Source organism: Mastigoproctus giganteus, chromosome 12, assembly GCF_048544385.1.
Source record: "Mastigoproctus giganteus isolate SK-2022 chromosome 12, ASM4854438v1, whole genome shotgun sequence".
NCBI classification, from domain to species: domain Eukaryota; kingdom Metazoa; phylum Arthropoda; class Arachnida; order Uropygi; family Thelyphonidae; genus Mastigoproctus; species Mastigoproctus giganteus.
Genome location: NC_143586.1, coordinates 170,436,367 through 170,558,262, shown reverse-complemented (window position 1 = coordinate 170,558,262; position 121,896 = coordinate 170,436,367). Strand labels below are relative to the sequence as shown.

General features: G+C 36.8%; 2 protein-coding genes across 2 annotated transcripts in view; one reads left to right on the top strand and one right to left on the bottom strand.

Moving 5' to 3' along the window:
* Positions 1-10,655: 10,655 nt before the first annotated feature.
* Positions 10,656-91,925, top strand: Calr (calreticulin). The gene is made up of 9 exons (XM_090386492.1): positions 10,656-10,844; positions 36,124-36,228; positions 41,129-41,332; positions 54,523-54,617; positions 63,880-64,089; positions 72,904-73,161; positions 73,256-73,348; positions 86,972-87,118; positions 91,675-91,925. Exons 1-9 carry the CDS (start codon positions 10,763-10,765, stop codon positions 91,708-91,710), a joined length of 1,230 nt encoding a protein of 409 aa, XP_090242618.1. The 5' UTR covers positions 10,656-10,762; the 3' UTR covers positions 91,711-91,925.
* A 9,701-nt stretch (positions 91,926-101,626) lies between these two features.
* The window catches only part of Abcd3 (ATP binding cassette subfamily D member Pmp70), a 461,674-nt gene continuing 441,404 nt past the window's right edge, over positions 101,627-121,896 (bottom strand). Inside the window, exons 25-26 of the mRNA XM_090386468.1 lie at positions 111,306-111,362; positions 101,627-101,738 (exon numbers count right to left, since the gene is read on the bottom strand). Of these exons, the coding sequence (XP_090242594.1) occupies positions 101,661-101,738; positions 111,306-111,362 (135 nt within the window). The 3' untranslated portion in view covers positions 101,627-101,660. The remainder of the gene's footprint in view (positions 101,739-111,305; positions 111,363-121,896) is intronic.

The window sequence follows — 121,896 nt, the reverse complement described above, 5'->3', positions numbered from 1 at the left end:
TCATATTGCAAAACTTTCCTAGTACCCTTTGTACACACACACACAGTCAGACCTCTATATAACAAAATCAATTGTTCCCTTGAAAAAATTTGTTATATAGAAATTTCATTATAAAGAAATATGACCTTTTCAACAATGAAAAATACTGTAAATTCAGAAATATAGTAAAAGACAGGAAAGAAGTGAGAATAAATAAATTTTCTAACATTTAAAAACAATTTTTTAATACATACATAATAAGAAATGACTACTTACATGATGCCCACAATTTATTAGTACAATTTTTTAAGAATTATGTCGTAAAATATTTGGTTTATTTTTTGTTGTACTTTACACCGTTCATAAAAATGTTCACATTTGTTTAACACTCAGATATACTTTCCGTTACATTTTCTTCCCACTGAAGGCTTCTATGCAAAGTTTCAAATGTTATCAACATTTGTTTGGAAGGTTTAATATTGCCCTAATTTTTCAACCAACTCCTTGTCGATATTGTCACTAGTTCTTTCAATATGCTCCAAAATGTTGGGAGTCACTCAAATTTTCAACTACTATGACATCATTATCAACTCCTAAAAATTCGTCAAGAACAATTTCTCCGCTGATCAAACTTCGCTTGGAACTCTACCCAAGATTGCTCAATGTCTTCTAGCAGTTCATCCCTCTCACCCCTGTTAATTATCATTTTAGCAAAACCTGCTTTTGCGAAACAATTCTTAATCGTTGTTTCCGTGACATCTTGACTCCACACTTTCACCAACATGCACATCCACAAATCTATAGGTTGGTTGGTTTCTATTCTCAGTATAATTTTTTCACTATGCGCCTTTGGTTGTACATTTTCAAATTCTTGATAATGCCTTTGTCCATTGGCTGCAGTTAAGACGAATTATTCAGAAGGAAGAAAACAAGCTTCACACTTGTAAGTTTTCAAATTACCAAGTGAAGGTGGGCAGTGCAGTTGTCAACAATCAACAATTTTTCTGTTTTCCTTTGTCATCTTTCTATCGAAATTTAAAATCCACTGCTCAAAAAGTTCGCTTGTTATTCAAGGATTTTTGTTGTAGTTGTAGTCCAACTCTAAAGATTTGTTTCTTTAGAAACATTGGGGTTATTTACTTTTGCCTGTTACCAAAAGCTTCAGCTTTTCATTACCAGCCATGTTTACAACCAAGAGTGTAATTCTCTCCTTACTATTTTTACCACATAAACATTTATCACCTTTAAAAGTCAGTGTCTTGTTCGGAAACTTTTAAAAAAACAGACATGTTTCTTCAATGTTGAATATGTCTTTGGATTCGTAGTCCTCCATAATTTTTTCAAAACTGTTTCTTTCCAATGGGTATAGTCTTCTTCGATTGCAACTCCACTTTCATTAGAAATAACTTTTTCGAGTAAGCCATGATGCTGTTTAAATTTGTCCAGCCAACTAGAACTGGTTTGGAATGTTTTGTGCCCCAGAAAAGATGTGTACTCCATAGCCTTTTATTTTATTAATAGCCCTTATATCAGCATGTTTTGGTCTTGAATCAGCTTCATCTACATCTTCCCAAAGGCATAATTTTGCACGCTTCCGACTGGGTTCCGTTTCCTCAAACAGTTTGAGAATCGAAATGGTTTTTCGGAATGGTTGACATACTACTGGTGGTGGATATCAAATTTTAAAGCGATTTCTTTTTTTTTTAACCTGCGATCTACGCTATTAAGCACTTCCACTTTTTCACACTACACTCAATGATTTCCTCTTAGACACTAAGGTTACTTGCACAGCAATTAAAATATAGCTGAAATTAGGGACCACTTGTAGCTACCATGTAAGCAATGATAGGTGAAATTTAGTGAAAGTGTGGATTACTCATTTCTTCGAAACAGATGACTTTCTAAGATAAAGGAAAATCACTCTTTCCTAATTCTCTAATAGGATGCTTACGGCAGAAAATAGGTTGACCAGAGCCAATGCTCGCCTCGGGAATATGCCTTAACCTTTCCGGCTGTGGACAGCTGACCAGCGGGACTTCTCGGCATAGTTGTGTATAGGTTTCACTTCTTTTTTGCCATTGCAGACCTACTTCTGGGCAAAGGCCTCTCCCACACTTCCATCTTTTTCTACCCTGTGCCATGGCTTGCCAGTTTCTGCCTGCATGGTTTTACAGGCACCATTAAATTGTAAAATGTTTTAGCTCTTAATTCATGGAATTAAAGCCTTTAGTTATTAAAAGCTAACGGGACTAATGCTTAATCCTTTTAATTCATGCTTTATTGCCTAAAGGCCAGAGGTGCAAAAAATGCGTACACAGGTCTCTCAAAATTAGTTCGTTATATGGAAACTATTTTCAATGTAATAACCAAAGGGAAATCAAAAAATTTTGCTATATGGAAGTTTGTTAAAGAGAGGTCTGACTGTGTGTGTGTGTGTATATATATATATATATTCACACAATCGCAGTCTGGTGTGCAAGGAATTGTATAAACTATGTTTTTCATTTAAAATCTATTGTTTTATTATTATTTGTTGAATTTTGAATGTATGTTCATAGTTTCTTGGAGCTGCCGAAGGCTAAGTTTACTGCAGAATCTTTGAAATTTTTTTTAAAAGATTGTTAGTATGTTTCAACATATGGGGAGACCTATCCCCATATGGTAGCTACATGGCGTAGCTAAAGTATGTTTAGTAAGTTTTTTATGTCAGTGATTTCTAATTTTGTTGTTTTTTAGTGTGGGATAATTACGTAACAAATCCTAAATAGTCTTCACTGCTTTTTGAGGATGTACATTGGTATATAGTGATTTTTTATTGAAGGAATATAATTTGTCAGGTTCTAATTCTATATTGTTGACTGACGAAAATAGGTGTTCCATATTCTTTGTGATATTTGGAATAATTCATTAAAGGTTTTAGTAAGTCAACTACAAATTTTGCGAAGTTTGCTGTTGACATATTTTTGAAACTAACTATGGGCTTAATGGTTTGCCGGGTTTATGTAACTTTATGACACCAAAAATGTAAGGCAAACTTTCTGTATGGGCTAAGAGTCTGTGTGCAAATTGCATGAAATCTTTTCTTCGGAGTGTAATCTTTTTAATTCTTTTTCGATCGGATGGTGGGAATAAGATTTTTTTATAGTTTCTGGTGTGTTTTTTTTTTTTATCTTATAGGAGGTTTGTCAGTTTGTTATCATAATCGAATTTGTTTATTGATACTATTGAGTTGCCCTTATCAGCCTTTTGAATGATGATGTTTTTATTCTGGCTGATTTTTTGATGCATCAAAACTCCTCCTTTGAAAGGTTAGGAGTAAGATTTGGTTTTTTATTTATTACATTATTTATTTGCTTAATTAGTTTTTCCTATTACTGTAACTATGTAAACCTGTTTGGACTCGTATTACATATTCATTGTATGGAACCTTTTTTGGGGTCACACTGTAATTGAGGCCTTTATGGAGGATTTTTTGTTCATCTTTTGTTAAGTTATAGTTGGAAAGATTGGTTACGAATTCACCAATCGCGGAACCTGTTTAGCACATACCTACAGATTGTGGTCTCTTATGACAACTATGGAACCCTTTCTCACAAAAAAATCAATTTTAATAGCCCAGTTCAGCAATGCTTTCAAGTATGCATCTATAAAGCATTAATGTAAACAGGAAATAAGATTATTTAAGGACAGATTCTCCAACTGCAGTTACCCGAAATGGCTCATCCATAGTGCCTTAAATACTGCTGAAAGAATTAGTAAAGAAAAACCAAAACGAGAAGTGATGAAACAAGAAGTTTTTTTTTTTATGTTGATCTCTCATGTGTTTCAACCTATATGTTGAAACATATGAGAGATCAACATAAAAAAAAAAAACTTCTTGTTTCATCACTTACATACCAACAACCTTTTTAAAAATTTTTTCAAAGATTCCGCAGTAAATTTAGCCTGCAGCAGCTCCAAGAAACTATGAGCATACCTTAAAAATTCAACAAACAATAGATTTTAAGCAAAAAACATAGTTTATGCAATTCCTTGCACACTAGACTGTGATTGCGTGTGTGTATATATAGGCAGCACAAGAACATTGTTACCTACAAGACTCCAAAAGCAAGCTTCAAATAATAACGAAAAAAATAGACGACAGAAAAAATTAGTTCAGAGTTGGTATCTCACCACTTAGGCACAGAACATTACCCATCTTTTGAAAACATCATAATATTAGACAAACAAGACAAAAAATTTAAGTTAGAAACCGGTGAGACAAGCAATAAGAAACATACATAGACCAATAATAATTTCTGAGGAGTGGGATCTAAAACAAATATCCTACAAATTCAAATTTAATAACAAAACATAGCAACACCCTATCCAGAACCTCTACTAACGGGGATGGGTAGTCACACACCTGGATTTTCAAGTGGAAACTTTCCTATCCTTTCCTCCAAAAAACCTTTAAGCTGTTCTAAATCTCTAAATTTTCAAATTCCCAAACTATTAGTGAATATTTTGTGAATTTTTCTTTTATCCTCCTCTTCCTTTGCCTACTTAAACAGCCTTCCCCCCATGCTTTTAAACCACCCCAATGGAATGTGCCAGGGCTATAAATACGGCCTTTGACACATGTTCGCTTCCCATTTGAAGGTGGTATAAACCCCCATAAAGCGTTGGGTATTTGTCTCCCTTTATACTTCCAATTATTCGCCACGAATGGATTTAGGGTCAAAGCTTGCTTTCATTCCTTTGTCCTATTACAAGGTTCATCTATCTTTAGGCAGGTCTTTCAATACTATTTCAATTTATTCTAATTACATCTAACCTGGATGCAGTTATTCCTGAAAAAATCTCAGGTAAGAGAATTCCTGTCTTAAAATATCTATAATATTTCTTAATATCATATATATTCTATTTTTATTTGTTTTAAATTCAGAATGGGAACAAGAGAAAATCACAATAAGTTAGTATTTGTCCCATTTTATGAATATTAGTGGGTCTCGATTACACAAGTTGTCTGTCCAACATGTCAGAGTTAATAAAATGACCATATGGACAGTAATTGGCTAGACTGTCAAGCATTTTTCTCTTCTATCCTGAAACAGGAAAGTATCAGGGAAAATGGCCAGAAAAGCTGATAATTGCCAGTTTTTTTTAAAAAAATTTTAAATATCCATTTACAGGAATGGATACATTTGAGTGAACAAGTCTTAAAAATTTGTGTCCCAGCAGGCGGTTGATAAATTGGTAGAGCACATTATTTTTCATTTCCCAAAAGGTCATGGGATAGAAGAAAGTGACTTTTTTTTTTAAGTTAATTATGCAAAAAAGTATGTCATTGATTTTAAAATAAAAGTGTAACAATGAGAAAATTTCTAAAGATGTCGGATGGGTTGTAGTACATGAACATTTTGATAATGAGAAAGTTTATAAAAATATTTAAAGAATAGTTGAATTTTTTCTATGTTTGCCAGGGACAAAATGTCACCACTGAAAGAATATTTTTGTTAGAGAATAAATTATGGACTGCATAGAAATGGCCAACAATAAACCTGATAAAGGCCATTCTTATACAATTTAGTAATTTCATTTATTATTATATTATACAATTAGGTAAACTCTTATAGTTTCTCAATATTGAACAAGGGTGATATATTAACCTTTAATTCCTACCCATATTTTTTGTTTCTTAATCTTTTTGTATTTTCTCTGTCTTGTGATCACCTCTGACCTTACGTGGTTGTCCCAGAATATAAACAGAAAATTTATTTTATTTATATATTTTTTTTAACTGGTGTATGTGTTAAATATTTTGTGTGTGGTATTATTGAAAAATAAAAGTAAAATATTTATTTGTCATATATTTATTTAATAAAGGAAATATTTCATATCACAAATAAAAAATTAGGTTATTATTCTAAGGCAGTGATTTTCAACCAGGGTGCCACGTAATTTGGGTTTAAGTTACTTAAATTTATATGTTTATTTCATTATAAAAAGGTGTACAGTATCTTTTTAATTTTGTGGTGATCTATAATCGATGTTTACTTAGTACCTCTATATAAAGAATAAAATTATATACTGTATATATATATAATTTGTATTATGAAATGTAATTATTGTAATAAATATATAACATGTATATTTTTTAATATTATATATATACAGAGAGAGAGAATCGGATCTGACAGGCAGAAAATTGAGTAGGGATGCCGCAAAATAAAATAAATTACTTTTTATCTTAGGGGTGCCGTTATTAAAAAAAGGTTGAAAACCACTGTTCCAAGGGGTAGTGCACTTGTGGCATAAATTACTTGATACTCATTATAGTTAAAAGTTTTGCACTTCCAACAAACAATTTTACCTTTATAACCCTTTTGTGATGGAAGACAACTGGCATGTTCCTCTCCTGGATGCTACTGAGTTGTCTTGTGTTTTTTTTTTAATTTCTGCCACCATGTTTTTTTTATTATCAGAGTCAACATTTGGTCATGCACATTGACAAAGACATAACTTGGGCATGGTGAATGTGGCCATGGGTACCGATTCATTGGAAGCACTGAATGAAGGTAAAGACAGATAATTTATTTTTATTTTAAAAATCAATTATTATTATTATTATTAGTCATATGGTGCAAGGAAGCCTGAGGCTTATACTGCACCAGGCAAAAAAAAAAAAAAAAAAAATTCCCTATTACCCTGACAGAGAGAGAGAAAGTAGAAAGGAATCACCAAGAAAGAGTAGAATGATGATATCCAGCTCAGGACCCTGGGTGTGCCAAGCCCATACTCACCAGATGTGAGCCCCTGGGGGTATTATTAAAATAAATCTGTCCCTTTTATGTAAACATACCATTGGGGAATTATTAAAATAAGTCTGTCCCTTTTATGTAAACATACCATCTTATAGTCAATAACCCCAAAATAACTTGGTTCATTTAACTAAAAACAGTAGAGGAAGAAAGCAGTTTTAGAGTTAGTGTTGTTGGATGTGAAGTTTTCCAAGCAGTGTAGACAGACATCGAGGAAGACCCATGGTGTCCCATCAATGATTTATTGTACATTTGCTTTAGAGATAAAGAGGCCATAATCCTGCTGTATAAGGCATATAGTGGGATTATGTAAGACCACACACTTAGTATACTGTAAGTATAGAAACTGCACCTAAAAACAGATATTGTGCTTTTTGAAAGGGTTTGATGACAGGAAATGTGCCCGATAAGACTGACAAATGGGACATTCATCTGAGGAAAAACTTGGAATATATGGACTATATTTCAAACCTTAGAAGCCAGAGTTTGGAAACCAGACACCTTAGAAAAGACTTGACGTGGTTGAGTCTAGGAACCGTAAATTAAAATTATGGGGGATAGAGGTTTAGGCTGGATTGGAAGTTTTCTTTTAGTCAGGTGGATTATTAATTACTGGAATAAGATGTCTGGTGACAGCTTGAGGAAATTCAAAGGTCAGCTAGAGGATAGAGTTAAATGGGTAATTTATTTTACTATTTATCTGCCATTGTTTTTATTTATGTTTTTGGCAGGTGCAACAAAAGCCTAGGGCTTCCTTGCTAATACTAAAATCTAATAATTTAATAACTTTTTTTTAAAAATATTATATATTTATCCCTCTTAATGTCTGGAGCATTTTGAGATATCCACCGATATGTGCTTGGGATAGCAATCAGTGCTTGAAATATGATGCCCCCCTCTTTTTTTTTTCTGAGTTCACAAGTGCTGCTTTCCCTTGAAAAGATGCTTATTCTTTGGGGTGTGGCCATGTGTCTCTTTGGGAGATGAGCAGTGGATTCTCTCCTCCAATGGTTCCTGCCAGTTTCATTTATCGTTGTTGCCACATTAGAGCCTGGGTAGTTGTAGTGCCAGTAAACCCAAAATCAATCCAATCCTCCAACAGCAAGTGTTGCTTTGATCCTTTTCTTTTCTATTCTTAATGTTTGTTTTTTTTTTATTATGTATATTTGATTTTATTTATTTTTGGTTTGATATAGGAGTGGTTAGATTCATAGGAGCAAAAAAGCATTTTGCCATACCTGTAATTTCATTAACTGCATTTATTAATTCTCAATTTATTTTATGTAAGGGTGTTTTTTCCTAAGTTCAATTTAAAAATCACTGAAGCTTTTAAAATTTAGTCACTTTAGATTAATAAAATGATTGTTAAGGTATTTAAGGGCAAAGGCCTCATGCTACGAGGTAGAATGACTAAAATGTAGGTTAGTGCAAATAAATAACACTTCACCAGTGGAGTGTTATTTATTTGAGGTAGTACAATGCCATGGCAACCCGTTGTGAAGGCAGTCACAATATGAGATATAACCAAAACGATGCCAATTTAATTAATTAATTTAACTACTTTGGTAGATAGCTATGTTAAAATGATGCATTTACACTAACCTACATTTTAAAATGATTGTGTAGTGTGGAAATGCACCATCTTTTCCAATTGTACACAAATAAATGTGTATAATTTGTCCATCGAAATATCTGATAAATATTAATTTGAGCTAATTAACACACAGTACTGCTAATGATGAATGATAGTTTCTATCATTCATCATTAGCAGTACTGTGTTTTAACCTGTCAGCACATGCATGACAACTTGATATATGATTGGAGTAAAATTACTGCACACAAATATATTTATCATTATGCAAGGAGCTGTAAATCAAAAAATATATGTATTGGGTAGGAATGGATAGGGATTAACCACAAGTGATGTATTTTGACAGACTTTTTTTAACACATTGGGGTAAAAACTGAATCTTGAAAACGGTACAACTTCAAAATAGGAGCACATAGTCTTCCCCACTCTTCAAGAACAGTTCCATCCATGGCATGCTGAGGGAGAGGTTCTTGATTGTCCTTGTAACTCCTCTCTAAACACCTGTTTGTTTAGCCTGGTAAAAATTTACCTCACAGGTGTGTTAACATTTTCAAATAAGAAAAATTGATCAAACCTGAGGTGGTGCTTGAAAATTATTTGCAAAGGCTGTATATTTCTAGTTTATTATTATTTTTTTTATCTTTATGGCTTTTTTTTTGTAATGCAATGCCTGTTGTGTTTATCTAAATTAATATTTATCAATATTTTAAATTAATTAATGAGGTTGAATGGTAACACACTTGGAATTGAAGTAAGATAAAATAAACTTAACACAATTAAAATAAATTTTGAGTATTATTCCATCGCAAAACAAGACAAAAAATTCTTCCTTTACGTCTTAAAATATTTTTTCTTTTTTGATCCACCCCTACTATTATTAATATTACCTTTAGCCATATGGTCCAACAAGGAAGCCTAAGGCTTTTGCTGCACCAGCCAAAAAAAATAATAATAATAATTCTGAATTTTCTTTGGTAATTGTTGGCGCTTCGACTTCTGTGGCCATAATGCACCTCACAAGGTTTTTGCAGTACTTTGATCCAAGCCCGAGGCGGGATTCTAACCCGCGACCTTTGGGTTGCCAGGCAGGCACTTTACCCACCCGGCAATTCTGAATTACCCTGAGAGAGAGAGTGAGTCAGAAGTAGAAGGGAATCACCAATAAACAGAATGATGATTTCCAGCTCAGGACCCTGGGTGTGCCATGTCCGTACTCACCAGCTATGAGCCTCCGGGGTTAAACTGTATCAATTGTTTTAACTAAACATTTTTTTTTTTTAAATCGTACAATGATTATATATATTTTTCAATTTATGGAATATATATATTCCACAGGTTTTATATCTCAACATTAACGTTTATCAACAAATGTGAATAGGTCAATGGCGGCATTCTGAAGGGGCGATGGAGGTGGCAGAATCCGTACATCCGATTGCCATGAGGTAACAACGGCAATCTGGCTAAAAGCCGGATCGCCCCCTTTTCTGAATCTCTGCCCTAAACTTTTGTCCCGCTTTATTCTAAAATAGCCCGTTTATGACTTACATTCTGTATTTTTTCTACTATGGACATTACATTGAGAACGACCCTCTACGAGGTTGTAAATAGATTGTGGGGACTGCATAAAGGAAACTAACTGGCTGTTTCGTGTACTAAAAGTTATACGCGTCTAAATAGACCACAGTAAGTAATGTGATTGCACAGAGGTTATTTTTAATAAAAAAAAAGTGGACCGAGGAAGGAATTTAAATATTTATGTAATTAATTTTATGCATAATGAAACTATACTATTAGATTTTGCTGCTTTTTTTTTTTTTTCGTCCGTCCTTTTTACTTTTGAAAGGTGGCAACTCTACCCCATACGAAGAAGAAAATTGGGTAGTTTCAGGAGTCGAAATGGAAAATTTTACTTTTTACTAATATTTTATTTTGTAATAGTTTTTGGAAAAATCCTGGTTGTGCCACCGGAATAGGTAGCATAAAAGCTTGTATTTGTCGTTTATTCACCGCATTTTATCATATTATTGTACAAAAAAAGCGAACTTAATTATATTTATTATTGTGGTAATTATACCTGGTATCGTATAATAGTTTACAGAGCCACTATACATTTCTGCAGTACCGTAAAGCAAGCATTCAGAGACACGCAACGCAGCTCGATTTCTTTCCTACACGTAAAGAGCTGTTATGTTTCCACGTGAATCACTTTCGGCGTGGTGAGTAGCGATTGGAGGGAGAATCTTAACCAATCATAGAGCTCCAGCTGTCGACCACCACGTGGCTAGCAGATTCACATTTATTCTGTGACAGGCAACGCTAGATCGTTTGGTTTTTGCGAATTGTGGTTTTGGTGTGTCCGCTTGCTACCAATCTCAAGTAAAAATAAATATGAGGCGAATATTTCTTTTTTCATTTATTGTTACAGTATTATCAGAACCAACTATTTACTTCAAAGAAGAGTTTGCTGATGGTAAGCTTATTAGTGTTTTTATTATTTTTTTAAAAAAGTTTTATTTTAATTAATAACTAGTGGAACAAGGAAAATTGGAATTAACTGTCGTTCTAATAAAGTAATAATTAAATGTGTATTTTCTTCATTTTGTTTCGCGCTGTACAATGAATTTCTCTTGAAACAGTCGCCGTTTTTGCGAATAACTTGTTACCGGGAGTGAGTGGAAATTAAATATTTCTCGCGGTTAAAGAGAGAGGGAGATTATTCTATTTCTTCCCAATCGATTGCATTATAGTCATTTGTTGAGTGAAAATCTAAGTCTTTGTATAAATCGAAGGGAAAACAGATATCACATATTTCATGTTTCTGTTTTATGACTATTAAAAAACACGCACACACACCCCTTTAATGATTTTTCACAAGTAATTCCCTGAAAATTTTGTAATTTTATTAAATTGGGGCAGTATTTTAATTAAATTCACAAAAAATATTAGTCATTGCCATCTTACTGATTTTGATGTTTTTCGTGATTGAAAAGCTGAGAGCGCTGCTGTGATGGATGAGTTTAATGTTATATATGTTGTTTTAAAGCCGTTAATTATTGGGTTGGTGTATTAGATATCATTTATTATGGAGGTATACGGTCGAACAGAAATTTTGCCCTGATAATTTTCTATTCAGTAAATGGCGAAAACAAACATGTTGACCAGATGCGCTTAGCAACATTAATCAGGGTATTTTTATATAGTAAGGTATGTGCCATAATGTAGGAGCAAAAATTATTAATATTCTGGATGGCAGAATATAAGAATTCTGCATATGTGTATTAGTAGTGAAAAATTATGCAAAAAAGCGAGTACAGCATCACCAAAAAATACCCTCTACCATATCACTCCAATCTGATAGATTATTGTTCCTTTAATTCAAACTACCCACGCCGACCGGGCTAGCCGAGTGGGTAAAGTACCTGCCCGGCAACCCAAAGGTCGCGGGTTCGATTCCCGCCTCGGGCTTGGATCAAAGTACTGCAAAAACCTTGGGAGGTGCAATATGGCCACAGAAGCCGATGCGCCAACAATTACCAAATCAAAAAAAAAAAAATCAAACTACCCACTTCCACAAATAGTTTTTTATAATAGTAATGTGCCTACTAGCTGCAGGCAAATTTTTTCCTGCATCAATTTGGTTTGAGCTTATTCAATTCATTGAAGGCCTTAAGTAACTCAGTTTGCTTCCATTTTCAGAACTGAAGCTCTTTTGTTAAGAGTATCCTTTTGTTCCCCTTGTTAATCTCATTGCACCTCTCTTTGTCCATTGCATCAGATCCACATCCTTGCTGAAAAAATTCCTCCCCCTGCATTGCTCAGAGAACTTTGTCTCTGTGCTTAGTTACCCCATGCTTGCATTCTCCACTCCCCTTACTTGCATTCTCCACTCCCCTGAGTATGGTACCACATAATGACAAGCCCTCGGGGTTAGTATAGTTGGTAGGATCACAATCCTCTCCACATCCTAGTGGAAAAGACCAGAGTTTGAAATCATGTTGTGTGGCTGAGTTAGTTGGTCTCAGGCATGGGGTGCCTCCATAGCCAGGTGAGCAGGAGCAGCAGTGTGTAGCACATGCTTCTTGATTAGACCGGGGTTAGAGCCCGTGACCACCAAATACGGAGGATGCGGAAAGGTCAGGGAATGACTACTGCATATCCCCGGAGCAGTATGGCCTTAGTTGCTAATCCTCCTAAAAACCAAATAACTCCGGCAGCATAGTTTTTTCTCCCGGAAACTCTGATTTTCCAGCAATCAGAAAATCTACCTCAGAACACGGAATTTACAAACAATATACACGGAGCAATATTGCCTTAGTCGTTGATGTGTCTAAAAACCCCACAACATAGTGACTTAACAGTATTTTATATTCATATGTGACTTGACGTGGTAAATTACACTTATTTGCAGTACCTTGCATTTCCACATTAATTGCTACTTCTCAGTCCATCTGCCTAATTTTTCTAGATCTTGTAGAAGCATATCCTGATTAGTGTCAGACATGCTAAGCTTGATTTCCTTTCATCATTAACATTAATACAGAAGAGAACAATGGGCTGAGCATTGAAGCTGGTAGTAGTGAACACACCAGTTCACTTAAAGGTTTGGGGCACATGTAGATAGTGTAATTTGTACCATATGGTGCTCAAAGTGAGTCTTTAGACCCAAGAGCAGATGTAATATTAAAACTTGAGCATAAAAAAGTACAAAGCGGACCATTAGGCAAAAAGAACCTGTAAAGACTTAAGATGGCCTGTGCTGGTTTACTTTGCTATTCCCTAGAAATAAATATATAGTTAGCTATAGAATAAAATAATGATTGAGGTTAATTGACAATTATTGGATATTTGAATGGCACTTTTTTGAGGGCTGGCACCACTCGATATATCCAATCAATAATTAGTAAGGCTATCTGTTCCGATTGTTTAACTAGGTCCAAATTATAAACATTGTGGCTATCTATACTTAAATTTAATATCAAACAGACAAGATAACAGTTAGCCCAATGTGATGTTTTGTATTAAATTAAGTATGCATAAATGGATGTGACCGTTACACATCCATTAGTGAATAAAGTAGAAAAAGAATAGTACATTAGTGAAAGAATGTTAATGTCCTTGAGGTTATGATGAATTAAGTAAATTGAGCTGAATTGCCAAGCCAATATGGAGTGAGGGACTAAAGTAAAATTAGTACAACAAAATACTAATAAAATTAATAGTATATCTGTCATCAGATATGAGAGGGAACCATTTTTATTAAATGGTCAAATATAGGTAAGGCAAATAAGCTTGATCTGATGTCAGCTGAAATAAATATTGATACATGATCAGGTATTTTATCAGGGGGCTACACCTGACCAAGTATCAGGAATTGTTTCTATACTTGTCCATAGTAGTGGAAGAAAAGTGAAAGGCCAAAAAGGAATGAAATGAAATTAGCACTTTCTAATACAATATGGACGAGGTAGTCCCAACACAGTGGGGACTACCATGATATTTAGGTAAAAATAAGTATTGAGTTGGGATGAAAATTATTAATATCAAAACCCCATGAACTGTCCTAGCAGGACAGTTGATGGGGTTTTGTCAGTGATACATAAGCAAATTGCCAGTATGGACGAGGGGGTGATTATCATGTATAAGATGATGGTTAGGCTTTATCTAGAATACTGCATGCAGGTCTGGAAGTCTTATTTTAAGGTGTGGATCTTTTGGAATGACAGCAGAGAACAAGATTAATTAACGACACAAAAGGGTAGGTACATTTACCCGTGGAAAACTCCAATTATGCAAATTTGAGTTGAAACTAACCACCTGTGAGGAGATAAGTGTTTTAAGGAATTAAAGTGAGTATAAATTGAATGTTGGTAGTGTCATTACACTTTCTCATAGTGCATGTAGGTTATAGGGTAGAAGAGCAAAAAACTCCTTTGGCAGGAGTGATTGAATATAGGAAAAAAACTTCCATCTGGTGTTACGGAAGTGGATAAAATTGAATAGTTTTTTTTTTTTTACTGATTCTGTATAAGCTTGATTCTTTGCATCGTTTGCTAATATTAATCTAAAGTCTTTCATTAAGAATGTAAAAGGATTCTTTTGTGATGCTAATACTAGAATGAAAGGGATGAACTGCATTGCCCCACCTGATATTATTATCATTAGCGATATGGTACAAGGAAGCCTGAGGCTTTTGTTTCACCAGCCAAAATAAAAGAATTCTGAGTTACCTTGAGAGAGTGAAAAATCACCAAAAAAGAGAAGAATAATGATATCCAGCACAGCCCCCAGGGGTATATGAATGGTATCACTTGATCCTGTTCAGGTTGCTGGTAGGCTAAATATAATAAGGCAAACTGGAGTTCCGTAGTGGGTAGTGCAGTTAGTGGGATCGCTGTCTCCTCCACTAAGTCGAAAAGACCTGAGTTCGAATCCCATTGGTGGATGGAAGGAATTTTTATGGGTCTTTTTCAGAATGTGGCTGAGTTAGTTGGTCTCAGGCAAGGGTGGCATGGTTTTTTCTCCCATGTACTGAACTTTCGATTTTTTGTCCAGCAAACAGAAAATCGACCTCAGAACACAGCAATTTACAGACAATGTACATGGAACAACTTGCTTTAGTCGCCAATGCTCCTAAAACCCAACGACAACAGCACCTGGAGCTGATGTGATCTATCCAGTTATAGTCAAAGGAGTTGCAAAAGAGGTAAGCAAATCTTTAGCTTGGACACAGCATGGTTTTGTTAAAGGGGAGTCTTGTATGACCAAGTTTGCAGATGATACGGAGGTTGGCAGGGTAGTTAAGGACACAAATGACAGTACGCTGCTGCAACAGGATCTACAAAAGTTGAGCCGATGGCTGAGAGGTGGCAAATGAAGCTTTTAACATTGACAATTGTAAAGTACTACATATGGAAAGGAGTAACATATCAACTCTGGTACTACACTGACAGTGGTAGAGAATAAGGACCAGGGGGTAATTGTGCAAGCAGATATGAAGTTTTCTGATCAGTGCAGACGGTCTGCAATAGTAGCTCATGGTGTCTTGTCAATGATATACAGTTATATCCCGAAGTTATGCGATAGGTGGGTCCGACAAAAATCGCATAAGTTGGGGTACAACTTTGCATATAAATACATATAAATTTTGTTTAATTGGGACCAAGGACTAACAAAAACACTAGTTTAGAAAAATATTTAATAAAATTGCAGTTCTTTATACATATTAATACAAAATATATCTATTAAAAAATGAGTTACGTAAAAAATGTCGATGGCTTCATAAAATCTAACATTCGTCTGACGACACAGCGCCTTCTTTTTTTCACACAATTTCTTCATAGCAAGCCAATAATTTTTTTTTTCCCTTTGTAGCTATAACGCATTCTTCGTTGGAGTCTGTTTTCTAAAATTTTTAATCTCTTTTCAATTGAGCTGAGACCTTCTGTCAAGCTTCCAATTGTCATGTGCTTTTCTGGTGGAACTGGGTCTGAAATGTCGGATACTTCAGTGACGTTTTGCTCACATCTCTATGAGCTCATTCATTGTCAGCTCCTGACTATGTGAATCCAACAGCTCGTTAACGTCATCACCATTGACTTCCAAATCTAATTGCCTGGCAAGATTAACAACTTCTATCACATGAGCGACATGATCAGTTTCTGGCATTGTTTTCATCTCATTTTTGAATGGACAAAAAAAAAAATTGACAAAGTTTCTTCCAGGCACCATTCAATGTTTTTTTGTGAATTTCATCCCAAGATTCTTCAATAATTCTTACGGCATCTAAAACATTGAATTGTTTCCAAAAGTCTTAAACGTATCTCAGTATTTTGCCTCAGCTTTATTGAGACGTGCAAACGAATGCATCGTGTAGTAGGTCTTGAATGTTTTGATGACTCCCTGGTCCATCAGTTGAAGAAACTGGTTGTGTTTGGAGGCAAAAACACAACTATCACACATGGGTCGAAATTAATTAGGGTGGCAGGAGGGTGACCAGGTGCATTTTCAATAAGAAGCATCACTTTAAATGGAATCTGTTTAGACTTGCAATAAACGTTTGACTTCGGGTATGAAGTGGTGACCAAACCAATCCCAAACAGAGGCTGTCACCCAAGCTTTGATGATTTGATTTCCAAATCACTGGTAAGCTAATTTTAGATATATTTTTTAAAACTCTTGGGTTTTTGGAGCGATAGATTTAGAGGTTTTAACTTGCAGTCACCAGCTACATTCCCGCCAACCATCACTGTCAGTCGGTCTTTGGAAACCTTAAAGTCTGGAAAGTTTTTTTTTTTTTTTTTTTCTTCGTGAAAACGATGTAATTTCCGACAAAAGTTGAGCAAGAATTCGAACGTACACATATAAATATGACAGTTGGAATGCAAATTCTTGTGTGCAGCTCATGCTGCAGCAAAGTTAAATTTTGTTCATCTTTCACTCTCCGCCGTCGCACTGTATATCAATAGCATATGAAAAACATCCTTGAAGATAGTGGGCGGATTGTTGCAAAACAAAAAAAATCGAGAACCGCATAAATCAGAGTTGGGGTATTACTGTATAGGAATTTTTCTAGCAGGGATAAGGTGGTGATTATCCCCTTGTGTAAGGCAATGGTCAGGCCACACCTTGCGTACTGTATTCAGGTCTGGAGGCCTCATTTTAAGAAGGATGTAGAGTTGTTGGAACAAGTACAGAGAAGGGCAGCAAGATTAGTGAATGGAACGAAGGGTTGCTCTTACAAAGAAAGGCTTAAGTGTTGCAGATTAGTGTCTGGAGACTAGGCACCTGCTAGGTGCTAGTCTCCAGACACTAATCTTTATACACCTCTGATTGAGGTGTATAAAGCCTTGAATGGTTTGAGCATGCTCACTGCTGATGGGATTCTTCCTCTTGCTCAGAATAAGCACCTGAGGGGGCATAAATTCAAATTGAGGGAAGATAGTTGTAGAATAGATGTGCAGAAGTTTGCCTTTACCCAGTGGGTAGTTGATTGGTGGAATAGACTTCCATCTTTTGTTGTGGACGTTGATAGCCTAAATAAATTTAAGGCTCAGCTGGACAGGTATTTGGAATGAACAGAGGGGTGAAATGGGAGTAGTGTTTTTACTTTGGTCCTGTGGAGTCATCACTTGAGTAAGTGTTTGCTCAAGTGATGACTCCACTACCCGTTTTGTCCACATTAAAAACTAAATAAGGGTGGTAGTTGCCTTCGTCTAGTAGGCATTTAAATTCGGAAGGATGCTCTTCCACAACTGCAACGTCAGCACTAGCAGCCTCGCCAGACACTCTCACATTGTGAATTTTACAACAGTTTTTAAACTGATGAAACCATCTTTTGCTGGCTGTAAGTGTTTCAGTGCTACCAGACTCTTCACTTATTGTCAAAAAGCAATTTTTGCCTTGTCCAGAATTACCACCTGTGTAACAGGAATGTTATTTTGGTTCATATCATCAACCCACAACACTAACAATTTTTCCATTGTCTCACTGCATGAATAAGTTCTGGAGGATGACACACTTGTTATCCCTGTATGTGTGCACTTTATTTTATTGACATTGTTCATAATCGTTGATACAGTAGAAGGTGATAAACTCAGTGCCTTACACACACATCCAACTGATGCTCACCAGATTCCATGTGACGATCACATCCGTTTTCTTCTTAATTGTTAGTGTTTTACTCTTTTTGCCCCCCACCCCGGCACAGAAACTATCCTACGCTTAGAGCTCATGGTTACACAAAAATTATTATTAATGAGAAATAACACTGTGTAACCTGTTAACAATTGAGGGAAAATTTACAATGAAACAAACATGGCACAGTGAATGTAAACAAAGAACCCCGGAGGCTCAAAACTGGTGAATATGGGCTTGGAACACCCAGGGTCCTGAGCTGGATATTGTTTTTTTTTTTTTTTTTTTCTCCCCTGGTGCAGCCTTAGGCTTCCTTGCACCATATGGCTATTAATAATAACTCTTGGCGTAGCTATCATTCCACTCGCAATGCACCACAAAAACACCTAGTGCATGTTTGGACTTTTTTTTATGTAAACCCCAAACAAGAGAGGTATTAGAACCAATAGTCCTTAGTACCGTGCTTGGATTGGAGCTTGAGAAGACGAAAGGGGGATATTTGTTGACATTGGACTTGAACTTCTGTAGACTGTAATTTTCTGGAAATAAGTACGAAGGAAGGTTGTTCCAGAAAACGGCAGTTGAATGAATAAACGAGGAAGAAAGGAAAAGTTGGTTCTGCGAGTTTGAAGTTGGACAGTAAATAGATGTTGGCTGGTGGCGGCACGTGTTCGGACTGTTTTGAAAGAAAGGGCGGTAATTATAGAAGCCAATTCAGAAGAACAGTGCCCATGGAAGTATCTGTAGAAGAGGCATGCAGCAGAAACAGTATGTTTATGAGACAGTGAGTGGAGAGACCCTGTTAGAGATGAATCATTTAATTAACCTAACTGCCCTCTTCTGAATGGAATCAAGCAGCCTGAGAGAGGTTTTGGGGGAACCACCCCAGATGTGGGAACAATATTCAATGGCAGGGCAGATTTGGGATTTATAGAGTGAGCAGCTATTTGGAAGAAAAGTAACTCCGTGAGCGAAAGAGAAAACCAAGTTTTTTAGATGCAGAAGCAATATTAGTAAGGTGCTTGTGCCAAGAGAGATTAGAAGTCATGGTAATCCCCAAAAGAGATATATCATTCTGCCTAGAAATCAGTGTCAATAAAGATAAGCAAAGGAGCAGAAGAATCCTTTTTGCGAGATATAAGACAAGACTGAGTTTTAGAAGGGTTGAAATCAACTAAGTTGACTTTGCCCCACTGGAGAATTACCTGAAGAATGGCAATTTAAGAAATTGGTAGCAGATTTTTGAGAAATTGAAGCTGATTGAGCAGGGCAAGGTTTCTCAAAATGCAATGTGCTATCATCAGCAAAACTACGGATAGGATTTCCAGTCAATGGAAGAAGGTCAGGCGCATTTAGGGCTAGAGCCTCAAGCTGCGAACAATTTTAGACTATGTATATAAAGTGCTTAGCATCATAATACACAGCCATTTCTGTATAAACAGAAAATTTTTAAGGTGGCATCGTTTTAGGTTATATCTCATATTGTGAATACCTTCACAACGAGTTGCCATGATATTGCACTACTTCGAATAAGTAACGCTTCACCTAAGGAGAAGACTAGTGTTACTTATTTAACACTAGTCTTCTCCTTAGGTGAAGCGTTACTTATTCAACACTGTTACTTATTTAACACTAGTCTTCTCCTTAGGTGAAGCGTTACTTATTCGAAGTAGTGCAATATCATGGCAACTCGTTGTGAAAGTATTCACAATATGAGATATAACCTAAAACGATGCCACCTTAAAAATTTTTTGTTTATACAGAAATGGCTGTGTATTATGATGCTAAGCACTTTATATACATAGTCTAAAATTGTTCGCAGCTTGAGGCTCTAGCCCTAAATGCGCCTTAGTCTAAATACATCATACACCATCAGGCATCTCTCATATTGTGGAGTTATACTTCATAACTGTTTTTGCCATCATTGCATCACTTGGGTACCTACCCACTCACTGACGAAGGGCCAAATAGCCCTGAAACAGTGCTGTCTGGGTGGTGGTACCTATCTGAGAATAAGTAACACTAGTCTTCTCCTTAGGTGAAGCGTTACTTATTCGAAGTAGTGCAATATCATGGCAACTCGTTGTGAAGGTATTCACAATATGAGATATAACCTAAAACGATGCCACCTTAAAAATTTTCTGTTTATACAGAAATGGCTGTGTATTATGATGCTAAGCACTTTATATACATAGTGGAAGAAGGTCATTAATATACAAGAAGAAAAGAACTGAACCTTGGGAGACACCGGCATTACTGGAGAAGTTAGAAGACAGAGAGCCATCTACCATCACCCTCAGTTAATATCAGAGAGAAAACTGGATAACCAATTACTAAAAACAGTTGGCAAACCATAAGATGGAAGCTTGTTTAGAAGACCTTTATGCCAAACACGATCGAAAGCCTTTGAGATGTCAAGAGCAACTACTTGTGTTTCACCGAACCTTTCCATTGAATTAGCCCATAAATGGGTAACATAAACCAGAATAAGTGGATCGACACTGACGGAATCCATACTGGTGATCGTTGATCAGACGGAAGGTTTCTAGGTAGTTTAAGAGTTGGCGGTTAATTGATTTCTTAATTACTTTAGAAAGAGTAGAAGTAATTGCAATGGGACAATAATTGGATGGGAGAGACTTGTCAACCTTTTTAGGAACTCGCTGGATATGAGCAAATTTCCAAGCAAAAGGAAAAACAGCTTTGGAATAAAAAAGTGAAAAAAGGCGGCAAAGAATAGGAGTAAGTTCAGGACCACGGGTTTTGAGAACAAGTGGAGAAATACTATCGGGACCTGGAGCTTTATAAGCATCAAGATTCGTCAAAATCCTTTTGACGGAAGACCACAGGAGGCATTGAATGGAGCATATTGGGAATGGTGGGATGTCTTTTACCAATATCATTAATACACGAGTTGGAAGAAAAATGAGGTTCTAGCCAGTCAGCTTTATCTTTGGCTGTAGTGACAACAGAACCATCTGGTTTATACAAAGATGGGCAAAAGTTGCAGCCAATAGCTTTGGCAAGAGACCAGAATGCTCGGCTACCATTAGGGCAAGAAGCAAGTTTTCTACTCTTAGCCTGTTCAAACTCTAGTTTGGACCGATTAATAACTGCTTTACAATTGTTGTGAACTTTGGTGTAGCCAGAAAATGAAACCGAAGAATTAGAAACAAGCCAATTACGATGTGCAACATTCTTCTCTTGAACAGCCTTAGCACATTTATTGGAAAACCAAGGTTTAGATAAAGGACGAGATTTTAAAGTGGAGTGTGGGATAAAGGATTCCATTCCTGCAAGAATAATTTCACTGACACGATCTGAGCAAACGTTGACATCAGAAGTTTTGAAACAGTAATCCGACCAAGGAAAAGAAGAAAAGAAGTCTCGCAGGTCATCCCATTTTGCATTCTTGTAATGCCAAACAACACGAGGTTGGGAATAGCTATGAGATAGAGGTTCCATTGAAGAAGAGACAATCACCAAGTTGTGATCTGAAGTGCCTAAAGGACCTCTCACTTTGGCCGTGTACTTAGAACAGTTGCTTGTGAGAAAAAGATCAAGGTATGGACTGTATGATTAGGATTGTCTGGTATTCTTGTAGGTAAATGAACAATCTTTGCAAGGTCATTAGTAATTGTAAAACCCTCAGCATCTCGGAACAGCTGGGTTAGTTTGACTAGAAAACGGAAGCCAGCTGGTGTTGTGATCATTAAAATTACCTCACTGTTAGGAAAGTTGGACTGGAGAAAGTCAAGTTGCAAAGAGAGGAAGTCAAAGAGCTCCAAGTGATTAGTGGAGTTGGGAGAATGGTAGAGACAACAGATGAATTTGACCCAATGAGGTAGAGATATTTTAAGCCAGAGGAGATTCCAAATTGCCAAGTCTCTGACAGTGAATATCAGAATGGACATATGCACAAGTATCACCTTTGAGGCGAAAGGAATCGTACGGCAAATAATTTGGGCATCTGAGATGAGCAGTAGTTGAATCAACCGATAACTGAGATTCTGTCGAAAAAAGTAAATGGGGTTTGGCAGACTGCAAGTGGAAATGGACATCATTGAGATTGGATTGAGACTACGTATATTTGTGAAATGAATTAGGAAGTACTTGAGAGGTTTAGATCTTTTCAGATACGCTTGCTCTGTTAGTTTGACAATTCAATTGGTTTATTTAATAGTAAGAAAAAGTGGGTGGGACATGCTGTATGAAGTAATGAAATTTTTGGATATGGTGTACACATGGTAAGAATATAACCTTGATATAATGTGGCCTCGACAATGCTCCCCGCATACACACTGCTGACTCCCTCCAGTCACTCTGGTAGAGTAGAGGTAGCAAGATTATACACTAGTTGTATAATCACGCAAGATTATACACTTGCGTCCGGCCTGCGAACACCGTTTTAGAGCTGTACCCTCGAAATGTATAGAATATTGGATCTCGCCACGATGTTCATCATAACCTCAAAAGTCATCAATAATACTGCATGATGGAAGAGATAGGGAAGGGTTGACCGGAACTTAGCTCTAGAAACTAAACATGGGTTCCACCACTTCAAGCCTCCAATAAGCAAAGTGGTGGTATTGCACCGGTTGATGAGAGTCATCTACCACCTAGTACTGCCTGGTAACATAGAGGAGCGGCGTTCCTCCGTGTGGTGAGGGTGCCACACCTCGACCCCTGCTTACGTTGGTTCACACCTGGGTGGTCATCCACAATGTACTTGTGCGTGGAGGTTATACCCAGGATTACTAACAGTCTCACCATTGTGAAAGTGCAAGCAGAGGATTTGGCTGGCACAGGTGTCCGGAATTGGGTCCACATCCATTTAGGTTACAGATCAACTTGTATCTATCATAGGCTTCTGTGTCACATGTTAATTTGTATGTATCCCATGCATTTTCTTCTCTGCTATATGTCTCATTAGCTCATCTGACATCCATTTAGGCCTAAACCTTGAACAATATTTCTTAGTTGGTATGTAAAGCCTATTAGCTTCCAAGATAAGTTCTTTGAATGCTTCCCATTTTGAATTTGCTGTTGGTAACATCATCAGTTGGCCCCACTGTATAGAATTTAAATACTGTCTCAGCCCATCATAGTCGCCTTTACAAAAGCAATAACCCTTCCCTTTACCCCTAATGGTAGTTACCTCTTAGAGTAAATCCCACTTCAGCACACTGTGATCACTGCCACCTAGTGGTTCATTTATCTGCAGATTCTTAATGCATGAAGAATAACTACTGATAATCAAATCAAGAGTATTACTCCCTCTAGTTGCCTCCCGAACAAGCTGATGTAGAAAACAATCGTCCAATAAATGCACAAAAGCCTTGCTAGTGTGTGAGTGGCCACCCCACAAATTCCAGTCAATATCTGAGAAATTAAAATCCCCCATTATAAGACTCTAATTTATTGGACCACTATTTCCCTGTACAGTTTCTTATTATACTCAGAGTCATTAGGCCTATAGCACACTCCTCAATTTTGATCTCCCAATGTTTATGTCACACCAAACTGAGTCGACACTGCACTGTACAGCGATGTCGACTGGTTTTACTTCCTTGGATTTTGTTTCTTACTAATAGCATAACTCCTCCTCCCTTCCTATCCTTTCTGTACACATTGTACTCCCAAAATTCCAGTTCTGCATTCCTTATATCTGTGTGATACCACATCTCTGATATCCCAACAATATCTGCCTTTGATGTTTTGAGCAATACCTCAAATTCATCAAATGTAAATCTTGTTTTCCAGGCTGCTGCTCATTCCAATAGCAGTGCAAGAATCACCTTTGCCATTGGCTACTGTTAATCTATTAGTCCTTGTATTTCCTCCCCCCCCCACCCAAGCTAGCAGTTTTCCGACCCACCTAACACTGCGTCGATAGCATCAGCAAACATTCTTGCACCCTTTCTATTTAAGTGTATCCCATCCCTGTAGAAGCAGGCTCCTCTGTAGCCAGGTGGGTAGGAGCAGCAGTGCATAGCACACGCTTCTTGATTAGACTGTGGTTCGAGCCTGTGCCCACCACATATGGAGGATGCGGAAAGGTCAGAGAATGACCACCGCATATCCTGGGAGCAATATGGCCTTAGTTTTAGTTGCTAATGCTCCTTAAAAAAAAAAAAAAAAAAAAATCCAAACCCTGTAGAAGCAGTCTCTCGTGTTAACAAGTACAGACCAACCTGAAAAAAATTCTACCCCTTGAGTCTTGCACAATCTTTCCAGGGTCGAATTGATTGACAGAAACTTTCAAATTCATCCCTAATTCATGGCTTTTTTCAACAGTTACCTGTACTTGTTAAGTAATTCTGCCGGTCTCCTACTCTTAATATCATTAGTCCCAATGTGTTCAACTATATCACCTTTTGTGCCCTTAAAAGATATCTTCTCTACAACTTCATCAACCTCTGCCCCTGGCAGACATACCCTGGTCCTGTTCCACCTATCCTTTTTACAAAGCATGTTTCCTTGACAATAGTCAACAACTACTAATTCCTGTGGGACAGTGCATTCTGCCTTGGGGGGTTGCTGCTGTGTTACGTGATGACCAAGTGCAAGCTCTCAGATGTGGTTAGCTGAGAGCTTTGTGGGCCCCTCAATTTAGATCCTTCGAGGGCATCCACCCTGTCCTTCAAGCTCATAGGCCCATAACAATGCTGAGTAGTCGCATGATTTCGTTACTCCTTGCATCGCGTGCACACAAAGACATCCCCCCCATGGCAATAACATGTCCGATTGCTCCACAAACATCATGCAAGCAGTGCATTTTAAATAAAGGGCTGTGATTCAGAGGGGCAACTGCCCTCAGTTCTCCCCTGAGCCACAGCACTCCCATTAGCTTGAGCCTTTTGCTTTGCTGCTCTGGTCTGAGTCATGATTTCATTAAAATTTCAATATCAGTATAAAATTATAACCCTAAACTTATGTTACATTTGTAATCTAAGTCGTTATATGTATTTAGTTAAAAGTACAATTTAATTGACAACGAAGTTTAACAAAATTAATAGATTTTACTGATTAATTGACTATACAAAGGGTACTAGGAAAGTTTTGCAATATGACGCAACAATGAATCACAGGAAGCTGCATGTTGAGACATGTTCATACGTGCATAGTAGCCGCCGCGCCAAGTCGATGGGCTCAGTTATTCATTAGTAGTGAGTGTAAAGTGCTTGCGATGGCATCGTGGTCACGAAATGAGTTAAGGACAGTTTTGCGGTTATAATTTCGTGTGTGGTTTAACCATAGACCAGTGCTTAGAAGAAATGACTCTTGCACTAGATGATTGTCCACATCGTACAACGATATTCAGGTGGTATAGAGAATTCCAAAGGGAAAATGTTCACTCTGGAGGATTCTGAGAGGCCAGGAAGGCCAAGAACGTCAGTTACAGAGGAAAACGTTACTGCTGTGAGGAAAATGCTTGACGAAAACAGGCGAGTGACCTACCAACAGATAGAGGATACTTTGGGCCTAAATGCACCAGCAATTCGTTCGATTCTGCAAAATCATTTGCACGTGAAGAAACTTTGTTCTCTCTGGGTGCCGCATCAACTGACTGAAGAGCAGATGACACGACGTGTGACTTGGTGCCGGGAGATGTTAAAAAAGTTTGATAAGGGACAATCTCGGTATGTGAACAACATCGTGACAGGTGACGAGACTTGGCTGTACTATTACGATCTGCCGACCAAGGCTCAAAACAAAGTTTGGGTCTTTGATGATGACGACACACCCGTAATTGTCAGAAAATCCCGATCTGTAAAGAAGAAAATGATAGCTGTATTTTTCAAATCGAGTGGAATTGTGGAACGTGTCGTTTTGGACACGCAGAAGACAGTCACAGCTAAGTGGTATACTGAACAATGCCTGCCTAAAGTCATTAGATCTATGAAGAACCTACGGCCAAAGTCAAGAATGGACACCTGGTACCTCCATCACGATAATGCTCCAGCTGACCATGCCAAAGCCTGCACTGAATATTTGACCACGACAGGACTGAAACTTCTCGAGCACCCTCCCTAAAGTCCAGACCTTGCTCCCTGCGACTTTGCACTGTTCCCGCATGTGAAAATGAAGCTAAAAGGGAGGCGGTTTTCCAGTGATGAGGACCTTCTACGGTCTTGGGACAACGAGTGTGCTTTACTCCCTAGTGACACTTGGCAGAACTGGTTTAAAGATTGGTTTCGGAGGATGGAGAGGTGTATTGAATGTAGAGGAAATTACTTTGAAAAAATTAAATAAACAAAGCTGTATTGCAAAACTTTCCTAGTACCCTTTGTATTATATACTGTACTAGTTTGGGATAGAATGTTGTATAACAATGGCAGAATTTTGGAGGAATTAATCAACAGAAGAGGCCAATGCAAGATTTTCTCGAACACAATTTGGTTAATTCCAATATCAAAGATGTTTGGTGCCTAGCATACGTATTTCATAATTCTCTCAAAGTCGTGAATGAAACAACGTATATCGGACATAATTTCCCATTGAAGTAATGTATTATGTGGGAGATATGTTCCAGCTCAACTTAAAAAAAAATTGAATTTATATGAAGTGTATAGGCATGTGAATAGGAATTACTTATTTTATTGTACACTAAACTGTGATACAGTATAATTTATTGTAATTGCTAAATAATAATTAGAAAATACTATGAATTGATTAATGAAACGTAAGAAAATTTTTTATTACTCTTCCTATTACAATTGCTCCTCAGCACTTGAAGCTGCTGTGACTAGCTTTGAGGTTCTCTTACTTTTTTTCTTGGAGTCTAATTTCATCTGCTTGCCACCATGAATCTTTGTGTCATAAATCTCACAATAACAAGACAAACTATCATTTATGAATCGTGTTACCTTGACAAAACTATCGGGCAGGTAATCAACTCTCCACAGTGACTGTTAATTCATCGGCATGGTTAAAAACATGCGTAAGATTCTTTGTTGTTAAACTGTTTTGTTCTGTTGGGCCTGTCTTCATCTTCTGTGGTCTCTTCATTAAATGCCTGCCAATTCTTCATTAGTTAAGGGCTGTTAGTGTGACTCAAGCAGCTCTTTAACATTCTCATCATGATTATCAAAAACTTGCCTTGCCAAAGACACCAACTTCCTGTGAACTTCTTCAGAAGTTTCAAAACCAGTGAAGTCTTGCACAGCTTCAGAATAAATGTTCTTCCAAACACTGTTCATTCATGTAACTTTCACTTCATTCATGTAACTTTCACTTCATTCCATGCCTCACCAATAATGTACACTGCATCCCTGATATTAAATATTTCCCAAAACTCCTGAACAGTTGGTTTGCCTTCTATATCAGTCTGATAGATTAACTTTCTAAATGTTCTTCTTAAATGGCAAGCTTTAAAATTTGCTGACACCTTGGTCCATAGGCCGAATGAGTGAAGTATTTCATGGTGGCAGAAACATGCCTTTGATGTTTGAATAAAAGAACTACAGCAGTGCCACTGCTTGTTCAGTGGTGACTAGAAATTCAGCATAAATTGCATAAAATTATTGAATTGTGACATCACAAGGAAGCTTCACTGAATAAGAGCTACTCCATTTACATGGATGCGGCGGGTTTAGTAGATCCGCAGCTTAAATCCCAAGCCTGGATAAATGGTGATGGTTGACATCATTAAGGGCATCCAGTCGGAAAAACTATGCCAAAACCAATAGATGTGTTCCGGTTAAGAAGTTAATCCAACTAGAGGAGAAGATGGTGTGAATTGGGAACATTTAATGCCGACCCCATATAATGTGGGAAAAGGCAAAGAAGATGAAGAATATCATTTGTAAATACAGAAAACAATGGACCCAACACTGAACCCTGACTGACTCCACTAATAACATTAGTCCACTATGGGCAGTGTCCATTGATTACCACTGTCTTCTCCCCCTCAACCATCCCTTTATCCATAGCAGCAGTCTTCCATGTGCAACAGTATCGAAAGCCTTTCTAGGATCCAAATATATAATATCAAAGTTATTCCCTGCATACAGTTCTTGTGACTGCATCATAGTATCCAATCAAATTGGTCCGGCAGTGCTTCTTTAACCAGTGCCTCCATTAATTTCCCTGGAACAGAAGTTAAACTAACAGGTATATAATTACTTGTCATCCTTTGATCCTCCTTTGTGAATTTGGATCACATCTCCAGTCCATGTGTACCTCCCCAGGGTCCAAGGGAGCTTATTATGGCTAAGGGTTTGCTTACTTCCTTTGCTGCCTCCTTTAATATAACTGGATAGATCCCATCCACCCCAGGTGCCTTTTTTATGTTTATCCTCAACAATCTCTCCTCCACTTTCCTCTCAGTTATTACAAAATCATCTAGCTCACTATCACAGTTTAGTTTACCTCTGGCATTTCTCACCCTGAATAACTCCTTATGTGTTAATGTTGATGCAAAATACTCATTTAGTTTGTTAGCCACCTGAGCAGGATCATCAAAAGTTGAATCATTGATATCCAGTGGACCAATCTGATTCATCCCCTTCCTTCTAGAGTTTATATATGTAAAGAACTCTGCTATTTTTCTTTGCATCCTTTGCCAAAGATTTTTCATCTGCCTTTTCCTGCCTAACCTCCTTTGTGATTTCATTACAGACCAGCTTATATCCATCGTAGGCTTCCGTGTCACCCATTAATTTATGTATCCCATGCATTTTTCTTCTCTGCCACATGTCTCATTAGTCCATCTGACATCCATTTAGGCCTAAACCTTGAAAAATATTTCTTAACCCAAGATTAATTCTTTGAATGCTTTCCATTTTGAATTTGCTGTTAGTAACATCAGTTGGTCCCACTGTATAGAATTTAAATGCTGTCTCAGACCTGATGGTAGTTACCTCTTTGAGTAAATCCCACTTCAGCACACTGATCACTGCCACCTAGTGGTTCCTTTATCTGCAGATCCTTATGAAGAATCACTATTGATAATCAGATCAAGAATATTACTCCCTCTAGTTGCCTCCAGAACATGCTGCTGTAGAAAACAACCATCTAATAAATCCACAAAAGCCTTGCTAGTGTGTGAGTGACCAACTCACAAATTCCAGTCAATATCTGGGAAATTAAAATCCCCCTCCCCCATTGTAATTCTAAGGTTTACCGGCCCACTATTTCCCTGTACAGTTTTTTTTTTTATTATACTCATCAGTCATTAGGCCTATAAACCACTTCTACTCTCACTTTTGATTTTCCAGTTATGCATTCCCTATATTTGTGTGACACTGCATCTCTGATATCCCAACAATATCTGCCTTTGATGTTTTGTCCAACACCTCATTCATTAAATTTATTTACCAAACTCCTATCATTGGCGTATATGCAAATATACATGCACCTGTTCCTATTCTTAGCTATCCTAACACAACCCATGTGTTTCCTTGTACTGCAATGACTCCCAGCCGGTGCCTCCGTAGTTAGGTGGGCAGGAGCAGCAGTGCGTAGGACATGCTCCTTGTTTAGACCGGGGTTCGAGCCCGTGAGCACCAAATACGGATGATGCGATAATGTCAGGAAATTACCACCCATATCCCTGGAGCAATATGTCCTTAGTTGCTAATGCTTTTAAAAACCAAATAACAGACTCCCAGCAGTCTCTGAAATCCCCTGCATATTGTTTTCCAGGCTGCTGCTGCTTCCAATAGAAGCAGTGCAAGAATCGCTCTTACCTCTGCCAGCAGCTACTGTTAGTCTGTGTAATCCCCCCCCCCCAAGCTAGCAGTTTTTCAGCCCCCCTAAAACTGCCTCAATAGCACAGCAAATGTAATTCCACCCTTTCTATTTAAGTGTATCCCATACCTGTAGAAGCAATCTTTTGTTAACAAGCACAGACCAGGCTGAGAAAAATTCTACTGCTTGAGCCTTGCACAACCTCTCCAGGGCCGAATTGATTGACAAGGTTCTCATCATATACTCCCTTGTATAGTGTCGGGCAGAATTGCAGACACTTTCACATTCAACTCTAACTCATGACTTTTTTTTTTTTTTTTTTCAACATTGACCTGTACTTGAGTAAATCTGCAGATCTTTTACTCTTAGTATCATTAGTTCCAGTGTGTACAATAATATCACTTTGTGTCCTTAAAAGATATCTACTTTACAATATCATCAACAACCTTTGCCCATGGTAGACATACCCTGGTCCTGTTCAACCTATCCTTTTTACCCTGTTTCTGTGACAATAGTCACTGACAACTACTAGTTCCTGTAGGACCAGCACATTTTGCCTTGGGGGTTGCAGCTGTGTTGCGTGATGTTCAAGTGAAAGTTTTTGGTGTTGATGTGGGCAGCTTGAGAGCTTAATGGGGCCCCTCAATTTAGATTGAGCATCCACCCTGTCCTTCAAGCTCTCATATAGGTCTATAAGAATGCTGAGTTGTTCTCCTGATTTCCTTACATCACGCACGCAAAAAAACATTCCCCTTGGCAATATCATGTCCTGTACTTGATACAGAAGACGAGCCTAGCACCAAACTTTGGAGCTGCACTGATAACATAACTCCACAAAGGGCAGTGTCCACTGATACACTGTGTTTTCTGTCTCAAGCATTCCTTTATCCATTGCAGGAACTTGCCCTTAATGTTGCACTGCTCCATTTTTATAGCAACAGTATTAAAAGCTTTTGTGAAAGCCAAATATGTGATGTTTATTTAAAATATTTTTTGCATCTAGATCCTTTGTCACTATATCATTGTATCTAGTGAAATTGGTCAGACAAGATCTCCCCTTAAAAGCATGCTATGACTGAGCTATACCTGCATTCCTGACTAGATGGCCCTGCATTGCTTTTCTCTGTAACAGTAGTTAAGCTAACACAAGGATACATGACATCCTTGTTTCCTCTTTGTGAATTGGGGAGACATTTGCTGGTAGTTATATCTTTTAAGTACATTGCAATTGATCGATACATTGTGATCACTGCCACCTAGTGGTTCTTTTAACTGCAGTTTCTTAATGCATGAAAATCACTACTCATCAGATCAGGAATATTGCCCTCTTGTGTCTCTTAACATGCTGTAGAAAAGTCGTCAATAAATCCACAAGTGTTTCTAGTGTTTGCATGACTAACCTACAAATCCCCTTTATAAGACAATCTGATTTAGGGCCCAACTTTTTCTCTGAAGTTTGTTGTACCTATCACAGTCATTAGGCCTATAACACTCGTTTTTGCTTTCCCAGTACTTATGTCACACCAAACTGACTCAACATTGCACTGGTCACCCTTGTCAACTGGATTCTATTTAAGTGTCCACATCTGTAGAAGTTGTTCCTCTTAACAAGCACATACTACACTGAGAAATTCTATCCCATGAACCTTGCACAATCTTTCTAGGGCCAGATTGATAAAGCTCTCATCTTGTACTCCCTTCTATGTGTCTAGCCAGAATTTCAGACACTAGAGGTTAACCCTACTTTCTAACTTTTTCTAAACATTTTCCTGTACTTGTTAAGTCAGTCATTGGATCCTGTAAGTATTCAGATTTAAAACTCTAGTACAATCATGCATGATTATTTAATGAAAACTTATAGGCAAGTAAGGCTGGGGGTTGATGGCATATAACCCATAATTTTAAGGGAGGCAGCAAGTGAGTGAGTTCACCAAACCATTAAGGCTAATTCTGAAACATCACTGGACTCAGGAGAGTTTCTTTGGATTGGAAAAGGTGCCAGTGTATCTCCAATACATAAGGGTGGTCAAAGAGTGTAGTGGGAAATTGCCGACCAGTCAGTCTAACTTCAGTAGTAGGGAAAATCTTGGAGGCATTGATTGAATTCAGGATCGTTTGAATAGAAATGGAATTGTGCAGGATACATAGCATGGTTTTGTGAAGCGAAAATCTTGTTTGATAAATCTGGTTAGCTATATTGACTGGGTCACTCATTTAGGGAATAATTCGAACATTGTTTATTTGGATTTCAACAAAGCATTTACCTCAGTCCCGCGTGAGCAGTTTCTTTATAAGCTGGTACAGGTTAGAATCGCAGGGAAAATCTGTAGATAACAGAATGGCTTCAGGGCAGTAGGCAGAGGGTTGTGATGAATGGTTATTCCTCTGATTGTGTTAATGTAAAAGTGGGTTTCCCAAGGATCAGTATTGGGACACTGTTTTTGATTTTCTTAAATTACATCGATGAAGGGATAGAGGGTTTGTCTAAATTTGCAGGTGATGTAAAGATTGGTAGTGTAGTTAGTGATCACTGCCAAGTAGAGCTTCTTCAGACTGACCTAGATAGACTTCAGGGATTGTTAGAACAGTGGCAGCTGTGCTTTAATCCAGCAGAGTCTTACACCTGGGTAATAGAACCCCAGAATAACTTGTACACTTGATGGAGATGAACTAAAGTCAGTAGTGGAAGAAAGCAACTTGGGGGCATGATACAATCAGACATGGTTCTCTGACGATTGCAGACAGGTTCTAAGGAAGGCCCATGTTGTCCTATCGATGATTTATCGGACATTTTCTAGTAGAGAGAAAGGAAGTCATGATCCCATTTTATAAGGCTATCGTTAGACCACAATTGGAATACTGTGTTCAAGTGTGGAGACCACAACAATAAAAATAAAAAGACATTGAGCTTCTTGAAGGGGTCAGAGATAGATAACTTATGTGGTTAGATAAGTAAAAGGACATCCTTATGAGGAAAGACTTAGAAATGTGGGTTGCACACCTTGGAACTAGGCAATTTAGAGGTAATAGTAAAATGAATGAGGATGAAATTTTCACGCTTAAATGATTCTAGAACTAAGAGCGATAAATTCAAGTTAAATTAGGGAGATGTTTAAGACTGGATTGCAGGAAGTTTCATTTTAGCCAGTGAGTTAAAAATAACTGGAATAAGTAACCAACATGGGTTGTAGAGGCTGACAGTTGATTAACCCGATTTTGTTTTCAAATGTTTATCAGTCAGCCCTTGACCCCAGTGCAAATTTCATTAATTTTCCTAGATGATTAGATAAATAATATAATTCTTAAGATACCGATTTAAAGAACTTGAACTTTGGAATTTCAACATCCATAACTTCTATCTTAAAATGTTGTTCTGAAGCTCCACCAACTCCATTTGCATTTCCTTTGCAAGCTGTCAACTTTGTAGTTATTGAAGTAAGTGGTGCACAAAAGAAAGGCAAAAGTATGATTTTTGAATGCCTTAATTAATCATTAAAAAATGTAAATCAAGACAATGTAAATTGGAAATAATCTGTAAACTCAAGATTTTAGATTATGATTTTTTTTAAGTTTGACTTTGCCTAAATAATTTAAATTGGGGAAATGAATCAAATTAAGTTTCTTCCACAAAAGATCTTCACTTTGAATGATTTAACATTGCCATTCATTTCTGTTATTTTTTGTTTTCTGCTTTGAAGTTTTAAGTACCTTCAGGTTTCAGCTATTAAAAAAGCAAGATTGAAAATAAAGTACAATTTAAGTTGGAAGCTCTGTTTTTCATTTTCATGAGAGCAAAAAAAAATCCCTTGACTGAGCCATCTAATTTCAGTGTGATATTGAAGTTCGACTTGCTTACTAGCAGGGCCCGCCTCCATAGCTGGGTGCGCATAGCACATGCTTCTTGATTAGACCAGGGTGACCACCACATATCCAAGAGCAATATGGCCTTAGTTGCTAATGCTCCTAAAAACCAAATAACAAACAGCTTACTGTTTGCATGATAAATTAGTTGAACCATGTTGAGATTACTGGAAAAATTCTGAGATGGATTGCTTGGTGGCTGCAGGGCTGTGATTATGATTAAATGGATATTCTTCAGATTGGTGTTGTCAGAAGTGGGGTTCCCCAAGGATCGATTTTCGGACTGCTGTTTCTGATTTTCATAAACAACATTGATGGGATAGAAGACTGTCAAAATTTGCAGACAACGTAAAGATTGGTAGAGCAGTTAATGATCAGAACCAACCACAGGTTCTTTGGGTGACCTGGGCAGTCTGCAAGAATGGTCAGAAAGAAAAGTAGCAGCTATGTTTTAATCAGAAAAAAATTAAATTTTTTTTCCTGCCAACATTTCCAGCCCTTGAAATATGTCATAACTCGCTGCTGCACCTTTCAGTGATATTAAATCTAGTAATTGGTTATATTCAAGTTGCAATCCACGTATCTAATGAACACTGCATGCTGTTCAGTATCTGAAATGTCTGTATTTTAGTTGAGGGCAATTGAAAATAGTTTGTAGTCTTTTCCTGTCTGAATCAATTGTCTTATTTTATTTATTTTTTTTTAATATGTCAACTCCATAATTCTAGAGGCCTTCTGTAAGTGATTGGATGTTTCCTCATCACAAAACTTGCTCTTACTGAATTTTTGCTAAAATAATTGCTTATTGAATTTTTTAAAAATAATTTGTTGACAAATAAGGTACTTACTGAATTTTATCCTTTTTTACATTCTGTGAGAAATGCTAATTCTCTATTTTGCTCTGGAAAACACCTTCCACTGTATTCTTTTTGACATTAAAGCCATCCCTCAAAAAGGAGTTGCACTTCTGTTAAATTGCAATTACCAAAAATTCTGAAAAGTAAAGCATAAGAAAATATTTCGAGTACATTGGTCAGTCTGTTCATTTTTCATTCATTTGGTTTTGCTTTCACTTGACAACTTTCATTTTATGAAAGCAGTTGTTAAATTTCATAAAGTCTTGCCTCTGCATTGTACTTATGAGATAAAATGAAGTAGACCTGTATTTTTAAATTTTTTGCTAAAAGAAACAAGTACATTGAAATTGCTGACATAATTTAGCATCATTAAATAATTTTTGTCTGCATTTAAAAAAAAATGCATATTGTTCTGTAGTACTATTAGTGACATCTTGTTTATTTTTAGTGATACAACTAAATCATGGTTTTAAGTTAGAGATAAAGGAATATGTGATTGATTCAACATGCAACTTGAGCAATGATTGTTTCTTGGCACAAAGAAAATGACAGCAGTTTGCATGTTTGAGATCCCTGCTCTAACTATACTAAACTACAACATAATATGAAATGAAGCACCAGTTAAAACTTTCTGAGAAACTCTCTTGCAGAAATGAGGAAAGCATCAGATTCCAGATTCAGTAATTTATATAATGGTGAATTTGTTTAATATTAAACAAATATTGATGTACACTGGTGTGCAAAATTTAAGGACCAGTTAGGTTTTCACCTGTAGCTTCTTGTAGGAGTGGCCTGGATATGGGAAAACCATACCAAAGGAACCTCGTGAGGTACAGAAATGAAGGGAACCACACAGACACAACTGAAACAAAACAGTACAGAGGGACTTTACTCAAAAATGGCAATATAGCACTGGCTGCCATGATACAGATGCATCACTTCCAAAGATGGAACAAGGGGAAGAGGTGTTCCTCAGTAGGAGATATGGCCACCCCCCTAATGTCGATGTAGGCTTTGCACTGCCTGTCCATACTTAGAACAATGTTGTTCATAATTTCTTGTGGTAACGTTGTCCATTCCTGTCAGTGCCATTTTCTGGTGGGTGTGGACGTGTTGCTAGGCATCTCCCCAGAGCGTCTCATATGTGTTTGATGGGATTTAGATTGGGGGGAACAGGCAAGCCAATCCATACGAACAATGTCCTCACTTTCCAAAAGCATATTAGCTGCAGTGCGATGGGGTTTGGCGTTATCATCCATAAACACAAACCTCGGAACAGATGCACATGGGGAAGGATTACCTCAGTACAGGAGCATGCACCAGTTAGAGTACTGCCTTCCAATATCTGGAGTTGTGTGGTGTCCGGTGCATCCATCCAAGATAATGCTTCCCCAGATGAGAACACCTCAACTGCTATATCAATCCCTTTCAGCGATGTTTGCAGGGTGATACTGTGTGCCAACCTCTGTCCAGAATTGCTGCTGAGACTGAATCTACTCTCATCAGTAAAGTGTGCCTTAAGTAAAGATTTTGTGGTTGTAAATACCAACTTTAATATATTAAAGTTTTGGTATTATAGAAAGGTTGTATGGATGAAATTTTGTTCTTTGCTGCATTCATAATACTGTACTCTATATAAATTTATCACTTTATATTCATGTAGTAGCTTGTTACATATGAAATGCATTTTTTTTTCCCTTTTAGAAAAATGGACCGAACGGTGGTTACAGTCTGAGCACAAAGGTAGAGAAATTGGAAAATTTGTTTTAACTGCTGGGAAGTTTTATGGAGACCCAGATAAAGATAAAGGTAAGTGTAAAATATTTTGAAGAAACTTAGTTCAGTATATTATACTAAATTAACTTTGATTGTTGTTTATTTTTTTTTTTGTAAAAGTCTTATCAAAAGTGAATTTTTTTTTAAATTTCTTTAAATATTGACTGTTTTAAGGTTTGAGCACCATCTCTTTTTAATGGTTTCTTGTTCATTTATATGTTTTGTATTTGTTCTTGGGTTCTTTATTTCTATTCCATAGTAATTGTCCATCGTAACTACATTCTGCTTTCTATTGTTATACTTCTTTATTGTCTTTGTTGAAAGCTTTCGTAAGTTAAGTTTGTCTTTCGGTTAAATATTTTTATTTTTTTATTGTCTTTAAAAGAAATGACCTCATGAGATATTTCAATGAGGAACTGCCTGCAAATTAATTGCAGAAATAATCATTTGTAAAACAATCCAATGATACAGAATATCTACAGCTACTTTGATCATCTACAAGAAAAGGAAATATGGTTTGCAGGGAATCTGCACAGTTTAATGTCTTGTTTCTAACTCTCTGTACGTAGACTCCCTAAGTTTTATATATATATATATATATATATATATATTTTTTTTTTTTTTTTCACTCTTTCCTTCCTGTGATTTTTAAAATTCCTTGCTTTATTCTCTTGCATTTTCTGCTAGTTCAGACTGTTCCCTTTTTCTATTTATTTTAAATGCTTTTCTATTTTTCTGGTCTTATTCCTGGTTTTCCTATATACATCTTACCACACTATCACATTTTTGCATGTGACATATTTCCTGTCTGGTGTCTATTTGCTAAGGATGTTCTCATTTTATTTATGGGTTTTTAAAAAATGTCCCTAGATCATACTTGTTGAATATTCATTTCCCATCATAACATTGTATTTATAACTGTGTCTTCATTGAATTTTGGTTTCCCCAGATTATTTTATTATTTTTTTTCCCTGTACCCTTCTGAAATTTAGTCTGTTTCAGATTAAAACTATTCTAGTTTAGACCAAAGCTGTTAATCAAGTGTGATTTACTCATATTTGTATTTTATCCTGTTATTCAGATACTCCATAGTTCTGTTACCTGCTGAGCAGGTAATCGAACCATCAGGCTTTAATAGAGGTGAATAGCTTTGGCAAAGAAGCCAGAATGCTTGACTACCATAGGTACAAGAGCAAGTTTTAGACTTAAATTCAGTTTGGATTGTTAATATTTACTTTAGTTATTTAGAGATGTAACATCCTTATCTTGAACAGCCTTGGCATGTTTATTGGAAAGCCAAGGTTTGGATAAAGGAGAAAATTATTGTGGAGTGTAGAATAAAGAATTGCACACCTACCTGAATTTCACTGCCATTACTTGAAAAATTTGGCATTCTTGTCCTGCAATGGAGACTATCATCAACTTGTGATCTGAGGTGCTTTAGGACCATATGCATTGAATGGTTTGTGAAAAAAAGATCCTTTTGTACTGTGTACAGCAGAGGGTGTGTGATTAAATTGTCTTGTATTCTGGTAGGTATAACAACACAGTTCAACCTGTGTAAGGCATATTGTATCTAAAAAAAGAAAGCTGGGTCTATGTGACTAAAACGTGTTTAAATTGTGTACATTAAAATCTCCAAGGAATATTTCCTCAATGTTCAGAAAATTGAGCTGCAGAAAGTTTCAAAGAAAGGAAAGCCAAGTGAACAAGAGGCAACAGATGAATTTGACAGAATGGAGTAGAGATTTTAAGATGATAGAACAGAAGGGATTCCAAATTAACACTTTGACAAGGAACATCAATGTACAAGTACTGTATTTGGGGCCAAAGTAATCATGGGGTGAATAATCAAGGCAACTGAGATAAGCAGTGGTTGAGGCAGCTGGTAATTGGAATTTTGTAAGTGGCATTTAGTATTCTGAAGATGGTAGTATATTTGTGAAATGAACGAGTAAGTTCTTTAGAGGTTTGATCTGTTCAAAGATGTTTGTACTTTTTAGCTTGACTATTTGAGATGCATTCTAGAGTAAATGCTGCACCTTATGAAGTAATGAAATTTTTTTGGATGTGGCATACGTGCAGCAAGATATAACCAGCTTGATATTAACATGGCCTTGGCAATGCACCCCAGCATACACACTACAGGTAACCCTCGTATAACATGGTAGTTAGGTTTCTACACATCTCGTAGTGTGAAACAGTGTTATACAGGACTAAGAACCAGTACAAAAAAGGGGGGGGGGTTAAGTTCCAAAAGCTAACAAAAATATTTTTTATAACTATCAGAAACTTAATTTTTATTAAAAATAGTAATAACTAAAACTGGGATATGTCAGATAGTGTACGTTCATTTAATTTTCTTCCTCTTCATTGCTGCTAAGCACAATCAAAAGAGAATGTTTTCTCTGTTGCAAAATCTTCCTTTTGAATTTTCTTCTGCAGCATTTGGATTTAGTGTATCTTCTGCTCTCTTTAAAAAGTTAGTATTCTAGGTTTGGATTGTTTACTTCTGCTTGATAGATTTTTGTAAATTGCATGGTATAGAGCTAAGCATTTTTGAAGCTCCCTTTTGAACTTTGTCTTCCTTTTAGTTGAAGGATCTGCATTAAAAAAAAAATAAGATTCTCATTGATCAGCCAAGTTTATGCTTTTTAGTGTAAAATTTGGAACTTTAAAATTTTCATCTTTAAAATTTTCATCTGTGCTATCATCTGAATTGATTTGGTTTACCTCCGATTCTTTCCACCAAATCTGCTTTGCCAGCCTCTTTTTCTATCAGTAATTCTTGAACATCTTCAGTAGTGATATCATCGAAACCTTCTCCTCCTATTGACTTCGCAAGTTCTACTGTTGCACCGATACTGTTTTCTGCCCGTTCAACCATATTTCCTGAATGAACTTGCTCTGGCCATACATTTTTTTTTCTTTTTTTTTCTTTATATAACTACTAGTGAGTCAACAGTGGAGATTCACAACAAAAAAAACAAAAGAATGGAAATGTTGAAAAATTACATCCAACGGGGTTTTCTCTGCACAAAAGTTCAAAAATACCATGTTATGCAAGGTTTTTTGCGATTCTCTAACAGTGTTGTGTGGGGATTGCGTTAATTTATCAATCATGTTAGAGGGGAAACCGTGTTATACAGGGATTGCCTGTACTTGTACTCTCTAGTCACTGGATGTCAGATTAGAGGCAGCAAGAATATACATCAGTTCATCTGCATGCCTCCATGATTTAAAGTTTTGTTCTGGTGTACAAAGTGGCAGGCCTGTGAAATCCATTCTATAGCAGTAACTTTTCCCTTGATGCCTTGAAACAGAAGTTTCAGGGTATCCAGGGGATTTTCCCTGATACAGAAGTTAAGCTAATAGGTCTGTAGTTACTCATGTCATCCTTTGTTGCCTTAGTTGATTGGGAATACATTTGCATATCTGCAGTCCATAGGGACCACCTTTTGAATCCAAAAGTGCTCACCATAATTATAGTTGTTTACTTACATCCTTTGCTGCTTCCCTTAATAAAATTGGATATATTCCGACTGTCCCAGGTGCTTTTTTTTTTAAGCTTTAAGAATTTCTTTTCCACTTCACTCGAGTTATCACAAGGTCATTAATCTTCCCTTCCTCTTGGTGAATGTAAATTCAGAATACCTATTCAGTTCAGCAACCTGAGTGTAATCAGCAGTAAAATTAATTTATATGAAGTGGACCAATATGATTCATCCATTCAATTACTTTGTGTTTACCTAAGTATTTGCATGTTTTTCTTTGCATTCCTTTGCTATCTTAACTTGCCTAACTTCCTTTTGCATCTGTTTATACTCTTAGTTACCCTAGCCCACTGATTTACTTTTCCATGAGGGCTCCCAGCCAGTCTTGCAATCCCAACACCTTGCTAACCAACTTGTTGCATACTCCAATATAAACAGTGCAAGACTCATTTGCACCTGCTTGCGGCTGTTGTTAATAACAGTTTGTCTGCATCCCCTTCCCAAGCTGGAAGTAAGAAGTCCAACGCTGGAAGAGTTGTTAGTAGTAATAACAGTTAATGGCTACTATTATTATTACTGTTAACTATTCGGCAAATACTCCTATTCACTGTTAGTTAATGTTAGTGCATAGCACATGCTTCTTGTTTAGACTGGGGTTCGAGCCCATGATCACCAAACATGGTTGATGCGGAAAGGTCAGGGAATGACCACCGCATATCCCCGGAGCAATATGGCAGGTATTGCCCTAGCCTTCAAATTCCCCGGACATCAGTCCCATCGAGCATCTGTGGTTTGTGTTGGAACAGCAACTCCGATCTGCGGCGTCTCCAGCATGTAACCAGCAAATCCTTTTAACATAGGTGTTAAAAGGATTTGCTGGTTACTTGTTCATACCAAATACCACAAGACACATTTAGAAATCTTGTGTCCATGCGTTGCCAGGTATGAGTTGTTTTGGCTGCACATGGAGGACCAACACCATATTAGGTAGGTGGTCATAATGTTTTGGCTCATTGGTGTATAAGGATTATCAGAATGTTTGCTATATCATATCAGGACTTTTTTTTCTGTGTACATTGGTCTCTCTCTCTCTCTCTCTCTCTCCCCCAACCCATCCTACCTCTTATGAAGCCTTTAGAATACAAGAAGTTTTATAATTGGTGTTTAAAGATTTTCAGATTTTTCATCTGTGCACAAAAACCAGTGCTGCAGTACTATATAGTGATATTGCTATATGTGACGACTGTCTGCTTGAAAACATTTTTCTTTGTAATATATAATAGTGTTATACTGTATAAGTATATATTTTTTTTATAGAATTGTATCTTTTTATAACTGTAATGCAATTTCCAAATGGGATCATTAAACAGCTATTATGTTTAAGAATTATTTAACTTAAGTATTTTGAATATTTCATTTAAATTTTATCCTTTGTAAAGGAATTCAGACATCCCAAGATGCTAGATTTTATGGAGTATCAACCAAGTTTGAATCGTTTACCAATGAAGATAAAACTTTAGTTGTTCAGTTTACTGTTAAACATGAACAGAATATTGATTGTGGTGGAGGATATTTGAAATTATTTGACTGTAGCCTGGATGAAAAAGATCTCCATGGAGAAAGTCCTTACCTCATAATGTTTGGTAAGTTAAATTTTGTTGAGTTAAAATCTATTTATTTAATGTTTTTCAGTTATCCTTGAATATTCTAATCTACAGATTTTGTCTCACTTTGATATAGCATTGTGCATCTTCTGATACCTCTCCAAGAATCAAAAGGGATTACAAAGGCTTTTTTTCTGTTTGTGAATGCACTGGAATGCCATTAAAAATTGTTTAAAAGTTTATTATAAAATTTATTACTAATGCATAGATGGTGCATCTACTTTTTTGTACTAACTTCTGAATACAAAGGAAGTATAACATCCCTGCATAAATTATGAAGTTTCTGATTGGCCAATGTTGCAGTGTCGTGCACATACACCTGTGTATGAGAGTTCACTAGAGTCAAGACACTAGACCACACAGTCATCATAGGAGGTAGTTAGTTTTTATCTGGCTACTTCACATGTTTGCTATGATGTGTTGTAGTTTCAGATGAAAGAACAATAACCATTATGTTTTATTTGAATTTGGGGTGCACTGTGGTTTAAAGAAGTTTTAAAGTTTTGATTCCATATTCTTATTGGTTAAATGCTCTTGGAATATGGAAGTAGCCTAGGTGATGTGTAACTTGTGCAGCCAGAGAATAGTTAGATAAAGGATCCTTCTCCATAATAGGTGGTTGTAAATTTTATTAGGCTATGTTGAGAGCGTTAAAGCTTAAGGATAACTTCGTATCAGAAATGGAAGGAAAACAAACCAACCAGTGTAGTACAGTCGATTCCAGTTATTTGGGACACATCGGGTCTGGTGCATTTTGGTCCAAATAAGCAGCTGCCCCAGTTATCCGAAGTATCACATAAAAAAAGTTAAAAATACAATGGACCCCCGCTTTACAATTTGTTCACTGTACAATCAAATCACGTTACAACGGAGTCACCATAGTAAAGTGCCGTTCACTATATGATGTGTAGTAAGTGCCAGTCATTGTGATCATGTTTGTGAATTGAATTTTAATTCTATTAAACAGTGATTTTAATTAGCAAAAATAGGAGGAATATTATCCACAGGCTATAAAAGTAAGGATATATTAAGCACAGATTTACCCTTTATTACTTTACTAATTAAAAAATTAAATGATATGTGAAAATCGGAAGAATATACGTGATGATCGGAATAATTAATACGTACTGTAATATGTACATACTAACTAGTTGACATTGCTGTTCACTGACATTTTTGGGTGGGGGTTAAAATTTAAAACAGTAAAAAGATAAGTAACAAAGAACACGGCACACCCAAATTGCAAGTAACACGATACATGCAAGTGAGAATGGAGTAACAAGTGCCCTGATTAACTGATGGCCCAAATAATTGGAATCCACTGTATGTGCAAGCCAGATCCATATTTTCATGAAATATGTAACCTTTTTTTTTCTCAAAAATCAGTTTTGTTTGCTGATTTCAGATATCCTTGGCTTTTTTTTTTTTTTTGTAATGCTCCTACTTAGGACTGGTTCTGAAATGTCAGATTGGTTAAGATTTATATTTTTATCTAATCTGGAAGTATTTTTTTTTTTATCTAAAAAGGAAGTAATCTGTCAACATATTCCTGGAAGTAATCTTAGTGCTTTTCCATTGACTTAATATCTGGAATTGTTTACAATTCCAGATATTAAGGCAAGAAACCTAAATGCAAGACATATGTTTCAGTAACGTGTATCCCATTTCTTAATAAGCATCAAGTAGTTTCTGAACTTCATCTTTGTATGTGGTTACCCAAAACGTTGCACGAAGCCATTTTTGAAAGGCTGCCATAGTTTTAGTTCTGATACATTAAGTAATATTTGAAAATTCTCTCCCCCCCTCCATTCTGCAGAAGCTGTATGATTTGAGGCCTCAAAGAATGTCTTTCACTGGAAATTTTCCACTTAATGAAATCTTTGAATTCAAGCTTAGGTGAAATTTAATGTGATGTGGAAGGGAAATTATCTTTAATGCATCCACTTATTGAACACTATTTGTTGCTGGCTCATGCTTATTTCAGGCCAGTAATGTCTCTGGTAGAACAGCTATAAAAAACAATGTAAGAAACAATGTTTTGTGAACCTACCTACCATGCATGTCCATTAACATAATAACTTTACATTCTCTGTAGGTACAGCACCCATTGAATGCTGTTTTGAACTTTCTAGATTAGTGTTCTCACCTTTTTCCTTGTCTGAAAGTGGATACATTTTGACCTCTAATCCTTGCCACATTTCTGTAGCCTTCAAGAAACAAGGAGTGTACCTGTAAACAAAAGGAAGTGAACAAACAAGAAAATGATGTGCTTTTGCTATCAGATGGGGAAAGGAGTAAGCTATTCCACTATTATAAAGATGTACAAAAAAGTTATTGGTGTTTAATTATACTGTGCAAACATTTTGAAGTTTTCCCTGAAGTACTACACTATGAGATCTCAATCATTTGAAATGATTGAGATCTCGTAGCGCAGTACTGTACCACCATATGCTTTCCATGAATAGAGTTCCGTTTGCAATTGACATCCATTCAGAATTTTAAGCCTGCATTTTATGTAATTTTTCAGCCTACAGATGGGTGGCTAAGCAGGTGGAAGGCAGAAACAATATTGTGTGCAAAAAACTTCATGAAGAAAAATCTAATTTGAATATGGGTTCAAGCACAAATGGGTATAAATGCCCTAAATAATTAATTGAAGAATTTACTTTTTCTGCATTTTCAACACTAAAACTGGCTAAGCATTATTTTTCTGCTATATATATATATATATATATATATATATATATATATATATATAAAAATAAATCAAAACTAAAATTACTGTAACACAGAGTGAAAACAGATACAAAAAAATAGATTGTGACAAGTTTCTATGTATCTAATATTATTAGATACATACAAACAAAAAGCTTTTGTTGTTTTGTCAACCTTCCTCAGTTAAGCTGACAGTTAAGAATGGAGCGCTAGGGTGTGTATTGCCAATCTTGTGTGTGATTAATTGTTGCCAGGGTGGACTTGACATCCACTGTTCCTGTTGACTGAGGTATTGGAGCATTTGATGTTCAAAGATTCCAACCAGGCGCGTCATCGATAGTGGCGGGACTTAATCACAACATTGCGGTGCAGATTAATGTCGTGGTGGGTTGCCCAAACGTGTTTGGAAGGACGTTTTTCGAGCCGTCTCCCAGTTTCCCCGATGTAGCAGCTAGTGCAGTCACAGCAAGAGATGCGGTAGACCAATCCACTTTGGTAAGGTGGGGACAGTGTTTTTACCTTAGAGATGAGGGTTTGTAATTTTCTGCCTGGGAGTTGCACGCATTTTATCCCATGTGATTATCAAGACTACAAACCTGTTGTGATAGGTTTGGGTAGTATGGGATAAAGGCACTCGTGGCTGTCATTTTATCCCATGTGATTATCAAGACTACAAACCTGTTGTGATAGGTTTGGGTAGTATGGGATAAAGGCGCTCGTGGCTGTCATTACCTTGGATGTTTCTGTTGGTCGCTATGTGGCCATGTGTCTGTAGGTCACACCTGTCAAGGGTATTGATGGGATAGCCACACCTTGTAAGATCTGCCTTGACTTTAGCAATTTCAGCACACCTCTTCTTTAAAGAGCCAGTGTGTAATGGCTGGCAACGTCCAACATTACCTTTTGGTGTCGCTACGTGGACAATGTGTTTGTGGTTATCCCCAGAAATTCAGGTAACCAAATCTTAGACCACCTCAATTCTGTCGCCTTCAATAAAATTCACCATCGAGCTACAGTCGTACAACACCATACCATACTTAGACACCCTTGACCAATGTGTGCTGGCCAATTTACCAACTTCCAGTCAGCACATGCGTGTAGCCATCTTCTTACCACTGCACGAACCTTGCTAACTCGTGCCTGGACACAGGATACAATATTTTAGTATCATAGTAAAAAGAATTACAATCTTAATATAAAAGGAGATATATGAACCATTAACTTTTTAATAAATTAATTTAAAGAAAGAATCCAATGTTGTTGTCCTATATGCATTTTTAACTACAGCAAAGACATCAAATGCAATAGTTTTTTTTCTTTCACAACGTTACTGCAGGCCAACACATTCTCTACCATGTTCAGTGTATTTTGGGCATCTTTTTTTAGATTTACACTTTTTGCCTGATGACAACGAGAGAGTCGTTCTGAAAGTTACTTGGCAGGTTGAAATGGTCTCTAATGGTTGGCAGATATTTTCCTTTCAATATAGCCAGGTATCCATTACCATTTGTGGAACCTTTTTATAAACTGCAGTGACCTACCGTGCGATACAGAATGCACCTCCTTATCATTTGGCTGGTCGGGAATTTCACTATAGACACCATACAGTCTAGATCAGTGTTTCCCAACCTTTTTTTTTACCATGCCCCACCTAAGTCTTTCTAAAATTCTGATGCCCCCTATGTAACGTTGGGAAACACCGATATACATATTTTTTATATTCAAAAATTGAATTATTTCCTAAATGAAGCCTAATTACAACTTGTTCAGGACACAAAACTTAGGTTTTAGGAAGAAATCATTAGGAAATTATTAAGAAAAAAACAGTAAGTAAATTTTCAAAACATATAATGGACAACTAAAATTCAAGTACAAAATAATTTATATGAAATATTTTTTTATAATATTTTAATTTTTAGTAATTATTATTTAATTGTTTAATAATTTCAACATTCCATGTGAAGTCACTTCTAGATGAGTGCACTAAATTTAGTGAGACCCTTGTGCTTGATGCTTGCCGCAGAGAGATTTTATATTGGGCTCCAATTTAGTCAGCTTCAGTCTCAAGTCTCCCCGTTTTGTGATATCCAGTCGATTTCTTTTCTTTAGGAACAAATCATTTATGGCACTAAATCCACATTCAGCTAAATATGAAGATGGAAACGGTAACAATAACTCTCTTGCAACGTTGGTTGAATTTGGGTATTTAATTTCTGTTTCATCACAAAGCCATGCCATCGCTCCTTTTATATTGAATAAAGTTTTAACTGACTCATCATTTTGCATTTCTGAGAGTTCTTCTTGGTACTGCATTGATACATCAGACAAATCCACTAACATTGGTTGCATCATCCAGGTTGGAAAATCAATTTGTTTTAAATCAGAAAACCTTTCTTTTAAATCAGCGGACAGAACTTTCAGATGATCGACAATAACAAGTACAGCGGTATCAGTCACTTCACATTTTTGCAGCCAACGAAACTGTTCAAAATTTTTGTTACAAATATATTTTTGACATAATTCAATAATTTAATGAAACCAAATATCTTCGCTTTTGCATCGACGAGAGTTTTATTTGTTCCTTGAAGTTGTTTATTTAATATATTTAGTTTTTCAAAGATATCGGCTAAATAACTCACAAATGCTTTACCATCGACCGTTAACAGATGCTTCATTTCAGGTTTGTCACTAATAGTATCAAATAGTTCCATGAATCTTTTCAAGCAGTTCCCTTTCGAGAGCCACCTTACTTCACTGTGAAGTAAAAGTCTCACATGGTCTCCATTTTGTTCTTCACAAAAAAGCTTGAAGAGACGCTCACATTTGGCATTAGCTTTAATAGCATTGACACATTTTATAACTGATTTTAGTACTTCATGAAGAACAGGCGAAATATTTTTAGCTACCAAGTTTTCCCTATGAATAACACAATGCACAAGAAGCATTTCTGGATTCTCATCTTTCATCAATTTTAAGCAGCCATTTTTCTTGCCCATCATATTAGGAGCACCATCTGAAGCGCAAGATGTTATATTTTTCATTGGTATATTATTGTCATCTAAGTAATTTTTTAGCTTATTATATATATCTTTGGAGGTAGTGGTGCTCTCTAATGATTTACAGAATAACATTTCTTCAGCAAAATTACCTTTATCAATATATCTCACATAAGTTATCAGTACGGCTTCACTGTCTCTCAAAGTTGATTCATCCATTTGCACTGAGAATTTTCTTGTTTTCAGCTTTCCAACAAGTTGTATTTCAATATCTTCACTCATTTCATCTATTCTTCTGCTAACAGTATTGTTATTGAGTGGCATAGCTTTCACGTCTTTGTCATCTTTTTCCAGAACTGTTTTAAGAAATGCTGATATTGATGGTTTCATTAAATTCTCTCCTATAGTATGATTTTTCCCAGATTTAGCAATGAGTAAAGAAATTTCATAACTAGCCTCAAGAGTACGATTGACAGTTGCAGTATGAGCAATAAACAGAGACTTTAATGTTGCTCTTTTTTCAAAATTCTTCTTTAAAGTTTGAAAGTAATCTAAATCTGAATTTACACGAGCATTAGGTTTCGCGTTCAAATGCTCCTCAAGACGACCTCGCTTCATCGATTCGTTGGCATAAAAGACAAAAAGGTGACCTTTGATCGTGGACAGCGGGTATGAAACCAAATTTTAAGTATTCCTCTGAATACCGACGAACTTTTTTTTTTACTTGCACTACTCATTTTACTGCGCAACTGAAAGAAATAAATATAAGATAAATCAAAAACTAAAAATAAACTATGCATTAAAGTTAATTTAATTTTATTTTAATATATCAAAATTAATTATTAGTACGCTTTTTGAATGAATAAATCACACGAATTACTGAATTCGGGCTATTAAATCTGTGGTCTCTGTGAACAAGCAGATAAGTCTAATTTGTCAAAAATGAGATAAGTGCACTATAATAAAGTATTTATTATTTACTATTATGTGACACGCAGCTATCTTCGTTATTGTAGTTTTAGCGTGAGTAATAAATATTTGTATATTCGAATATATGCGTGTTTATATGAGAGTGTGAAGTTTATTTTTCCTCTCCTGCAAATTCGAGTTTTTGGACTTATTTGCTTATTTACTGAGACCACAGAAATACATATATGACAAATACATACCATTGTATATCACGGTTCTTCATTAATAATAATTCTGTGCGTGGACAAAGTAATTTTTATTTTAATCTGAGATCGTCAAACCTATCCAAATGTACAGTCACTATGCCCAAACGAGCGTTTGTATGAAAGGAATTACCTATTTCATATAACATGCTGAGTTTGCGGTAGGCTACAGTAGACAACCACTTTGCTTGCACATTGCATATGCCATAAGCAATCGTCCAATACAGTATGTACTATTCCTTCACTAGGCATAGTAAGCAATACTCTCCGAGCAAACTGTAGTTGATATTACTCCAAACTTTCAAGTGCAGCTCTATAGAAAGTACAACATTTAACGAATGCTTATTTAAAATTGAGATACCAACAATTCTTCTTTTGTACAAGTTAAATCATAGTAGGCGGTTGTTTTAAACTCTAGACGAGCAATTTTTGAATTGCCCCCCTGAACAATCAAATTGCCCCCATGTGGGGCGTGGGACCCACGTTGGGAAACACTGGTCTAGATGGTATTCTTCACGATTGTGAATCGTTTGTCTCCCACAGAGCCATGCAGGTTGAATTTCTTCTCATCCGAGAAAATAACTGACTTCCACTGCTCAGGGGTCCATCTGACATGCTCCTTGTGCCAAATTAATTGGGCTTTTTTAATTTTTTTTATGTGAAAAGGTGTCTTGACTATTACTGCACTTTCTACCACTCCTGTATGTTCTTCCTATTCTTTTTTGAGCTCAGACGAAGAAGCCTTATGGTTTTTAAGGCATAAATGCTTCAAAATGTGGTTCTGTTTTGGTGTAAAGACTCGTTTGCACCATCGGATTACTTTTTTCCTATCAGCAGAACCAGTATTCTTGAGTTTGGAAAGAAATCTCAATGTCGGCTGACTCCGAACGACTGCAACCCTTACAGAGCATGCTTATATAGTTGAAAGGAACAGCTGATGCATTATTACGGCATCACCTACACATAGTAGTGGCATGTGATGCAAGAAAGAAAGTGTATAAGCTTATGCAGCATCAGCCAAAAAAAAAGTCACACTGTTCCCTCCAGATGCCTGTCCAGTTCCTCCTTAAATTTATTTAACCTATCAACTTTCACAATGACAGATGGAAGTTTATTCCAGCAATTAACCACCAGCTGGCTAAAGGCAAATTTTCACACATCTATTCTACATCTGTCTTTTCTTAATTTGAATTTGTCCCTTTAGGTTCGTAATCTGAACAAGTGGAAGATCCCATTAGAATTCAGCGTGCTCAACCCATTCAAGGCCTTATACACCTCAATCAGAACACTGTGCAAGTGCCTAGTCTCCAGCCACTGCAATTTGTAGAACTTAAGCCTCTCTTGGTAAGAGGATCCCTTCATTCCCTTCACCAATCTTGTTGCCCTTCTCTGTACACGCTCAAGCAAATCTACATCCTTCCTAAAATGAGTCTTCCAGACCTTGTACACAATACTCAAGGTGTGGCCTGACCATTGACAAAACCCCATGACCTGCCCTGGCAGCCTGTCTACATTGCTCAGAAAACTTCATATCTGACTGTGCAATTACTCCCAGGTCTTTTCATTTCCTACCACTAGTGTAGTACTACATGGTTGGTGCGTTTCTCTGGGGTTACTTCTACCCATCTGCAGTACTTTGCATTTGTCAAGGTTAAACTTCAGTTGCCACTTAGTCCATCTGCCCAAATTTTCTAGATCCTGTTGCAGTAGCACACTGCCATTACTGTCATTAACAACCCTGCCAACCTTTGTATCATCTGCAAACTTCGACATTAAGCCTGATATACCTCCATCAATATCATTGATAGATATACAAAACAGTGGACCCAACACCGAACCCTGTGGGACTCCACTAATAACATTAGTCCATGAAGAGCAACACCCATTGATTACCATCCTTTTATCCATTGTAGCAACTTACTCTTAATACCATTCTGCTCCAATTTGTACAATAGTCTTCCATGCACAAGTGTCAAGATTTCCTAAAATCCAAGTATGTGATATCAACATTAGTTTTTGCATCCAGTTCCTTTGTAACCACATCATAATATCCCATCAAATTTGTCAGACAAGCTTTTACCTTAACAAACCCATGCTCTGTCTGAATTATTGCTGCATTCTTGTCTAGATGATCCTGCAATGCATCTTTAACCAGTGACTATTTTACGTGGAACATCTTATGTTTAACTTCAACAATTTCTCCTCCACTTTGCTCTCAGTTATTACAAAATCATTAAGCACCCTGCTACAATTTGATAACCTTCTGCCATTTTCAAATCTTAACTCCATTCATGTGGGAATGCAAACTACTCATTCAGTTTGTTTGCTATCTGAGCAGGATCATCAACAGTCGAACCATCGATATCAAGTGGACCAATCAGATTCATCCACTTCCTTTTAGAGTTTATATAAGTAAAGAAATCCTTGCTGTTTTTCTTAGCATCTTTTGCCAAAGATGTCTCAATCTGCCTTCACCTGTCTAACCTCCTTTGTGACCTTATTACAGACTAGATTATATCTGCCATAGGCTTCTGAGTCGCTTGATAATTTATATGCATCCCATGCATTTTTCTTCTCTGTCAGGCCTAAACCTTGAACAATATTTCTTAATAGGTATGAAACTTTTAGTAGCTTCCATGATTAATTCCATGAATGCTTCCCACTTAATTTACTGTTGGTAACATTGTCAGTTGATCCCACTGTACTCACCTTTATGGGAGCAAAAACCCTTTCCTTTACCCCTGATGGTAATTATATCTATAAGTAAATCCCACATCAGTACACTGATCACTGCCACCTAGTGGTTCCTTTGTCTGCAAATACACGAATGATCACTGCAGAAAACAATCATCCAATAAATCCACACAAATCTTACTAATGTGTGAGTGACGAACCCACAAGTTCCAGTCAATACCTGGGAAGTTAAAATCCCCCATTATAAGACATTCTGGTTTACTAGCCCACTCTATTTCTCTGTACGATTGTTCATTGTACTCATTAGGCCTATAACACACGCCTCCTATTTTTGCTTTTGCAATACTTATGTCACACCAAACTGACTCAGCAGTGCATTGTTCATCTATATCAACTGGATGCACTTCTTTTGATTGTATGTTTTTCTTAATTAACAGCATGACAGCTCCTTCCTTTCTGTACACACTGTACTCCCCAAATTCCAATTCTGCATTCCTAATATCAGTGTGACACCAAGTCTCTGATATCCCAAGAATATCCGCCTTTGATGTCTTGACCAACACATCAAATTTATTTACTATACTTCTAACATTGGTATACATGCACCTATTCCTAGTTACCCTGACACATCCCACATACCCACCTGTTTCACAATGGCTGCCATCCATCCCTGAAACCCCCCAGGTCACTACTTATTCTAATAGAAGTTGTGCAAGAATCACCTTCACCTCTGCCTGCGGCTACTTTTAGTCTGAATTCCCCCAAGCTAGCAGTTTTCCGACCCACCTAACACTGCCTCGATAGCATCAGCAAATATTCTTGCACCCTTTCTATTTAAGTGTATCCCATCCCTGTAGAAGCAGTCTCTCCTGTTAACAAGCACAGAGCACACTGAAAAAAATTCTAACCCTTGAGCCTTGTACATTCCCTCCTATCGTGTCTTAAGTAAATCTGCAGATCTCCTACTCTTAATGTCATTGGTGCGAAGTCAGTCTTACCTGATGCAATCTGTAAGAAATGTTGCCATATACTTACGTTATTCTGACACAATTGCAATTGTAAGGTGGTCTGCAGTTTCTTTGAACACCAGTGTGTATAAAGGAGAAAAAACAAACCTACGAATTGACTATAAGAGCGACATAAATGCATAGGTGATATCTCAAATTTTCCTTCCTATCCTGAAGGAATTGGACAGAATCCCATTATCAAAGGTTGCACTATGGACAAAAACTCCATAGTGCAACCATTGGATCAAAGAATCAGAGGTTTTTGAAACATTGTATAGAATGCAGCGTAATAAAAAATTATTGAAGAAAGCAGCAATGCCCAAGCTAAGGATATAACAAAAAGAATTAACTTATTGATATGAATTAACTTATGTCTAGGATTTAATTACTGAGTTTTAATAATGGCACCCTTAAGTAATTTATTTTATTTTGTTGCACCCCTACTTAATTTTCTAGCTGCTAGATCTGCTCTCTCTCTCTCTCTCTCTCTCTCTCTCTCTCTCTCTGTGTCTGTGTGTAATGTTAAAAATGTTATGAGTTATTATAATAATATAATTATAAACAAAATTAATTCATAATATAGATTATATATAGTATGAACCAGAGCTACAATGATCAATATGTTCTACGTTGATATCAATATTTGTAAAAGAATTAAGAGAAGTTGCCTCAATATGATATGTAGAACACTTCCATATGATACAAGGAAATTTTTCACTTAACTTAGTTGAAGTCAACTGTATTACCTTTCAAGATGAAGTATGCAAACAAATTTTTGGTTTGCGAATGAGATTTAGCCTGAGGTGGCTTAATATTGGAGATCAATCTCTCAACGATTGAGTGTATATATATATTTGAATCATTTTCTACCCCAGATCACATACTATGGGAGGTATTTAAATGACTGTTCTGGTTTTTACTGATAGTAGCACTATCCAAGACATTTTTTACTTTTTTTTAAAAAATATTCATTGTAGACTCAGATTTCCTAAATTTCACACTTACTCCGGTATTGAAAAATCCAATTTATCATCTATCATAAACCTACAAACACCGGTATGCTTCTGCATTATAGCAGTTATCACCCATTCACCTACAAAAGATTGATTATCTTTAATCAATTTCTCAATGTTTATATATATTCAACAACTGAATCTGTTTTGGACTCAGAAATACAAATATTTACCATAGTTTCTTAAACAGGGTTTACCCCCTTGCTGCAATAAACCAAATTAGGGTACAAGCTAGGGTTAGGATACAGAAAACTACACTAACCAACAATAGTAATATCAAAAAGGACTTTATTTCTGTCCCATACGTTGAACAGTGGCACAAACAGCTTAACAGATTCTTTAAAGATACCGAATTTGAGATTGTGGACAGATCAATACGAAAATTACACGCTATACTATACAATCGCTCAGTCCTTTCCTTGTTCATGACCTGGTATGCAGCATATCTTGCGGTGATTGTGACTAGTCTTGCCAAGGTTCTACAAATTTAGGAATTTCACCAGAAGACCCCCCTTAAAACTTTACTCTTCCCCCCATCGTGAATTCTATCACATCAGGATAACTTCCATGCCTTCTGTATTGATGATTTCGGCATATTTTCTCAATTCTGCATCCTTTCAATTTCCATTTGAAAGGATGTTAATTTTTTTTTCTTAATTTTATTCTTTCCTTTATTTTTCTTGGTGATCCTTGAATCCATGCATATTAGAACTGAACATATCTTTAGCAGATACTGGACGTTTTCTTTTGACAGAGTAAAATATCTCATTTAATTCTCTTCTCTGCTCAACACTCCTTGCAATTGCATGCATATTGCAGTCTTATACACCGTTAAACCCCATAGCACACATGCGCAACAACAAAAATGCTTAATGTAAATAATGAAATTAGTAGTCCTAAAACATGCAAATGAGGAGTTAAATACAGCATTGTTAGAACATAATGATACATTTTAGTTAATAATTTTATATTTTCTAAAAGCAATAAATTTTTCAGTTCTACAAGAGTCATCCATATTAAGTTGGATTTAGAGTTCAGAGTTCCAGTTAATTGACTTTCCATTATCATTTGATTATGCCTATCACTAGATTTTCCATAATTTGTTTGCAAGGTTTCAGGGTGGCTGTGAGGACAATGCTCTTCCAAATGGAAGATGAGCCTTGTGGTTTCCTAACAGTTGTAAAGGAGGTTGCCACTGACTATTGAATTAAGATAGAGCAATCTCACAATGTCTCCCCTCACTCCCTTTCTCTTTTTTTTTGTCCAATTCTTACAGATTTTGCAAGGGAAAGGTTTGTCACCCCACACACACACACACACACTTTCACTGGAGAAAAACTGCTTTTACTTGAAACATTTAGTGCAAACCTGATTAAAAATGGTGATTCACTCCCTCTCCTTCACAGTGATATCTCAGTTTTTAGAAAAAAGGGGCTGATTGCATGGCTGCTTGGTTGTATTTTGCACTGATTATCAATATTTTTAATAAAATGTAGGGTTGTGAAATTAAATAATGCTGCTTCAATGCTTATCACAACTGTCTTGTGCTAATATTTCTCTTCTTTCTTTCAGGGCCTGATATTTGCGGACCTGGGACAAAGAAAGTTCATGTAATTTTTAATTACAAAGGAAAGAATCTCTTAATTGAGAAGGACATTCGTTGCAAGGTAAACATTATTGCGGTACTTGATATGTTTTAAAACTGTTGCTATTATATTAAAATGGATGGACTGTTAAGAAATTTATTATAGTTACACACAGAGCGTACAAATAAAGAAGAAATATATGAGCTTTCGGCTATATGGTAGCCTTCATCAGAATTAAAAAATACATGAATGGCAGTTGGAATGAAGATGTGCACTGCCAGGTGCGTGAGACGCGAGGTTTAATTGTTTGTTGACGTCTGTGGCTGTGACGCATGATGACGTGGCCAGCGCTTGTCCAATGATAGAACTACTGACTGTGATCGGGTTGACTTGGCAACCACTGTTCCTGTTCAAGGATTTATCCGAAGATTTTATATTTAACGATTCCAACCAGGTACGTTTTAGGTAATGGTGGGATCTGTCTACCACCACGACATCGCGGTGTGGATCGATGTCGTGGTGGGTTGTCCAGACATGTTCGGCGATAGCTGAGTGTTCTATATCCGCTAAACGGATCGCTCTTTTGTGCTCCGAGAGACGTTTCTCGAGTCGACGTCCAGTCTCTCCAAAGTAGCAGCTAGTGCAGTCACGGCAAGAGATGCGGTAGACCAAACCGCTCTGCAGAAGGGTGGGGACAGGTGTTTTCACGTTGGAAATGAAAGAACGCAGTTTCTTGCCTGGGAGTTGGATGCACTTTATTCCGTGCGTTCTCAGGATTCTACCGATCTGTTGTGACAGGTTGGGGTAGTATGGGATGAATGCCCTCGTGGATGGCTCGTCACTGTTGGTGTTGTAGCTGGTCGTCACGATGTCACATGTCTGTAGATCACACCTGTTGAGGACGTCAATGGGGTAGCCACACCTCGTAAGGTCTACTTTGACCCTAGTGACCTCTTTGCGTCTTTCATCAGCGGAGCTGGAGTGTGTCCAGGCGCGAGTAAGCAAGGTTCGGGCAGTGGAGAGGAGGTGGCCTCGCGTGTGTGCTGACCGGAAGTTGGTGAACTGGCCAGCACACATGGGCTTACGATAAACTGTAGTCCTCAGTGTGTCTAGGTATGGTAAGGAGTTGTTCGACTCCAGCTCAATCGTGAATTTTATGAAGGGCGATAGTGAGTTGAGGTATGATAGAAGTCGCTGACCTGAGTCTCTAGGGATGACCACGAACACATCGTCAACATAGCGACACCAAAAGGCGATGTGATCTGGTGCGTGTGCAAACGCACGTCCCTCTAACTCCTCCATCACGATGTTTGCTGTGACTGAGCTGACAGGGGAACCCATGGCCGTGCCATGTATCTGCTGGTAGACTGAGTCATTAAATATGATCGCACCCCCTGTTAAGCACAGTCTGAGGGCGGCGGAAATGTCATCGGGTGTGAGACCAGTTCTTTCGTTGAGGGTTCTATCATTGTCCAAGAGTTGTTTTGCACAAGAAATGGCAAGTTCCACAGGGATGGAGGTAAAGAGCGATATGACGTCGAACGATGCCATAACTTGATCCTGCGAGATGGATACAGTGCGAATCCTCTTTATGAATTCAACACTGTTGGAGACGGTGTGGGTGGTCTTGCCAACTAGAGGAGAAAGAAGTCTCGAGACAAATTTAGACAGCTCGTAAGTCGGTGATCCACAGCAGGATACAATTGGTCTCAGTGGTGTGTCTTCTTTGTGCACTTTCGGTAGGCCGTAAAACCGTGGGATCTGACATCCGGAGGCACGGAGGTGATTACGGGTTGACTGTGTGATCTTCCCTTGTTTCAGCCAACTGTTGATGAGGATATTCACCTCTGATTCCCATCGTTCTAAAACTCTGTTGGGGTTGATGGTCAGTGGTTTGTATACGGTAGTATCTCGTAAAAGTAGTAGCGCTTTCGCCATGTAATCAGTGTGATCCATTACAACCGTACGGCGGCCTTTGTCTGCCGGTAGAATGACGATGGACGAATCCTGTTTCAATGCCTTGAGGGCAGAAAACTGTGTACGGTTGAGGTTAGAAGAGACGGGGCGAGCACGGTGTAGAACTGCTGCAGTCTTCAAGCGGATTGTGTTGGCTACATCTTCTGGGAGGCGTGATAAGCTGGCTTCCACACCTAAGGCGATGTCGGTGATCGGCGGGTGCTTAGGAAGAACGGCAAATGTCATGCCAAGAGTCAATAAGTTTATTTGGTCCGCAGATAACTGTTTGCTGCTTAGGTTCAATACGAAGTCCGTGGAATTAGTGAGAGGGGTATTACGTTGGCTGCGAAATTGACGGGATTCATTAATCAAATTACAAAACTTACGTTTCTGTCGGGCACAATAAAGATCTGATTCTCTGACGGCCTGGTGACATAAAGTGTTGACCACATCGGTGTAAACGGGATCGGGAATCAGAGTCTTAAGGTCGGCTAGTAGGGTTGCCTTGCTCGCTGAAGCACGTTGTATGTCATGATGGAGGCAGCCGATCCATATACGTAGGGTTTTGAGGCCGAAGTTCCGACAGGCACGTCTCATGCGCTCATTAGAAAACGGTTGTTTGTAGCGAAACCCTTTCGGTATAATCTCGTTAGCTTTGCACCTATGCGCAAACCTCAGGTGTTGTCTACTACGGGCTATAAAGATAAAATCTTTCTGTAGTCTCACGACCATGTCGTATGCTGGTTGGCCAAGAATAGTACGAACATAACGAAACAGGCCTACGCGCTCTGGATTCATTAAGCAATTTATTATAGTTACACACAGAGCGTACAACAACACTTTATGTCACCAGTCCGACGTGAAGGCACATACCTGAGGACTACAGTTTATCGTAAGCCCATGTGTGCTGGCCAGTTCACCAACTTCCGGTCAGCACACGCGCGAGGCCACCTCCTCTCCGCTGATGAAAGACGCAAAGAGGTCACTAGGGTCAAAGTAGACCTTACGAGGTGTGGTTACCCCATTGACGTCCTCGACAGGTGTGATCTACAGACACGTGACATCGTGACGACCAGCTACAACACCAACAGTGACGAGCCATCCACGAGGGCATTCATCCCATACTACCCCAACCTGTCACAACAGATCGGTAGAATCCTGAGAACGCACGGAATAAAGTGCATCCAACTCCCAGGCAAGAAACTGCGTTCTTTCATTTCCAACGTGAAAACACCTGTCCCCACCCTTCTGCAGAGTGGTTTGGTCTACCGCATCTCTTGCCGTGACTGCACTAGCTGCTACTTTGGAGAGACTGGACGTCGACTCGAGAAACGTCTCTCGGAGCACAAAAGAGCGATCCGTTTAGCGGATATAGAACACTCAGCTATCGCCGAACATGTCTGGACAACCCACCACGACATCGATCCACACCGCGATGTCGTGGTGGTAGACAGATCCCACCATTACCTAAAACGTACCTGGTTGGAATCGTTAAATATAAAATCTTCGAATAAATCCTTGAACAGGAACAGTGGTTGCCAAGTCAACCCGATCACAGTCAGTAGTTCTATCATTGGACAAGCGCTGGCCACGTCATCATGCGTCACAGCCACAGACGTCAACAAACAATTAAACCTCGCGTCTCACGCACCTGGCAGTGCACATCTTCATTCCAACTGCCATTCATGTATTTTTTAATTCTGATGAAGGCTACCATATAGCCGAAAGCTCATATTTCTTCTTTATTTGTACGCTCTGTGTGTAACTATAATAAATTTCGTAATGAATCCAGAGCGCGTAGGCCTGTTTCGTTATGTTGGATGGACTGTTACTTTATATTATTACTTTATTTCTGTCAAAATAAATTGTAACAACTAATAAAAGTTGCTATATAACAGAGTAAAAAAATGTGGAGGTCCTAAAGTCTCGAAACTTTATTAGACAAGTTGCACAGACAATTTGAGTAGTCGAGATCCACTAGTTTTCATAAAATCAGACAAATGCTAATAATTTATTGTAATTTTTCCTTGTAGAGGATCTGCGATCTCATTATGGATTTAAAATAAACTTCGTGGATTTTTTGAAAAGGGATAGTATAGGCCAACCTTTTTTAATAACGACACCCCTAAGTATTTTATTTTGTGGCACCCCTACTAAATTTTCTCTATAGATATATATGTATGTGTTACAAATGAAAGTAAAATAAATATAGATGGAGAAGTTATTAATCACAAAATGCCAAGCCTAGTTGAAGAGAAAAGAGAGAATGTTAAGAACCTATATAAAAAAAAATCATTAAGTAGAATTAAGTCTGAATTAATGTTGAATTAACAGGCTAATCATATGTACAAAAGCTGAAAGAAAAAGAGGGGAGGGTAGTAGATTTAAAATAAAAATTTTAAAAAAATTAAAAATTGGTACATAGATCAGGTATTTGAGGGGGCTACACCTGATCATGTACCAAACACTGTGTTTCTATGCAAACTCATGCTGATGGAGAAGCTATTAAAATGAAATAGATAAAAAAAAAAAAAATCATCTCCAGAAACATGAGTAAGGTAGCCCCAAAGCAGTGTATTTAGATTAATAAATTGAGTCGATAGTATGTAAGAATGCAAGTTTAAATCGAAAGTATGTAAATTAAATAATAAATAACAAGGCAGCAGTATAGAAAAAGTAAGCAATGCAAGGTAAGGGAGGGAAAAGAAGTTAAAAATATAGAGGCAAAGATAGTGAGAATGTCTGAATCACCTCGTATTATGCTAATAGTTCAACGGGCGGAAAAACGAAGAGTAGAAGGAAAAGAGTTTAAAGGATACTAGGCAAGTTGGGTGTGTAAGTACCCAACCTCAGAGAGGGCCTTGGCTGTGAGAGTGTTAGTAGAAGTGGAAATTAACACCGCTAGCTTGTAGTGTATATTTTGAGTGATTTGATATGAAAAGGAGAAAAATTAAATATCTATGATATTTGGCAGAAACAAGTTGAGTGGAATATAATCAAGAAATGAAGATACAAATATGCGATCAAGATTAATAAGATATAATTATGCAAATATAATTAATAAGAATGGAATGCAAACACAGGGAAAACTATGATGAACGATGGTGGAGTTGCTCAGAAGAGAAGAACTATGGGAGCCCTCTGTGACCAAAATAAAATAGAGAAAATAAGATTGAACATAAGTAATTACTGATAATATTAAATTATGAAAAATGAAAAGAAAAACAGGCTAAACATATGTACATATGATTAGCCTGTTAATTCAACATTAATTCAGACTTAATTCTACTTAATGATTTTTTTTTATATATATAGGTTCTTAACATTCTTTTTCTCTTCAACTAGGCTTGGCATTTTGTGATTAATAACTTCTCCATCTATTTTTATTTTACTTTCATTTGTAACACTTATTTATATACATGTATCCTGTTTTGCTGCTTGGCGCATTCAAGTACATGTACTGTTTTCCTATTTTTTTTTTTCTTCCGCTTCTTAGTTTTCATATTTCATATATATATATGTGTGTATGTACAGTATATAATTTTATTCTTTATATAGAGGTACTAAGTAAACATCAATTATAGATCACCACAAAATTAAAAAGATACTGTACACCTTTTTATAATGAAATAAACTTAAATTAAAAAATAATAAGTTTAAATAACTTAAACCCAAATTACATGGCACTCCTGGAATATTGTTGCGCCACTCCAGTTGAAATCCACTGGTATAGGCTATTTCAAAAGTGTGTGTTGGGGGTTGAAAGTCAAAAAAGGTGGGGGATAAGGAAAAAATTTCCTGCTTCACTGTGTTACACTTATAGTTTGGAAATTGTTGGGTTTTTTTTTTTCTTTTGCCAAGGGGGAAAAAAAGTGGGAAAGAAAGAAGGGGTTTTGCTTGGAAATCCTGATGCGTGACTACCTGTTCCCGTTATTAGAGGTCCTGGATTTGGTGGGGTGGATGTTGTGATGTGTTGTTAAATGTAATTTTCCTACAAATAATCCTAAAATATCCTATAAGTTGAACTTACAGGATATTTGTTTTAGGTCCTGTGATTCAGAGATTATTATTGGTTTATGTAGAATGGGAACTAAAACAAATATCCTATAAGTTCAACTTCAACAACAGAACATATCCCCCCCCCCTCCCCATCCACACAAATCCATGACCTCTACTAATGGGGATGGATAGTCATGCACCCAGATTTTTGAGCGAAACCCTTTTCTTTCCCTTTCCAAACTAAGTGTAATACAGTGTGGCAGAGGAAAATTTTTTTTCCTTTCCCTACTCCACCCTTTCTTGACTATTCAACCACACCACCACCACGCTTTTGAAATACGGCAATGGAACGTGCCAGGTTATAAAAGACTGCCTCAACACATCTTCACCTTCCTTTGAAGATGGTATTAATGAAAAGCCTCCATCAGGCTTCAGGACATCATCTCCCTTTATGCCTACAATTACTCCCCATGCAAGGATTTAGGACAAAAGCTGGATTTTTCCTTCACCCTCCTTCCATATAAATTGCAGTTTCAACACCTGAATTACACCTCACCCGGATGCAGCTGTCCCCGAAGAAAACCCCAGGTAAGAGTATTCTTCTGACTCTAAATAAAATATATAATATTCCTAAAATTTCTAAAAATGCTATATAAAAATTTTGGATTTTTCCAAAAATAGCCTATACTACCCCTTTTCAAAAATATCAACAAAGTTTATTTTAAATCCATAATGAGATCGCAGATCCTCTATAAATTATTAGCATTTATCTGATTCTACGAAACTTAGCGGGTATTGACTACTCAAGTTGTCTGTCTAATAAAAGTTGCCTGACAGGTTTAGTCAATATTAAATCAATCTGGCATATATTAATTATATTTCAGGACTTCAAAATATTAACTCTGTGGGAACTTCATCAAAAAAGGATTAATTTGAAATGAAAATAAAATATTACTTGGAACAGTCTTAATTGGTTATTTATAGCTTTGTCATTATGTGTATTTATTGGTTAGGGAAATTGCATTTAGTTTTCAGATTTAAATTAAAATAAGCCACTTACCACCCCTTCCTCCCATCTTTATTAGCAATAATTTGAGTTATGACATTGACATTTATTCAAATTTTGACAAACTGTGACATTTAAATCATGCTTAATCTAAAAGAAAAGTCACATTGTTCATGCCTCTGATAGGCAGTTTTGTTTGTTGCCATTGATATGTTTTTACAGTTTACCTGCAAAAAGAATCTTTCTAGATTGCTTTGTATTTTAGCCTACTTTCATCTAAAGCTCTATTAATTGGTAACCTAATATGCCATCTTGTATTTTGTAATGTGTTATGTGGGTTAGAAATGATACAATTCTATAGAGTAATTTGCACATGGAAGTTTTCCTAAACTTCAAGCTATGTAATCAACTATCCAAGTGATTTTGGTATTTTTGAGGTGTAATGTATAGTGTTCCTTTGCTGAGAGCATTTATACAAGGAGGTTGTAAAATATTTTGTGGATGCAGGGGCAGTGCTGCTGAGTTACCACCTCCAACCATGGTATCTTGGCAAAGAGAAGCATTATTTTTTATTAATGTAGAAATGTCAGCAAATGTATTTGCTGACATTTCTTCACTTCAAACCCAAGACAACCAGGGTGTTCAGAAGCTTTTGTAATAAGTGTGGCATAATAAGATAAATTATGTACCCTCTTATTTGGAATACATTTTAATCAGTACAATCTAATTTATTGTAAAAGTGTTTTTTATTTTCATAAATAAAAAAAATTAGAATATGGGAGGAAAAACAGGAATGGATGGCATCCCTGTGCTAAACAGTGTATTTAGTCCAATTATTATGGCTGTTCTAGAGACACAAGGTATTTTAAAAGTAGTTGGGTGGGGATGGAATAAATTTCAAGAGCTCCCTCAATTTAAAGATTTCCATGATGGTGCATAAAGCAGTTGTCAAATCATCCATAGGACCAGCACAAGTAAAATCTTCTCTTTAATTATAAACAAAAGGAAATTTGTCAACCAGGAATAAGTACTTGTTGTCCCTCTTTAGTAACAAACTGCTCTGTGGCACCCATGTGAGCTCACATGAGTTTATAAGGTAGACTGCAATAATATTGTGATGAATTTGTATTATAAACTTAGTCTTTTTTTTAATAATTATGTTAAAAGAATCTTTTAAGTAATTTTAGAATATGTATGTGCCTACTACTTGTATCCTGTAATTCAATTCAAAACCTGATTCCATGTGCCACAGTTCTTATAAAATGCCGTGCTTCTGGTTTTTTGCTACGTGCACATGATTTTCATTTTATGGACCTTGTAGGCTGATGGTGTTTAGACTGTCACCAGCTGGCTGTAGAATTAGAATATTTTTTTTTAGTTGAAAAAAGGAAAATGCAGCAGACTAATGAAACCAGTTTGGTTTTTTTGGCTGTATTGTTTATCTGGAAGCAAGACCTTAAGTTTCTCAGCCTCTGCCCCATGTAATTGTCTTTATTCTAGAGACATGAGATCACTGGAAAGAAAGTGTAGTTAATGCAGCATACAGAATTAAATTTACAAGTAGTATTAACAAAGAAGCAGCACCTGGATTCATGTTTTTCTGATTTTAATGAAAACTTGGGATGGATTGTCAACTCCTAAAAGAACTAAATGTAAAAATTTCATGAAATCCATCACTTATTTTTCCTATATCAGACTCATTCTCATCTGAAATAAGCAATGTTGATGTGCTATAGAAAAATGTTGGAAAATGCACAACTTCCTGTGTCTTGTGGGTAGTACGTTTTTAGAATCTGTGCTTCTTAAATGAAAAGTATTCCCCTTTCCCATCATGTTTCCTTCCTGTTGCTACCAATAACAACATTGACCAGAATTTAAAAGTAAATTATGAAATCATTAAATTTTTGGAAGATACTGGTATCTTACAAAAATTAATACAGAGTAAGCTGTAAAGTAACAACATTGCATTTTTTTAAAAAAATCCAAATCATTACTTTATATCTTACTCTGTGGTACACTGTTTGGTCAACTTGTTAGTTCATAATGACAATGATCTAAGGAAGTAACATTTTTTGATGAAAAAGTTCTTAACATGCTTTGCTTTTGTGGCTAAGTAAATTTTAATTGTAATTAATGTCCTGATTTTGCTGGTATAGATGATGCAGGGAATTGTGGAGTGCTGTAATGACTAATAAATTTTTCCCTGTAAGTGATGTTAAGCACTTAAGAATTCCAAATAGGTTAACAGCAGTGGATGCTCTTACTTTGCCATTATTGATAAACTCCCATTGTGCTGTCCCTCCCCCAAATCTATTTTTGGGTTGCAGCTTGATTTCAGCATGTTGTGTCAATGAAGTTTTCTTTTACCTTTTTTTATTTTAGGATGACGTATATACACATCTCTACACACTTATAGTGAAACCAGATAATACATATGTGGTAAAAATCGACAATGAAAAGGTTGAAAGTGGTGAACTCGAGAAAGACTGGAAGTTTCTACCCCCAAGAAAAATCAAAGATCCAGAGGCAAAGAAGCCAGAAGATTGGGATGACAGGGCAAAAATTGATGATCCAGATGACAAAAAGCCTGATGTAAGTTTTTATACTTTTCTATATTAGAAGAATAACCATCTTCTACTTCGTTTGTATGTAAAATTTAAGAATTTTGGTCAAGTTACGTTCTTCAGAAGTAGTAGTGGCATGTGATGCAAGAAAGCAAGTGTACAAGCTTATGCAGCATCAGCCAAAAAAAAAAAAAAAAATCGCACCATTCCCTCCAAATGCCTCAGCTCACACTGTTGTCATAACAGTCTCGTTTTCCGATTGCTGCACTGTGCATTCATATATTTTTATCTTAATGGATAAATATCTTTATTGTTAGGTACATACAGGTACCCTACCTTTACAAACGCTTCACAGCACTAAGCCAGGGCTTAACAAGCAGCGGCAGAGATACAATCTTGCTGGAAATATAACAGGATAAGTACAAAGTTTAAATAAGAGTAAAGAAAAATTGCAGTTCCTCCTTAAATTTATTCAACCTATCAACTTCCACAACGACAGATGGAAGTTTGTTCCAGCAATTAACCACCCACTGGCTAAAGGCAAATTTCCACACATCTATACTACATCTGTCTTTTCTTAATTTCAATTTATGCCCCCTTAGGTTTGTAATCTGAACAAATGGAAGGATCCCATCAGAATTCAGTGTGCTCAACTCATTCAAGGCCTTATACACCTCAATCAGATCACCACACAGGTGCCTAGTCTCCAGCCACTGCAATTTGCTGAACTTAAGCTTCTCTTGATAAGAGGATCCTTTCATTCCACTCACATTCTTGTTGCCCTTCTCTGTACATGCTCAAGAAAGTCTACATCCTTCCTAAAATGAGGCCTCCAGACCGGTACGCAGTACTCAAGGCGTAGCCTGACCATTGCCTTATACAGAGGGACAATCGCCTCCTTTTCCCTGCTAGCAAAATTCTATATATCATTGACAAAACCCCATGACCTGCCCTGGCAGCCTGTCTGCATTACTCAGAATACTTCATGTCTGACTACACAATTACTCCCAGGTCTTTCATTTTCTACTACCTTAAGTGTAGTACCACGCAGTTGTACGTTTCTCTGGGGTTACTTCTACCCATATGCACTATTTTGCATTTGTCAAGGTTAAACTTCAGTTGCCACTTAATAGCCCATCTGCTCAAATTATCTAGATCCTGTTGCGGTAGCACACTGCCATTATTGTCATTAACAACCCTGCCAACCTTTGTATCATCTGCAAACTTCAACATTAAGCCTGATATACCTTCATCAATATCATTAATAAATATACAAAACAGTGGACCCAACACTGAACCCTGTGGGACTCCACTAATAACAGTAGTCCACAAAGAGCAGCCCCCATTGATTACCACCCTCTGTCTTCTTCCACTTAACCATCCTTTTATTCATTGTAGCAACTTACCCTTAATACCATTCTGCTCCAATTTGTACAGTAGTCTTCCATGTGCAACAGTGTCAAGCTTTCCTGAAATCCAAGTATATGATATCAAAATTATTTTTTGCATCCAGTTCCTTTGTAACCACATCATAATAACCAATCAAATTTGTCAGACAAGACTTTCCTTTAACAAACCCATGGTGTCTGAATTATTGCTGCAGTCTTGTCTAGATGATCCTGCAATGCATCTTTAACCAGTGACTCCATTATTTTACCCGGAACAGAAGTTAAACTAACTGGTCTGTAATTACTTGTCACCCTTTGATCCCCTTTTGTGAATTGGGGATACATTTGCACATCTCCAGTCTGTGGGAACCTCCCCTGTGTGTCCAAGGATGCTCTCATAATTATGGCTAAGGGATTGGTTAGTTGCTTTGCCGCCTCCTTTAATATAACTGGATAGATCCCATCCACCCCAGGTGCTTTTCTTATGTTTAACTTCAACAATTTCTCCTCCACTTTGCTTTCAGTTATTAGAAAATCATTAAGTATCCTGCTACAATTTGATAACCTTCTGTCATTTTCAAACCTTAATAATTCCTCATGTGTGAATGAAGATGCAAAATGCTCATTCAGGTTGTTTATAAGTAAAGAAATCCTTGCTGTTTTTCTTAGCATATTTTGCCAAGGATTTCTCGTAATCTGCCTTCGCCTGCCTAACCTCCTTTGTGACCTGATTACAGACTACCTTATATCTGCCATAGGCTTCTGAGTCACTTGCATAATTTATATGCATCCCATGCATTTTTCTTCTCTGTTAAGAGTCTCATTAGTTAACCATTTAGGCATAAACCTTGAACAATATTTCTTAATAGGTATGAAACTTTTAGTAGCATCCACGATTAATTCCTTGAATGCTTCCCACTTAGAATTTACTGTTGATAACATCGTCAGTTGATCCCACTGTACAGAATTTAAAAACTTTCTGAGACCACTGTACTCACCTTTACGGAAGCGAAAACCCTTTCCTGTACCCCTGATGGTAATTATATCTTTAAGTAAATCCCACCAGTACACTGATCACTGCTGATAACCAGATCAAGACTATTACTCTCTCTCTGGTTGCCTCTCGAACATGCTGCTGCAGAAAACAATCATCCATTAAATCCACAAAAGCCTTGCTAGTGTGTGAGTGACCAATCCACAGATTCCAGTCAATATGTGGGAACTTAAAATCCCCCATTATAAGACATTATGATTTACTAACCCACTCTATTTCTCTGTACAATTGTTCATTTTACTCATTCGAGTCATTAGGTGTACACACTCCTACTCTTATTTTTGCTTCCGCAGTGCTTATGCCACACCAAACTGACTCAACAGTGCACTGTTCATCTATATCAACTGGGTGCACTTCTTTTGATATATATTTTTTTTAATTAACAGCATAACACCTCCCTTTCTATCCTTTCTTTACACATTGTACTCCCCAAATTCCAGTTTTGCATTCCTTATATCTGTGTGACACCACATCTCTGCTATCCCAACAATATCCACCTTTGTTGTCTAGACCAACACTTCAAATTCATCAAATTTATTTACAATACATCTAGCATTGGTATACATGGTCCTATACCCACCTATTTCACAATGACTGCCATCCATCCCTGAAACCCCCCACACCCCCTTGCTCCAGGTCGCTACTTATTCTAATAGAAGTTGTGCAAGAATCACCTCTGTCTGCAGCTACTGTTAAACTATTAGTCCTAGGGGAACCCCCAAGCTAACAGTTTTCCGACCCACCTAACACTGCCTGGATAGCATCAGCAAATATTCTTGCACCCTTTCTATTTAAGTGTATCCCATCCCTGTAGAAGCAGTCTTTCCTGTTAACAAGTACGGACCAGCCTGAAAATTCTATTGATCTTTGCGCAATCTTTCCATGGCCGAGTTGATCGATAAGGCTCTCATCATATATTCCCTTCTATCGTGCCTGAGCAGAATTGCAGACACTTTCAATTTCAACCATAATTCCCGGCTTTTTTTCAACAGTGACCTGTACTTTTTTAGTAATTCTGCCAGTCTCCTATTCTTAATGTCATTTGTGCCAACGTGTACAACTATATCACCTTTTGTGCCCTTAAAAGATGATATCCACTCTACAACGTCATCAACTTTTGCCCCTGGCAGACATACCCCGGTCCTGTTCCATCTATCCTTTTTACAAAGCATGTTCCCCGTTTTCCTGACAATAGTCATCACCAACAACTACTAGTTCCTGTGGGACCAATGCATTCTGCCTTGGGTGTTGCTGCTGTGTTGCGTGATGACCAAGTGCAAGCTCTGCCGTTGATGTGGACAGCTGATGGCTTGATGGGCCCTCAATTTAGATGCTTCGAGGGCATCCACCCTTTCCTTCAAGCTCTTATATAGGCCTATAACAACGCAGAGTTCTCGCCTGATTTCCTTACATCGTGCACACACAGGAAGACATCCCCCCCATGGCAATATCATGTTCCGTTCCAGAGAGTTCGGCAAACATTTCACAAGTTGCACATTTTTTAGACTGTGATGCATTGGAGAATTGCCACCCTCAGTTCTCCCCTAAGTCACAGAACTCCTGCCACTTTGTGCCTGTTGCTTTGCTGCTCTAGTTTGGGGCATGATATTTTAAATTAATAAAATCAATAAATTAAATTAATTAAATGTCAACACTATGCTATCTAATAGAAACAGTGAAGCGTATTACGCTATATAATTATACGTTAGAGCTACCTAGTTACTTCAATTAAAAATTTGAATTCCCTACCACTATATACAAAAACAATGGCTGCAAGATTCGAACGAAATAATGGTTTTATGTATATTAAGTAGTAATCCATAAAACTTTGTCAAAATAAAAATAACCAGCGTAACTATAAGACTACATATTAAGTACAATATAAAATGACAATTATGTAAATAAAAAGGCAAACACTTATCACTTTTTCGGAGCCTGTAACTCACAGCTAATTTTTAAAGAGAGTCAGTGCCCTCTGTTATGTTCCTAGTGCTAACCTGTAGGATTTCTGTTTATGGCCAATATATGTGCTATATTGGTTATGGTCTGTAGATATGTGCAATAAGAAATCCACACATTAACAACATTCCCAATATCTTTTTCAACAGTAACATGTTGTTTTTACAAAATTGGCAATTTACTGTGAACAAATAAAAGATCAGGTGTTGATTTGCTGACAAACCTCTGATTAAAGCAAACCAAAACTATGACCAGAAATTGTGTGCCAAGCACACAGAGTGCATATACAGCGAATTTTCAAGAATCTTTATTTTAAAATGTTTGAAGTGGGTGGTTGAATTTGAAGCTTATTTTATAAAAAAAAAAAATTAGCTAGGTAACAAAAACAGTATTTATTGAGAATAAATACCTTGAACACTGGCAAACATTTTTTTTTTTTCAAATAGACAATTTTGTTATTGTATCACACTTATTTTCTGAATAGTGCATTTGGATGATTCACTCATATCGAAGTAAAGCTTAATACTTAATTTAAAGTTTTTGAAAACTACCGTGGTAGCTTTGTATCTATACTTCATATTTTTGTAGCCAGCAGACTTTGAATTGCAATAAGAAAGACTGCTAGTTACAGAGTCCATAATTTACTAAATTTCTTTCTAAAGCCATATATAGGTTGTTTTAAGGATGTGTTACTTAAAATTTTAACACTTTATTGATTGGATCTGATCATCATACAGTCACCTTGACGACAAAACTGTGCTAAAATTACTTTCTGAGCTGACTGTAATCTTTATTAATGTGTGACGTGCATTAAGTGATTGTGCCCATATACTGCCAAAAACAATTAGAATGACATCTGAAATCCATTGTGTAAATGGAAATTTAAGAAACAACTTCTTGAGATGCCAATTATCGTCGTCATCATTTGAAATACTGAAATGGGTGGACTTAACCTGTACCAATGTGTTTATTATTAGACTAATGAGATGGTGATTCTTAATAAATCCAAAATGGACTGAGATTTCTGTTAATGGCTTTATTGTAATTTGGCAGATTGAGTTCTAGGTTATTTTATTTATTTATTTTTATTATTGATTTTTAGATTGTATATGAACATGGCTATAATTACAATATATAAACAGTCTTGGTTACCTTTCTGTCAAAGTTGTGATACCATCATTTATCAACCTCTGAAACTTATGATGTATTTTGTTTGTCTCATTGGTTGTATAAAAACATTATGGGAATCCTGTTGTCTCAACTTGTGTAATCGAGACCCGCTAATATTAGCGCGTCTCGATTACACAATTTGTCTGTCCAACAGATCATATGTGGTACTGAAATAGGTTGGTGTTATTCAAAGAATATTCACTGGGAAATTTTAATGACTACTTTGAAGATTTCACTTAAAGGACATACAGATACAAGATGGTCATTGAAAGAAAGAGCTAAATTTCTTTTGTGTATGTTGAATAAAATAAACCCATCCTTTTACTTTTTAATAATTGCAGTTTCAAAAGTAAAAAAGAAAAGTTTGTTACCTGCTACTAAATCCTGAAATAACAGATACATTCTTTAGTAATGAAGGTTCAGGAATGGTTTTTGTAAGAACTATTTGGGCTTATTTAAACATCTTGGAAATAAGAGCTCTCTCTCAATATGAGAATCGGTTTCCTGTTGCTGAAGATAAACTAACACATTTAGTTTCTGGAAGTTTGTTTTTATGTATACAGTTGTGCCACCATATCAGCTGATTCAGTTACCATGTGCTTAACCAAGTGGAAAAAATAAAAACATATGGAAAATTCCAGAAAACAAACAGTTCATAAGTTTCAAACCACCTGCCAAGCGGGTGCCTCCGTAGCCAGGTGGGCAGGAGCAGCAGTGCGTAGCACACGCTTCTTGATTAGACCGGGGTTCGAGCCCGTGCCCACCAAATACTGAGGATGCGGAAAGGTCAGAGAATGACCACCGCATATCTCCGGAGCAATATGGCCTTAGTTGCTAATGCTCCTAAAAACCAGATAACAAGATAACAAACCTGCCAAGCGAGTACCGGCTCTAACATGGTGAAGTCTGCCAGTACATGACTCATCTCCCTTTGTCCCCCATACCCGTGCTACCATGCAAAATTTTCCCCGATCTGCCTCTAGTGTTCTTGCTGATCACATTATTGCAGTGTCTGTTTAAGAAAGTCCTTTCCTGTAATAATGGCCTGAAAGCACAAGAGTAGTAGTGCTTCTAAGCCTAAGAGAAGCCGTGAGGTGCTTCCCATTAGTGAAAAGGTAAAAATTCTAGATATGATTGAAAAAGAATGGAAATCGTATGTGGAGATTGCCATGTTGTATGGTAAGAACGAATCATCGATTTGTGAAGTGATAAAGCATAAAGACAAAATTCATGCTAGGTTTTCTGTTGCACCTCAAACTGCAAAAGTAACTGCTACAGTGCACGATACGGTGTTAGTGAGGGTGGAAAAGCATTAAATTTTTGGGTGGAAGATATGAACAGAAAAGGATGCCCATTGTGGCTGTGTTATGGCAAAAGGCCTTGGTCCCATATGAGGACTTTCGGGAAAAAAGACGAGATGGAAGAGGAAACCAAGCCATTTACAGCAAGCAGGGGATGGTTACATAGATTCAGAAATGCAGAGTTAAAAAAAATTATACAGTAGGGAGGCTACCATCCTAAACAAGTTTTTTTTAATTGTAATGAAACAGAACTGTTTTGGAAAAAGATGCCCAACAGAACCCATATCCACAAAACAGGCACCAGGTTTTAGAGCATGGAAGGACCAGTTGACGTTGGTCACGTGGCAACACGGCCGGGTATGTGATAAAGCCTGGTGTTGTTTATCAAGCAAATCCTTGTGCTCTCAAACACGATTATTTGCCAGTCTTCTTGCAACCTCAAGGCATGGGTCACGGCAGGTTTATTCACTGAATGGGTCCACAAATGCTTCATCCCCAAAGTGAGGAAATATTTGGAGAAGGGTTGCTTTTCAAGGTTTTATTAATAATAGACAATGCACCTGGCCATCCTCAGTTGATCACCATCGAAGATTTTGACACCTAACATGACCACACTGCTTCAGCCACTTGACCAGGGTATCATTAGGTGTGTCAAGGCTGCACCCACAAGTGTTCGAGATGATTCGAGCAGCGATTGGTGCTGACCCTGACATTGAAATCATGGACTGCTGAAATCATTCACCATTGCTGATGCAATAACATTCATCAAAGGTGCAATGGATGAATTGAAACCATAACTGATGCTGCCAACTCTGACCAGTTATAACTTTTTATGAAATAAAATTACAAATAAGTAAAATCGACTGTAAAGTATAAATTAAAATTGTTAAATCCATACTACTATAAAACTGAATATAATTACACTTAACTTAAAATAAATAAGTAGGTAGTTTCTGGTTTTTTAGTAAAACCAGAAACGGCTAATACATACTGGAAGAATTTGTGGAGTGGGTGAAGTAGTCCATGATTTCAAAGGCTTCCCAGGAATCAATGGAGAGGTAAACAAGATCATCCAAACAGCAAAAGAAGTTGGTGGTGATGGATTGGTCGATATGATAGCTGAAGAAATGGTAGACCATATTGAAGAACATTGAGGTTTGATGAATGAGGAATTGGAAGACCTTGTTTTGTCGTATACAGAGGAAGAAGAAACTGAAGCTGAAAGAGCAAAGTGGACACTTGAAAAATTTGGTGGTGTTATTATCTATTATCTTCTTTAAATTTTGTAATGGCACAAAACTTAAAGGAGAAGATAATAGATTACAATCCTATGATGGAACGCAGCATTAAAGTTACCCGTTTGGAAGCAATGGAACCTCTACCATGTGTGATGAATTAAAAAGACAAAAACTCCCTATCAGTGTTCTTAAAAGTGGGGGAAAAAAGGTGTCCGCTATCAATGATCCACAGCCGTCAACATCGTCTACTCCTGATGTCATCTTCGTCTCACCCAGCTTTGTAAGATGATTCTTCTGGCGTATTGTCAGGTCAGTAGCCTAGAAGAACATCACAATGCCTACACCATCACCCCACTTCATCTCATCATTGTAGGCATTGTACAGTATCATTGCAGCAACAGTTTTATTTGTTAGATATTTTCCAGCAAATATAACCCTTTTCCTTAGATGAGATGTACAGTACATGATACAATAGTACTGTACAGGTATGTTTTTCTATTGTGCCTTGCTTGTCCTTTGAGGTGTATAGAAAGTATAATTTTCATTGCCCTACAATACTCTTGAGGATTAGGCTGAAACGTCAGAATCCCGTTATATATGGGGTCAGCAGGCATTCGATTATATCCATGGTAGGTCTTGGAACGTAACCCCCGCGGATCTTTCTGTATTAGTTTGAAAATGAGCTGAATTTTTATTCTAAGCTAAGAGCATTAAAATTCTATTTCTTTATAGGACTGGGATCAGCCAGAGTACATTCCTGACCCTGATGCTGTTAAACCTGAAGACTGGGATGATGAAATGGATGGAGAATGGGAACCACCAATGATTAACAATCCAGCTTACAAGGGGGAATGGAAGCCAAGGCAGATTGATAATCCCAGTTATAAAGGACCATGGATTCACCCAGAAATAGAAAACCCTGATTACGAATCAGACTCTTATTTATATAGATACAAAGAAATATGTGGTATTGGTTTTGATCTTTGGCAGGTACAGATATTTTTGTTAATTGTTCATTTATATATCAATCACTTCCATATTTTTTTGTTTCCATATTTTGAGCAACTTTTCCTTATAATTTCAGGTCAAATCAGGTACGATTTTTGATAACGTTCTAATCACTGACGATGAAGAATATGCACGTAAACATGGGGAAGAGACTTGGGGGGCTACAAAGGTAAGTTATGTGACTGGACTTAAGAATTTGTCTATCAACAATATTTTGTCTAACTAGGTGATTTATACATTTATAATGCATTTGAGCATCTTAATTACACTGTAAACAACTCTTCATAAATTGCTATATCTTCACATGCATGCATGTGTATAGTCATGCTTGCAAGCATGACTTTCCTGTGTACTGGTTTTTTACTGAGTGAGTGTAATACAACCACCTGTCCTGCTCCTTCATAGTAATCTGCACACTATGGCCTTCTGTGGTGAAAAAGAAATCAGGCAAAATGCTTTTTCAGCTGTTGGGCTGCAAAGATAACCAAGATTTGCTGTCAAAAGTAAGATGGGCAGGAGGTAGCTAAATGCACATCTTTATACAGGGTGTCTCAAAAATATTGGTACAAACATTTTGGGGAGGTAGCAATGTGAATCGCATAGGAACCCATAACCGGGAAAGTAGTAGTTACAGAGGCACAAGAAGCAGAAATGACACAAGACAGTAATTAGTGGCAAACATTTATTTAACATAATATTAACAATGGAGAAAGGGATGGATGTATTTCATGATGTTACAACAGATGTGCCTGTTAGTCTCCTATACAGACTACAGCCAGCTAATACATGCTAAATGACTGTCCCAATAGCAACAATCTTGGCATGAGCAAGTCACAAACAAGCTCTATCAGATAAAGCCTGTAATCCGACATTGGCAGTCTAGTCTGTGCAGGAATCGCAGAGAGTAAGTTGTTTTAGCTTGTCTCCGCATAGGACACAGTCATCATTTAAGTATACGTGATTTTTATTTTACTGCTTTTAGTCATCTGGCTGAGCCTTTATACACTCAGTCAGCTTTTATCTGACAATGTGTCTGCTGTTTTTAGCTATTTAAAATCAGTAAACCTTTTTACTCTTATTTAAAATTTACCTTTTACTGTTATTTCTTTGTTGATATATTTTTTACTTTTATGTGTTATATCTCGACATGGTGGCCTAACTAATTACGTCACTGAATGTTTAACTTTTTATATATGACCTGGATTTGGTGCATTGTAGCCTTAGTTGTTGCTAATGCGCCAATAAAATACAAATCAAATACAACAGATGCTTGAAGGTTCCACCATGAGACGCGATGCATGCGTGACACCCACGCAGCATAAATTAGCGCAGATGAGTCTCGCCACGAGATCCATTTCAGTCTCCACAGGAGATTCACACACGATAGATTTAAGGGGCTCCCACGGAAATAAATCAAGACTCGATAAATCAGGTGAGCGTGGGGCCAGGCAATGGGTCCACCACAGCCAATCCATCGATGCCCAAAACACCTATTCAGAATGGTCACGAACACACGTTCCATAATAGGCAGGTGCCCCGTCATGTTGAAACCAAATGTTGCATCTCACATTTGCTGGAACATCGTCAGGTAACCCTGGTAGAACTTGTTCAAGAAAAATCTGATATTTAGCAGAGTTCATGCGGGATGGTAACAGGTATGGGCCGGCTAAGCAGGCACTGACCATATCTGCCCACACATTTATTGCAAAGTGATGTTGTGCCGCATGTGGGGGGCACACTGGTGGGTTGTCGTGAGCCCACACATGAGCATTGTGCTGATTTGAATAAGCCTTCCCAAGTGAAATAAGTCTCATCCGTGAACAAAACATAGGCTGGAAAATTCACGTCTTGAACACTTTCTTGGAGAAACCACTGTGCAAAAGCCACACGTGCAGGATGATCTTGGGGGAGCAGTAATTGAACCCTTTAGAGATGAAAGGGGTGTAAGGAAACGTCGTGCCAGACACGCTGTGCACTGCAACAAGACACTTCTAAGGCAGAGGCAACGGTACGTATGCTGGTAGTAGGATTATTCTGGGGGGCATTCAACACACTTTCTTCCATGGCAGGAGTTCACGTCGAAAGTGGTCTGCCCGCACTACTCCAATTACCTCTAAATGACCCAAAATCGCACAAACGGTGGTCTGGTACATGTCTGTCTGGGAAGTGTTCTCCATAAATTCGTTGAGCGGCTCGTCCATTGCCCTCTGCTAATCCATACACTAGGTGCATGTCTGTCCGCTCACAGTTCATATATCGATGCATGCTCTTCGTGCGGCGACTACTGCTTGAATGAGTAACCAAAAATTTTCCCTTTTGCTAACTGATGAACAGCGCTGTGTACCGACTTACGGTGACGTTTCCGGTTATGGGTTCCTGTGCAATTCACATTCCTTTAGATGTTACCTACCTCCCCTAAACGTTTGTGTACCAATATTTTTGAGACACTCTGTATATATAATTGGCTCTATATGTAACAAAATTGATCATTCACTTGAAAAAATTCATTAAACCTAAATTTTTTTATAAAAAATTGACCATTTCAACAATGAAAAATACTGTAATTAAACATTCAGATTGGAAATAAGTAGGAATGAATAAACTTTATAATTTCTAACATTTTAAAACAATTTATTTATTAATACATACACGATGTGCACAGTATTAGTACACTTATGTCGTAAAACATTTAGTTGTGTTTTGTTGTACACTGGCTTTTACTGTACATCATTCATAAAAATGTTCACTTTGTTTAAACACTCAAACGTATTTTCTTCACACTGAAGGCCCCCAAGGCCTTGGCACAATGTTTCATGTTTGAGAGGTTTAATATTGCTCTCATTTTCATTGAACTCTATATTGATATTGTCACTAGTTCTTTAAATATGCTCCAAAGTGGAGTCAGCTACTGTAGCATCATCGATTCCTAAATATTCGTCAAGAACAATTTCTTCACTGATCACACCTCTCGCTCGAAGTTGTTGGCATTATTGCTCAATATCTTGTTCATTCTTTTTAATCACTGTTAATTGGCATTTTTGCAAAACAACTCCTAGTTGTTTTTGTCACATCTTGACTCCACACTTTCGCACAACTCTGAGATGTGCATCCACAAATCTATAGGTTGGTTGGTTTCTATTCTCGAAATACACTACCAAATGCACAGTTGTGTGCACATTTGGTAGTGTATTTTCAAATACTTGACCCATTGGGTCAAGGATTTGAAAGAAGGGGAAAGAAGACAATCTTTACCCTTGTAAATATCAAAATTACTGAGTGAAGGTGAGCAGGGCAGTTGTCAACAATCGCGTGTTTTTTTTTTTTCCTTTCCCCGTCATCTTTCAAATTTTAAAATCCACTGCAAAAATTTCACTTGTCATTGAAGGGTTTTTTGTTGTAGTTGTAGTCAAACTCTACTGACTTTACTCCTTTAAAACACTGGATTTGTTTACTTTTGGCCATTACCAAATGCTTCAGTTTTTCATTACCAGCCATATTTACATCAACTAAGACTAATTTTCTTCTTTACTATTTTTACTGCCTAAACATTTATCACCTTAAAGTCAGTGTCTTGTTCGGCAAACATTTAAAAAAGACCTGTTTCATCAGTGTTAAATGTCTTTGCACCATAACTTTTTTTTCAAAACTGTTTCTTTCCAATGGGTACAGTCTTCTTCAATTTCAACTCCACCATTCACTGGGAATAACTTTTTCAAGTAAGCCATGGTGTGTTTTAAATTTGTCCAGCCAATCAAAACTCTTGGTATGTTTTAGGCCCCAGAAAAGATGCATACTCCATAGCCTTTTCGTGCCCTCGTAGATAGCAGAGTTTTTGTAGAATCGCTGTCTCCCCACGCCAGTTGGAAAAGACCTGAGTTAGTCCTGTCTGTGACAGTGGGAATTTTTATCGGTCTTTTTCACAAAGTGGCTGAGTTAGTCAGTCTCTGTTGAGGGTAGCATGGTTTACCCCCAGCAAAACAGGAAATTGACTGCAGAACACATTCAATTTACAGGCAGTATATACAGAGCAATATGGCCTTAGTTGCCGATGCTCCTAAAACCCTGATACAAAAAAAAGCTTTTTCTTTTATTAATGGTCCAAATGGTGGCATGTTTTTGTCTTGAATCAACTTTGTCTACATCTTCATACATGCATAATTTTGCACGTTTCCAACTGGGTCGTGTTTCCTCAAGCGGTTGGAGAATCGAAACACCCATGAATCAGATGACAACAGGGTTTGACAGTAGAGGAACCAGTAACAGGAAGTGATCACAGAGTTCTACGGTGGATGATGATGAGAGAGGTAGCAGAAGTAAAAGGCAAAGGAATGTTTTAATTTCAGAAAAGGAAATTACGATGCCTTAAGGTACTACATGGCCTCTAACTGGGTAGATATCGTGCAGAAAATGAATACATTTGAACTGTGGTACGCTTTTAAAACATTAATCACAGATGCCTTGAATGTGTATATACCATAAAAAAAATACTCCAGAGGAGGGTTCCAAGTTGGATGAATAGTGAAGTTGCCACATTACTTGAGCAGAAAAAGGTTACAGAGCAATAAAAAGTACTGAAGCCTATAACAGCTACAAGGTGATGTGTAATAGAGCCACAGAAAAGGTTTGACAGGCAAAGGCAGTTTATGAGAAATCACAAGCAAAGAGGGGGGTAAAGAATTCTTCACATATATAAATGCCAAGAAGAGCAGGACAAACCAGATCGGACCTTTATGTAAGGGAAAGAGGATAGTATTAAATACACCAGCTGCCGTTGAACTGAACAGTTATTTTGCATCGATATTTACAAATGAAAAACCTTTTGTGGCAATGGGAAATTGTGGGAGCGAAGTTAAAAAAATGTAATTAACGATATTGAAATTTTGCAAGATTATTTAATGAAAAAACTTTCGAGCCTAGAGACCAGTAAGGCTCCTGGAGCTGATGGAATATACCCTATAATCTTAAGGGAGGCAGCAAGCGAGTGCATTGAACCATTGAGGCTAATTATGCAAGCATCACTAGACTCTGGGGAGATTCCCTTGGATTAGAAAAGTGCAAATGTATCTCCCATACATAAGGGTGTCTCTAAAAGTGAAGTTGGAAATTATCGACCTGTCAGTCTGACTTCAGTAGTGGGGAAAATCATGGAGGCAATGATCAAGGGTGGAATTCAGGATCATTTGGATTGAATTGAAATTCTCAAGGATACTCAGCATGGTTTTGTAAAGGGAAAATCATGTTTTAACAAATTTGGTTCGCTATTTCAAAAGGGTCACTCACGAGCTGGATTTAGGGAATAATTTCGACATTGTTTATTTAGATCTCAGCAAAGCTTTTGACTCAGTCCCACAAGAGCGGTTGCTTTATAAGTTGGAATCACTGGGAAAATCCTTAGAAGGATGGCTTCAGGGCAGGAGGCAGAGGGTTGTGATAAATGGCTATTCCTCAGATTGGGTTGATGTAAGAAGTGGGGTTCCCCAAAGGATCAGTATTAGGACCACTGTTGTTTTTAATTTTCATAAACGACATTGATGAAGGGATAGAGGGTGTGATGTCTAAATTTGCAGATGTTAAAATTGGTAGAGTAGTTAATGATCACTGTCAAGCTGAGCTTCTTCAGTGAGACCTAGATAGACTTCAGGAATGGTCAGAAAAATGGCAGCTATGCTTTAATCCAAGAAAGTGTAAAGTATTACACCTGGGAAACAGTAATCCCAAAATAACTTATTCACTTGGTGGAGTTCAACTAAACCCAGTACTGGAGGAAAGGGACTTGGGTGTTACAATACGGTCAGACATGAAATTCTCTGAGCATCGTAAACAGGTTGCAAGGAAGGTGTCCTATCGATGATCTATCAAACTTTTGCAATTAGAGATAGTGACATGATAATCCCATTATATAAGGCTTATGTTAGACCACACTTGGAATACTGTGTTCAAGTATGGAGACTGCACCTAAAGAAAGACATAGAGCTTCTTGAAAGGGTGCAAAGATGGGTAACTCGCCTTGTGAGATCGGCAAAAGGGCGTCCTCATGAAGGACTTCGAATATGTGAGTTGCAGAGTTTGGAAACTAGACACCTTAGAGGAGATTTGATTGAGGTGTTTAAGGATCTAAGAGGCATCAGTAAAATGAATGAGGACGAAATTTTCAAGATTATAAATGATGCTAGAACTAGGGGACATAAATTCAAGTTACGGGGGGAAATGTTTAGATTGGACTGCAGGAAGTTTTATTTTAGCCAGCGAGTTATAAATTACTGGAATAAGTTGCCTTCGTGGGTGGTAGAGGCCGACAGTTTGGGGAAATTCAAAGGCCATCTGGATAGTACCTTTGGGTAAGGGAAGCGCATAGGATGATAGGTTTAATTTCCTTTTTTCTATTAATTATTATTATTTATTTTTTTGTTTTTATCATTGTTTTGTTCAGATATTTATTTTTTTTATTGGCTGGTGCAGCATAAGCCATAGGCTTTCTTGCACCATGCGGCCATTACTAACACTATTTTTCAGAATGGTTGACACACTACTGGCAGGGATGTCAAATTTTTAAAGAGATTTCTTTTTTTTTTTAATGCCCCAATCTACACTATTTAGCACTTCCACTTTTTTCACTACACTCAGGATTTCCTCCTGCACAGCAGCTAAAACAAAAACTGATTTAGTGACCACTTGTACCTACTGTGTAAACAGACAGGTGAAAGTGTGGATGACATTTCTGCAAAACAATAAATTAATTTCTTGGATGAAGGAAAATTGCCCTCTTAATTCTCTAATAGGGTGCCTACAGTAGAAAATAGGCTGACTGGAGCTAATGTCCACACTGGGAATATTCTTAATCTTTGCCAGTGGCTGTGGACACATAGCAGTTGACTGGTGTGAGTTCTTGGTACAGTAGAGGTGGTTGTATGTTTTATAGGCACAACTAAATTGTGGAATGTTTTAGGTCTTAATTCTTAATCCTTTTAGATTGTTTTCTACAGCATGTTTTCTATTTCCTATAAAGGCCAGAGGTGCGAACATCAAGTACCCAGGTCTCTTGAAATCAGTTTATGTGCAAAATTTTTTTTGTTTTTATACAGACACTATTTTCAACGTAATAACCAAGAGAGGTCTGACTGTGTGTGTTTAGACTCTTCTGTAATAATATAAGGTAAGTGGGAAAATGTTTGAATGGAAAAGTAAGGAAAGAGTCCCAGATCAGATTAATGCCATAAAATTATTGATTAAAGATTACATCAGTCTATAAAATAATAACAGTATTTAAAGTATAATAAAAGCTTTCCAAGAGATCTTATCTTAAATCATTATCATCAGTTATCCCGAATAATTAATGTCAGACCCCTTCCAGATAGCAAGATTTTCCGGATAATTGAACATAGGTTAAAGAAAATGACTTTTAAATAGTGTGAAAAAGACCAGAATTTATTTAATTTAAAAAAATAACTTGTACATAAATTTTTGCCTATTTACATATGAGTATATTCGGATAGGTATTTTACTGTACATCTTATGTGGAAAAAAAATTAAAGTAATCTATATATAAAAGAATATTTTGCTTTTTCACATGCATGCTTTTTTTCTCGCTGCAAGATGGGACTAACTGCTATTGCATCATACTACAACAAAGTGATTGACTCAAAGATGCTTTTATGAACTCTTAATTTTTTAGTCTTTAAATTTTTAGAATTCTATGTCTCACGGCAACAATTCAATTTTTTTGATAGGTTCTTCAGCTATGTTGTTAATAATGGCAGTAGAAAAGAGAAAGAAAAAAGATCTTGAGTATGAAGTAGCACTTTAAAATCCTGATATCGAAGAAAACAAAGCGATTTATTGAAAAATATGAAAATAAGTTAAAGGCTTTGCAATTAAGAAAGGAAAAATATGAAAGACTACTTTTATATCAAAGAGTACATGTAGTGGAAATAAGGAAGAAATGTTTGGTTTGTGAACACGTCCCAGGTGACAGATTGATCAGAATCATATATTCCACGGGTTCATATGTATTCAAACAAAGGGGAATATAACTTCATTTTTCAACGAACACAGTTTCTTGTGAAATTGGGCTTTTAGTATGAAAATAAACAAGTCAAGGTCAAACATCATCAATGGTTGGTGTTGACTTAACCTTACCATGTTTTTGTGGATGGACAATTGAAGGCAGTTAAAAATCTTTGTATTAATGGAAAATGAATCAAAAATGCTGAAGAATATTGTGTGGGGGATTTTCCCCCCCACTAAAAAAAAAGTAAAATATAAAAATGTATAATTCAGGTTTGTGTGAAAGAAAGCAGAAGGAAGTGAAGCACCTTCTGATTTGTTTGGTTTTTTTCCCTGCTAAATCACAAGTTCCTTAATATCAATTTGATTATATCGCATTCGTCCTGGTTTTCTGCCCATTTTAGTGCTGTTTCTTTTCGTTGACATTCTACTGTAAAAAAAGAGAGAAAATAATAAATTGCACAGTTTCGGGCCAATATTATTCTTACCGAATCTGGAGATAAACTAAACATAATTTGAAATGAAGGAAAGTTGGGTTCATGGAAGCAAATGACTAAACTCTTATCACTCGTGGTTTCCGAGAAAACCTATCCCTATCAGTCTTAATACACATTTGTCTCAAATACTACCATTAATAAAAAGAAAAATTAGCCTTTCAAATTATACCAGTTAACTGGCATTCTACTGTTGTGTGTGTCAACTCTCCTGAACAAACAAATATCAGTTCAATTATGTGAATGCAAAATGGGGTACCCTGCATGATTTCTGTTCTTTTCCTTGGTTTAATTACTGCTTAAAGTCATCTGATCCCAATATTTGCTAGATTCTGTAAGTGAAATTTGTTGTAGGGATGAAATCCTTTTATTCTGCATTTTGTCCTAAAATCTCATCCTGTATCTAAACCTTTGATTTCTTATTAATGTTCTAAGAAAGATGAGAATGTAACATACTGAAATCGGCTTGTATTCACATTCATATTGTCTGCACGAAAGCTTACAATTATAAGTGTTATTAGTCAGTCCAAACTAGATTTTGAACAAGCTAAGAGTAGATAACTTGCTTCTTTATTACATCTTTAGATGTTTCAATGGGGAGGAAAAAAAAAAAAATGGTAATCAAATTTTCCCTGGCACTGAAATTTCCCTAAATTCAGAATGTGCTTCCTTTTGAATAACACAAAGTGGGTTTTCTTTTACATTTCTTTTAAACAACTAAGTCTTTCATTTTCTACCACCTTGAGTGTAGTACCACACAGCTGGAGCCGAGTGGGTAAAGTACCTGCCCGGCAACCCAAAGGTCGCGGGTTCGATTCCCGCCTCGGGCTTGGATCAAAGTACTGCAAAAAAACCTTGGGAGGTGCAATATGGCCACAGAAGCCGATGCGCCAACAACTACCAAATCAAAAAAAAAAAAAAAACACAGTTGGTACATTCCTCTGGGGTTACTTCTACCCATGTGCAGTACTTTGCATTTGTCAATGTTAAACTTCAGTTGCCACTTCTCAGCCCAAATTTTCTAGATCCTGTTGCAGTAGCACACTGCCATTACTGTTGTTAACAACCCTGCCAACATTTGTATCATCTGCAAACTTCAACACTAAGCCTGATATACCTTCATCAATATCATTGATAAATATACAAAACTGTGGACCCAACACTGAACCCTGTGAAATTCCACTAATAATATTAGTCCACAAAGAGCAGCACCCATTGATTACTGCCCTCTGTCTTCTCCCAATCAACCATTCTTTTATCCATTGTAGCAACTTACCCTTAATACCATTCTGCTCCAATTTGTACAATAGTCTTCCATGGGCAACAGTGTCAAAAGCTTTTCTGAAATCCAAATATATGATATCAAAATTATTTTTTGCATCCAGTTCCTTTGTAACCACATCATATTATCCAATCAAATTTGTCAGACAACACTTTCCCATAACAAACCCATGCTGTGTCTGAATTATTGCTGCAGTCTTGTCTAGATCCTGCAATGCATCTTTAACCAGTGATTCCATTTTTTTTACCTAGAACAGAAGTTGAACTAACTAGTCTGTAATTACTCATGTTGCCCTTCAATCCCCCTTTGTGAATTGGGGATACATCTTTGCATCTCCAGTCCGTGGGGACCCTGAGTCCAAGGATGCTCTCATAACTATGACTAAAGGTTGCTTACTTCCTTTGCCACCTCCTTTAATATAACTGGATAGATCCTATCCACCCCAGGTGCCTTTCTTATATTTAACTTCAACAATTTCTCCTACGATTTGATAACTTTCTGGCAGTCTCAATTCTTAATAACTTGTGTGAATGTAGATACAAAATACTCGTTCAGTTTGTTTGCTATCTGAGAAGGATCATCAACAGTCGAACCATTGATATCAAGTGGACCAATCAGATTCGTCCCTTTCCTTTTAGAGTTTATATAAGTAAAGAAATCCTTACTTTTTTTTTTAGCATCCTTTGCCAAAGATTTCTCATAATATGCCTTTGCCTGCCTAACTTCTTAGCTTATATCTGGCATATACTTCTGTGTCACCTGATAATTTAAATACATCCCATGCATTTTTCTTCTCTGCCACGAGTCTCATTAGTTTATTTTACAGCCATTTAGGCCTAAACCTTGAACAATATTTATTAATAGGTATGAAACTTTTTTATTAGTTTCCTTGAATGCTTCCCACTTAGCAATTTGCTGTTGGTAACATCATCAGTTGATCCCACTGTACAGAATTTAAAAACTGTCTGCAACCACTTTACGAAATAAAAACCCTTTTCTTTACCCCTGATGGTAATTATATCTTTAAGTAAATCCCACATCAGTACACTGTGAACACATAACCAGAGAGGGTAATACTCTCGAACAGGCTGCTGCAGAAAACAATCATCCAATAAATCCACAAAAGTCTTACTAGTGTGTGAGTTACCAACCCACAAGTTCCAGTCAATATCTGGGAAGTTAAAAACCCCCATTATAAGACATTCTGATTTACAGTCTTCGTAGGAAGCAGACTATATGTAACAAAGCCACAAGAACAGTTGTGAACATGTTCATATTCCAAATATTCTTGTGTACTTAATTACTTTTCTGAAAAGTGTTGTCTAAATCTTGTAATGGAATTAAGTGCAGCAAGAGATGTATTAGTGGCATGTGATGCAAGAAAGCATGTGTATGAGCTTTTTCAGCATCAGCCAAAAAAAAAAATAAAAATAACACCATTCCCTCCAAATGCCTGTCCAGTTCCTCCTTAAATTTATTCAACCTATCAACTTCCATGACAGATGGAAGTTTGTTCCAGCAATTAACCATCCACTGGCTAAAGGCAAATTTCCGCATATCTATTCTACATCTGTCTTTTCTTAATTTCAATTTATGCCTCCTTAGGTTCGTAATCTGAACAAGTGGAAGGATCCCATCAGAATTCAGTGTGCTCAACCCATTCAAGGCCTTATACACTTCAATCAGATCACTGTGCAGGTGCCTAGTCTCCAGCCACTGCTATTTGAAGAACTTGAGCTTCTCTTGGTAACAGGATCCCTTCATTCCCCTTGCCAATCTTGTTGCCCTTCTCTGTACACGCTCAAGTAAATCTACATCCTTCCTAAAATGAGACCTGTACGCAGTACTCAAGGAGTGGCCTTATACAAAGGGATAATCACCTCCTTTTCCCTGCTAGCAAAATTCCTATATTATCATTGACAAAAGCCCATGACCTGCCTGGCAGCCTGTCTGCATTGCTCAGAAAACTTCATATCTGCCTGCACAATTACTCCCAAATCTTTCATTTTCTACCACCTTAAGTGCAGTACCACACAGTTGGTACGTTTCTCTGGGGTTACTTCTACCCATATGCAGTACTTTGCATTTGTCAAGGTTAAACTTGAGTTTCCACTTCTTAGCCCATCTGCCCAAATTATTTAGATCCTGTTGCAGTAGCACACTGCCATTACTGTCATTAACAACCCTGCCAACCTTTGTATCATCTGCAAACTTCGACATTAAGCCTGATATACCTTCATCAATATCATTGATAAATATACAAAACAACAGTGGACCCAACACCGAACCCTGTGGGACTCCACTAATAACATTAGTCCACAAAGAGCAGCACCCATTGATTACCACCCATTGATTACCACCCTCTGTCTTCTCCCACTTAACCATCCTTCTATCCATTGTAGCAACTTACTTAATACCATTCTGCTCCAATTTGTACAATAGTCTTCCATGCGCAACAGTGTCAAAAGCTTTCCTGAAATCCAAATATATGATATCAAAATTATTTTTTGCATCCAGTTCCTTTGTAACCACATCATAATATCCTATCAAATTTGTCAGACAAGCCTTAACAAACCCATGGTGTGTCTGAATTATTGCTGCAGTCTTGTCTAGATGATGCTGCAATGCATCTTTAACCAGTGACTCCATTATTTTACCGAGAACAGAAGTTAAACTAACTGGTCTGTAATTGCTCGTGTTACCCTTTGATCCCCCTTTGTGAATTGGGGATACATTTGCACATCTCCAGTCTGTGGGAACCTCCCCCAAGTCCAAGGATTCTCTCATAATTATGGCTAAGGGTTTGCTTACTTGCTTTGCCGCCTCCTTTAATATAACTGGATAGATCCCATTGAGCCCAGGTGCTTTTCTTTCCCTTTCCCCAGTGTGAAAGTAGCTTCTATTTCTCACATTTTGGTTGAACAAGAACTGTTTCCTATAGCTTCCCAAACCGCTTGCTACATGGATAGATTGTTTCCTGGAGGTCGCCTGATAGAATGGGTAAGAATGCCAACTCTTGAGAACTTTTGTTAAAATTTATTTATATAGAAAGCTGTATTGAACTGTCAGTTTTTCACATATTAATTTCATTATTATATAATATGAAATGACTGAAGTTTTTACAAGGTTGTTCAATAAAGAATGATCATAATTTTTCACGAAAAACATGTTTAACTTCAACAATTTCTCCTCTTTGCTCTCAGTTATTACAAAATCATTAAGTATCGTGCTACAATTTGATAACCTTCTGCCATTTTCAAACATTAATAATTCCTCGTGTGTGAATGTAGATGCAAAATACTCATTCAGTTGGTTTGCTATCTGAGCAGGATCATCAACAGTCGAACCATCGATATCAAGTGGACCAATCAGATTCATCCCCTTCCTTTTAGAGTTTAAATAAGTAAAGAAATCCTTGCTGTTTTTCTTAGCATCTTTTGCCAAGGAATTCTCGTAATCTGCCTTCGCCTGCCTAACCTCCTTTGTGACCTGATTACAGACTAGCTTATATCTGCCATAGGCTTTTGAGTCGCTTGATAATTTATATGCATCCCATGCATTTTTCTTCTCTGTTAAGAGTCTCATTAGTTCATTTGATAACCATTTAGGCCTAATGTGATGCGGAACATCACTGTTTGTTTACTGATGCTGTCTTTGCATGAATAGACTATAGGAAAAGTTGCAAATGGAGAATAATGCTGGGGCAACATCCAATTGGAAACAAGTGCACATATAAAATAACTCAAAATGCAGATTCTGTTATTGCTGTTACTTTCAACTACTGAGATGATTTGATTGATTGCCTTCAAACATTGTTTTGCCATTCCTTTTAGTGGGGGGGGGGGATATATCACTGTTTAAGTTCCAAATGGCTAGCATGGCCAAGTAATGATGGGTTTGTGGTAGGAATATAGTTTAACAGCATCAAAAATTAGTAAACAGGTATTAAAATATTTTGCTGTAAGTGGTTAACTTATATAGAAAACTGAATTTGAATGGCCATTATTTTTAGGATGCAGAACGTAAAATGAAGGAGAAACAAGATGAAGAAGAAAGACAAAAATTAGAGGCAGAAACAAAGAAAGATGACGAAGAGGAAGAGGAAGATGATGAAGATGCTGAGGATACAAAGGATGCAGCTGATGATGTTGCAACAGAGGTAATATATTTTCATAGTTTGTGGTGAATTTAACTAATCATAAAACAAATTATATACCAACTTGGAACAAGATTGGTTACTGGTAGTTCTGAAAATAGTATTAGTGATATGTAATTTTTGAAAAAATTTAAACAAAATACAGTCGATTCTGGTTATTTGGGACACATCGGGACTAGTGCATTTTGGCCCAATTAAGCGGCTGCCCCAATTATCCGAAGTTTCGTGTAAATAGTTAAAAATACAACCCCCCCCTTTTTTTTTTTTTTACAATTGGTTCACTGTAAAATCAAATCTTTCGGGCACTCTCAGGTGTTATGCCCTGGGCTTGCCCAGCAGGAGATAATTGATCCTGGCCGCCTCCACGTGGCGGGGATGGGGGGTGAGACGTAGTGACCAGGTGTTACTGCTTCTTACCTGCTAAGAGCCAGGCACCGGCCAATAACATAACAACAGAACACATCATAACACTTACACGTCCAACACACTACATACAATTGGCCGGTTTTGGCATAAGCTTCAACACAAGTACAATAGCGGCTTATGGGGGAAACCCTGGGATCCGCCACAACAACACATGAATATCCCTGTAAAATCAAATCACGTTACGATGGAGTCACCATAGTAAAGTACCATTCACTATACGATGTGTAATAAGCGCCGGTTATTGTGATCACGTTTGTGAATTGAATTTTAATTCAATTAAATAGCGATTCTAATTAGCGAAAATGGGAGGAATATTATCCACAGGCTATAAAAGTAAAGATATATTAAGCACAAATTTACCCTTTATTACCTTACCAATTAAATGATACGTGAAACTTGGAAGAATATACGTGATAATCAGAATAACTAATACATACTGTAATGTGTACATACGAACTAGTTGACATTTGTGGGGGGGGGATTAAAATTTAAAACAGTAAAAACAAAGAACACAGCACACACAAATTGCAAGTAACATGATACGAGCAAGTGAAAACGGATGTAACAAATTACGAAGCTTTAAAAATAGGAATGAAGAGAAGATTCTGAAAATTATTTTTTTAATTTTAAGATTTGCCCAGATTAACCGGTGGCCCAAAAAACCGGAATCCACTGTATTTGTTTTAATATAGCTGAGATGATTAGTATAGGAAAAGATCAAATACTTTCTTGATCAAGACAAGTGATGAAAAGATCCTTTAAGATCAGATGGCAGCATGAGTTTTAAGAAAACTGGTTGTGATGTGTTAGTAATCCAAATTTTCTGAAAACAGTAATGATATGAGAAAATGTGTTTGTTTTTACAATCTTTTAAAAATTGCAATCCTTACAGTGATTCTCTGGAGAATCTAAAGATTCTCACAGGTTACCTTGTTAATTGTAAACATTTATATACAAATCAGGTCTTCTATACTCAAGTACCATGAGTCAAACTCACAGGTGGCATGGGAATGCACCATGTACAGATGGCGCGGGGGGGGGAGTTATGTCTGTGACAGCATACAAGGATGTCACTGTTAATAAGAAATAAATTGCTTCCAAGATAATCATATATATATATATTTTTTTCTTTCTTTTTTTGGTAGTTGTTGGCACATCGGCTTCTGTGGCCATAGTGCACCTCCCAAGGTTTTTTGCAGTACTTTGATCCAAGCCCGAGACGGGATTCGAACCCGAGAATCATAATGGACCAATATATGTGGGTATGAAACCATGGAAATTACTCCATGACAAATGCTCCTGCCCATCCTGTAATATCAGAAGTTTTGTACCTTTTTATTTGATCACAATCCCCCATCCCTTTTGTCATCTGTACATAGTGCATTCCCATGCCACCCATGAGTTTGACTCATGGTGCTTGAGTATAGAAGACCTGACTTGTATATAAATGTTTACAATTAACAAGGTAACCTGTGAGTTAAAACTCCTTTAGCCTCTGCAGTTAACAATCAGAATTAGTGTGTACACTGTTTTACTTTGTAATTGCAGAATATCTCTGATGTACATAAGCAACATCAGCAGGAGCCTTCACCATACCATTGTTGTGTGTATGTGTTGAGCTTTATTTACATGTTATCTTAATCCATTGTTGTCTGCCAAAGAATGAGTGACTATGTTTGGGAGTACCTTAACTTAAATTGCTGTTAGTGGTTTGCACATGTGTATATAATAATGGGTGGTGCCAAGCACTAATAGTAAATATATTATTCAAATTTTATAATTATTAAACCTGGGTCTTTTTTTTATCATGTAATGAACTATTTGAAAGCTATTGTATCTGATACTTTCAATCATTGAAAATAACCCTCAATTCATGTTGAATTACATATGGAAAGGATACATCACATATCTTACTAGAGTTCATATATGAATTCCAACAATCTAACATTATTGGTGGGGGGGGGATGAGGGGAGGATTAAATAATCCCAAAATTTCCCTGTGGTGGATTTGCTGAATCTGAGTTACATTCTCTCCTTAGTTTAGGTAAGATGACTTGCAAGGGCTGATTGATTCATCCTATGAAAAGGGAGAAAATGTGAATTAATGACAATTGTTTCCAGCCTGACCAGTAATGCTGTGGGAATCAATCCCTCCATGAAAAGATTGATTTTTAAACATTTGCTTAATGGATGGTGAGTGAAACAATTGTTTATACCAATGTTTTCCATACAGAGTGAACATTTTTTTTTTTTGTGGATTTTACTTTCAGAAAGAGGAACCAAATCACTGAACTGTATTCCACTTTATCCAATGTGACACTTCACTTCATTCAGTGCTTGAAAGAAAAAAAATGAAATGCCAGATTGAAAACAAAATTTGTGTGGTTACTGTAGAGATTAAGGTATCTGACAAAAGTTTAATCTTTTGCCCTACAAATGAGCCTTTCACTAGACCTGCCAAAAAACACTCTCCTATGTGTGAGAGTGGTGGCCCATTTTTTTTAACCACCTGACACTATTTTAACTGAACGTCCACATTCTAGATATGTTCATCAATTTAAGATTAAACTCATCAACACTTTCATGGTTTAGTTTCCAGTGCATTACAGCTGATACACCAAATCATTTCAGATCAGTGAGTTAGAAAAAACTTCCAACTGGGTAGTTTGAATAAATTTAAGGAGTTAAGTTACAACAGCTGTTGTAAGCTTTCCTCTCCTGTATCATTTTGCTAATAACACTGGCCAAAAATAAAATACATTCCCCCATGGCTGTTTGAAGTTGCAGACTATAAAAGAAATGGATCTCAATTTTTCCCTGAGAGTTGTGGACATTTTATTAATGTAATGAATTTTCTTAAAAATGGATCTTATTAAATTTAAAATACTTAAATTAAACAATGTACTACATGCATTCTATTTCCTTAGAAATGTTTGCCACTCAATTTATCCCTTAATCTGCCATTGTGGCAATATCCCAGGGACCTCTGTACCATTTATCCTTTTGGTTATGTCCTGATGAAAGTGTTCCTCTGGCTCATCACATGTCTCCCAAGTTGAGATAAAACTGAGGTAGAAAAGAAAATGAATTTTCAGAGACATTTGGCAGCCCATATCTTTATAACACTGCAGTAATTGGTTTCATTATTATTTATTTTTTTCCCTCTTCTCTTTCTTTCAAATACATCATGGAGGCCCAATGAAAATTCCTTTCAGGTTTGTATTTGTTAAATTAGAAACCCCCTTAGCAGAATCCACTCTCCTTTATGAAGAGCCTTAATGAAATTCTTCATTGGTCTAAGCTTTATTTTCACCAGTAGAACCATATTGCTTCTGCCTGGTAAAAATACTTTCCTCTTTACTAAATACTGCATAATATTTGTTTGTTACATGATTGTCCCACAACGAAGAAAAAAAAAAATTTCCCTGTTGTCCAGTGAGTAATAGTAACCACAGACAGCAAGCAAAGTCATAGTACTTTATTTCACCCAGGATGTTGGATATATTTTCGTGTTTATTTCAAGCCAGCAGCATCAAGTAGAGGAGTTGATGGGCATACTTTTACTTTGTGGTAAAACTTTTTAAACTTGGAGATAGTTTGTCTTCATGCCAAAGCTGAATGTTGGGGGACTGAATTTACATATTTCAGCAGTTTTGGAAATGCTTTGACAGCAGACCCATTGTTATATAAAAAAAAAAAAAAAAAAAATTAATATTTTAGAGGTGCAGTCTGCTACAGTATCTTTCTGTAAGCAATCATAATCAGTTGCCTAATAGACATTTGAAACAGAAAAATGTTTGAAAGCATACTATACTGATAAACAATACTGTTAGTCTTTTTCATGAACTAATTAAACTACTTCATGTGGGAATTTACTATCTGTGGAATAGCAAAAGAACAGATCTGGCATATCTATGGTGGCTACTCTCAACTTTCAGGCATAGCCCAAGCTCTTGCTTAATTTTTGCTTCAGTGACTACAGATTTCTTATTGGTTTTGTACTGAAAATTAGTACTAACTATTGTAGGTTAAGCTGTTAAAGATAAGAAACAAAAAGTTATTTTTTAAATTTATTGCTAATGTTATTCAATAAAATGGGCATTATTTCCACTAAAATAACATTTATTTTTCAGGATACTGAAGACAAGCATGATCATGAAGAACTCTGAGATTGGTGGAAGATTAAAAATATTTAAAATCTTAATTGGCTAGTTCACTGTTCTCCAGTCCTGCCATTCCATGTGCCACTAGTGTTGGCTTCAGGGGGGGATATTTTGCACAAAGTGCAGTTGTACAAAGGGATCAAAAATGTAGTTGTTACGGTTCTGTAAAGAATAAATGTCCTTTGTAAATTTTGGTTGTCATTAAACAGTATTGTGTTGTACTTCTATAGATGCTTTCTTTAAGTCCTCTTGGGTAGGGAAAAAACCACAAAATTAACACTGGCATAATGAGAAGCACTTATCCTACATAAATTTCTCTGGAGCATTGTATGGTTCTCTAAACAATTTTTACTCTGAGAAAAAATGGATAGCCCTTGGTCTGAACAGATCTGCTTTCAAACTTCTTGAATATATTTAATATAGAAAGAGTGCTTCTAGCTTGAGCCTCTCTACTCACCATGCCATGCAACAATAGCACTAGCAAACATTGAAAATGTATAGACCTGCAAAAAACTGATACTAAACAGTTTTAACTTTTACCAGTTCTCATGTTAAATATCATCAACCTTGATTATTTTTAAAAAATTGCATAGTTTCCCACCATTAATTTTTTTTTTTTTTTTCTCTAGAGAATATCAGCTATTCTGGGGTTTTGGCTACAGATTGGTCTCTGATATTCTCTAGTGGGTGACAAAAGTTTATCCAAGTCCAGTATGGAGCTTAATGACTTTGTAATAGCTGTGTAGAATCTATCTAGTTATATTAAGGGAGGTAAGCATACCCTTAGCCATAATTATGAGATCAATTTGATTGGATACTGTGATGCAGTCACAAAGGAACTGGATGCAAAAATAATTCTCATATTGCATACTTAGTTTTCAGGAAGGCTTTTGCTACTGTTGCACATAAGATTAAATAAGCCATGATTGCTTACTCCAATTTGTCCAGCAATCTGGCTAAATATTGCAGGAACAAACTTCCATCTGTTGTGGAAGTTAGCTTAAGTGCAAGGAAGGACTACACAAACTATTGTGAGAATAGTGTTTTTTTTTTTTTTGTCTGATGCTGTATGAACTTGCTTTCTTGCATAATTTGCCACTACTAATTCTAAATAGAATTAACTAGAATTATTTTCTGGTTACTGTAGAGATATTGGAAACAGCATTATGGAATTATTTAAAAAATTCATATAAATATAGGTAAACGACAGAAGAAACTACAACTAGAATAACATTGACATCATAAATATGGTGGTAAAAGTAGATGCAAGAAAGCCGGTTTGTACATCATCAGCAAAGCCACTTTTCACAACATTTGTCCAGTTTTTCCTCTATTCGGACTACTATATGTGGAGGCCTGTTCCAGCACTCAACTACCTGCTGTTGTAAGCAAATTTTGATACTATCCTGCAACCATTCTTCAATTTGAACTTGATCCTCGAGAAAGGATGCCTACTACCCATCTATAGGAACTTGTATTTGTCAATGTTAGACTTCAATTGCCCTTCTCAGCCAATCTGCCTAATTTTTATAATGTTGCAGTAGATAGTTCTGATTACTGTCATCTGTTCATAGCAGTAACTTGCTCTTAATGCCACACTTGTACAACAGTCTTTATCAAGTTTAGCAAATGCATGGTACTGTGATGTGTTATCAAAGATAATCATAGGAGCATTAGACTCCTTTTTGCAAGATATATGACAAGATAAAATTTAGGATTGAAATTAAGTTATCTTTGCCCCATTCAAGAATTACCTGGGGATCACCACTGGGGGATGTTTAAGAAGCTGAAGCTGTTTGTGCAAGGCAGAGTTTCTCAAACTAGAGTGCAAAATGCAATGTGCTATCATCAGCAAACCTATGAATAGGATTTCAGGTTCAAATAGAAGAGGGAAAATGTCAGAGGTCAGAAGATGGGCAGCTGTTTCAGTCACACCAAACTTTTTCTTTGAATCTGTTCATAGATGAAAGGTTTCAAGATAATTTAAGAGTGGGTTGTTAATGGATTTCTCTATTACTTTGTAAAGAGAAGGAATAAGTGGGGCAGATTTATCATACTTTTTAGGCTAGATATGGGCAAATTTCCAAGCACAAGGAAGTGTACAAGATCAGTACAGAATAGGAGTAAGCACAAATGTAGAAATACCATCAAGATTATTCAGAATTCTTTTGACTGAAGTGTACAGGGAATGATAGGTGGTGGTTTACCAAGATAGTCAATACAAGAGTTAAAGAAAAGTATGAAGCTAGTAAGTCCTCCTTAGCTGAGAAGCAAAAGAACAGTCATGTTTTAACAGTGATGGAGGGTATATATGGGCAAAAGTTGGGGCCCATAGTTTTGATAAGAGACTAGAATAATCTTAGCCTGTTAATTTTTTGGATGGATTAATAACTGCCTCAACAATTGTTGCAAGTATATGCAGAAAGCAAACCTCTAGTTTTGGATGCAAGCCAATTGCAATGTTCTTATCTTGAACAGACTTAGCACTTTTTGGAAACCAATGTTTAGATAATGGATTTAGTCTCTACAAAAATAGTTTTACTGACATAGTAAAACACTGCTTGGGTCATTTCAGTAAAACTACAGGGAGCAGGTGAGAGGAGAGTAGCCAGAGATTGACTTGGGCTTTTCAAGCAGCATTCAACTAATAAGAACTTAGACCTTACAAATCAAACTTGGGGTGCTAGGGGGGAAAAAAAGCCCCATATCTATTGAAAAATTTTTCATTTTTATTAATAGCGACTGATCTACACAGTGTGGCAATTGGAAAATGAGAAGAGTGCTGGCATGAAATGGATGACTGTTCCTTGAGCACTGTAGTTGAAGTCAGCAGAAATTGCTGCCATTCCAGAAAGTAAAGTTGTTGAACTGTATGTTTCTTTTGTGTTGTGGAGTGACAATGGAACAAAAAGCAAAACATAAAATTGTGTTTTTGAGTAGCATAAATGTTGTGACCGTGGAAGACTACGAACACCCAGCAAAAACTGATCGAATACCAAAGTTGCGGAAAGTCATTACCGCTGTGCAATGCCATGGGTATGGATGTGGATGAAAGTTAAAAGGAACTGGATGCAAAAAAATAATTTTGATATTATTATGAGCTATAGGGTGCAAGGGAGCCTGAGGCTTACACTGCACCAGCCAAAAAAAAAAAATAAATAAATTCCCAAGTTACCCCGAGAGAGACAGAAGTGGAAAGGAATCACCAAAAAAGAGAAGAATGATGATATCCAGCTCAGGACCCTGGGTGTGCCAAGCCCATGCTCACCAGATGTGAGCCTCTGGGGTTGATATACTTGGATTTCAGGAAAGCTTTTGCCACTGTTGTGCAAGGAAGACTACTGTACAAATTGGAGCAGAATGGTATTAAGGGTAAGTTGCTACAATGGATAAAAGGATGGTTGAGTAGGAGAAGATGGTGGTAATCAATGGGTGCTGCTCTTTGTGGACTACTGTTATTAGTGGAGTCCCACAGGGTTTCGGTGTTGGGTCCACTGTTTTGCATATTTATCAGTGATATTGATGAAGGTATATCAGGCTTAGTGTCGAAGTCTACAGATGATACAAAGGTTTGCAGGGTTGTTAATGGCAGTGTGCTACTGCAACAGAATCTAGAAAATTTGGACAGATGGACTGAGAAGTGGCAACTGAAGTTTAACATTGCCAGATGCAGAGTACTGCATATAGGTAGAAATAACCCCAAAGGAATGTACCAACTGTGAGGTAGAAAATGAAAAAGACCTGGGAGTAACTGTGTAGTCAGATATGAAATTTTCTGAGCAATTGCAGGCAGGTCATGGAAATGACCTGCCCTGCAGGACATTCCCATGACCCAACATTTTTCTAGCAGGGAAAAGGAGGTGATTGTCTCTCTGTATAAGGCAATGGTCAGGCCAAGCTTTGAGTACTGCATACAGGGCTGGAGGCCTCATTTTAGGAAGGATGTAGATTTGCTTGAGCATGTACAGAGAAGGGCAAGAAGATTGGTGATGGGAATGAAGGGATCCTCTTACCAAGAGAGGCTTAAGTTCTGCAAATTGCTGTGGCTGCCGACTAGGCACCTGCGAGGTGTATAAGGCCTTGAATGGGTTGAGCACACTGAATTCTGATGGGATTCTTCCACTTGTTCAGATTACAACATAAGGGGGCATAAATTCAAATTGAGGAAAGAGGTGTAGAATAAATGTGTGGAAATTGCCTTTAGTTAGCAGGAACTGGACAAACATTTAGAGGGAATTGTTTTGTATTTTTTTTTTTTTTTTGGCTGATGCTGCATAAGCTCAAACTTGCTTTCTTGCATCACATCACATTGCTGCTACTACTACTACCAAACCAAGGTCAGTTTATACATACGTGGGGTACATATTTTATCAGTCTCGTTTTCCAATTGCTGCGCTAATGTTAGGAGTAATGTTCTTTGGAACTCTGCCTTGGGTCACTTACTGGCATTAAATAATATTAATTAGAATAAAATTTAAATTTATATTAAATGCCAAAGGACTTGAGATGGTTTCTTTGCATTGTTATTGATGGCTTAATGGATTATGCTGAGGCACAAGCAAAACCCCTGGAGACTGGTCAATATACACTTTAACAAGCCTATGAAGTAAGGATGAATAGATATTTCAATCCTTAGTTTATATTATGGAAATATTTATCCATCCTTACAAATTGGTCCTATTGAAAAAAGCTATGGAATTCCTCCTCAAAAAAAATTAGTCACTGATTGTGTTCTGAAAAAACAAACTCACTTAAACTGGGTTTGTTTTTTACAAAATCTAGTTTCTTGGTTGAATGGGTGGCAAAGCAAGGGATTTCCATTATATTGTCAAGAATTAGTTATTATGATATCCTGAGCTGGATATCATCATTCTTCTTTTCCTCTCTCTCAGGCTTACTTGCACAATGTGGCTAATAATAATAATATTCCCTAAAAGAAGAGGCAAATTATCCACTAATTTTTTTTTTTTTTTTTAATGAAAACCCCCAAATGACAAGTCTTAGAATCTATAGTACTTAGTACTGTGCTTGGGTTGGAGGTTGAGAAGATGAAAGAAGATATTTGTTGACATTAGACTTAGACTGTAAACTTCAGGAAATACAAAGAAAGGTTGTTCCAGAAAACAGCAGTTGAATAAATAAACGAGGAAGATGAAAAATTGGTTGGTGGCAACACATGTTCTGACTGTTTTGAAAGAGAGAGCAAGAATTATAGAAGCCCATGGAAGCATGCTGCAGAAACAGTATGTCTATGAGACAGAGTGGAAAGACTGTTAGAGAGGAGTCATTATTTAACCTAACTGCCCTCTTCTGAATGGAATCTAGAAGCCCGAGAGGTTTTGGGGGCATCACCCCCAGATGTGGGAACAATATTTCATGGTAGGGTGGATTTGCGATTTGTACAGCTATTTGGAAGAAAAGTAACGTCGAGAGCGAAAAACAAGTTTTTTAGATACAGACGAACCAATACTTGTAATGTGCTTGTGCCAAGAGAGATTAGAAGTCAGAGTAATCCCCAAGAGATATCATTTTCCCTAGAAATTGGGGTGTCACCAAAGATAGCATAGGAGCAGAAGAATCCTTTTTTGCAAGATATGAGTTTTAGAAGGATTGAAATCATCTAAGTTGTCTTTGCCCCACTGGAGAATTACCCGAAGATCAGCATTTAAGGATTTGGTAGCAGAAGCCGATTTGACAGGGTACGGTTCTCAAAATGGAAAGTGGAATGCAATGTGCTATCATTGGCAAAACTATGGATGGGATTTCCAGTCAATGGAAAAAGGTCATTAATATAAAAGAAGAGAAGAGTGGGAAAAAACTGAACCTTGGGGGACAACCAGCATTAGTGGAGAAGTTAGAAGACAGAGAGCCATCTACCATCACACCCTCAGTGAGCGATCAGAGAGAAAACTGGATAACCAATTACAAAAAATAGTTTGCAAACCATAAGATGGAAGCTTGTTAAGAAGACCTTTAGGTCAAACACGATCGAAAGCCTTTGGGATGTCAAGTGCAACTACTTGTTTCAGCAAACTTTTCCATTGAATTTGTCCATACATGGGTAACATAAGCCAGAATATTACCAGTAAATTGACACTGACAGAATCCATACTGGCGATCGTTGATCAGACGGAAGGTTTCTAGGTAATTTAAGAGTTGGCGGTTAATTGATTTCTCCATTACTTCAGAAAGAGTAGAAGTAATTGCAATGGGACAATAATTGGATGGTTGGGAGGGATTTGTCACCCTTTTTAGGAACTGGCTGGATATGAGCAAATTTCCAAGCAGAAGGGAAAAACACCTTTGGAATAAGAAAGTGAAAAAAGGTGGCAAAGAACATGAGTAAGTTCAGGAGAACAAGTGGAGAAATACCATCAGGACCTGGGGCTTTCTTACCATCAAAATCCTTCTGACAGAAGACCACAGGAGGCAATGAATGGGGGTGTTGGGAATCATGGGAGGAGTTTTACCAAGATCATTAATACATGAGTTGAAAGAGAAATGGGATGCTAGGAGGTCAGCTTTATCCTTGGCTTAAGTGACAACAGAATCATCTAGTTTTGACAGAGATGGGCAAAAGTTGCAGCCAACGGCTTTGGCAAGAGACCAGAATGCTCAGCTACCATTAGGGCAAGAAGCAAGTTTTCTACTCTTAGCCTGTTCAAAATCTAGTTTGGACATTAATAACTGCTTTACAATTGTTGCGAGCTTTGGTGTAGGCAGAAAATGAAACTGAATTGGAAACAAGCCAATTACGGTATGCAAGTCTTCTCTTGAACAGCCTTAGCACATTTATTGGAAAACTAAGGTTTAGATAAACGACGAGATTTTAGAGCAGTGTGGTATAAAGAACTCCATTCCTACAAGAATAATTTTGCTGACACAATCACAGCAAATGTTGACATCAGATGTTCTGAAACAGTAAGTTGACCAAAGAAAAGAAATCTCACAGGTCATCCCATTTTGCGTTCTTGTAATGCCAAACAAGGTTGGTAATAACTGAGATAAAAGCTCCATTGGAGAAGAAACAATCACCAAGTTGTGATCTGAGGTACCTGAAGGATCACTCACTTCGACCGTGTACTTAGAAGGGTTGTTTGTGAGAAAAAGTGCGTTGGCTGTATTGTTAGGATTGTCTGGTATTCTTGTAGATAAATGAACAATCGATGTGGTCATTAAAAATTACCAAAGCCTAGCATCTCGACCAGCTGGGTTGGTGTGACTAGAAAATGGAAGACATTTTCTAGTCACACCTGAATTTATGAACATTAAAATCACCAAGGAAAATTACCTCACTGTTAGGAAAGTTGGACTGGAGAAAGTCAAGTTGCAAAGAGAGGACGTCAAAGAGCTCCAAGTGATTAGTGGAGTTGGGAGAATGTGTATTGAGACCACGTGTATTTGTGAAATGAACTAGGAAGTGTTTGGGAGGTTTAGATCTTTTTGCAGATAGTTTGACAATTCATGGTGTATTCAATAGTAAGAAAAGGTTGGGGGGACAAACATGCTGTATGAAGTAATGAAATTTTCGATATGGCGTACACGTGGTAAGAGTATAAAAGATCCTTGACATAATGTGGCCTCGACAGTGCTCCCTGCATATTCACTACTCGGACTCTCTCCAGTCACTATCTGGCAGAGTAGAGGTAGCAAGATCTGGAAGCATCCTAAAGAGTTACCAATAGGTTTGGTCCTGTGTACTAACTAGCGGCCAGCCTGTGAACACCGTTTTAGAGCTGTAAGGAAGATTGGATCTCACCATATTTGTCATAACCTCAAGTCATCAGTCATGTTGCATGATGTAAGAGATGGGGAAGGGTTGACCAGACCTTAGCTCTGGAGACTAAACACGGGTTCCACCGTTTCAAGCCTCCAATAAGCAAAGTGGTGGTATTGCACCGGTTGATGAGTCATCTACCACCTAGTATTGCCTGGTAATACAAAGGGGATGGCATTCCTCCACGTAGTGTGTGTGCCATACCTTGACCCCTGCTTACGTTGGTTCAAACCTCCCACAGTTCTTGTGCATGGAGGTTACACCCAGGATTACTAACAGTCGTCATTGTGAAGTCACCCAAATATCAATTCCATCAGCGTTTTAGACTCCCAGGTAGCCAGCACAGCTTGTCTGGCATATCTGAGAGAATGTCTGTGACATCCTCAAGGACCAAATGTTTTACTTACATAGACTGATCTTACTAGTTTTACTTACACAGGCTGGTTTTATTTATGGAATGGTGATACAATTCGACAAATGTGTCAGTGATTTACTGGTGAATATATCAAAGAATATGCTGATATGGTTGCAAAAGGACCCTAATTTACTTGCTCTAAAAGTTGCATAACCATTTTTTCAAGAGCAACAAATTGTTATACGCTTATGGATGTTTCAGGTGTACGGAGAAAACCACACATGTTAAAGGTTGAGTCATGGACTCCAGAGCAAATTGTTGCCCTCATGTGGCGATGCACTTCAAAATGTTACAAACAAAACTGTGTGTGAGAGAGAGAGAAATCAAGTATTATGATCCAGAAAGAGAAAACAAGCAAATTTGATTGGAAAGGTTGATTTTTTTTTTTTTTTTATTGAAAAGTACTCAACACTTTTGGTTATAACAAAAGTTTCCTGATCAATAGCAGTTCTAAAGATTGGATCATTAATGACACAAGTGTATACACTTCGAAGGAGAGAATGGCAGATTTCAGTAATAAATTAAAATTAAGGTCCCTAATACTTATTTTACTCTTCAGTTAAAAGTGGCCTGATGAGTGTTGCAAAGTCTGAACATTCTCTTTCTGGTTTTTCATACCAAATGCATGCATTGCGTGATGAAAAAGTATTGAGACGTAAAATGTTTAAAGTCATACAGCAGAATGAGTATCTTCCTGTGTACTGTAATTTCTGAAATCTTTCATATAAGAAGAATTTGCTATGTATTAATGCAATTACAATTGAGATATGTAGTTTCTTCTAGAGTCCTACTTTCATCTTCATCACTACAATACATACAAATAGACTAAAATAATAGTACCATACAAGAAAAAAAGGCAAATCAGTTCACACTTGCTCATGGATAGTGTTAAGCTACTTTGGTTTCAACTAGAGAGTAAACTCCTGTAACTCCTCTAGAGTTTCAACTCCTGTAACTTGATTATGGTGGAGGGAGACAACACTAATCAAATGTGAAAAATGTCTTTCATCTGTAATGCTACTAAATAACACTGACTCAAATCTGTAAAATGTCTTTATTATCATAATATAAGATAATATTAAATTTAAAAAATATATAAAATAATATAAAATGCATACTGATCATATAACTATTAAAATAAATGTTGTATAACAAGAATAAAACATAAAATTAAAGTGATAAGACTCCATAGTTCATGTTGCAGACCTGCTGAGATGTATGTGGTACATATCGATTGTCGGTCATCCTGCAACCATTATAGCTGATGAACGCAGCCATTGCTGCCAAAAGGTCCTGTGTTAATGGTTCTAGTGATTTTAAATAACCTATCAGGTGTACAGAGAAAGTTTTTATAACTTTATATATTTTGTTTTAATACAGTTATACAATCAGTACACATGTATTTTATATTATCATAATAAATACACTTTACAGATTTGAGTCAGTGTTATTTAGTAGCATTACAGAGTTCCTGACTCCAGATGCGTTTTCAATGAAAATGTCTTGTTCCCACGTTCAATACAGTAGATCTCAGTCAATGTTCAAACCGATTTCCAGTGTGGAGACCAGCCACGAGAAAGACTTAATCAGCACTAAAAGATAAAGCAATTTCAAATAATATTCAAGAATGCAAAAAAGAAAGATGTTAAGGAGTTGCTCTCCTTTATGTGATATGAAAGAAAAGGTTACAAACTTTTTTTAGTAATCTGTTTATTAAAAACCTCTAAATCATGTAAATAATCTAGAGGATAAGATAACAATGTATCAAGATCCAAATGCCTCAGTATCTTGATCTATAGCTTTATATTCATAGTGTCCTCTGCCATCCATATAGAGGCAGTACTGAAAAAGAAATTTCAGGATATTTTATAAGTTGCATTATTGAGAATTTTCTGATTTAATTTTAGTCCTATGTAGTCTAAAAATATTTTTAATTTAAATTCAGTTGCAAATAATACTTAACCAAAGTTTGTGTACATAAATGGAAGTAGACTACCTGCATGTACTGTTTATTTTTGCTTGGATTTTTCCAGTTAAGTTCATATAATATCCAAGCATTAAATATAAAATATCAAAATTTTATTTACTTAACAAAAATGTTATGAAACAAACTAATAACGTTGAAATGGGAGAACAGGCATTGAATGGAGTGTAGATTTCCTAGCTTGTTTCTGGCATACAAGAGACTGCACCAGTTTGCTTTCCTGTGTGAATACAGGCTTTGTTTATTTTTGTAACTATCCTTCCAATCAATGTGATAGTGTTGTAATTTCAACTTTTAGCCATAAAAAAAATGTATTAAGTGCCAATGTGATATTGGATTATTAATTCCTATGTTGTAAATCACGATGAGACAAAGAGGTGTTTAGGACTGCCACTATAAGTTGATTTAGTACTTTTTTTTTTTTCCATAAGTGTTATGTGGTTTTGGTTTTTTTAGAAATAAATTTATTTTAGTCAAAGATGTTATTTCCTGTTTGTGGCTATCTTTTTTGTTCTATTCCCTTGATTAATTTGTTAATAAGGCTTAGGAAGTTATGGATACTTTTTTCTGTGGTATCTGTCTTCTATTCCAGTGTGCTATCAAGTATTTTAAGCAACCAGTCTTTGGATGCTCTCAAACTTTTAGAATAAGATAGCAGTTTGTGAACCAACCTCATCATTGTTAGCCACTGATTATGTCAAGCATTTTTCAAATTTTCATGTGAAACTCTCTGAAGCAAGAACAACCGTTCATATAACATCATTCATCTTTTAAGAATGCTATTCCCTGGCAACTGTTCAAAACTAAAAATATTTTACAGCTGATTGCCACTTATTATTAGTGGTGTAGGCAGTAAGCTTATAATGCAGTCAGCCATGCATAGATATTCACTACCAATTTCTTAAATACTGATCTTGGGTATTCTCCATTAGGTCAAAGGAAGGTAACTTAGTTAATTTCAATTCTTCTAAAACTCAGTTCTGTCAGACCTTACAAAAAAGTTTCTTTTGCTTCTATGCTCTGCTTATCTTCACTGACACTCAGATTTCTAGACAATGTTACATATTAGGGATTACCCTGACTTCTAGTCTCTCTCTCTCTCTTGGCATAAGCACATCGCAAATAGTGATTCCTTTGCATCTAAAAAACTGGGTTTTCTCTTTCTCTCAGCATTACTTTTCTTTTGAGTGTCGATACACTTTGTACAAATCTCAATATGATGGAATATTTTTTCCATATCTGGAGCAGTGCCAAATATAAATTCTCTCAGATTTTTAGACTCCATTCAAAAGAGGGTAGTTAGTTTTGTTAATAACCCATCTCTAACAAAGTCACTCCACTGTCTGTCTCAGTGATTAGTGACAATCTGTCACTAATTATTTAATTTTTAAACAATCAGTGTTTGTTAACTAAAAACTAATTTAGTTTTTTAGTTAAGAAAAAACTTCTTAATCTTAATCCAAACTAAATTCTTAATCCATTTGAAAATACAGTACAACGTGTAAATTATAAAAAATTATCTAAATCAAAATTGATGTACAGAGCTAATTTAGTTTGGCGTGTGACAATGCTACATCAAGGTTAGCCTCGTTTACGTGTGTAAAAGTTGAATGCGCATATTTATACACACACTATGTGTACAAAGTTCAATGTTTCTTAGTGACCATTGAAAAAAAAGTTACTTTGTACACTATCCTCTACTATGTACTTAATGTTGGGGGGGAAAAAAGTATTGTTAATTAACATGTGGCCTAAAAGCATATGAAATGATTCCAGCATATGGGATATAGGTGGGCAGACATTATGTGAGACATTGCTTCATCCTTTCTTAGAGTAGCTCAGTAAATTGCCCATTGTGGTTTTATCTTGATATTATAGTATAAATGTTCTCTCTTGATAAAAGAGGCATTCAAACCAAAATTGTGTTTCCCAGGAGCATTGCAGGGTTTTAATGGAATCATTCTCCCAGTGTCTTCTACACTTAATAGTTTCAAATCAGATTTGGGCTACATGTTCTATATTATCTGGTAAAGAAAATTTTAAATTTTAGTTGGTTTATGTTTGTGGCTGATTTTGGGTTTTTAATTTTACACATAAGGGACACACAGTCTGTCCCTTTTGAACATCCAATGATTTTAAATGCCTTGTTAAGGAAAACCGAAGTCTACATGAGCTTTTTTGATACAACAATGAATGTCCAAATAATACTTAATTTCAGGCCAGGTTTGCTTCAAAAAATCTGATGGTGGCAAACCTTGGTGGAATAAGCCACTCCAGAAGAAGACATCTAAGGGAGTTATGCCAGATGAATGGGGGTGGGATGGTCCACCAAGACCAATCAAATGGTCCAGGAACATTTCCTTCAGAGCAGTGTGCACCCTAAGGAAATGCATATTGTTCCAGCATGCCTAGCTGCAATTCCTGTAATGGTATCCTGCAAGAAGAAAGTTGGTCTGCTAATTTTTAAAAGACTATACCATAATTCACATTTTTGTGCAGGTTTTCAGAACCCTGTATATGAACATTGTGTTTAACTTTTCCTGAAATGTGAAATGTCTCATCAAAACATGACTCAAGAAATTGTGGTTTGTCACCCCACTTGATTTTTTGAACCATACAAATGCAGCGACTTGTACTGAGTTACACAGGGCACGTTCAATTCCCTAGATGCATGCCCAATGTTACAAAGGCAGCAACTCTTCCTTATGACACTCTGACAACCTCCTCCATGTTTCTTCTTAAATGTGACCTGTACCATCTCTGTATAGACTTTGAGTGAGGTGTATCTTTGTTGAACACATCTAAACTGCCTTTGAACCGTGACAACAGATTTGCTCTGCTTGTGTTTTCTCTTGCACTGACACCATTTTTACACAAACAACAAACAAACTTGGTTACAGCATGTTTCAGAACATCAATGAAACTTTATCATATCTCCCCTCCACTACACTGCCATACATACAACACATGAATTTTAACCAACTTTTAAAATCAGGAACATTCAACCCTGTAGTTCCTGAAAGATTATTTTTGTAATAGTTTCAAGTAGTATTTGGGTACTTTATTAATCAGTTTCTCATACGTATGAGGAACTGATTAATACACGACTGAAGTACCTTTGAGGCATAATAGGTAGTTTTCAATAAACATTCTTAAACTGTGTAGCAGGTAAGCTATATTCCTTAACAAAATGGTTTTCATGAAAATTTTATATAATAGGCATCCTGGCATGCAAATTCACAGTATCCAATGGGAATTGATCTACCACCTTATAGAGTTCATTATGCAAATTATACACTGGTTGTAATCACAACTTCATTCCCATTTTTTGGCTTGCTCAGTGGGATAACCACACCTTCAGTGCTCAAGATGGCAAGTCATCATCTTTTGATCAGTGGTGTCCAACCTTTTCCCGTACAGGGACTGTATTCAAAGTTAGATTTGTTTCGTGGGCCGCACAGAGTGATTCGAGAAAAAATTGTCACATTTTCTATATCTTGTTACTCGTAAAAGTTTTCTTTTTCGTTTTTTCTTTTCAAGCTATATATAAAAAAATGCAAATTCCCACTACTTTTAGGTGCAACAAATCTGTCAGTTATTTATTTTTTAAAATTATAAAAATGGCTATACTTTTGTTTACTTTTTTTTTAAGTACTTTACTTTTGCTTTTAAATGCTCATTTTAGAAAAGTTACAACCTGAAAAGGATCATTGCTTTTCAATATTAAGCGCTAATTTCAATAAATGAATATAATGATAAACCTAAAATTGAAATATTCGAAAATTTTATTAAGTACAATAAAGTTACTGGACAAAACAGTTTTGTCCACAACAGTTACTGGACAAAACTTAAAACATTTAATGAGATGATTGAAGCTGGATATTTTTAAATAATTGTTCAAAATTTGGTTGCAAATTTGTGACACCCATCTTAATACATATCCTGATGGTATTTCTTCCAGGAACATTTTTTTCAGGAAAATGTGCAGTAACTGATAGACTTTTTTTATTTTACAGATTAAAAGTATGCATCATGCGAATACTCACTGTATAGTTTGTTTTTTATTAATTTTTTTGTAGAAAATACATGGCAATAATTAACCCATTTGGGCTATCCTGAGTTATCTTGTGTATGCTAAAAAGTGTACAAATTATACAGATTTTTTTTAATAAATTAGCACTTGAGCTAAAAGAAAGGCACAGAAAAAGTCTTCATTACTCATTATATAAATAAATTTAAAAAATAAAGTGGAACACACAAGCAGTAATCGCAAACTAACTACATTCTGACACGTGGCCGCCAGAAGTGGAGGAGCGAGGTAAGCATTGTTCAAGGGCGGCAGCTCAAGAGGGTGCCGAAATATTTTTCGATATTGTTGTTGTGAATTATTTTCGTGGGTTCAGTATTCTGCATTTAGGGTGGCAAATTATATTTTGCTTACTGATGGCACAGGAATGCGTGCTACTGTTCTGACATTGCTGTACAATATAAATAAAATGAAAGTCAGTCCTTTGCTGCCAGGTGTAAGAAAATCCTGAGAAAACTCGGGATTTACCTGCCTAATGCAAAATTAGCCAGGTAAATGCCAGAGAAAATACATTTCAGTCCAAAATTTGAAGGTATTGTTTGCTTCGGGTATTATTGTATCCTGAGATATTTCGTGTAGTTCCATATGACTTTTAAAACTAAAAATGAGATATCTCAGGATAATCCATGAAGGGGTTAATGACCTTTCATTGATTGGAAATCCTATCCATAGTTTTGCTGATTGCACATTGCAGTCCACTTTGAGAAACTTTGCCCTGCTCAATCAGCTTCAACTTCTCGAATATCCTCAATCAATTCCTTAAATTTCCGATCTCCGGATAATTTTCCAGTGGGGCAAAGACAACTTACTTGATTTCAATCCTCCTAAAAATTAGCAATAAAACTCACTCCTTTCAGTTCAATCCTTTCAAAACACTTTTGGGGATTACCCTGACTTCTAATCCCTCTTGGCACAGGCACATTACAAATATTGCTTCCTCTGCCTCTAAAAAACTTGGTTTTCACTCTTGGCGTTACTTTTCTTCCAAACAGCTGTTCACTCTGTACAAATCGCAAATGGAATATTGTTCCGACATCTGGGGTGGTGCTCCCCAAACCTCTCAGGTTTCTAGATTCCCTTCAGAAGAGGGGAGTTAGGTTAATTGGCTATCTCTAACAGAGTCTCTCCACTCTGTCTCATAGACATATTGTTTCTGCTGCATACCTTTTCTAGAGATACTTCCATGGGCACTGTTCTTCTGAATTTGCTTCAATAATTTCCGCTATCTCTTTCAAAACAATCTGAACACGTGCCGCTACTAACCAGCATCCATTTACTGTCCAACTGCAAACTCACAGAACCAATTTTTCATCTTCCCCGTTTATTCATTCAACTGCAGTTTTCTGGAACAACCTTCCTTCAATATGTATTTTCTGAAGATTAGTCTACAGAAGTTCAAGTCTGCTTGCAAACATACGTCAACATTTTCTTTCGTCTTCTCAACCTCCAACCCGTGCACGGTACTATAGCTTCTAATACCTCTCGTGTTTAGGGTTTTCATAAAAAAAAAAAAAAAATGCTCAGCTGTTATTCTGTTTCTTTTTAAATATTTATTTGATTTTACGAGTGAAAAAAAAGCTGCTTGCAAACATATGTTGATCCGAACAAAGTAGCCACTTTTCATGGCATTTTCTTTTATTAGCGGAAATTTCAAATTGGAAAACCTTGTAGAATTCAAATAGTTTATTTTTGCAGTCTATATACTTATTTTTGAATCACATTTTGGCTTGAAGATCAATAATTTCAAGTTGAAATCTGGGATTGTAGTTTTCAGCCATAGAAGTAAATGGGTCCTCAAACAAAAGCTTATGTTTTTTCATGGGATTTTATATCAGAAAATCGACTTTCAAACTTGTCAAAAAGTAATTGTAATAATGAAAGGCAACGATTCTTTGGAAATGCGTTTCTCCTTTAGCTCAGTACAACATTCAAAGCGAACTAAATTTTCTTTCTCAACTGGGATTTAAATAATAGCAATTTATTTTGAAACGATTTGATGTCACCAAACAAATCGGACCAATTTTCCTTTCCCTTGTTGTTTTAAATTAAGAGCATTTAAATGATTAGAAATGTATGTATGAATTGCAAGATCAAACAGCCACTCCATATTTTACAGTTGTTTTATTGGTTTCCCCTTTTCTGTGTTGAAACATTCAGTGATTAAGGCCATGTGATCTTGTAAAATGTACAGTTGAAATAACCACATTCATCATAACGTGTTGGAGACCCAATACTTTTCCATAAAGAGCTTCTTGATGCACAATGCAGTGAATTCCAATCGGAGTTTCAACTCCAATATCTATCATTTTCTTGGTTGTTCTACCCATAAGACCAATGTTTTTACCAATCATATTTTTTGCACCCCCAGTTGCAACTCCTACCAGGTTTTTAATATTTAATCCTAATTTTTCAATAGATTGGCAAAAATTTTCACCCGTAGTTGTTCCATGCATATGCTGTACATCAGCTAAATCTTCAACTGGTACAAAATTATCATTAATTCCACATATGAAGATGAGGAGTTGGGCTGTGTCATTTACATCAGCATTGTCAGCCAGTGCCACACTAAAATATTTCATTTGTTTTATGTTTTCCAAAAGTTGTTTGAACAAATTCTTTCCAATATCTTCTACTCTTCGCATAATTGTTTTTTGAGACAAACTGTCTTGTATCATTGTTCGTTTCTCCAGACAAATTTCTTCCACAACTTTTAACAAACAATGCTTAACAAATTCATCATTGAACGATTTACTTTCAAAAGCAATCAAATGTGCAACTTGATAACTGGCACATACAGCAGATAAATTTCTTGTCTGATAAGTTTTCAGTATGTTTTGTTGTTTTCTTAATTCATTTTGTAACTTTGAACACTTTTCTTTTCGCAGCACTCCTTTATGTTGATGATAAGATTTATGATTTGAATCAGTGTCGTTTTAAAATATATTCTTTAAAAACTTAGTCTCCTGACACACCAAACACACTGCTTTTTCATGGTAATCAATGAAGAAATAGTCTTTAGTCCACCTTGGATCAAAAACATGACACTCCAAATAGATTTTCCCCTTTTGGAACATGTTTAAGAATTTTTTTTTTTAAATTCAATACAAATTAATAATTAATTCAATGCACTGAATAAGCTATATTAAAATAACTGTACCACATGTACCTGTTTGGTACAGTTGAGCTGGATGCTTGCATGCCTGTACACACAGTGGCGATTGACTGTTTTAGTTCACTTTCCACGTGGGCCGTAGGTTGGACACCACTGGTTTAGATGATTCTTTGAGATGGCACTATGGAAGCAGCTTCAGAAGACAGGAACCATCACAAGAAGAGCTGGCCAAGATTGCCCGAAGGCTATGTCAACCAGAACAGACCAATATTTGCCTCTAACAGCAAGACAACCCTGCCATATCCTGTCGTCAACTGTCTCTTGAGATTTCTATGTCCACAGGTGAAAACATATTCAAACAGACTGTATTAAGAAGGTTCAACACAAGGAAGCCGGCAGTTTGTATCCCGTTAAGCACAAGCCACTGTAGAGCGTGTTGAAACTAGTGCCATAAACATGTGACTTGGAACCCTGACAAATAAGGTACAGAGTTCTGAGACCTATTTTAGCCTGCAGCTTCTAGACATTTCATCTGGAGACAACAAGGAATGCAGTACCATGCCTCCAACACAGAGACATGTATGGTGGAGGCAGAATAATGATCAACAGCTACACCCCTCTTCATGTTTTTGATAGGTGTACCAAGAACAGATTCTCAAACCCTACAAGCGACTTTTTAGGGGTGCTCTTGGCCTAGGTTTTCTTTTCATTCATGATGCCACTGCACATAGAGCTCAAGTGGTGGAGGAATATCTTGAAACCGAAGATATCCTACAATTGCCTTGGCCAGCAAGATCACCAGACTTAATTCCAATCGAACATGTGTGGGATGCTCTTGGAGATCGCATTACACACTGATAGCAAACTCCTTGGTCACTTGGTGGATGAATGAGATTTCTTGCCACAGAATCTTATAGACATCCATATATCTGGCATAGTTCATCGCTGTCGGGCTTTTTTATCCATTGGAGTGGATCATACGCAGTAAGTACTGATGTACTGGTAACCTTTTCAATAATTCTTATACTTTTTCTTATTCGTGTATGGGGACCACACTTAAAAAAAGATTGAGCTTCTTGAAAGTTTGATATCTTTTGGGTCCAAGGACACTTAACTCACTTGGAAACTAGGCACCTTAGAGGTTTAGACTGTTTAAGGCTCTGAGTGGTAAATGTAAAATGAATGAGGACAAAATTTTCACTGTTATAAATGATTCTAGGAGCCATAAATTTAAGTTGCAGGAAGTTTTATTTTAGCCGGCACATTATAAATTACTGAAATAAGTTACCTACGGGAAGAGGGAAATGCATAGGTTGTTTATTTCCTTTCCTTTTTTATTTATTTTATATAATATCGGTGTAGATACACCATAGTTAACCCATAAGGTTAAACTACGTATATAGCGTAAAGGCATAATTTTAATTATATCTCATATTGTGGCTACCTTCACGTGATACCAGGTATTGCACTACTTCGAATAAGTAACGCTTCTCTAATAGAGAAGACTACTGTTATTTATTCTCAGTGGGCATGTACCCTGGTAATGCAAACATGCCAAATGGTGAACAGAATGATATTTAAAGACTAAATGCACCAGGCATAATTCCATATGGGTTTAAATAAACTATGTAATATTGGTGTATATACACCATAGTTACTCATTAAGTTAAACTACGTATGTAGTCTAAAGGCATCGTTTTAATTATATCTCATATTGTGGTTACCTTCAACAACAAGATACCAGGTAATGCACTACTTTGAATAAGTAATGCTGCTTTAGTAGAGAAGACTGCCGTTATTTATTCACATTCATTCAAAGTAGAATACCTGGTATCACGTGAAGGTAGTCACAATATGAGCTATAATTAAAACAATGCCTTTATAATACTTACGTAGTTTAATTTTATGGGTTGACTATGGTGTATCTACACTGATATTATATAGTTAATTTAAACCCATATGGAATTATGCCTTGTGCATTTACTTTTTAAATACATTATTTATTTTATATATATATATATATATTTTTTTTTTTTTTTTTTTGGCTGGTGCAGCGTAAGTCACACCATGTTCTGTTAATTTTGTCGAGCAGTATATTAAGTAATAGCTGGTGTCACCATGGCACTTCATGTTATCCATCAAAAACACAATTTATATAGTATGTTAAAAAAAAAAAAAAAAAAAGCAGCATTAAGTTTAAATAAAGAATAGGAAAATTAAATTTACCTCATGATATTTCCATAAGGATTTACGGTGTGAAACAGTAAACAGTGTAATGCCCACCTAAAATAAATTAATGTTAGTATGGAAAATTTGAATAAAACTGATATCACATTTTGTCCAAACTTAACACAGAAGTACAAAAAAAAAATTTTATTTCCAAAAACTTTTTTTTTTTTTTTTTTTTTTAATTTTAAAAGATACCACATTTCATCCCTTAATCCTAGTATATAGACCTTAATTTCTGAATTTTACTAAAACACCAGTGCCATCAACAAGAAATTTGATAATTTCAAGATACTGGTAAATCTTCGGGTCTGGGTATGTGAATAATTCTTGGAAATACTGAATGAACTTCAACAAATGTGGTAAAATTATACAATTATACAATTTAGTAAAATTATACAATTTTACTAAAACGACACTTAAAAATATACCAGTTTAAAAATGAATAGGATTTCAGTATTAATATTCTGCTTTTATCATTTGATTCAAGTAAAAATGATCAAAAGCACAGTTCAGGAAATACAAGAATTTCAGGTGGGGGTATGGGAAATAATGCCAATACCATAGGTTTTGACTTCAGGTTGTTCAATGGTAAGAGATGAAGTGGGGAGGGATACAGAGATGGTAGTACACAAGATCAGTCACTGGTTATAAACCCTTAAGAACATCCCTTCTTTATTACTTATATGGTGTGAGGGAGGGTGGGCAGTTGTCACACACCCCTTACCTGTGAACTGACTGGAAGCTAATAAACCTAGGGATAATGGCATTTTTATCTTTCTAAATAACCACTATTATTACCAGGTGAGATTTTAAGTTAGGTTATTTGCCTATTAACTAAATATACTATTAAATTAAATAACATTTTAGGAACCTTGCCAAAACCCATCATCAGACCATACTTGGTTGTACAGGGAGCAGAAAAATAAATTGTAACAATTAATATATTAATAAAAACATCCAATTATCTATACAAATGACAGGTAAAATAAATAAGATACTGGCTTACCTGTTAACTGCCTCCTGATTGTCCAATACCTGGATATCCTTTATTCAGTCAAAAGGTACTGTTAATATTTTATTTGTACCTGGGGCTTTTAATTATTAGCAGGCTGTCAAGTGCCTCTTTGTTTTGAAATGTGCCTCGGGTTTATGGTTAGCCAAGCCTCGCCCCAAAAGATTTTCTAAGTTGTTGATTTTTTTTTTTTTTTTTTTTTTTGAGGTTTGTTGTCCCTGTTATATATTCTATATAACATTGTTATATAGAATTATTCTTTAAATGTTGATCTATAGTGTTCTTTTAGTTTGTAATTGAGGCATCAATAAGATTTCCCTATGTAGGTACTTCCATAGCTGCAATATATTTTATAAATCAGTCCTCTAGGATTGTTGTTTGGATGTTTTTCTATCTGTTTCATGGAAGATGATCCTTTAAAAAAAAGTACTGATTCCATATTTCCTTTATGCAAATTTGGTAGGCTCTTAAAATAAATGATTTCAGGACTCGGATGTTTTGTAGAGTGAGGATAGTGCCTGTATCTGTTGGTTTGTTTCTTGTAGACTTCCATGTGTATTTCTTTGGATTTTGTGGTAAGTAAGGTATCCAGGAAAGAAAGGTAGGCTGCTTTTGTTTTCAATTTCATCTGGTGGAAGCTGTTGAGGGCATTGTAAAGTTTTTACAATTCCTCTGTCCCATGCTAATTATATCATCTACATATCTACTTCAGAACTTAGGTTTGCGAGACTATTTTTCTAAATGGATCATGAATATTTCTGCCATGAGTGGAGAAAGGGCATTCCCCATTCTTAGGCTCCTGCAGTTTTTGAGTAGGACTTGTTGAAGGAAACATAGGCTTTTCCTATTAACAGGTCAATGAGCTCTAATATCTCCAAGACTGGTTTCCAAGGTAGATGTAGCTATTTAGGATAAATCCAGATAAATTGTCTACACTGATCTGCACATCTTTTAATCAGGAGATTTAAGCCTTGACTGTTCTTCAAGGTGCACTGGTTTCTAGGGATTATTTGGGAGAATAGCTGTACAAGCCATTTTGAAATATTCTGTCAAGGATGAAGTCTAGTTTATGGTGCTTCTGAGCTGTTGGGTTCAATTTCTTTTGTAACTCCTGTGTAATTTTCTTCTCAAGATGACTGGTATGGCTCATTTTCATTGTACTCTTCGGTATCTATGATGACTGCGGCATTCCCTTTACCTGCTCAGGAAAGCCATCCAGTTGGATGAATTAATTTTTATTCAAGTGAAAATGAATCCATTCATATCTCCTGGAATTACGATATAGGCAAATGAAATTTTGTACTTTTTTGCAACCCTGATACATTCCTTATAGCTGCTAAAAGTTTTTCAATGTTTCTGGAAATGGGGGGGTTAATATTTTCAGCATTCACCACTATGATTTTAGAACATAAAAAGAAGCTCATTAATACAGGTGACCCCCGCTTAACGCTGATCATTCGTTCCGGAAAAACAGAGCGCTAAGTGAATCCGCGATAAGCGAGCGCCGCTTTCCCATAAGGTAACATATGTATTTATGAGCTGCGGTCGGTGCCATAGGATATTTCCTAATGAATAATAAACAGTAATGAAAAGATGCACAAATGTCGGTCAAAATATTTAATATTCAAATATTTGCACATATAAAATATTCTGCATTGCATACGTATAATTATGTGGTAACTACTTGTGTATCAAAAGTAAATTTAAAATTCCAATTAAAATAATGAATTTAATTTAATTGATGAATTTAATCATGACAAATGTGTGGATTTTGAGTTGAACTTTGGCCCTCTTCTAAATAAACTAAAAGGGGTATTAATTTTAAATCCCCCGCAGCGTTACAACCAACAATAAAGTCAACCGATCCTTCGCCGCTTTGAAACCTGGCATGTTTTTTTCTTCTTTCAATATGAAACTTCTTTTAGGCATTCGTTTCCATAAAAGTCCTGCTTCAGCTATGTTAAAAACTTGTTGAGAAGTATAACACATAATACCCCTCTTCAACAATTTTAACAAGTTCTTTTTTGAAAGTTTCGGCTCCTTGATCTGCACTTGCGGCTTCTCCCTGGATTTTAAATCTATTCAACCAGCCCTTACCAGTTTTAAATGGTTCCACATTTTTTTTTTTTTTTTTTTTTAGGCGAGTTTTCTTCAGATCATCATATTGGCTAATCTCTTTCTCTCTCTCTCTTTTTTTAATATTTAACTTAACTGAATTCTGCATTAGAATATTATCTTCAATAAAATTAGTCTTTCCATTTCAATCCTAATAGCCGGCCTAGTCCTAGTTGGTTGCAGTGGAACAGCTATCTTTCCCACTGCAAAAATTAATTCTTTATTTTTTTTATAATTGTTCTTACAGTTAAAGTTGCAAGTCCAAAATTATGGCACACATCCGTTTGTCGTTGACCGGAATCGATTCGCTTCAGAACGTCTAATTTAATTTTCAAATTCAGTCTTTTTCTTACATTTATAGTCTTCGTACTGCGCCCAGACGTTGTTGCATTTTCATTCCTATCAGTCATTATTAGCTCTTCGAAAATGTAACTGCGTTGGTTGAATTAATTACGATACAATGTTCAAGTAAACTTTCCGTTACGCACAATGTCTAATACTCTACTGAGTGATGACTAGACTTCGGATAAATGCATATAATGCAAATATTACAAGCAATATACTTGATCATTTTTTAAAATGTTGATCTCGGAACTACGTAACAAGTCACTGTACTGAAACTAAATTAGCGTGTGAGAAAATTTCATTGAGCGTGGGAAAATTTCTTAAGTCGGCGTGGGAAATGTTTTAATTCTGTTTTGCTATTCATTTTCAAGCTATCGACTCCATCAAATGAAACGATTTCGTTAAATATGCCAAAAATGCAATCTGTAAAAGAGCGTTATAGTGATCTGTGACAGCGTTATAGTCAGATAGGGGTTATAATATAAGAACAGCGTTATAGCGAATCAGCGTAAAGCGAACCGCATTATAACGGGGGCCTGCTGTATGGAGAGTTAAAAAAAAAAAAAAAGGTTAAACTCTAGCAGAAAGAATTGAAAACTGGCATTTCAGAAAGGGAATTACTTATTCAGCTGTGATGGCTAGAGTGAGACAAACTTATGGTTCATCATGCTTTTTGATTAACAGTGTATTAATTTAAGAAAGTGTAAAACATTATTTGCAGTGAGTTTGAATAATATTCCTAAGGCTATTCTAGCATTCTGTTCTAATCAGGTATAATATGGGAGACTGTTGGATGGGTTATTTTGGTAGTACTCTACATGGCTTGTATTGCACTAGGCAAGTCTGTGAAGATGATGCTGTTTGGATGTATGTGAGCCATATTCAATCAACAGCCGGTTTTATGGCACAAAGCTCAGCAGTACAGTTACCATATTCTGTCAGTGTTAGGTGTGACAGGATTGAAGAAGAACCATTGCTACGCCACTTCATTTTCATTCTGTGTAATATTAGTAGTGTGTGTGTGTGTGTGTGTGTGTGTGTGTGTAATTAGGTGTAATTTGGAAATTAGACTTCGCATAAGCAATGCGAAGTAGAAATTATTTTAACCTCACACTTGTGGAGGTGAAGAACAATAGCATTACATTCCAAGGTGGAGCTAAAAGTTTGGGATGTTTTGTATAGGATTTCCAGGTCACATGGTTAAAAATTGTTTTAATTTGACTACATAATATGCAACAAGTTTTGTTGCCTAAGTTGTCGTGGTGGTTTGTAGGCTTCTGCATACAGACTTTGTACTGGTGATGTACATATACTCCTAAACTTAGTTACCTGCTGCGATAACATGTCTAACCACTTCAGAGTGATTCATAATCCAGACAGGTGTCAAATACAAGCATAACAGAGCATTTTGATCAGCTCCACCTGTTGTTGCATATAATACTTTTAATACATTCAGGTATGCTACCAAGAATGTCAATTTTTTTTTTTTTTATCTAGGACCTCTAAGAAATTTAATGCTTGGAACTGCTTGTTCATCTAACTTTAGCTGAATTGGTTACATTTCTGCAAGAAATATATGCCAACAGTTTTATGTGGGTAAAATGGCCAAAAGCAGTCAGTTAAGGCCATTGCTTTTGGCACGTCTTGACATTATTAAGGGTAGTGTCTTTTGTATATGCTCCATTATGGAATTCACCTTAATGGTGAACAAGGTTGCATTAAGAATGTGGTATTCCCTCTTCCTGGAGGAACTACTTGAATAGTGTAGTCTGCAATCAGACTTGAATATCTCTTAGTATTCTCGAACAACATGAAATACCATATGCTTTCTCTATAATGATCAAATGTTCTTTCCCATTTGTGCCAAAAATCTATTGTCGATCAATGTTTTCTGAATATCCACACTATACACTGTATTTTCTGATCTAGATATCACATTAATCTTGTGTTGATCATCTTTTTCATAATTTCCCCAGGCAACTATTTAGTTGCATTTGCTGGATCTTTACTGAAGGTCAGTAAAGGACTATAGCATGCCATTTTTCTGAGAAATCTTTTTTTTTTTTTTTTTTTTTTTTTTGTTCTGCTGTATAAAAGTAGTGATTCTTCAGCTCTTATTGTTCTTATTTGATTTTTAGGAGCATTAGCAACTAAGGCCATATTGCTCCGGTGCAGTGGTCATTCCCTGACCTTTCCGCATGCTCCGTATTTGGTGGTGACGGGCTGGAACCCCGGTCTAATCAAGGAGCGTATGCTACGCACTGCTGCTCCTTCCCACCTGGCTACGGAGGTGCCTGATTCTTCAGCACTGTGTAGGTTAATACTATCTGCACCTTCTACACTTTGGTACTGACATTGTCAAAGGTTGATTACATGGTTTGGAATTTATAATGGAGAGATTGTGCTTCTTGTCATTTTTATAGTCTGTAATAAGACAATCAAAGACAGAGACAAACCTTCAGCAAAGTTTAACCGGGGGGGCTCACATCTGATGAGTATGGGCTTGGCACACCTAGGGTCCTTAGCTGGATATCATCATTCTTCTCTTTCTTGGTCATTCCCTTCTCTCTCTCTCTCTCTCTCTCTGGGTAATTCAGAATTTTTTTTTTTCCTGGTGCAGCACAAGCCTCATGCTTCCTTACACCATATGGGTAATAATAATAATAATAATAATAAAAAAGGTTTGTCTCTATCTTTCATTGTCAGTTAAGAATTGTAGGTTAAATATTCTGATACCTATCATCTTCCTGGTTTTATTCCATATGGTTTTTGGAGCTATTTATTGTTGCAGCAAACAACAAGGGGGGGCTCACATCTGATGAGTATGGGCTTGGCACACCCAGGGTCCTTAGCTGGATATCATCATTCTTCTCTTTCTTGGTCATTCCCTTCTATTTCTCTCTCTCTCTCTCTCTGGGTAATTCAGAATTTTTTTTTTTGCCTGGTGCAGCACAAGCCTCATGCTTTCTTGCACCATATGGGTAATAATAATAAAAAAGGTTTGTCTCTATCTTTCATTGTCAGTTAAGAATTGTAGGTTAAATATTCTGATACCTATCATCTTCCTGGTTTTATTCCATATGGTTTTTGGAGCTATTTATTGTTGCAGCAAACAAGATCTAGGATGCTTTTTCACACTATGAAATTGTCTGTGGTAGGACTTTTAGCATTGTGTAGTTAATACTATCTGGACCTTCTACACTTTGGGTCTAGTGCTCTTTTTACAGAAAGCATTCCTAGTTCCACTATGTTTTCATATTGATGTTATTTGTAGCTTAAATAAAAGTATACGTTATGTATTACCCCAAGAGCTCACATCTGGTGAGCATGGGCTTGGCAAACCCAGGGTACTGAGCTAGATATCATCATTCTTCTCTTTCTTGGTGATTCCTTTCTATTTCTGATTCTCTCTCTCTCTCTCTCTCTCTCTCTCAGGGTAACGTGGGAATTTTTTTTTTTTTTTTGGCTGGCGCAGCATAAGCCTCAGGCTTCCTTGCACCATATGGCTAATCATAATAATAGTATTTGATTACTGAGTGTACGGATACCTGTCAAATTTCTGTTTATTTAATACTGCTAGCTGTTTGATTATTTCTGGGCATAATGATTACTATCTATCATTGGATTTTCATAAACCATCCATTTGAGAATATGGTAGAGAGTTGAAGAATAAATGGAAAGATCTATAACTGTGCTGGAAGCTTCAGTAAGAAACAGCTTTTCTATATGCTGCCTTCTTCTGGCAGTAGTTGAATTTGCCCAGAGAATGATGACAATTTGTCTCCCACAACACAAAAATGAGGTTTGAAACTTGATTGAGGTTTTTCAATCTGTCCTTACTTAGAAATAAATATATGGGGAATTTTGCAATGCCAAAAGTATGCTGCAATGCATACAATTAGTCTCTAGGTTTGTTCTTAATGGCATTACCTGACTTCCACTTCTCTATGTGCACTGCTGTCAAATTTTCTTTTTGGTGTGTGTGTGTGGTTTCAGTAAGTTTATTGCAGGCAGATGCACATAGGGCCATAAGAGGTAAACTGCAGCCATTATCAATCCACTGCAGGATGGAAGCCTCAATGATTCATGTCGAGGGAAGTGAACCATAATATGCCACATTGGTCCAGTGCAGGTAGGCAGATCGACCATATTTAGCAGTCATAGGCTTGAACCCTAGTCTACTCGAAGAGTGTGTGCTACTGCACTTCCGCTCCCAACGCTCTGCTATGGAGACCGCTCATACTATGATATTAAATCTCATACAGCTTCAATATCATTGTGGAAACCTCAAAAGTTCCAGTGAATTAAGGCATCTATTGTGTTGGTTTATGCTCTTTTTCCATAGAGCTGTTTTTTTTTTGCCTTTAATCTTTCCTTTTTGGAAAAATATGGTCTGCCACTATTGTCTATGGCTTCTTCTACAAAAGTTTCTAAGATGGAATCTACTGATTGATTTTCACTAGATATAGGATGCTCATTTATGTTTCTTCATGTAGTTGATTTCTGCAGTACAAGTGGCATATATATTCTGAAATTAGCATTAGCATTGGCATATGATGCAAGAAAGCAAGCTTATTCAGCATCAGCCAAAAAAAAAAAAAAAAAAGACACACACCACTCCCATTTCACCCTTCCGTTCGTTCGAAATACCTGTCCAGTTGAGCTTTAAATTTGTTTAGGCTATCAACTTCAACAACAAATGGAAGTCGGTTCCACCAACCAACCACCCGCTGGCCAAAGGCAAATTTCCGCACGTCTATCCGACATCCGTCCTTCCTCAATTTGAATTTATGCCCTCTGAGGTGATTATTCTGAGCAAGATGAAGAATCCCATTGGCATTGAGCATGCTCAAACCATTCAAAGCCTTATACACCTCTATCAGATCACCTCGCCGGTGCCTAGTCTCCAGACTCTGTAATTTGCAAAACTTAAGCCTTTCTTCGTAAGAGCAACCCTTTGTTCCATTCACTAATCTTGTTGCCCTTCTCTGTACCCGTTACAGCAGCTCTGCATCCTTCTTGAAATGAGGCCTCCAGACCTGTATACAGTACTCAAGATGTGGCCTAACCATTGCCTTATACAAGGGAATAATCACCTCCTTATCCCTGCTAGAAAAATTCCTGTATATCATTGACAAGACACCATGAGCTACTCTTGCAGCTCGTCTGCACTGCTCAGAGAACTTCATATCTGCCTGCACAATTACCCCCAGGTCCTTTCCATTCTCCACCACTGTCAGTGTAGTACTGCAGTGTTGATACGTTGCTCTGGGGGTTACTGTTTCCCATATGTAGTAATTTACATTTGTCAAAGTTAAATTTCATTTGCCACCTCTCAGCCCATCTGTTCAACCTTTCCAGATCCTGTTGCAGCAGCATAGCGTCAGTAGTGTCCTTAACAACCCTGCCAACCTTTGTATCATCTGCAAACTTGGACATAAAACTTGATATCCCATCATCAATATCATTCATAAACACCGAAAACAACAACGGACCCAACACTGAACCCTGAGGAACTCCACTAATAACATTAGTCCACGTTGAGCAGTGTCCATTGATTACCACTCTGTCTTCTGCCACTCAACCATCCCCTTATCCATAGCAGCAATTTGCCTCCAATGCCACACTGCTCCAATTTGTGCAGCAGGCTTCGATGTGCAACAGTATCAAAAGCCTTTCTAAGATCCAAATATATAATATCAAAGTTATTCCCTGCATCCAGTTCTTTTGTGACTACATCATAGCATCCAATCAAATTGGTCAGGCAAGACCTGCCCTTAACAAAACCATGCTGCGTCTGAGCTATAACTGAATTCTTGTCTAGATGATCCTGCAGTGCTTCTTTAACCAGTGCCTCCATTAATTTACCTGGAACAGAAGTTAAACTAACAGGTCTATAATTACTTGTGTCAGCCTTTGATCCTCCTTTGTGAATTGGGGTTACATTTGCACATCTCCAGTCTATGGGTACCTCCCCTGAGTCCAAAGAAGCTCTCATAATTATGGCTAGGAGTTTGCTTACTTCCTTTGCTGCCTCCTTTAATATAACTGGATAGATCCCATCCACCCCAGGTGCCTTTTTTATGTTTATCCTCAACAATCTCTCCTCCACTTTCCTCTCAGTTATTACAAAATCATCCAGCTCACTGCCAATGTTTACTTTACCTGCATCATTCTCCTTCCTGAATAACTCCTCATGCGTGAATGTAGATGCAAAATACTCGTTTAGATTGTTAGCCACCTGAGCAGGATCCTCAACTGTTGAACCATCAATATCCAGTGGACCAATCTGATTCATCCCTTTCCTTCTTGAGTTTAAATATGTAAAGAACTCTTTTCTGTTTTTCTTTGCATCCTTTGCCAAGGATTTTTCGTAGTCTGCCTTTGCCTGCCTAATCTCCTTTGTGACTTGGTTACAGACCAACTTATATCTATCATAGGCTTCCATGTCACCCATTAATTTGTATGTATCCCATGCATTTTTCTTCTCTGCCACATGTCTCATTAGTTCATCTGACAACCATTTAGGCCTAAACCTTGAACAATATTTCTTAGTTGGTATGTAAAGCCTGGTAGCCTCCAAGATTAGTTCCTTGAATGCTTCCCATTTTGAGTTTGCTGTTGGTAACATCATCAGTTGGTCCCACTGTATAGAATTTAAATACTGTCTCAGACCATCATAGTCGCCTTTACGAAAAGAAAAACCCTTCCCTTTACCTCTGATGGTAGTTACCTCCTTGAGTAAATCCCACTTCAACACACTGTGATCACTGCCACCTAGTGGTTCATTTATCTGCAGATTCTTAATGCATGAAGAATCACTACTGATAATCAGATCAAGAGTATTGCTCCCTCTTGTTGCCTCACGAACATGCTGATGTAGAAAACAATCATCCAATAAATCCACAAAAGACTTGCTAGTGTGCGAGTGACCAACCGACAAATTCCAGTCAATATGTGGGAAATTAAAATCCCCCATTATAAGACTCTCTGATTTACTGGCCCACTCTATTTCCCTGTACAATATCTTATTATACTCATCAGAGTCATTAGGCCTATAGCACACTCCTACTCTCAATTTTGATTTCCCTATGCTTATGTCACACCAAACTGACT

Coding starts and splice junctions, on each gene's coding strand:
- Calr (XM_090386492.1), top strand. CDS start 10,763: ATGAGGCGAATATTTCTTTTTTCATTTATTGTTACAGTATTATCAGAA. Junction 36,229..41,128: donor AGACCCAGATAAAGATAAAG/GTAAGTGTAAAA, acceptor TCCTTTGTAAAG/GAATTCAGACATCCCAAGAT. Junction 64,090..72,903: donor CAGATGACAAAAAGCCTGAT/GTAAGTTTTTAT, acceptor ATTTCTTTATAG/GACTGGGATCAGCCAGAGTA.